This window comes from Oreochromis niloticus, linkage group LG20 (assembly GCF_001858045.2).
Source record: "Oreochromis niloticus isolate F11D_XX linkage group LG20, O_niloticus_UMD_NMBU, whole genome shotgun sequence".
NCBI lineage: Eukaryota > Metazoa > Chordata > Actinopteri > Cichliformes > Cichlidae > Oreochromis > Oreochromis niloticus.
In genome coordinates this window covers 15,498,823-15,641,969 of record NC_031984.2, presented here as the reverse complement: position 1 = coordinate 15,641,969, position 143,147 = coordinate 15,498,823, and the positions used below count along the sequence as shown (strand labels likewise).

General features: G+C 40.4%; 7 protein-coding genes across 11 annotated transcripts; 4 read left to right on the top strand and 3 right to left on the bottom strand.

Moving 5' to 3' along the window:
* Positions 1–37,065: 37,065 nt before the first annotated feature.
* Positions 37,066–38,915, top strand: bhlhe23 (basic helix-loop-helix family, member e23). Its single transcript, XM_005448790.4, has one exon. It carries the CDS (start codon positions 37,515–37,517, stop codon positions 38,196–38,198), a length of 684 nt encoding a protein of 227 aa, XP_005448847.1. The 5' UTR covers positions 37,066–37,514; the 3' UTR covers positions 38,199–38,915.
* Positions 38,916–64,451: 25,536 nt separating this feature from the next.
* Positions 64,452–76,726, bottom strand: slc17a9b (solute carrier family 17 member 9b). Its single transcript, XM_003438873.5, has 13 exons — positions 75,964–76,726; positions 75,210–75,407; positions 74,574–74,713; positions 73,092–73,191; positions 72,681–72,811; positions 72,465–72,561; positions 71,646–71,742; positions 69,910–69,997; positions 69,771–69,805; positions 69,493–69,608; positions 67,563–67,618; positions 67,455–67,484; positions 64,452–67,071 (listed from the first exon to the last, which is right to left on the bottom strand). The coding sequence occupies exons 1-13, from the start codon at positions 76,092–76,094 to the stop codon at positions 66,893–66,895; spliced, it is 1,398 nt and encodes a 465-aa protein (XP_003438921.1). The 5' UTR covers positions 76,095–76,726; the 3' UTR covers positions 64,452–66,892.
* A 1,442-nt stretch (positions 76,727–78,168) lies between these two features.
* LOC100695454 (glucose-induced degradation protein 8 homolog) lies at positions 78,169–81,002 on the bottom strand. The gene is made up of 5 exons (XM_003439021.5): positions 80,864–81,002; positions 80,378–80,507; positions 80,000–80,196; positions 79,703–79,900; positions 78,169–79,226 (listed from the first exon to the last, which is right to left on the bottom strand). Exons 2-5 carry the CDS (start codon positions 80,493–80,495, stop codon positions 79,053–79,055), a joined length of 687 nt encoding a protein of 228 aa, XP_003439069.1. The 5' UTR covers positions 80,496–80,507; positions 80,864–81,002; the 3' UTR covers positions 78,169–79,052.
* A 751-nt stretch (positions 81,003–81,753) lies between these two features.
* Positions 81,754–109,245, top strand: dnah12 (dynein, axonemal, heavy chain 12). The gene is made up of 74 exons (XM_005448788.3): positions 81,754–81,883; positions 82,016–82,245; positions 82,385–82,472; positions 84,237–84,263; positions 84,359–84,548; positions 86,228–86,297; positions 86,403–86,561; positions 86,658–86,853; positions 87,032–87,220; positions 87,328–87,481; positions 87,569–87,660; positions 87,758–87,936; positions 88,040–88,175; positions 88,274–88,399; positions 88,493–88,627; positions 89,346–89,539; positions 89,619–89,862; positions 89,955–90,140; positions 90,234–90,434; positions 90,571–90,765; positions 90,852–90,973; positions 91,062–91,197; positions 91,285–91,431; positions 91,588–91,707; positions 91,852–92,008; positions 92,113–92,285; positions 92,383–92,535; positions 92,621–92,860; positions 93,009–93,254; positions 93,353–93,472; positions 93,571–93,680; positions 93,825–94,008; positions 94,113–94,253; positions 94,510–94,593; positions 94,799–94,987; positions 95,082–95,201; positions 95,351–95,539; positions 95,618–95,769; positions 95,922–96,060; positions 96,547–96,713; positions 96,844–97,099; positions 97,218–97,514; positions 97,655–97,833; positions 98,004–98,196; positions 98,330–98,491; positions 98,577–98,771; positions 99,010–99,143; positions 99,229–99,391; positions 99,481–99,561; positions 99,669–99,845; positions 99,935–100,066; positions 100,241–100,330; positions 100,412–100,552; positions 100,647–100,888; positions 101,639–101,786; positions 101,909–102,054; positions 102,149–102,363; positions 102,454–102,646; positions 102,736–102,928; positions 103,033–103,205; positions 103,342–103,482; positions 103,596–103,754; positions 103,869–104,164; positions 104,279–104,532; positions 104,641–104,781; positions 104,863–105,000; positions 105,081–105,314; positions 105,426–105,614; positions 107,605–107,708; positions 107,802–108,006; positions 108,119–108,256; positions 108,361–108,452; positions 108,804–108,871; positions 109,052–109,245. Exons 2-74 carry the CDS (start codon positions 82,022–82,024, stop codon positions 109,243–109,245), a joined length of 11,937 nt encoding a protein of 3,978 aa, XP_005448845.1. The 5' UTR covers positions 81,754–81,883; positions 82,016–82,021.
* A 984-nt stretch (positions 109,246–110,229) lies between these two features.
* Positions 110,230–114,321, top strand: asb14b (ankyrin repeat and SOCS box containing 14b). Of its 3 annotated transcripts, none has more exons than XM_005448787.3 (10): positions 110,230–110,503; positions 111,053–111,177; positions 111,277–111,329; positions 111,417–111,548; positions 111,636–111,794; positions 111,902–112,147; positions 112,235–112,403; positions 112,496–113,030; positions 113,139–113,292; positions 113,378–114,321. In XM_005448787.3, the coding sequence occupies exons 2-10, from the start codon at positions 111,053–111,055 to the stop codon at positions 113,551–113,553; spliced, it is 1,749 nt and encodes a 582-aa protein (XP_005448844.1). In that variant the 5' UTR covers positions 110,230–110,503; the 3' UTR covers positions 113,554–114,321. The 3 variants fall into 3 exon arrangements, with proteins under 3 accessions (XP_005448844.1, XP_013131211.1, XP_013131204.1); XM_013275757.2 differs by having other exon boundaries at positions 111,014–111,177; XM_013275750.2 differs by having other exon boundaries at positions 110,231–110,503; positions 111,000–111,177.
* Positions 114,322–114,874: 553 nt separating this feature from the next.
* Positions 114,875–128,491, top strand: tasorb (transcription activation suppressor b). 2 transcript variants are annotated; one of them, XM_005448785.4, is made up of 23 exons: positions 114,875–115,316; positions 116,704–116,849; positions 116,971–117,063; positions 117,175–117,247; positions 117,546–117,637; positions 117,732–117,866; positions 118,093–118,217; positions 118,356–118,387; positions 118,752–118,857; positions 119,098–119,201; positions 119,452–119,561; positions 119,972–120,044; positions 120,164–120,238; positions 120,435–121,310; positions 121,683–121,993; positions 122,108–122,210; positions 122,309–123,273; positions 124,615–124,737; positions 125,564–125,723; positions 125,827–125,935; positions 126,050–126,228; positions 126,350–126,484; positions 126,730–128,491. In XM_005448785.4, the coding sequence occupies exons 1-23, from the start codon at positions 115,013–115,015 to the stop codon at positions 127,260–127,262; spliced, it is 4,962 nt and encodes a 1,653-aa protein (XP_005448842.2). In that variant the 5' UTR covers positions 114,875–115,012; the 3' UTR covers positions 127,263–128,491. The 2 variants fall into 2 exon arrangements, with proteins under 2 accessions (XP_005448842.2, XP_005448841.2); XM_005448784.4 differs by having other exon boundaries at positions 126,727–128,491.
* Positions 128,492–135,422: 6,931 nt separating this feature from the next.
* On the bottom strand, positions 135,423–141,684 carry LOC100700532 (amphoterin-induced protein 3). 2 transcript variants are annotated; one of them, XM_005448783.4, is made up of 2 exons: positions 141,281–141,684; positions 135,423–139,555 (listed from the first exon to the last, which is right to left on the bottom strand). In XM_005448783.4, the coding sequence occupies exon 2, from the start codon at positions 139,511–139,513 to the stop codon at positions 138,152–138,154; it is 1,362 nt and encodes a 453-aa protein (XP_005448840.1). In that variant the 5' UTR covers positions 139,514–139,555; positions 141,281–141,684; the 3' UTR covers positions 135,423–138,151. The 2 variants fall into 2 exon arrangements, with proteins under 2 accessions (XP_005448840.1, XP_025757099.1); XM_025901314.1 differs by having other exon boundaries at positions 141,530–141,684.
* Positions 141,685–143,147: the final 1,463 nt, after the last annotated feature.

Below are 143,147 nucleotides of genomic sequence, written 5' to 3'. Positions count from 1 at the left end.
TAAAAAAAAGACCTTGCTACAAGTGATTTGCATAAGATGTTACATGCGTCGTCCATTAAAGAATAGGACGAATGGAAACAAGCCAAGGCTCTTATGGTAATTGAAACAGGTTTCCTGAGAGGCTGCCAGTGGGCCCACCAGGATTTGAAGCAACACTTGGCCCTTCGTGTCAAAAGGGGCCCCAACAGCAATCTGTCTGATTGGAAACCCCAACTTCAAAACATGAACCACCCTTGCACACACAGAGCTGAGATCTGAAGGGTTATACCTTGACCTCCACAGCGGGCTGGTTCCCTTCAGCTCTACCAAATCCTTCCCTGCATGCACTGTTGGGCTCGCTGTGCATTCACAATAGCAAGTTTTAAAGCTCCAGAAGCCCCGAAATCCCCCCCCTTTTTTTCTTTTTCTTTTTTCATCCAGTTTCTTAATATTAGTGATGTTTTGCTGCTCAAGCAAAAGTTTGGACAGTTGTGGTTATTTCACAAATTCTTGTGTTCATTTCTGTACTCTCTCGACTGTTTTTTTTTCTTCTTCTGTGAACTGTTTCAACATTTGGATGAAAAATCTGATGACAGTTGTATGTCACTTTTGGCCTTTGTTAATCCACACTAACGTAGCCCTGATAAAACTTCATTAGTCTTGTTTTTTAGTGTTAAACTCTTACCAGGTTATTATTACCAATGGTACAGATGTTTAATGTTGGCTTCTATGTTTTGCTCTGCAAGATGCAACACAGAGCACAAATGTGCAATAAAAACAAACAAACAGAAAATTTAGGAGACGATTTGCAAAGACATTGGACCTTCGTGCCGAGACAACGTTTACAGCAGACGAACACGAACGCGGAGATTACACAGGGATTAAATCTTGTAATCTCACATGTTGGCCTGTAATGCTGTCCAAAAAAGGAACAAGGGAGGCTTTTTCCCTCACAGTTTTGCACCCAGACACAGACAACACACAGAAGCTCATAAATCATAAACATGTTTGACTGTACACTGCTGACATGACTTTTATTTAAAACACAAAAAATCATTAAAAAAAAAGCCCACAATACCTGCAACAGCGGGGAGAGTGAGAATACTTGGAGCCTGACAGCATTTTGTCTCCTTGTTTTCCTTTGAGACCAAAATATATAAAACTGCAACTTTTTTTTTTTTTTTTTAGATTTCCTATCGATCTCTTCTTTCTTCTATCCTTCTTTATCTACTGCTGACAGATCGTTGACCTTCCTCATCTTTCCTTCATTTTCTTTCTTCTAAGCAGAGATAAAGGAAAAGATGGAACTCTTGGAGGATCTGCAGTGTTTGGAGGGATTGAGGGTGATTATTTTGGGGGATGGGGAAGAGGTTGCTGGATAAAAACAGAGGTCCTGGCTTTGCTTTAAGGCAGCCTTAAGTGATGCTTTGATTGCTGTGACAGTTTATCTTTATTATGAAATTCCATAATGGAAAATCGACCCTGTCCACTAAGCCCGGGACCTTATCTGCAGGAGTTTGAGGTGGATAGAAGTCTGTGTTCACAAGAGTGTGCAGATCTCTGGTTTTATTTAAGAGATTTAAAAAAAGACGTGTTAAAATCAGGCACAACAAATCAAACTGGACAAAAAGTGAAAAGAAAATTGGTTTATTACTATTAGAGAATCACCCATGCCAATGCAATTATATGCACTTCCTTATTCTCTTTGGCCTGCTGGTTATGTATGATCAACAATACTGCCTTTAAAAAAGGTATGGCACTGCAATAAGGCCTGATGATAAGGGGCCCTACATTCACCCAGAAGCCTGAAGGACAATAATAGGCTGGGGCCTCACTGCCGTCTCAGCAGCCTGGTTTTCCTTTGTCTGTGTAGATCTGTGAAGCTCTAGTGACAGATGGTAGGGACATACTGCCGTATCTGTTACCTTTCCGAGTGACGTGCAACATGTACTCTTTCCTACAGACGACCACAGAGAGACGGCAGCTGTCCATCCCTCGCCCTGCACCACCCTGCAAGGACGCAGTCGACGAACAGCCCAATTCAAATGTGGCAAAAAAAAAAAAAAAAAAAAAAACCCATTCAAAATTAATTAAAGTAACAACAGTGAAAAGCTGAAACCGAGTATATTTGTGATAAACTAAAGTATTCTATTTGTAGCCACTGTTATTTTTGGTTTCTGTAGAAATCATTCTTTTGTGTTTGAGAAAAAAGTAATGCGGCACGCTTTCATATTTACATCAAATCAGTCCCGAGGGCTGCTCTGTGCTGAATAATATTAGGACGTTGCGTAACTTGTGTCATCTCGTAAAGTTTCTTCAGTCCTTGTCTGCTCTCCTCTTCTGTAACACAGGTTACAAGTAACATTAGTTCCCTCGAGTCCCTTGACAGTACCAAAGGTATCCATAATAAGCAGGCATGATGACAATGTGTGTGAATCACTAAGGGTAAGCCTGATACATTTCATCCTTTTAGTGTATATGACTCACTTTAAAAACTGCCAATAAAAGTGTCTGCATTGTCTCTCCATGTATCTGTGTGAGTGCTTATTTGTGTGTGTGTGTCTTCCTCCCCGCCACTGATTTATAATGGCATAGTCCTAGCGCGGGCCTTTGGAGGCAGATCTGGGGGAATTGGTCTAATTTGTGTGAACTGCTGTTGATTTATAGCCCAGCCAGAGGTTAATGACAGTGTCGCTCATTGCCGCTTGTTCTTTCCACTGTAATGTCGTTAAAAGGAGGCAATGCCAAGACCCCGCGGCTTTGTATCCATCGTTTCTTTCCTTCCCAGTGACCGTACTGTCCTCCCCTCTTTGCCACTCACCACTTTCACCTCATCTCACCTCACCTCCAGTTCCATCATTCATTCACTGGTGATGTACCGGATAGGTTAATTATCTTTATAAAAAGGCTCTTTTGGATGAATGCCTTGACTGAGAGCTCTGTGTTGATATGGAAGCTACAGGAGCATTATTTATTTATTTTTTTTGGATGAAAAATTCAAACACCACATTTAAAGCAACAAGGTGTACTCCAGTATCAAAGCACGAATGTATAATTTTAATGTAATATTACTAATTTTATTGTGATATTACTGTAGGTATTACAGTCATGTGGGTCTAAGGGCAGAAATAAACCCCTCAGAATCATATTAACGCTGCAGCTACACAGGATATAAAATAATTTTTCTTTCTGTTTTTTTAGAGTTGAATTTAAAATACTCTGATCCTCTGTTGTATTAAAAGCAGCTACACAGAATCATAGAAAACGTCATGGATTAAGAATCCATCCAGTCTCCATAAAATAAAAGTGTGAAAAAAAATAATCTAATTATGCTTCTAACACAGTATGCTTTAAAAAAAATCAACAGGAAAAGACATTTATGTCACAGAGCAAACTCAGTGCTACCACGGTGACACCTTTTTCAAAAGTTTTGGTGCCAGTTTCAGAGCTTAAATCTAATTTTCACTGTTATTATTTTATTTCTTTGTCTTTATGTTTGTAGTTCTGCCATATTACTTACCAAAATAAAAGTTTGTCCATTCAGATAAGTTAACAATTACAGACTATTGACTAGACCAGTGATGATTCAGAGGTGTCCAGGGGTGAATAACAACATAAACTTGTATTCTGCATTTAACCTCTAATAATAATTTAGGTTACTTTCTAGGAATCCATTAACAGGCTGACTTTAAATGGGCTGTCTCTGTTAAACCTGCTTTGATTCTGTGTAGTAATACATGCACACTTACATGGAAGATCTATAGTTTTATGTCCAGTACGAAAATTGCAAGTATGTTGCTCTAGGTCTCTCAAAGTTGCATTAAAGTAAAATTATATACATTTCAAACTGTAAAAATGTCCGGCAGAAAAAGATGCACAAAATGTAACAATATACGATAGTAAATATATTTGTAATATACCATTTTCAAACAATTTTACACAGTGCTTCATAGGATAGCACCAATTAAAGCTGTACTTCCTCTTAAAATAAATAGTGTTTGCATGTGTTTTTCCTGCTTAGTAGTATGCACTAGAATAAGAGGGCAATTATTCAAGTTTTTACAGAATATAAGAAATAATTGTAGTGTACGTCATTTTATACGGTGTGTAAGCAATTCTAAGTAAGTAATTTTAAGTATTATGTAAGCAGTTTTAGGTTGTGTGAAAGTAATTTTAAGTAGTGCATAACTTATATTTCACAGGTAAGGACACACAAATTATGCTGGAAGTAGATCTAAGTAGTGCAACAAATGCTTTTTGAAGTTTTTCATTGTTTTTCCTGTTTAGTAATAAATATACTGGAATGATGGGGTAATTCTGTCCTGTCATCCTGTAAAATACCATGTAAAGTTACACATTACTTAATATTATTGACAGAATAGTTATTTTTTATTTCCTGTATAATCTGTAATTCCTTTATTCTAGTGTAGATAACTATAATTACATTGCAATTTAAAATAAAAAATAAAAACAAAAACATGGAAATTCCATTTAATTTTAGAGAATTTACACCCTAGTTGTAGTCCATGTGATAGTGTTACCCTTTATAGAACTGCTTTGATTAAAGTGTATGAGTTAAAGGACTTGGTTACCTTCCCTAAGTGTCAGTGAGCACACACGTACACACTTCATGACTTTGACGACACTTTGTGGCTGCAGCCGCGACTCCAGACAGGGCTCATCTGTGCGTATCTCTAGAAGCAAGGAATGCTGGTAGCGTCAGCCCAAGAGAGGCTGTGTCTGTCTGGGCATGGATGCTGCCCTGTCACCCACCCCACTGCTCTCGCCCCACGCCTCCCTCAGCCTGCCTGAGCAGCAGCAGCGGCAGCAGCATGGCATGAGAACCCCGAGACAGACTCTGCATACAGACAAGAGAGGGAGGCGGGAAGCTGAACTCATTCACACTAAGCTGTGTGGTGGAAGTTCGAAAATAATAATTTGCCAATCCATTCAGCCTTTATTAATCAATGTAATATTCCTCCCACATAAAACCTTGAAAATGTTTTTCACTTGACCTGCTAGAAAGGGTGTTTTGGAGTATTTGTCACAGCAGCAGCAGTGTGACAAGAGGCAGCAATAGTCTAATGCTGGGGGAGGAAAATATCCAAAGTATTTACAAAACACCCGTGACACGTGTCAAATCAATGCTGCTTTGCTGTTTGTAGTCGGCTCTTGATGCTACCAAAGTGTTGCCAAAAAGAATTCTGTAGCACTGTGGCTCTTCAGCTGGGTATTGCATTTTCTGCCGTTATGAAATGAAATCTGTGTGTGTGTCTTTCCCAAGAAACACTCGCGAAATCCAAACTGCTTTCACAGATTTTCAGAGGCGTGAACGGGTCTTTCTTGCACGCTCTCTCTCATCCCCCTCGTTCCTTTTTTGTCAGTTCAATCACATTTTTAGTGAATCCACAAAGTTTACTGAAATAACTTTGAAGCACAATCTGTTCTAGATTACCAGAGAAATGCCATCCTTAGGGATTTTTTATATCTCACTTAGTTGATTTGTTTCCTTGATCTATCTATCTATCTATCTATCTATCTATCTATCTATCTATCTATCTATCTATCTATCTATCTGTCTGTCTGTCTGTCTGTCTTTTTTCTTCTTCTTTTCATAATCTGTTTGCATTCACTCACTTGATGGCACTACGTGAAAATTTATCTGTAAATGTCAGACCTCTTCTGTTGTCATTTCTACAAGCCTTGTTAGGACAGTTATTAAATATCGCTGAGCAAGTGCAACAAAGGAGAGGACGATATCATTTTCCCTGTCATTAGACATTGAATTTCAGCATCCATGACACTGACAGGTTTGCGTCTTTCAGATATACCCGGCGTGGATGTATTTGGTGTTTTCTGAAGGCACCATTTCAATGAAATTTATAATAGAACCTATTTCTGATATTTTCCAGAAATTAATATGTTTAAACTCACATAACACACGCAGTCTGTGTGGGGTAAACTGTGGATCGCTTTTCATTGCTTTAACATAAAGGTGTTGGGATGTATTTGTAATGATGACCATGATATTCAAAATTGAAATAATGATAACATATTAATAATATACATATGATACTGTCATAGATAATCCAGCTCCAGTAGCCACACATCAGTATAGTAGGTGGCTGTAATGGACTTTATCGCTAGTTGGACATGAAACAGAACAAAAAAAGAAGAAAAAGAAGCTGCAGGAACCGGATGCCCCCTAAATATGAGAACTAACTGGACTTCCACTTTTATAGGGGACACTTGTGAAATAGTGCATAACAAAATGGAGACCCATGGAGCTGTGGCATAAATAGAAGGGGTTGTGACAACATTTTTAAAAAAATATACATATACATATATACACAAGCTTTTACGAAAATTAGGTAAGTAACAGCATGAAGACATTTTACAGGATTTCATCCATGAGAGAAGCCACAGCAGAGATTTTCATCCACCCCAAACTTATACATAGGCACATGTTTTTTGTTTACATTCATCTATTTAGCTACACTATGTGGATAAAAGTTTTGGTCACATTTCCTAATCTTTGAAGTGAAGTGTTTTCAGTCCCATTGCCACAGGTGTATGAAATCAAGAATCTAGCTATGTAGTCTGCCTTGCCAGTTGAGCAAGCACTTGGTGACAGTGGGAAGGAAAAACCTCCAGAAGAACCAGGCTCAGGAGCCATCTGCCATGATCGGTTGGGCGTGATCCCAAATCAGTTTTTTAAATCCAATTTTACTGTTGTGTGTGTGTGTGTGTGCATCATGTTTATATATCTTTGTGGGGACCAACAATTGGAATGTTACTATACTTGTGGGGACCAACAGCCTTTATGGGGACAAAATGCCTGTCCCCAGAAGTTTGAAGGGATTTTTGAGACTCAAAATGTGGTTTTAGTATCAGGGTTACAATTAGGTTATGGTTAGGTTTAGGCATTCATTTTTGATGGTTAGCGTTATGTCAATTAGATGTCCCCACTAACATATGAAAACACCACTGTGTGTGGTGTGTGTATTATCTGTATTTGCAACACATTCCATTTGTTCATAGCCTTGTATAAAATATTCTTTCAGTTGAATTGGTTATTGCTATGGGTAATAAAAATGTCCTTCTGTAGTCTGTCTGGTAGAATATTCCTATCCACACTGAAATATAATTTTTATACAATATAATTGGAATCTTTGTAATGATAATTTTTTTTTACATAGTAACAACAATAAAGTAATCTATGTTTTACAGTGACTCAAATAAGACATTTATTTACAATATCGGTACCTATAACAATTCATTTGTGCTGCTCTACTTTGTACCATTTGCAGTTTCTTAATCTGATCCATTGTACCACCAGACCATACTACTGAGAAATAATCAAGATGAGACAATATCAATGCCTGGATTAATCAATTATTAAGCAGCTTGTCCTTGAGAAAAAATGGCAGGCCTAAAAAAAACACTATCTGCAGCAGATGAACAGTAGCTGAGAATCATGTGCTTAGTAGGAAGAAACCCAGCTAAGATATGACACAGGGCATCCGGACCTTCAGCTGATTTATCTACTCTTCACTGAAGCTTAATCAGTAATGGTCTCAGTGGACGGGAGGCTGTCAAGAAGCCGTTCTCAAGGAGAAAATGCTGAGGTATACCACATTACAGGAGAACTGGACTGGAAATCGGTGGCAACAGGTCTGATGGAGAGATTAATCTAAATTTGAAATTTTTGGGTCAAATCATTGTCAATGTGCACAGAGAACATTAAGAGAGAACTGCAACAGTGAATGTTTACAGCGATCTGCAAAACACGCTGCAGGGTATGTTATAGGTCAGGGTTGCATTTCTGCTAGTGTTGGGGGTTTTGTCAAAAATTGATGGAAATATGAACACAGAAAAGTTCTGTCAGAAGTTAATCCACCATGCAATACCATCCAGAAAGTGTCTGATTGGCAATAGCTTCATTTTTCAGCATGACAATGATCTCAAAAATACTGCCAATGCAGAAAAAGTATACCTGGACAGAAAAACACATAATAAAGCACTGTCAGTCATGGATTGGCCTCCCCAAAGCCCGGAGCTTAACGTTACTGAAAAGGCGTTGGATCATCTTGTCAGAGAGCAGAACAAAAGGCAGCCAACATCCAAAGAAGAGCCTTGGATGTTGGCTGAAGATTAGAGGAAGGATTGCCAAAGAGAGCGCAGACTGAAATATGAATGTGATCATACCGATTATTGACTCTGAAGCTGATTAGAATTGTACAAACTCTGTTTTTGTTTTATATACTTTTTTTCCATTTTTGTTTTTTATTTGAAAAAAACCACTTCACCCACTGCCCAATCAAATCCTCAAGACTTTTGCAGAACACTGTACTGCATCATTTTGAAACGTATGTCATAAAGGGAGCACTCTCCAAACATTAGCATAGTCCTAGCATTTTTGGGGCTAATTGGCTAAGACAAATGAAAGAAGGTAAGGATCGTTTTATTTCAGTTCCTAATTGATACATACTGTAGCAAAGCACTGTAGGCTACTTCCAGCCAAAAAGAGGTAGTTTTAATTTAGGTTTCTGAAACTGCAGGAAGTACTGACAGTAGATATTGCAATAATCTTTTGTAAGTTAATTATTTTATTTTATTTTATTTAACTTTTTTATTTGTTTACCAATGTTTTTCTTGTTGTGAAAATCTGATATGGTGGTAGGTTTATTTTTACAAATTGAAGAAATGCATTGGAAAATACACAATATATGCGAATTAGTTGCATATATGCTCTTTTAAATAAACACTTTTACCAAACTCATGTAAGATTATAATATTCTAACAAATGCAATATAACACTTGCCACATAAATAAGAGTCCAAATGTATGCAAGCTTTGCAAAGTGGGAAGGCATGTAGGAATCCTTAATGTTAGCATGTCACAAGCATTTTACAGCCTATCCTAGGGTAGTGTCTCTTTTTCTTCCACTGCTACCAGACAACCAACTGCTGACACAACAAGTGGCAAAAAAAATATTCCCTCTTATGTATACTGAACCCTGGAATTACTTACCAAAGTGTGTTTTATTTTTATTTTTCATTTATTTGTGTGTGTGTGTGTGTGTGTGTGTGTGTGTGTGTGTGTGTGTTGGGGGGTGTCTAAAATTTAGCTTTACTCTGATTGTATGACAGGTACAAAGAAATGACACTAAAAAAGCATAGATGTAAAAGGAAGAAAAGGTTGAAATGAAAGATTCTGTGTGGTTGGTTGAAAACAGTTGGAATGATGCACCACACCGTGATAAGGTGCTTCTGCCAGACTTTGGAGGAAACACTCACACACACACAAACCATCTGTTACAGACGAACATCTAATTCAGGGGTTAGACATCTACTTTACGTGACTCAGACAAAAAGAGATCAGATACCTTGTGCAGTTACGAAAATAAGCCTAGATTTTATAAATAATTGAACTTTTTTATGTAAAAAACCAAGAAATACACTATTTCCATGTAAGATTTAGAATAAATAAAGGATTAACTTGATATCACAAGTAAACAGTGGATTATTTGTGGGGACTGAATCCTTTGAAACATGTCCATCCGTTTTTAAAAAATAGATTTTTAGATATTTTCTGCTTTTATTGTTTATGTTCTGATCCTTTGGGGGTTTGCATTCCAGTTTTCAAAACTACATCTGATTACATGGTGTTATAAATCCAGTCCTTAGTACAGCACCAGACCTTGAAAAGGCAAATTAGGAAATCGGTGACACCACATGTGTCACTTCAGCCAAAATCTTTAGGAACATGGTACAAAAGATATTTTACTAATTTGTGTAATTTTTTTTAATTTAAAAAGTATTGCATGATATAATGTGGCTTTGTGGCTGTGTTCAGTCCATTATAGATTGACACTCCCACTAACATGGGTACTTAAATTGTATTTTTTTTAAATTTCCTCTGTTATATTTTTTTATGTATGAATAATCTATAATATTCTGTCTGTATTTGCTATATATCTAAGTCCATTTAAGTATTTAGTATTTGGTCCCCTTCCTTTTTATTATTATTGTTCTTTTAACCACAGATTTAGTTTTTTCTCTACATTTGTCACAACTAATTTCTTCTGGTAAAAAATAAATTTCTGATGATGTGATATATACAAACTCAGCACTTTAAAAAAAATCTGCAATGAAAGCACAAAATGAGCAAACTGAATAAGCCATGATGACAAAAATGGCGTCACTTGCATATGTACGTTATTTGATGGGATTGGTTTTCTGACACTTTGATTGACAAGTGTGGCGTAGCTCCATTTTTGTTACCCGAATCTATGCGCGCGTGTCGGCAGAGCTGGTTGTGTTTGGCTACAGATAGAGCTCGGGTCACGAGTGGAGGGCTCAGGGTCAGAGTTTAGCACTAGCTTCAGGCTCTGCTGTGTCATCTGTCTTTGTTGGGTAAATCACTTCCCTTCTGCCAGGGTCAAGGTTTAGTTAAGGTCAAAGGTCACCAACAACAGCGGGTGCCTTATGAGGCAAGGTGCTGCGTCTGTTGGGTCTGGTGCGTCACAGACACAAAGAAACACACGGGCACACTCTTAGACGCACACACAAAGCTTTGCGGGCCTTATCTGGCGGGTGCAAAGCACCATAAGAGCCAGACGTCTCCCCCTGATGTAATGCTCATGTTTAAACTGCTGCTTAATATGTCTGATCTCCATATCTAATTGACACCCCCACAACACACACACTGATCTCCATCCCAACAACATGCATCACATTTTAAGAGTTCGATGCCCTCTTATACTGTAACATCTATTCCCTCTGCATCGCTAAAAAAACACAACCATTCAGAAAAAAATAGCCTCTTACTAAGTTGTCTTTTAAGTATCTTATCCATCCATCCATCCATCCTTCCATCTATCCATCTCTCTGCTAACCCCCACCCCCACCCCTTCCTCAGTTACCAGCTGAGCCTGCTGATGGTGGCGGCTGTGTCAAGGGCTGAGGTCTGTTTGTGGGTGAGGGGGAAGGAGCAGAGGGATTTTGGGGGTTGCTGGGGATGAATGAGGTCGTCTGATTGTGTGACACGTGCCGACTGTTGTTTCTGCTGCTGATTCATAGTATCTCCCCCACTTTTTAAAAACACAAGCTGGCACATGCACACACAGTCAGAACCTCAGAGCCCCCTCCCCCGCCGCTTTTATCTCACTTAATCCATCCATTTGAGTATATACGCCTGACAAACATGGCGGTCTCCATGTAAAGGCACACAAATATGCACAGCATACACACATACATGCCCAGCTCATCCCTAATCCTGATTGGCTGAGCACAGCAGAAGCGGGCATGGGGGGGGGAATTAAGGTCACATGGTGTGTGTGCCGCTGTAATCCTTTACTGCACCCAAGGACAGTTTGGCCTCCATCACCACCAGCAGCAGTCACCCCTGAAAGGAGAAGAAAAGGGGAATGGTGGTTTGTCTGGGTGGCAGTTCACGTCCATGTTTTAATAAGAAGATCACACGTGTTTTGCACACAAAAGTCTGGTGTCGCAGCCCTGCCTGCCCTGAGCTACTGTAAATGAAGCAACATGGAGGATGGTGTATCAGTGTGGGTGAAGATAAATCGATGTGCTCATGTAAACGCGAGCTATAGATGCAGAGAGAGAAAGAGGAGCGAGTACAGTAGTACAGTATGAGGTGTTGCATCTCTGGGGAGGCTGAGGTGACAGACCGGTACGCCTCTCACTCCAGTGATTTCGCCTGCTGCCTGCTGCCTCATATACTCACAGCTCTACAGTCAGTTGCCATGGAAACAAGACGATAGGGTGTATACTTTTTGGGAAAATGTACATTTGCTCGTCGAGGAGGATGGGGCTGCTAGTGGCACGATGAAGTAATGCTTGCTTGACTTACTCATTCATCAGCGTGTACGTATATGCACTTAATATATATCTATATATATATCTATATCTATATATATATATATATATATATATATATATATATATATATATATATGTGAGTATGTGTGAGTGTGTTTTTTTTGTTTGTATGTGTGTTTGTGTGTGTATGTGTGAGAGAGTGGGTTTCATGTTGTCGTGCTTCCACTTTTGTCAAGTACTCCGTTCCTGTCTGTTCACCTGAGGGAGGGAGGATTAGGTGATTAGTGTGAGATTATCGGGAGGTGAATCCCCTGGTTCTGCTAACGACTCAACAGTGGTTCACACTTAGACTCACACACACACACACACACACACACACACACACACACACAATCCTGCTGTAATATCCTATCTCCATCAGCACCCCCTGTTCTATCACACTCTTGAATAAACTGAAAGGCCCAGATGAGCTCCCATGTTGCAACAGTGTGAGAAAAAAAAAATTGCACTGTACTGCAGGCATATTCGTATTTATTTCTAGATGTACTGTACGTGCACACTGTAAGCGAATGGATGTGTTGGCTAAATTCCTGCACATCACTGTTTGTGTTTCATTTCCCATGAATCAGCAGACTCTGGGTAAACAGAAGCAGGACTAGTTTTAATTACAATGTTAATTGATAGGAAACAAAGGGGGCTTAATTAGGTGCAATGAGGCAATGGGCACAGTGGCACTGTGGACTTAATGATTCAGTGCACTCAGTCTGCCGATACAGACACTCATCTGTACCAGCGTGCACGAACATACACACACACACACACTTACACACACAAACATAAACACACAGAGATATTTGAATATGTGGGAAATCCTAAGGAGGGAGAGAACGAGGCAGCGAGGCAGAAATTTTAAGTCGTCGTTGTCATTTATTCACCGTGTCGGTTCTTGTTAACAATTTACTGATATGCTGTTGCTCCACATACTAATGTTGTGGAATCGCCAGAGAGCAGAGGAGGAGCAGAGAGGGAGAAAAGAAAAAAGAAATCAGTAGGGCTGCAGCGGAAAACGTTGCACAATCCAATCAATATTTTCGAGTCACAGCCGGCATCAGTCTCAGAAATAAACCAAGCTTGATAAACCGCATATAAAATCACTGCCAAACTCTGACAGATACTTCTGAAAATTTCTCTCACTGATGGGAAGTTTCTGTGGCACTCAGGTGATGGGATGTCGCTCTATTTGCTTAGCTAAGCATACATGTTTGAAGACTTTGATAATTGAGCTTTTGTTTGGGACCTCCCTCCTTTTCCCTGCCACCTACGCCTCCTCCTTCTCCATTCCTCCTGTCATCCTTTGCTCCGTTATTGCTGTGATATTTTTCTCTTCTCCATCCCAGAAGTAATTTGGCTTGTGAAATTGCACCTTTTTCCTCAGCAACCCCCCCACCCACCTCCTTGGAGTGTTCCTCTTCGATTTCCTGTCTGGGTGGCTGCAATCACTCTTCCCTTGTCCTTGGTCCACGACCTTGGGCCAACATCGACTCCCATCCATCGTCATGGAGATGACCCAACATCTATCACCATGGAAACAACCTCTGAACAGTGGTGGGCCACACCCCACCCTTAGGACTCAGCAGATTCACTGCTGCCTATACACACACACACACACACATTAAAACTCGCATGCGCCCAAATGCAAGGCAGCACACCGGCTTTGCATAAGCATACGTGGAGATATTATTGGTTGTTTTCATTGTTTGGTATTCCTGTGAGCTCCTACTTCACTGTGAGAAGTCTGAAAGTCAAGCGAGAGCAAGATCACGGAATTCAAATAGAACTTTCTCACAAAGTGAACAGCGCGCAAATAGATCTCTTAGATGTATCAGTCACATTGATATGCTGTGATTAAAGAACGGCGAGATAAGGCGAATGAAAGAGATAGAGATGGGAGAAATGCAGGGAGAGATAGGCACATAAAAGAACGGAGCTGTGGCCCTTCGGGCTGCTTGATTAACTTCTCTGAATGCAGCACTCCCCTGTCCTATTTTCAGACATTAATATCAACAAATAAGCCAAAACAGAAATAAGCATAATCATGATTACCCTCCTCATCCTCACCTTCCTCAGCAACCCTGTCCTTTTTTAAGTGTACCTCTGCTCCGATCACCATGACAGTTGCCACCTCTCCCTCTTCACAATGCCACATTGCATTTACTGATTTCTCATCACAATCCAGTGGTTACTGCTAAAATACTTACAAATATCCTCTGTAGGTCCATCCATCAATTGTAGTTATTCAATTTAAATGCAGTTATTTCTGCTTACCCATGCACCCACAGTACTTCTGTGTCTGCATATGTGGCCATTCAGTATCAGGTAGAAGTCATTTGTAACTGGGCTGATTCTTAGATGCCACCATTGTGTTGTATGTGTTTAAGAGCTCTGCCAAATAGACTTCCTCCGTCTCTATTGCTGAAAGCCCAGTCAGTCTCATGGCATGTGTGCATCTTTTATTACTTCCAATTCAGCACTAAACCCCAGAGAAAAGAGGAGTTGGCAGTTGGAGTGAATGGGAGCGAGGGGAGAACAGGATGAAAGGAAGGAGAAGAGCGGGAGACCTAAAAATAACACACCACCCCTCCATTTACAGCCCCCTCCCCACCTCAACCCCACCCCTCTCACAGAAAGAGAGGGAAAAAATCTGTGGACCCCTGTTGGAATTGCCAGTACCACTCAAGCTTACTCTTATGCAAATTTTGCTGTGTCTGTGTCAACGGTTGCCGTGTTAACAGGGGGAGCTGTGGTACGCAGGCCCTCCTCACTGCCACATCATTTGTTTAAGTCATCCAAACAAAAGCCAGGGGAGAGAGCCACATGATTGGTGAAATATGCTTGTGTGGGACCACTGCAGTGGAATAATGATTGCGGCATTACTCTTGCGTGTGCCAGGGGCTGTGTGGCCATTTCATGCCAGCACTGAGTGAATGTAAGAGATGTTTATTCATGAGGGAAAGACAGAAAAAGGGGGGTAATAAAGGATGGTGAGGAGGTGATACCGATATTACTCCTCTGTGAGCTGCCTGTGTCTATATGTGCCGAGACCTTGGACCAGCAGAAGGAGGAAGTATAGGATGGAAACCAGGAAGCCTGTAGGTGCAAAAAGAGACTCTTTGTGCCATTAAAAGTGAAAGCTAAATAAATAAATAACGGAGATCAAGAACATTATGAGTTAATGAAAATAGAAATGGTCTGTGCTGCATATATTCTTTTATTCATGCTCTCAGAGATGGATATGAGGCCTTGGGGTTTAACTATAGGCGCTTAACTTTTTAAAAAAATCTTTGACCTTATTTGGATATTAGTGAATGCACAAAACAGCCTCTTTTAAATGCCTTTCATTGAATTAGATCAACATGTTCCATCTAAAGCAATTCAGTACGCTTGCACGACAGCCACCACAGTCAACACAGCGGTTGTTCTGTAGAGATGCTACGATGAGCGTCACTTGCTTTTATGTTCACCGTGACTTCTGAACAAAAAGGCAAAAATCCACACAGAAATTGGCCGCTCTAGTCACTGACGTCTTCATTCTGGCTGCTTTAATTATCCACGTTTGAGCTTCAAATGGGAAACAGCACCAAAGTGTAAAATGAATGAACTGGAAGAGGATTTAAGAAACGCAGGAGTGGTTTTTGGCCCACTAGACAGCCACCTAGGGTGCCACCAGCTGGATTGGCACCAGAGATGAGGGAAAATATTTTGTTATTGCTCCTGATCTATTCTTAATAGTCTGCCATTGACGTCGAAAGCTCCCCATATTTTGTTACAAACAATATTCACACTGCAGTAAACAGCTGATGCTAAGAGGAAACTTCAGACAGAGTGAATAAGGACACGTTTATAACGCAAGTAATAGCATATGTGTGTAGTTGTGCAAATAAATAGTAGAAATAATAATGCACTGAATTTAAGGCAAGTCTTGTGTTGCAAGGTTGAAAATCCCAAAGTTTTGATACTGATAGCTACTGAGGAGGGCACCAAATCCTAATCTTGCCCAGAAAATATTCACGAGAATATGCAACCAGAGTTTGAGACAATTTGTGTCCCTTTGGAGTAACATTGAAAGCGGTAATAGATGGTCAGCCCTGCAGACTGGTATTGATAGTTTAGGATGATCATTACATTCCCACCATGCACTGATCATTTGTTGGGTTCCCTGCATGATCTATCTCCTCTCTCACATTTAACACCAAGCTAATTACAACATGGAGAGAACAGTCTCACTCAGATGATCAAAGACAGAAGAGTTCTGGGTGTATGTTCAACGCTCCGGTGGGGGGATGTAACACTGCAAATCAACACACGCATACAGTCATACACGCGCACACAGACACACACAGACACACACACACACAAGCTATGAGCACTTGTGATTGGCAGCAGAGCTCAATTAGAGGCCTGCCTTGTATGCACCCATCAAGAGAAGCTTTCACAGAAACTTATCAGTCATCCACATGATGACATGCATATTTTAGGCTTCCCTTCCTGCACTCCGCATCTCGTCACTTCTCCTCCTCCACTCCTCCTCTCCCATGCTTTCCTCCCTCACACTTCCCCCTCATTATCAGCTTGAGAAATGACACGCTAGCTACCTGTTCTGTAAATATTCCTCAATCCCGAACTCATTTGCCAAACAGGTCACTCCCACCTGCGTTAAGGTGTTCCATATAGCACAGCAAATAGGGGCAAAAACCTCCATAACCGCCGGAAGGACGCGGTTATAGATGTGCATGCGCCGAAACATGAAACATTTTCAAAGTCCCCCATTTTGCTCCCTGCTGTTATTGCATCTCACTATACGTAAGGACTATTTGCGCAATCACAGCCAAAAGTGACATAGCATCAAAGAAATATGACAGCAAGATACACAAGCTATTGAGACTGTGTGTGACAGAGAGACAGGAAGATTGCAGATATTAGTCACAACAGGAGGTAGCGTTCTTCTAGCCTGCTTTTACCACATGGCCTCTGCAAAAAGAGGAAAGGTGTTTATTTATAGAACTGCATCTGACTATTGCCTACTTATTTAAAAAAATACTACTGTCTGATAATCTTACACTTTTCATTTCACTTCTTTTTTGCAATACACAACCTAGTCTTTCAGGGTCTTGACGGTGCAAAGGTCAGCCAACATATGCGTGTGTATTTGTGTGCATGTATGTTCACTGCCTCATTTCTGTTCACCCCTCAGCACACATCTTCAGGCCCAGTGGCACATTTAGCCAGCCAGGTGTGAAACACAGAGAAGGCCAGATGAGGAGAAAACTACATTCAGTGGAGCACAAATAATGCTGTGCTGCTTATGTACGAGGTTCTTCTCCACATCAACCCAGCGGCGTCCCTTAGAACCACAGTTAGTATTTTGCAATTTGCTATTTCTGATGTTCCCCGTCTTTGATGTCAGAAAGGCTTTGTGGCTCTTCTCCACATGGAGAACAAAAGCCAGTGCTGACAATGCAAAGCTTGAATGCATATTCAAGTTGCCGCTGCAAAGTAATCCGGTAATCGCTATCTGTTCGACACAAGAGTTTGGAGGATGAGTGTTTGTGTTTGTGTGTGTGTGCTTGTGTGAATAATTGCATATAAGCGTGGGCTTTTGAACATGCCTGCATGTATGTGCTGTTTTTTTTGTTGTCTGCTCGGACCTGAATGCATGCCTATGTTTGTGCGTGTATCGGGGTGAATATGTGTCAGGACCTAAGCGGCATGCTAATTCAGATGAGAGGCCACAGCAGTTATCGGTACTGAACACGCGCCACTGTCGGTGTGTGAGTCTTTGTTTGGGGGCTGTGCTGTTTAGTAATGAGCGGGACTCTGTCGCCTCCGTGTGAGCTGTGGAGGGAGAGGAGAAGGATACAAGAGCAACACACACACACAGAGACACACATACCAGTCCTCTTCTGTTTTCTCCTCATAGGCACTGCTTTCTTGACCAACCTCAACAGTACATAAATTCAGGGACAGTTGCAGAGCACTGCTATTCTCATGAGGCCACATCAGTATATCTCTATTCCTCTACAGTTTTCCTCTCCATGCCTCTTTGTGGCAAAATGATAATTTATTATTTTAACAATGATTTTTTTTTATGTAGAGTAAAATCCTGATTTTTTTTATAGACATTATATTTTCCTAAATTTTCCCTATCGGACAAATTATTTTAGAATACCCCCCACATCACCCCCTCACTCCCACAAGGGTTTATTTATGTCCTGCAGTGGCTATCTTTAGGCTTATTATGTATCAGCTATGTCAAACTTAAAGGACACCATGTCATCATGATGAATATGTTCATGAATATCACAACTCTGACTCTGACTGATACCCTGAGTTGTGTGGGTCCGTGGAAAACAAAGAAAAAAGAAAAAAAAAGGAGAGAGGACAGGACACGAGGAGATGGATGGAAACGGGGGAGGGGCCAGTATAGAGCTAAACTTTGAGCCATGTACACCATCCATTCAGATCCAACCTTGTAATCAACGAGAGCTGAAAAGCAATTAACTAGGACAATTATAGCAGTCAGAAGAGGCTGAATGGTTGGCTAAGTAAAGCAGTGTGTCATTGAATGGAGATTAATTGATGAGGGGAATATTTCAAGGTCTCTATTTGGCCTCTAGAAGTTTAAGTGAAACATGTTTTGTCACTGTCAAAGCCCAGAAGCCCATTCAGGGATTTCCCCATTCTCATTATCTGGTTGAGTTATCAAAAAATTAAGAGGTCACAAAAATAATCATCTTTCTATTAAGGTAATATGCAGTTAAAAAGTCCATATAACATATCATTTTATGTGACTATCTATATTAATACTATTATTGTTGGTAATAATAATGATGGGTATTTAATGTGCCACATCGTGGATCACCTGTATCATATTATATCTTCCAGTTATAAAAGTTTTAGCTATATTTTAATTTTGGAAGCACATACCAGTCGAATAGGAGAAAATTGCTTCTGATTCCTGTTACACTGTGTTATGAGAGGGCGAGTTTTAAAAAAGAAAAAGCTAACATGCCAAAACATTATTCGAAAAAATCTTTTTAACTGCAGCTGCTAGCTAAAAGCCAATCTGATATAATTTAATCAGCGTATCAGCAAGATCATCAAACTTGAGATGTGGGGGAAAAAATGAAGAGATGATTATAAGATTTATACTGGGGCCAACAGGGTCGGGAAGGCGGTGAGTGCTGGCTGGTAGTGGATGAGCATTTAATAGTAGTTCAAATGTGACTGAAAACTGAATCCCTTCTGACTAAGTACCATCTCAGCACTCATCTTCTTCAGTTGTTTTTTTTTTCTTTTTTTCTGCTGGAGCATTGTGTACTTGGACAACAAGATACCAGCTGGCTTGTCTGGCACATACAGGTTCTCTACAGTCACTGTGGAGAAACTCAGTACTCCTCCTCGCTCTGTTACAAGGGTCCACACAGCATGCATCACACATGAATAATCACATTTTATCACTACATTCAAACACACTCGAGCTCTGTACTCTTTCCCCATTTCATTTTCTAGTGCTGTGTGCGCTTCTTCTATCAATAATTCAACAAGCGACAAGATGGAGGAGAATGATTGAGCTTGTTTTCTCTTTATGGTTGGACGACAGTCAGTCCAATTAAAAGTGGAGACAGTGGGCTTTTTTTCCGATTTCCCCTCCATTTTTGGATTAATTAACATGAGTGTGTGCATGTGTTTTGAATAGAAGCACAGAGCACAGGGCTCTGCCTGTGCCTAGTTATCAGTGAGGGCCAGCCATGCTGTCGTCTCACTCGGCCTCACACTCACTCAACGGTGAACTAAATAGCTGGTAGAACCCTGTCACTCACACACGTGCTCACTTTGGCACATATTCACATGTAATAATAAATACGCCTAAATATGAAACCAGGTGCTATGTAACAAAACAGGTAGATAAAGTGCCGCATGATTATGACTTTTAATGAGTTAAACTGCCTTGGTCATTGGGTCGTTGGTGTTTGTTGATGTCGTGACTGCTGGTAGAAGTAGTAGGATGAACTGTGAAGTATACAGAGATGGACTCTCTACTCTGAGCTGCTACACAGTGCAAATGGATAATGACCCAAAGCACACAGCAAAAGCAATCCAATAGTCTCTCAAGGTGAAGATCTCAACCCCATAGAGCATGCTTTTCAGTTACTGATGGCAAAATTGAATGCAGAGAGACCCACGAACAAGCAACAACTAAAGGTAGTTTGAAGTAAAAACTTAGAGAGGTAACACAGCATTTGGTGGTGTCCGTCGGTTCTGGACTTCAGGCAGCCATTGACTGCAAAGGAGTTTCATCTAAGGATTAAAAACAACACTTATTTTTAAGAATTTGCTGGACAAATGTTATTGTGCATACATTTTTGCAGCCTCTGAAAATACAGAGTGCAGTAAGGACCCAAATGCAGGATGTGAAAGTAGAATGAGTTGAACAAAAAGCAAGCCCTTTATCGAGGCTGATGGCAGGAAAATAAAAAATGTTGAGCATTTCTGTATTTTCCACACTATAAGGCGCACTTGAAATCCTTTAATTTTCTCAAAAATCGACTGCGCGCCTTATAATCCGGTGCGCCTTATGTATGAATTCTTGTTGTGCTTACTGACCTCGAACTGATTTTATGTGGTACACGGCGCTCAAAAATCTGTCAAAAAATGTTTTAGTACGACTTTGGTAAGCTACGAAGCCGCACCGCTTGATGGATTGTCGGAGCATTACGGCTACTGTAGTCAGGAGCCTCGCGGAAAAAAATTTAAATGTACAATTCTGCTATCACTTCCAACATAAATGAAGACAGCAAAGTAAACAGCAGTGATGTTTGTAGGGTTACTGAAGTTGGACTAGCTGGTATATAATGATGTGCTACACCGCTACGTTAGCATAACATAAACACAGTGGAACTGGAGGATGAACACTAATATTTTTCCACTCGATGAAAGTTAACACGAGAGTTCTTGATGGTTAGGGACAAATGCAATCGCATGGCAGGATGCTGTAAATGGACCAAACTTCAGTCGGGAGAACAATTGAGATAATCCATCCACAATACGAGGTTAGTCATTAATATACTCAACAACATGGGAATAGAGCAGCTGTGAGAGAATTCAACATTAATGAATCAATGGTGCGGAAGTGGAGGAAGCAAGAAGAATGAGTTGAGTAAAGTTTGACTTACCTGATGTTTTGTTTTGCTTATAATCTGGTCCAAAAAATCTGGTAAGTACAAAAGGAAAATTGAGCTCATTAAACTTGAACTAGAAAACATACTAAAGCTAGGAACACTGGGATTACAAAATACTGATGCTAGAAGGACCAGAACATAAATGGACACTCAGACAAAGGTTTTAAAGAGACAATAAAAATACATACACAGAAGAAGTAATTATGGGAAGTGAAGACTTCTGGAAGGACTGAGACATGGGTGAAGTAAATCACAGAAGATAAGACACAAAACTAAAAGCAAAGCACCGGGACCACAACTCTCAAACTAAAACAGGACGTCCTAACTAAACAAGGAATACAGAGAATAATCTAGATACAAAGGACTTGACACATAAGGAACAGAACACAGAGGTAGGAATAAACTAATGCAATTAGGAAATGAGAACACAACTAAATATACTTAAGAGTAAAATATGCAAGAAAAAATATAACCACTAAGAGAACCAAAAATGTCAGGGAATATTTAAATGAATACTAGAAAGACCCCCCAAAACTTCAAGCACTGGGCTAATTGACCCAAGGACCTTTACACTTGATATGCATCTTTAATAACACTTGTAATTTCCAAAAGGTTGATGTAATGCTTGCATTGAATACCCTGGAATGAAATCTGAAAGTCTGCACATGAAACTTGGTTCTTTGATTTAATCACCACCAGACAACTGGTTTACAAGTTTTTCACAAAAACATGTGAACTGTAGCTACATTGTAACTCGCTTGGCTAAATTGTTGCTGTTTTGCTCAGTTGGTTAATCAATTGATCAGTATCACCACCAGACAACTGCCGTACATAAGAATGAGGCCACTGCATCTGTCTGTTAGGAGCAGCACCTACAACTAGACCACGATAGATGTGAAGTCTGCAGTGATCACAATGGGAACTTTCAAATGACGAGTTCTGCATTATTCCTTTATTTGTTTGTTTTTTTTCCCAGAAATCCTACGAATATTGCAGATGCCAGTTTACCAGCTCAAAACAACAAAGATGAAAGTAGTGAAAATGTTGCCAGTACTACTCATTTCTGTTTATTGTGTATCATTTATTTACGCTAACAGGGCTAGCTGGTATAATACACTCAGTGCACCGCAACTGTTTTAATCTAGAGATATGTGCAGATCTTTGCTTTCCCCTGCAACCAATCAATTGGTTGATTTAGAAATTATTTCAGTCCAACAAGGTTTTTTTTTGGTTCACTACAGGCCTACTGAGTATCAGGTTATTATTGAAAAAAATAATGAAAATAATGGGAGGCTGAAAACCCTAGACTATAATAAACCACAATTATCCTTTGAGCTGTAGACCTGAGACTTGACCTGGACCAGCTTTGCTTTGTTTACTTTTCTAGGACTATTTTTAAGGGTTTGTTGAGTTAACCTTACATCTCTGGCACAGCGAGAAAAACTACATTTCCTTAGTTAATTGTCATTGCACAATATTTGCACAGAATATGACTTAGAAACCCACATATGCCTTGACATTGAGTCATCGCCCCAATGATCTCTATTAGGCTAATTAAGCCAATTAACCTACTGAAATAATTCAGCGAGGCCACAGCACCACCTCGCCAACGCTGAATGAAACCCTGAAGGTACATCACACAGAGGCATGTGTGTGACTGATCCCTTCCCAGATACACCAAAAGGACAAGCACTGTTTCATATCATTAGCATAAACAAATTAGGGCATCGCTCCCTCGTTAGGCCAAATATGTCTCATTAGTGCCACAGCTGAACAAACCTCCTGATTAGGCCTCACTGTCTCCCTTTGAAGCCCACAAAAGGAGAGTCTATTTTTTAATTAAGCTCATTTGCATTTACAAATGAGAAGCTAATTAATGAGACTCATTTTCTGGGGCTTTTCTAGTTTGGCAGGAAGCATGTGGAACAGTTTTTACCTGCACACAGAAAAAACCAGGAGTGAAACGAGGACAAGAACGCGTGGCTCGGAGAACTTAGAGAGCCAGTGTTGTTTCTGATCTTTAAACCAACAAATTGATGTTACATATTTTCAAATCACATCACTGGCAGAGCATCCGTCGTGCAATTCCTCCTACTCGACTTCACAAAGAATCTGTTTTTTGTTTCTTTTTTGATAAGGTGGCAGTTGTGACGGAAAGTCCTCATTCAGTTTTGTGTTTGTGGGAACACGTTAGCTAAGAGGCCTCCTCTTGGTGAGCCCAAGGTGGGCAGGATGGAGTAAGGGGAGGTGTGGGTGGCGTGTCATGCGAGGACAAGAAGGTGACAGGGCAATTACAGTGTGCACGAGTGTTAATGTGTGTGCCCGTGTTTGTGAACGTGCACGTGTGTTAGAGAGTCAGAAAAAGAGGGAGAACAAGAGGGAGAGAAAGAGGGAAAGAGAGGTGTGATATCATCAATTAAATAACCCTCCCACACAGCATCTGGTGCTCTCTCTCAGGCCGTCTGTCTCTTTCCCGACCATCGCACGCCGATTTTCTGCCTTTCCGTTTGTTTTTCCTCTCTCTGTGCTTTAGTGGTGTCAGTGTTTCTTAACTTGAACATGCTAGTTAGCCGAAGTCAGAGGGTGCAGCGACGCTTCCTCTGCCTCACTAAGCATCGGATTTCACATCCAACAAAAATAAATATATATATATATCTATATATTCACAGGTTGGCTTGAACACACTGGCTGATGGAGGGCAAAACCTGAAATAGAAGAGTTAATGTAACCAAGTGGAAGACTGTTGAGGGCAAAATCACTGACCGCATGTTAATAGGGCAGATGTGCACACTTTGCTTATTAATTCTTAACTCGTTGCGTTAACTGTGCTACTTTGGTTTGGGCGCAGTCCGTGATTCAGTAAGACACTTTTCCATGCTAATGAGACCACTGTCCTCTCTGTCTTCCTCTGCCGCACCATCTTTCCTCCTCTGATTTATTATGAAATGAGGCCAGTTCATGTGTATTGTGGTAAGACTAATATGAGATCCAATGATGAGGACAAAGAAAGCTTTCATATTAATAGGAAGAATCCAATTATAAGTTTATGTGAACTGCAGCTAGCAGGGAAAATTAATTTGCATTTTAACATTTTGGGTTTTGATGTTAGATTGCAAGATGAGAAGGAAAGAGGGAAAGCTCTGAAATGAGAAAAGGGGGGAAATTACAGATGTGCAATTTGGTGTGAATGGATCAAATCAGCAGTTCAGATCTTTTAAGGTGAGAAGTGATGAATGGAAAGATGGTGTTGCACATAAAGCAGAGACATAGGGTATGTTTCTTTCTTTTTTTCACGTGTGAGTGTTTTTCTTTGTGCGAGTGCTGACACGGGGCAACATCTCTCTCTTCATGTGCATGATTTTAGAATCTAGGTCAGCCTGGTGAATTAGAAACAATCTGCATCCCTCTGCATGCCTACAGTGAAGCCATCCAATAAGGATCCGTGTGTATGCACACGACACCCACTCACACAAACAGACACATACGCGTGCACATCAATCAAGCCCTAACAAATATAATCCAATTTTAGATATGAACGCTAGTTTCTCAAAATTCTCAAAGATTTAAGAGAGAAAAATATTAAAGGTGTTTCTGTTAGGCCTGCTGACAAAAAAATGATGTGTCTCTTTGACAAATGAGGGCATTTTTTTTCATACCGCAGTTCAGTGCATGAGAATGACACCACTGTGTGGGAATGAGTGGGATTTGATGGAGTCTGCGCTTTGTTGTAGAAAGCTCTTGGTTAATGATATGCCTCTCTCATCCAGCCCGAGTCGCGCCTCCCCTCCCATTCTGCAAGCAAGAGCGATAACGAGGGAGCAGACAGCCCAAAACTTCACACAAAGAAGAGAGGAATCAGCACAACCGCAATCTCAGCCTTCACTCGCAAAACTTTCTCTTCTTCTCTGTCTTCTGTTTGCCGGCAGTCTTCAGATGCTTGTTCAAACTTGTTCAAATACGCCTACTGATCAAGTAGGGGACAGCTGCACTTGTGTAACTTAAATGTTGGAGGGCTCTCTGGAAACAAGTCCAATCTGAATGTAATGTATAAACAAAAAACTGAATCTGAGGGTAGCTCAAGGCAGGAACTGCAGTAAGGTGACGGAGACACTTTGAGTCCGTGACTCATAACTATGAGGACTGTTTGCTTGCGAGCGTGCCTGTCTTCACTCGTGCGTGTGCACTTGCCTTCCACATATGTGCATGCGGGTGTGCACGAGTTTACGCAAGCTTACATGTTGTATTCGTGCGCGCATGTGTGCGACTCACTGGGACAGAGGCTCGTCCCCCTCTAGAGCACCATGCTCTGATGGATGTTAATGTGGACTGACGCAGGGGTGTCCCCCGAGGGAGGGAACATGGCCAACGAGTGAGGAAGGGTGTGTATGTGTGTGTGTGTTTCTGTGTATGTGTGTATGAGATGGGGAGGGGGATTCGTTCGTTCTAATCCTCTCCCTTCTTCACAGAGCCAGAGCGGGGAAGAGGCACTGAACCGCCCAATGAATAAATAAAAGCCTCAGCCCCTGCTTCTTCCTCCTCCTCCTCCTCTCCCCTCCAGCCCAAAGCCCTGCACAGGAGCACTTAAAAGCATTTTAACAAGAGAGTCACTTCATTAAATATGTACTTCCTGTCCACAAAAACCCTAGAAGGAAAACTCTGGGTGACTTTTCACATTGTGAAATATCGGGAAAAATGTGGGGGTGGGGGGTGGGGGCATTCATGGGAGTTTGAGGCATACAGAGAAACTATTGCGCAGAGAGACAAAGGGAGAGAAATATAGCAGTGCTGAAAAAAAGGACAAGCAAGGCGAGATAACAGGAGCAGTGAGGTGGAAATTGGTGAAGACCTGTCAGATCTCTCTAAATTTTCACAAAGCACACATCAGGGCGGTTTTGCGTTCATATCGCATCCTTTTTATGTTCGTGTGTGTGCGCGCATTGTTACCTGTTTTCACAGCTTTGACAGAAAACAAATGTCATCAAATTACATTACAGAGTCGAATAAGACTGAAAAAGAAGAAACAGAGTAAGATAAAGGCAGTGGGGGGATGAGTTCTGCTATGCAATCAGCTCAAAAATTTAAAGACTTGAAGTTTGTAGGAAATTTTGGAGGGAAAAAACTCGATGTTTCTTTTTTGTTTTTGAAGCCACTGCAAGAAATGGTGCAATTTAAACACCAAATTCAGCTCAGTGGTGTATTAATGTTGAAACAGGCTGCTGTTAAAAGGGACTGTATCACCTCTGAGCACTTTTCACCCAGACATATTTAATATGTCATAAAAAGAGGAGTTCAGGTCAAATGTTAAATCTTTTAGCTTGCATCGGTGTCACATCTGCAATCTAGAAAATGGCTCACACTAGAAAACAGACGGTGATGGTGTTTATCAAAAGCACATTCATTCGATCTTTTGCGAGTTTGTAACTTAAACTTCAAAATACATTTTGAAATTTGAGGCACATTCAAGGATCTAATTTAAAAAATCATGTGAAATATGATTACTGACATTCAAGTTTTCATACCAAGCTTTATAGACACATACCTCTACTATAAATAATGCAAAGTGGTGCCTTAAGTAACACTTCAGATTGGGATATCTGTTGGGAAAGGTGATAAAGATCAGGCATATACACCATAAATACAACAATGCATCTGTACAGACCTGCTTAAAATGAACATAATCTGACCTGTAAAGTTTGTCATTGCAGAGATCACTTCACTGGTTAACCCATGTGTGGTGTTTGGGTCCGTTGGGCTTGTTTTAAAAATTTCAACAACAAAAAAAAGCATTTTATTATGATTCAACCTCAGATTTTTCTCATTTTCTGTGACCTATGAAATAACACATTTTCTTTGACTTCCCATTGTGAAGTGTGCAGATGTTGTTCAACCAGAACTAACAGTAATGGGGGCTATTCTTCTGCACAACATCAAATATGAGTTTAAACCTTTCATCCTAGATGCCATCTACTAAATAATCCTTATTGGGAGATTATTTCCTGATCTAAATTCTGTTCTAGATTCAGTAGTAAAAGATGAGCTGCACTGTGTGTGCCCAGGATAGACAGGAAAACACAGTATACGTGCATCAAGTGTAAGAAATACATATGCAACACACAGGAAAGCTCTGCCCCTCATGTGTTGTATAAGCTGGCATGAATAAGATATTCATTCAGGGACTGAAAAATAGACTAACATGAATCTCTTCACTTTCTAATTCAAGTAAATATCAAACATGACGGCAAACGTTGCTTCCTTTATATTTGTTCAAGATAGAGATGTTATGATTTTTCTTATTATATTTTGTTGTATGACTTGAAGATTAATGGTATTTTATTCAAAAATTGGCTCTAACAGAGGTAAATACCAAATATTAACTGTATATGTGGTCTATGTTGCTTTAAAGTGGGATAAAGTAAACATCTGTTAAGTATTTTTTTACATACATTTTTATGGCCGTATTGATTTGAAAACTAAAAAATGCAGTGAATCCATCAGACCTGCAAGCACTAGCTGAATACACCACACAAGGGTTAATATGCCACTCAGTCTGTAATGTTTGGCCTCCAAGATGAATCTAACTCACCAGCATTATTCATGTAGGAAAGGACATTTTAACTCTGAATGAAACTCCTCCTGTGTTGTGGTCTTATTTCAGCAGCTGCAGGTTTGTCTTTTCATATGCTTTTCAAGTAGAAAATAACAGACTATTTGTAAAAAGAGGAATCACGAGGTTAAGGGGAATTAGCCAACTGACATCTAAAGATGTTGTTCCGGTTCAGACGCTCCTAAAAGAAGACGCAGAAAAAAGAAGCAATACAGCACTGATTTAATTCTGGACATAGCAAAAATGAACATCTAAACACTAGCAAGGTTAGGGAGGGTTACTAAAGAAAGACTAATTCATATACACTCCCCAGCCACTTCAATATTTCATAAAGTGCTGATCTACTTGGATTTTTCTGCTAAACAATTTCTAGGGTTTACAGAGAATGGTTGGAAAAAGATAAAATATCCAGTGAGCATCAGTTCTCTTGTTGATCATATGTTGGTGATAATTTGGTATCTTGGTTATATGTTGTTTATGTCAGAGATCAGAGGAAAATGGCCTGATGGCTTCAAGAAGAAAGGACGGCAACAATAACTCAAATAAGGACCAAGGAATGCAGAAGAGCATCTCTGAATGTTACAGCAGCAGAAGACCACACTGGGTGTCACTCAAGTGCCCTATGTTTTGTATTATGTATTTATATATTTTAACTTAATTCATGATCTTTTCCCAAACATAACCAAAAACTAAAAGTAACATTTACATTTTAAAAACCAGCAAGTGCCAAGGTCTCAGCAGTGCATGAACCGCAGTCTTCTAGCTGACAAATCAGAGGCTGTTGTAGGCCTCTATTATGGATCCATATTCTCAGGGTGTCCCATAAACCCATTGCTGGTTTGTCAAGGCCCCAGTGGCAAAGGAGACCTTATGTGTAACACAGAGATTCAGGGCATCTCATAAAACAGCACTGAAGTACAAATAAGAACAAGTTGATTTGGGAAAGATAAGGATGGTCGCATGTCAAGAAGATATAGGAAGCTGGTAAAGTTGCATCCAAGAGTGTCTGAGATGACAGCATACACAACACGAGATAGTAATTAGTATGTTATTGTGTGGTTTGCATTATTTGCATTATTTGTTGCTGAGCTTAATCTCCACGGAAAATACCTTAGTCATGGATTAGCTGGAATATTTCAAACAAACGCCGTATGTTGAAAAGACAAAAGACATTAATGCAGCGGGGCTTAGGGCAGTATTCTAGCAAAGTCCATCCAGTTAACAAACAGATGGGTTGGCTGATCATAGAAAATTATTTTTTACTGCTTACTAATCTTTTTTTTTTTTTTTTTTTTTCACTTAAAAATACAACTGCTGACTGCTTTGACCTCCACATTGATCAGGTTAACATAACAAATTATCAACAAAACAAAAAAAGCACACTTTTAGAAAACATCTTTATGGCCTACGCAGTCAGTAATGATCAGCTGGCAGTGAAAACAGAGACAGGTGTTCACCCTGTTCCAATGCATTTTCTATCAGCACAAATTCTTTGATGATTTGACTCCAAATCTGCGATATACATACATATGTCATGAGGGAATGGCTGGATTTCTGCTGTTCCAGCTGTGTGTGGCAAAAATGTGGTAACATCCAGCTCAGAACGATGAAGTCCACAAACATGCCAAATGGCTACTTGTGGATGGTTATAAAACCCAGTCACTCTCCAAAGACACTGACGCTCAACTTTAAAGTCTAACACAAAAAAAGCTTATGTTTGTTTTTTCTTTTCTTTTTTTTGTAAATAAAAATCACCAATTCAAGCTGTATTAAGGCTTAAAGTTGTAAAGTCACACATGCCATTTCGTCTAGGCTGATAGTATAAATAAAGGTGGTTACGCATTCAACCCATGGACATAAATGATGTCACAGTAGCTACAACCATCTTTTATTTACAGTATATGGTTATATACTTGCTGGTGGCTGTAAATCTCACTTTTGCTTCTATGGAAAACATGAAGGTGCCTTAGTGCTATTTGTCAAATGTCATTATCATTGAGTGAGAGTGGATTTTAAAACAAAACAAAAAATGTAGGTGACACTCCGAATGTTATGCATCACCAACACAACTTATATAATACAGTTTTAGTATCGCCAGAGTCTAATCACTAATAAATATAATCATACGCTTGATGTTAAAGCACCATTCATGGTTGGTTTAATCTAAATCTGTCAGTGATTCAAAATGTTACCTTCAGCATATTACAAAAGCATAATTTAGAACAGTAAATAGCTTTCTTTTATATTATATTTGGGTTTTTTTTCCCTTTTGTTCTTTCTTGAAGCGTATAACCAGGCGGTACATTATATCACGGCTAATTGGTACCTTCAGATCAGGTACAGAAATTACCGCTCACTTTGCTGATTCATACTGAATGAATGATTTAAAGTCACTGATTACATTCTTGGTTCATTTCTTTTATCACATTTCAAATGCACTCGAGAATATACATTAATTAGCAACTGTATTTCTTCTCATACTGCTGCAACAGTCTGAACTGAACCTGACCGCCTCACTCTTCTACTGGTTCAAACTTTTAGTGTCTGAAAGTTTGCGTGTTGTGTTTCCTGAGTAATTGTGTATCTTTTGATATATTGGACATGCATGTACATGCATCACTGTCCTTCTGAAACATTGACATTAACATGTAAGCTGCACAAAGCTTGTCACTATTATGTTGATTCTAACTTCTTTTTTTTTAGGAGTTCAACCAAATCTATCATCTCATATTTATGCATATCCATGTCAGGAGCAAAAGAAAGGCGTGCACTGGAAACGCTAAATGTATCCAAATCAATACAAAAAAAATTAATAACAGTAACAGCTACTGGATGTTTTTAAAACTATGAACCAAACTGCAGCAAAACAATATTTTGCATTGATTCTTTTTAAATTCTGAATGGTATTGTGTTTGCCCTAGTGGGTAGAGCCACGTAGAAATAAAAATATGCATCCACTCTGCATGTTACAATGCAAACATCATTATCAAACCTGAAGCATGACAACCTGAAACGGCATTACAAACTCACAAGATTGCTGTATGACAAAGTTTTGCTGACAAAATCCAATTTTCACAACAGTGTTTACCATAGTTCTGTGCACATGCTGATTAAATCATTCAGCTCTTTAAACCTGTTTACACAATCAGCTGCTACTTGCTCTAACCTTTGTTACTTTCCAACATGCCAATCTACCGGCCAAATGCCACAGATTACTGAACAGGCCACATGGAACCTTCAGCACGTTCATCTATCACACAGTGGATTTAGTTCCTGAAGCTACTACTTCTGAGTGTCTGCAAACTGTAGGGAAACTTGCTGCTTCTTTTTTTAAGACTAGCAGCTGTTAAGGACTCATACTGATAAGAAAGGACATATTATTCTCATTTTCCTCTCTATATTTTCATTCTAATGACTCTGGAGTAGATCTGCATGATTCGCATATGTACTAGCAGTTTATGTACCCCATCAGTTCATTTTAGCTCTTTTCTCTCTTTAAGTCCAGTTTTTTCCTTTTGGCCAAGTTACGGAAGCCTGCAGAGGGGCAGCGACCAGTTCTTGTGAGGTGTCCTGCTTGTACATTCTGGGCATCGAGAGGATTGTGCAAAGATGCCATCCATGATGAGATGGCATGGCCACAGCAGAAAAACATTTAAAAGCCTAGCAGAAGTCTGACGCCTGAGTTTTGTGCACCAGGTATTACTTTTACATAGGTTTACCTCTTTATTTGAAACTGCTGCCACAGTCAGTATGAACATGTGCATCACTGTAGCTGCCTTTGGTCATTGTTTTACAACGTGTTTTACACGTTGTTTCTGCTACTGCTACGATGACAAGTTTTATCCTCCTTGTGGGATCAACACAATTATCACAATTATCACAGTAAGTAAAATGCATTGTACTTTTTTTTTGAAAAATCAGTTTTATGTAATAGTGCGACATGAAACTTTTTTCCAGCTCTATATTAGTATGGTCACTGCGCTTTGAGGATTCAGTGTGAAAGATGCATTCATATGTTAGTGAACACCTTGGTGCATACGGAGAAAAGACTGGAGGGCTACTTTTGTTTTTCAGAAATCATTGCATTCAACTTAAAGGCATCTTCTATTAAAGCTGGTGAGTGAGCACTGCGGAAATACTGTTATTTGGACTCGATCGTGATGCATGTTCTTAAATAGCTGTAGACATGCGTTTGACAGCTGAGACCACACAACTCACTTGTGAATTGGTTCTGTTCCTTTTGCAGCACTCATTTAAACATTTTGTGTTGACTTATTACAGAGTACGGCTGCGGCACCTTTAAGGGGGGCGAAAGGGACTCTAAAGTGGGTCAGAGTAAAAATATCTTCAACAATTATTCATGGGACCCCGCCTATCTCTACCATACCTCCACCCTGTGAAAAATCTGCATTGCACTGCAGTGAGGGGAGACAAAATGGAGGGAAAAAGAGATATGGCGCGAGGGGAACCGTGGAGGATGGAATTTCGGGATAAAGAGAGCAAACACAAAGTCAGGAGCGAGTACTTTGTTTAGTTCTTTTGGCTCGGCTTGTGATGAAACGTGGGTGCAATGGGCGATACGCAACGTACAATGTGCAAGCTGCACTTGACAAAGATTTCCTTTCATGTTCAATGCTAAATTTTGCCAACTTTTGCTCTGTCATCATCAGAAAACATCTTCCCAAACACTAACAGTGTACCCGCCATTTCAGCTGACTCCTAAGACTGGCTGAATTAAACATTTACCACACCGACCACAGCTATCTCGTGCTAACTAACTTCCTGTCAATTCTGAGATGAAAGTAGAGGGGTCTGAATTAGGGAAAGGCTTTGCAAAGTGGAAAGTTTTGCGAAATCTCTCTGATTGGGCAGGTACAAAGTGTGTCCAGTGATTTGTGACAGCATGGGGATTTTTGGAGACTCTGGATTGCGTGCTTAAGGTTGAGTGAGTCTAAGGCTTTCGGGTTTGTTTCATGAGTGCCTGGGCTGAAAGCATCACGACCGGAGCAATGAATAAAATAAAGAGCTCTAATTATTTGTGCAAAAGAAGAAGAAGAAGAAAAAACTAGATTCCAGTGCAGCAGAGGGGTGTCATGGCTGCCAGGTCCCTGCAGGTCTGCACTGTAAATCCACACATTAATCAGAGTCGGCAGGGAGAGATCAAAGGAGCCTGTTCCATCTTTACTCAGAGCAGCACTTTGATGTGTGCATGTGTGTGTGTGTGTGTGTGTGTGTGTGTGAGAGAGAGAGAGAGCGAGAGAGATGGCGAGTGAGTCAGACAGACAGAGAGGGAGCAGGGTTGAAAGACAGCCTGAAAAGAAAACTCTCATCCTGCTGGGGTTTGAGATACAACCAAGACCTGGTCTAACTTTGAATATCAGCACCTGTTAAAACTAAAAAGAGAAGAAGAAAAATGCTCCCGCTCACTGCATGCACGGGAGTCTACAAACAGCAAAATTAACGCACATCATGATGACAGCGTGAAGCCAACACAGCCGTGTGTATAACATGGATGCTCGCGTGCATGCATGCACATATTCATAAACGCATTTGCCTACGTGCTTTGCCGCGTGCATTGTTCCTGTCAAATGTGACCGCCGCCAATTTCGGTGCAATGGAAAGTACTTTCCTGCCCCATGGTGGTCCTCCCCTCTCACTGCAGCGTAAGCCCTTCTCCCTTCCTCGCAGCAGACACAGTCACAGCAGATTGTGGTACGCCACCATCGCTTGGCAGCTGAGCCTGCAGTTGCCATGGCGACACGGAGCTGCAGCAGAGGCTTTAAAAGCATCATGTATTATTAGTTGGTGTGTTGACACTTTTTGTGCTTCTTTCATTCTCTGTGAAGCGGGAGCTTTTAGTGCCCAGTCCTGCTTGGAAAAGGTGAGGATTCTGTGTAGTGCTGTTAGCTGAACACTTGGGGATCTGATCTCAGTGAGCAGGGAAGTGCAGTACTGCCATTGCTGTATCTACTTACAGTACAAGGCTACGTTTCACTAACACTCTAGATCCTTAGTCTTAAAGTTAGTGATGTTAGTAATGGTCTGTGTACACCTTAGAGCTTTGCTTTTGTTTAGATGCGGTTTCCAAAAACCCTTTAAAATAAACTTCAATAGTTAGATTAACATGAACATTTGTGCGGTAGAAATAACAGAATCAAATCACACAAAATAACTCAAGAAATGACCAAACTCTCTTTACAGACAGAAGGTTTCTTTTCTGTTTTAATGTGTTTAAGGTATTTTTTTTTTCAATTAACGGACGTCTCTGCCATCTGCTGGCAGAAACTAATACTGAAAAGGTGAACTGCACATTAAGTTTGAGAATTAGATTTAACAAACTATGACGTGATGTAGCGCCCACCCTTAATCATCAGATTAAACCTGGACTATGAAGTGTTTGAAGTCACACACATGAATAAATTTTAACATACAATGAGGTTTTCACCTACAAAAAATGTGTAAATAGCAACAATAAAAATAAAATCAAACCCACACTGAGAGGTTTGTGATCAACCACCTCGTTATTCTCTGTGTCATATTAAGAATATATAACTAGAAAGCACATTAACATTGCAAAGGAAAGGATATTGTAGAATTTTGTTATCATGAAGCTACATGTTTGCTACCACCTTCAATCTTTTGTATATGGAAAATCTTTATACCCTGTAGTGCTTTATGTTATCTTTTTACCTGAGATATTTTTTATGTGTCGCGCTAAGCACTGATAACAAAATTAATAACAGATTATTCCACAAAGCTGCTGCATTTTCAGGGTCATGGCATTGTGCATGGTGGCTTACTGTCACACTGTCATGACTTACTTTTTGTCATTACAGTTTCCAAAAAGCTGGAAGACTGTAAAAATGTGAATAAAACCACAATGAATTAATTTGGAAATGATTACAACAAAGAGAACATATCAGATGCTGGTAGACAGAAATGTGTTATTATTATTTTGCTGTATGCTTATTTTCAATTTGATTGAAAAAGAAGGATGTCATATTTACCGGTGTTTTGTGCTACCTCTTCTTTAAATGCACTCTGTAAGCAAATGAGAACTGAGGAGACTAGTTGCAGTTTTGAATACAAAATTGTGTCAGAGCTGTGTCAGACATTTCCTGTTCTTTCAGTCTCAACTGTTTGCCATTATGATGTGATGTGATTTCAAATTCCTGAATTCTCTGGAATCGAAAATGCATACCTATGCAATCTTTTATATGTGAACACCTTTTCCATTTTCTTTACTTTTGAGAGATTCAACCCAACTGGTATCTACTTTCAGGTCCAATCATTTGCCTATTTAGTTATCAATATTCATCAGGTGTACACAACAACTTCAGTCGTTTTTGTTGATTTGTGGCCCCTCGACCTTTCTAATACACGCTGCTGGCATCAATGTTTTTCTAAAGGGGGAAAGAAAGTTGGAGCAACACAATAAAATGTGTTAGTCTGCAATTGACTGATGACCTGTCCAGGGGGTACCCTGCATTCTTTTACCCCAACTTTTTTAGAAACTTTTTCGTATTATGTTACATTGTCTTATTCTAGACCGCATCTGCCACTTGTCAAATCACACCAACAATAATTCAGTTAAATGTTTCAAAATTCAGTGAAATCAGTTGCTTCAGGATGTCAGAGCAATAGGTTGCTACACAGCTACCACACAACTAAGTCATTATACATCAACTAGTAGTAATTGTGTCAAATTCGATTTAACAGTAATTCCTAATCCAGAGTGGAAATACAAGAAAAGCACCATGAGGTAGTGTACCAAGAATTACTAAGACAAGTAGTCCCGTGGAGAGACTCAAATGTCCCATCTTTTAAGCCCCTGAATAGCACCGAAGCATTACAGTTTTACTGAGAGACATAGACAACTTCTAATTCTGTGCTTCCAAGGGGCCATTAACCACACGCATAACTCCACTCATGGTGCATCATCTATTTTCCACAACAACAACTGTACATCTGCAGTAACAAAACTAAAAACACCACAGCAGATGCAATAAACACAGTTCTCTTAAACTTAACAAACACAATGTTCACGGGGCTTGAGGGAAGTTTATCTAAGCCATTATAATAATACAATATATCAAACACATGCTAATAATTACATTTGCACATGATCAGAATGTCACACTTTCTCTCCCCATGAAATGAAGGTGCAAACTGCTGTGATTGAGCTTTTCACATACAGTGAATCATTCTGCATCAAGAAGGTCAAACATCTAAGTGAAGTATATACTACTCTTCAATGCAGGCATCTTCAAGCGTACCACATGGAGCCAAATATATATATATATGATTAACCTAGAGCATTTTTAAGGCATCTCCACAAGGTGGCACCATCGCCTAAACAAAAATATACACTAACATAGGGGGAGCTGAATGTACAGTGTACGGCTTTAGTGAGTTACGGGAGGCTTCACCATGGTGTAATGCTCTACAGTGAACTCAGAGTGGCACCGTTATCTCAGCTATCAACTTAGTGACAGTCAGGACACCTGTTCCTCATCCTCAGGAAGTGTCTGACTTGCACTCTAACACCTACAGATATAATGACGTTTTAATTCGGATTATCGTTTGGCATATAATTGTATTACAAATCTTTATTTAGCAGATTTAGCAGATATTTAAAGATTTCAAGTTGACGCTGAGCTACTTTCTTTAAATTCTATCAAAGCACCCTATTGTCTCTTCATGCAAAGAAGAGTATTGCCCTTGAATATTATCGCAAAATGTGTCGATTTTCATGACATTTGGTTACTGATTCTTTCACTAATCACTGACTGGATAGTGTAAGGGGCTTTAACACCTGATGTCTGAGTGTATCTGCCCACGAGCTTTTGTTGGTGCTGATAGCAGAGTGGAGGTGAACGGCGGTCAGGAGGACTGTGGGTTCACTGTTAGGGCTATCAATCAGAGAAGGCTGCACAATTGAAACTGATGCCCAAAACTGTCACTGCACTGTCAGCTTGTCTATCTATCACATTCATTTCAAAAAGCAAAACGCTCGAACCTGGAGGTCACATTCCCAAACCTCACAAAATCATTATCTCCTTCACCTGATCCCTCACTGTGTTTCTGATCTAGACTTCTTCAGATAGGTGATTCCTTTTTCTCCAACGACCTAGTCGTGTGTTAAGGCTTGAGCTCTTCTCCATTTATGCATTTTAAGTGGCCAAAAAACAATAAATATCCTACAAATATCTCCAACTTCAAGTTTATTTAAAGTATCGGAAAGAACAGTTTCGTTAAATGTGTATTTATTCGTGGAGAGTGCCAGCATACACGCGGCTGTGTCAGTTTGTGTTGCATTTATCGCTTTGTGATTGAAATTGGGAGCAGACCTGCGCTCTTCCTGAGTTAATTAAAACGCCCCCCTGATTGGACGGGCAGATAATCCCGACGGGCCTCGTGCTCCTACTAACTTGCAAGCAGGGCAGAGCGCCAGTCACAATCTGCCCAAGGCGAGGGAGGGCAAGAAAGACGCGCGAGAGGAAACCGACCGTACGAAAGGGACACGAGCGCTCCGGTCTCAACGAGCACAGTTAGAGAAGTGTTGTTGAACGTGGGCTATGCGCGCAACAAGGGGGGAGCGCAGTGTACAGAGGAGGTGAATGCATGTAGAAGCTTCAGATTCACAGCCTCCTTCTTGAAGAGTCACTGCACTGACAGAGGAAAGGAGTGAAGAAGGAGAGGAACTCCTTGGAAACAGCAACTCTTGGAGAGAACTACGCGAGAACACGCTACAGTTTCCAAAACAAAAGCTAGGATAAAGGATAAGGATAAAGGAAGCGCGGAAGAGTAGACTTTTCCTGGTCAAAACCTGCTCTGGAAGAGAAAATGAATGTCAGCGAAGAGAATCTGCTCAAGTCCATCAGCAACGACGCGCTCCTCGACCTGACGCAGCGCTACGGGCAGTCAGCCTTCGGGTTTGGCGCTGGCCATGGTGCTGGAAGTCCCGGCCGGTACCCGCTTACACCTGCCACCGATTTCCTCTCCGGGCAGACCGCGAAGTCCAACGAGAGCGGCGGGGAACACACAAGCGACGACGAGGATGGCTTCGACTCGCTGGAGTCCCGGAAAAGGGGCTCGTCATTTGGGGACGACAAGCCCGGAGGGGCCCTCGCCAAGAAGACCAAGGAGCAACGGTCCCTGCGGCTCAGCATCAACGCCCGCGAGAGAAGGAGGATGCACGACCTGAACGACGCGCTGGACGGCCTGCGCGCCGTTATTCCCTACGCCCACAGCCCCTCGGTGAGAAAACTCTCCAAAATAGCCACTCTCCTCCTGGCCAAGAACTACATCCTCATGCAGGCGCAGGCTCTGGAGGAGATGAGGCGGCTGGTGGCGTATCTGAACCAAGGACAGACCATAACTTCACCGATCCCCACCGCCCTGGCGCCCTTTGGACAGGCTGCCGTATACCCCTTCTCGGGTTCTGCACTCGCCACCTGTGCCGAGAAGTGCACTACTTACTCTGGGGCACCGTCGAGTCTCTTCAAACACTGTAACGACAAGCCTTGATTTGCTTTAACTCTCTTTCCTGAACTTTTAGCCTACCTATACTGCACCCGTGTCGGTCTCTCACCCACTCTAGTTATTTTAAAATCATTCTGTGGAAAAAGGAAAAAAAAAAAGAAACGATTTTAGTCTAATGCATAATCTTAAGATATGGTTAAGTGAGCATATTGCAATGTTTCATCCAGATTTAACTGACGCTACATAGAAACTGAACTGCTTAGGCCTTCTTTTAGGATGACGTCCCTGTTACTTTGTCGCTTGTACTTTACAAACACTTACAGGCCATGTCCAAATTTGGGTAAATTTGAGAAAGCTTTTGTTATCAGCTCATTTGTAATCTATGCAACATTCAGTAACAACAACACGAAACCAGGAAACGCGACCTAATGCCACAACATTTAGATTTGAAACCGCAATTAAGGCTTCCCCTGACTGACTATATGATGCTATGTAGGAGGGAAAAAACACAACCTTATGTGATTCTGACTGATATTTTCTGATACCATGTGTTGACAGGTTTGTTCTTATTTTACGTTACTGCACATCTCTCATGATTGTATTGTACAACTTTAAAAAAAAATCACTTGCTTCAAGCCCGGTTATCTTAATGGTTATATGACTACAGCCTATCAACTGAAGAAGCGTTTTGGTTGTGTTGCAACATGGATTTCATATATTGTTTATATGTCTTTATAATTAAAACACATATCTATGCTCGGACTCGGTTTGCTTCATTTCAACAACAACGCCACCGCTTTAAAACAGTTTTGCACGAGACACACCGCTGATATGATATTAAAACGTCAGGCAGTGTAAAAGTACACACTTTACTTAATTTAAAATAAATTATTTCAAATACATTCTGCTTATATTTATGTTCCAGATAACAATGCCGTGTGTTTTAGGAAACCCTGAAAAAGCTAACACACTTTTAACGCATCTATTTTTCAAGACCAACAAATGGGAGAATAACGGTGCATTGTAGCCACAGACAAATTTTATATGTGAAAAAGGAAAAAAAAAAAACCCTCTCAAGCTGCTAAAATGATCTCTACTTCTTACCCTCTGAGTTGAACCCCCCCACTCACCCCCCAAAAATGAGTTGGCATTTTTCTGTTCTTGCATTTCAAGCCTTTGACATGAAGAGATGGGTCTAAACGAGCTCAGTGGGGCTGGTGGGGCCCGTTTGGCACGCAGTGGGGTCGGTGGCGCTGAAGGGAAGTACGCAAGAGCCGCCCGGGGCACCCAGGACCTGTCTCTGGTTATTTGGGTGATTGCATGCTTCCTTGGCGGGCTCTTAAAGCCTGGACGGCTATTAACACGATTTCTGCTCCTGTCTCTTTGGTAGACAATTCACTGAACGTTACAGGGCCAGCTCCCCTTTGCAGGTTGGGCACTAGATGAATTTAGAGCAAAGTATATACATATTTAAAAAGAAAATATGCTTGGTATTTGTACTGGTCAGAGAGAAGTGATATTCACATTCGTGAAAACAAGCATTTGTCTTTGTTTTTGATCATCTCTAACTGTCTGATAGTATCTCTGTTTGGCACACTAATAACAAGCCCATGTTATCGCTAAGTGTACATATCAGCGCTTTATTATTTCTCTTTTTAGTTATATTAGTGTTTATATGTTAATGTAAATAGTCATGTTTCCATTTGTGGTTTTGGGGTGTAAATAAAAACACCTAACATCACAAAATATATTACATATTTAACCTATTGATCTGGAAATTAACACAGAACAAAGATCCACACAGTAGTAGTGGATTAAATAACGCTTCCATTAGACTGATTACAATTCTAAACCATTAGGTAAATGTGCTCTTTTTCAATCACCACCGGCCTGAAAAGTACTTTGATTTGTAAGAAAAGACTTAGAAAAGAATGAAAGAAAAAAATGAGTAACACCAGAATAAATGTTGCCTTTAATCTCACAGGTGCTTTTCCTACACTGACATATTCACACTCATTTGTGTTCTTTCTACTTGCTCTGATGAATACATTAAACCAGACATTTGTTCTTGAGCAGTCTGGTAAATCTAGTCAGAGACTAAGTGATCCACCACAGTGTGTCTCTCTTACAATTTAGATACATGTCACAACAACAGGCCACCCATGGCATCTTAAATGGGACCTCTGATGACACATGCCTTGTCTGAGGCCCCGTGAGACAGTTAGGACAGCGGAGATGAAATGTGACAAATGCTGCCAATGATGTGAGGACTCCGGCCCTGCGCTTCATCAGTCCCTGTGCAGCCTAATAGCCATAAATGAGACTTGCTTTTGTGTACCAAAGGTTGGGTGGTCACTTTTCCTCCCTATAGGCCTCACATGTCGAGCTACTAAAATATATGTTATATTTTGGCACCTTATTATCTTAATGGCCATCAGCGTGCATAGTGGTAGTGTGTTATTTGACACGTTGGCTATACATTAAGACAGATTTGCGGTTTTGCTGGTCTCATGGTGTTGTTCCCTGACGCTTTAGCCAGTCAGCAGTGGATTAAGTGTGTATAAAATAACCATTTTTCTTCATTTTTCTGTATAACGAGGGCAATTTTGTAGGTTATGTATGTGTAAACTACTTTTTATTTGTGTGTTTTACAATTTTTGTAAATGTAAATCAGAATCTGAAGATGCGGGAAGTGGCAAACATTTCTTTTTCTTGTTGTGTAACATGTTGACTGCTCATTTAATTTGCTGATAAAAAGACTCAAATTGAATAATATTTCATAATTAACCATGTAATAAATGTATAATTACATGGATAATTAATGTGACTTAAAGTAAGTGTCTAATGCAATATCAAAAAGTACAATTTGGTGTTTAAAAATATTAAAATTAAGAGAAACTTACATATCTTTTTTCATAACATACAGTAAAATAAAAAGAAAGAATAAAACAAACACATGAAAAGTATTTTTAGCCGTACAACTAGAATTATACAAACCCATTAATTTTGGATGCAACACAGAAAATAGATACATTTATGGATATGCTCCGGGCAAGGTTAAAAACAAAATCTGCCACATGTTTCTGAAGGCTACAATTATAAAAACAAGATTTAAAGTCATCATTTAAAACTATGAATGAAGTACAGTGAAAGACAGTTATGTGTACTTATATTCCTCATCTGGACCTGTCTGATCTGTTCTACCATGACAGATTGTGGAGTCACCTCACACACAGAATTTAAAAATAGTCATATTAACCTGCGTCATCACTGTCCTCTCCTTACAAAAACACATTTTCAAACAGGTAGTGGGAGTACTGCAGTTGAACGTAGATTCATCTGTAAATATGAAATGATAATGATATAATCCATGTATTTCAAAGTGTTGAAAGAAAATATTTTACTATAAATGCATTGTAGTATCATATATCATATATTAAGATTCCAAACTATTATTGCTGCCTTTTCTCACCTATTTTCTCTTGTTGACAGTGTATTTATTCAGAGAAATCCTCAGTGCTTTACCACTCTCACAGCCCAGTGTGGTGCAGGAGTACGGACAGACTGTGTGATGTCTGTAAACATTTGTGTTTGCTCTCGGTGGGATAGAAAGGGAGTGATTTCATTACCATGGCTCAGAGCTTTGAGGTATGTTTGTGTGCTTTTCTCCAACCCGATGGTATAGTACTAAAACCATATGCCCTTAAGTGCGTACCTCTGCCTAATGCATCTGACAGCGCTGTTTTCTCTAATTAAGTTCTCTCCATGTGCAAGCTCATGTGTCTGATGCACATTGTAGCACTCCGTTTGTGTAGCCCAACACACAAACTGTACTTACAACAGGGGCCTTGAAGGAAAATGAACACCCTTCGACTCTGATTAAGCTTACAGCGGGGGGACCAAAGGGTTTATTAAACATTAGAGATTTTTTGTTTTCATTAAAATGCTCTCACAGAAGCATAGTTGAGGCTTTGTATGCGAAGTGGCATTGAAGACTTGTTTTTATGCAGGTTCCTGAGAGGGGGAAGGGGCGAGGATGTGAGATAGAGAATAGACCTAGACAAGTGGATGCGTGCGCGGGGGGTTCATCAGTGTGTGGAGTGAAAAAGAGGGCACAGCACGTGGAGGAAGAGATGAGGTGCTGAGGAGAAGAGAGCGCCAGAGGTTGCACTGTAAGGATGCCCCACATTCACCCACCCAGCCACCCGTGGACCTCCAACTTCTCTGCTTCACTATGACATCACACTTTGTCGTCCCTCCCAGCCCCGCCTTGTCGGAAGCGATAAGCGGGTGAGTCAGTTGGTTCCGAGGAGCCATGTGATTCGGGGCGACGTTCCTACAAGTGCAGCGGGACGGGCCAGGGCCTTTCATTCGTTAATCAGATGTCTAAAGGGGGGTTGGAGAGGGGATGTCTGTTTGTATGTGTCTGTGTTTTTGTGCATCGCGTGAATGTGTGTGTGCGGATGCCCGTGTTTTGTGCTCATATGGCTGAAAACCCTTGAAACATGGCAGCCATGCAAAGCGTTTTGCCTATCGCCACAAGGCACCTGACACGACGCATGGTAGACCCAGACAGTGTGGCAGGGGCCAAATTGGGCCTGGTAGGGGGGAGAGGAGCTGGGATAGGCAGCACTTGATGACAGCAGTCTGAGCCATTGTTGAAAATGATATCCTAGGCCGCAGTTACCCTCGTTTTTTGTAGATCCCAGGACATTTTGATTCTCAAAGGCACAATTTTCTTTCAAGACCTCTTTTGCACTTTGCTAAAGCTTTTCTCGCCCTTACATTCTCCTGCTAACTTGCCTCTGTTTCTCCTCCTCCTGCAGCCCCTCCCCCTTTTTCTATCCCTGTGCTCATCACACTCTTTCTCCTTTAGCTTCTTGTCTTGACAGAGGATATGAGCTGACAAACGGGGGCATCCGTTATTGTAGTACAGCCTAATCTCTGTAATGGCCCCACACATACATAACTGGTGGTGGGCAAACACTAGACATACACAGACACATACACATAGACACGCAAACACACCTCAACTTACTAGACAAATGTACATGAATGCCCTGGAGTCAGCAATCAGCAAACCCTCCATCACACTGTATCTCCTTCTCGTCCTAAAGACTTACCCTAACTTTAAACACTTCTTGCCTAGCACTAACCAGTACTCCAACTTTAAACCACATCTCAGCCATTCAGTTTTAAGAATTATCGACAAGGCACGTAATGCGGAAATAAAGTATACACGCATCTACACACACACTTTCACACACAGGCCCCAGCACCCCTCTCGCTGCTCAGTACCAGCTGAGGAGCACCATGGTTTTGTGGGGAGCAGGGGGAGCTCGTTATCCTCATTAATTAATGACAAAAGCGATGTAATTGGCCATCCATAATCCTCCATGCGGAGACGGTGTGACAGGCAGGGCCGGGACCATCCTCTACAGCGAGTGCTACTCATAAACACACACACCGAGGGTAAATGAAGACACATTTCGTCCTGTTTTTGTGTGTCAGTATTTATGTGTGGCTTCTGATGCACATTAACTGAAAGACAAAGTGATACCAAAGGTTGCAAGAAGAGGGAAGTGTGACCCTGTGTGTTTCCACAGCTTCGGTGTAATTTTACACAAATGAAGAACATTTCAAAGTGTGTCACTTGGTTTTTTAATTCTCATCTTATTGTACTGTTTAAGGCTCCAGTGGGCCCAGGCTGGAGCACCACACTGCAACATGCTGTAACCCCCCCACTCAGGATGAAAAGACAAGATTAATGGCACTTCCTGTCGCTGACGATCTTGCACTAGCCTAATTAAAACCACTGGAACATGCGCGTAGCCAAGGATCAGTGGCTTTTAATGAGGAGCTTGTAGGCTGATTTGGGCCTCATTTTCTGCTTAATAAGGCCGGTTTAAAAAGTAATTTTGGAGGGATGTGACTCCTTTAAACCTGCTCATTATCAATGATAGCGCTTCACTTAAGTACTTCAGGAAACGCTGTGTTTAATTAATATTGTGTCGCGCACGTGGATTAGCTGACAGGCTGGAATGGTGGAGTGCAAGCAAGTGAGCAAGGGAGCTGGAATTGATGAAGAACTTTCAAGGGCACTGATTTCATTAAGCAGCTTCATTACAGCCCAAATAACTCTTCATGTCATTTCAGTGCTCCAGTCACTCTTACTGCACACATACACACACATACACACACACTCACACACACACAATAATCCTTTGCCGAACAAGGAAGGTGCAGCAACAATTTTTACATTTTAAGTGAAAAGAAAGACAATGACAGTTTTGCTTCAGGTGATCTTGATGACACCCGTTCTCAACCTGACAGTGTTTTTCTATTCTTTCTTTGTGCAGTGCTGCCAAACAGAATTAGCAACACTGCATTTTACCATGTTACGTGTTTTGTTTTGTTTTTTTCATTTTCTCCTCTTCCCACAGCTTTTTCTTTGAAAGCTCATAAACATTAAGGTCAAGCAGTTTAAGGGCTTGTGAGTGCTGTCACAACTTTCATTGTGCATTTCTAACCCACCCACAATACAGAGGCTACACAAAAGCTCTTACAGCCTCTTTATCCCATTGTGTTAATCTTCTTAGCCCCCTGACTTCACTGTTCAATATGTATAGAGCAGAAAAGAGCTGGACTTCAGGGGCTTTGAGTGTCATACAGCTCAGGCTCTGGGATTTTCTTCACTCTAGGACCAATAACCACAAACAATCAGTCGGAGGACTGTGCTCTGTTACAGTAGGCTGTTAAACCGAGACAAGTGTACATCAGTCATTCTGGATTCCAGCAGCTGATGGTGTTCATTTTGTTTCATTTGATGTGTAAAATTTGTTTTGGTGTGGGCAATGTGTGAAAATGTGCTTAGACAAAAAGACCCCGAATGACTTAACGCAGTGGTTCTCAGTGATTTTCTGGCATGCCCCCCTCACTTCTCAGTTCACTTCTCACAACCCACAATTTTTGTCAATGATTAACAGTAACAAAATATCCAAGCTAGCTTCTAGTTTCATAAAACTCAATCTGATAGCATTAGCAAACTGCTTACTGTTCTTGTTTAAAAAGGTAATTCATTCATATTTTTCCGCCGATCATCCATGCCCTACATGCAGTGGCTCCATGTCCTGCCAGTGTGGCCATCCCACAGTTTGAGAATCATGTAGTTTGTGATTTCAGGAGGAAAATAAACTTGCCAGCATCAAAGGAGTGACAACACCAACATCAAATGTTCAAAATTTCATAGCAATCACAAGCTGTTGAAATAGACCAAAGTCGTGGCCTAACTGACACAGTTAGAAAATACTTCATTCATGACTGCTGAAAATCACAAATGCGTAAAATCCTCAAAGCTAACTGAAAAAGTGAACCCAAAATTATGTTTCTCTAATTAACCCTTTTATTGGACAGATAGTAAATAACTTCTGTTTCTTTAAGCTGCATGACAAAGAAAAAGAAACTGTGTTTATGACTCATTCTGGGGCAAGGAGAGAGAACTTCAGCGAAAAAAACAAGCTTTACATTCTGGGGAAGAGAAAAATTGGAAGATAGACATGCTCGGTTTAATCTCCAGAATGGGAAACTGCTTACATTATTTTTCGCCATGCCTTGTTGATAGTATTCACACTGTACAACATCCTATCAGGTAATATCACAGTCTTTGAGGGATTAGTGGGAATAAGAGGGCTTTTATTCTGTTTTGTGGAAGGGATAATTCCTCTGAAATTTTCGAACATTTTATTACTAATATGAAAATGGATTGAAGAGTATTTGGGGTTTTTTCATGCTTAGGTTTCTCTGGGACAGTGCAGTGGACAAGCAGGGTGATTTCAGTGATTGACAGCGAGAGGAACAAACAAACAGACAGACGCTTTATTCTCAGAGAGGTTGGGTTTTAGCATCACTGTTATGCAATAAAGCCTCTCTCTTTCTCTCTTAGTAAGAAACAGGGGTTTTCAAGGCTTTTGATTTTTGCCACCTTCTTGATGTAGCATCTTGAGCTACATAACCAAGTTAGCTTCTGGCTGCTAATGCTAATCCCACAGTGGTTAATACAGGAGCTCTAGATAAGCCATGGCTCCACTCTATTGTTATTCCTTTTTCATACAATACAAATAAGAGGATAATAATGCCAGATATGAACCCCGGAGACTGCTATTGTTCTCTATTTGTTTTTGATCCTGAGTCAAACGGCAGAAAAACACCTCTTGTTTGTTTCTCCAGTATCTCTTGTTGTTTTTGTTTTGCTATGGTGAATATCTGGAAAGAGATGAAATCATATGTGAGACCTACTAAGCACAGCACTGAAAACATCATCTTGTTAAAAGACAATATTGTTCTCAGCTAATGAATCAATCAACTTATCTAACTGCCAAGCTCCTGTATATAAATCATTCATTATCAATGCTCTGGTAACCTTCCGGTGTTATCTCGGAGGTCCAATTGTCATCCCTCAGGTCTCCTGTCTCAAGGTTGATCTGCACAGAGGATGGACAAGAGACAGCTGCCCATCAGTCTCCTGCTACAGCAGGTCATTAGAGCACAGCCTGTGTTTGTGTCTATGTGTTTGTCATTTACAGGTTTAATTAGACAGTGCTGTTAATGGAGGAGATGACTTTGGGGCCGTGGATGAATGACACTCCCTCATCTCAGGCTGCAGGGCTACAATATGTTTCGCTAAGAGTAGAGGAGGGGAGCTAAAGATGGAGAAATGTGTTAGAGGAGTGGCGATAAAGCAGAAGGAAGGAGTGACGAGTGGGTCATATTGATATTATTTATGAATGGATGACTCTGTGTGTGTGAGTATGTGTGTGTGTGTGTTTGGTAATGGAGCCCCATACTGTATCACCGTTGGTCCAGGTCACCTGCCGTTCACTCTGTTGTGTTAAGGATTATCCCAGGAAGTGAACTGGAGCAACAATAATGTGAAGTGTGCCTCTTACTGTAAGCTCACCCAGGAGTTGCTGACACACACACACACACACACACACACACACACACACACACACACACACACATTTTCTGGTTAGGACAGCCCTTCCCCTCTCACAAACACACAAAAATTACATACTGTAGTTCATCTGCAACCCATGATGGTGATTTGAATGTTCCATGTTAGGAGACATGATTTAGAGTGTTACCCGCAAATCATGTATACACAGTATTACTGGAGATCAATATTTTTAAATCTAATACATACAAAACTATCTACATATAAAATAAACAAATAAAGACAAGATTAAGCCACTCTATAATACATTATGGACTTCAAAAAGTACAGGATAATAAAGATATCAAGATTTTATTTTCTGCAAAATTACCATGAACTTGAGTTGGATGTTGTAAAGACCTTTCTTTTCACCAAGGAACAGAATTATGCTATCATCCACTATAGTTGGTCTGGTGCTTCATACTTGATTTGGTGTTGTTTACGTAATAGTAAATTCCTTTCATCAATTACTGAACTTCCTGTGTTTTTTATGTTAGTGAAGAAAATGTCCGTCTCTAACATCACCCTGGACTTCATGTTGACAACTGTCCATGAAGTTGCTTACCAATCAACAGTCCAAATACATTTGATCCATGAAATTATTTATACAATACATTTGTTAAAGACCTTGAATTAAAGCTTGAAGTCTGCAATTCAAGTATTTATTGCATCACAAATCCTTTGTGCTGGTGGCAAAAATTTGAAAACTGCATCATTTTCCAAATACTCATGGAACTGAGAATATCCTACAGTATAATTCATTTAATGTATGAATAAATAGAGATAAATAAATAAGCAGATTAATTGAGCCAAATCTTTGTACCCAGTGGTTTATTTCATATTTTGCCATTTCATAAGAGTCATAATCCAAAATCCCGCAGCACATTTGGAATATGTCCATACAGGTGACTCTGTGCTGAATCACATTAAAAACATGTTTTTGCCTCAAACAAACTGCACATGAATAAATTAATTTATTACTACTAAGAATGAAAACAATAAATATCACTAATCCAATGCTATCAGTTATAATGTATCTTCTGTTAATACTGCAGACAGTAAAATCTGTATTTGTGATATAAAAAAAAAAGGAAATAACATGGGATACATTTATGTTATCTTCCTCTTTTACACACACACACACACACACACACACACACACACACACACACACACACACACAAAGAGCGAGACAGAGAGAGAGAGCGAGATAAAAAGTCCTGTTTCCTTCACTTCAGAGGACAGTACATTGATTTAATTCATTCCCTTGAGACTTGTCATCACCATAACCAGCAAATTCCTAGAAGACTTAACCTACACAGGGTAAGTAGGTCCTCACAGTGACTTAATAAACATGTACGTCCTCACAGAGCCAGTAATACGAGTACAAACATACACACACATATACACACACACACATTTCTGATCTTCCTCATAAGGTGAACATGGGATTTCTGGTAATGTCCCAGCTCCATTTTCATTTTAATCACGACAATGGGATCAGACAAGCTAGTGGGACGGGCTTGGCCTGGCTTGGTTGATTGTTCTGATTGAGTTTTCTTTGTTTGGCAGATATGTAATGCAGCCTGCTTAAGAGGATTTGATAAGGGGAAGGAGGTTATTGTGTGATTTAATCATGTTCACTGAGGTGAACCTGCACTTATCTACTTCCTGACAGGCAGAAAGTGGTCTTAATATTTCAGCACAGACAGGGACAAGTTTGTTGGTATTATCAACATTCTGTCGCTATGCTACAGTATGCAGCAGTGCATAGTTTATGATAGGATCTTTCAGCCATTTTTCATATGGTTGTACATAACTTTAGGACAGCGTTCCTGATTGTGTAGGATTAGAGGTAGGTGACAGAAATAAAACAAAAGGGATTGATATTGATATATGTTGTCAAAAGTATTTAAAATTGTAGGTCAGCAATATTCTATCATTTTCAGAGAAGAGACAAAATAAAACATATTTGATGCCCCAACCCTGTCTGACACAACAAGCCTGTTCGTTACACACAAAGATCTAAATAAATAAATAAATACATTTCCTGAAATACCTGGAAACTCTATTTTTAGAAATGTTAATTAAACAGAAGTAAATGGTACCTTTATGTGAAATTATCTTCAGCTGTGTATGTGATGTTTAACTGAACATTTACACACCCAGTGCATATCCTACTGCTGTAAATATAATCTACCATACTCTCTTTCATCATCACCCAGTGTGGTTATGCAGTTCACTCTTAATTGTTTTGATAATAATGCAGGTTTATAACCCTGGCTGTGGTGGCACAAGCAGTACTTGTCAAGTCAGTACTTACTGTGTTGACACTAAGGAATTTTAAAAAATTTCCACTTGAGTTATGCTTTAAAGTTTTGCCAAAAGACAAAAAAAAAGGTGAAAATGTAAGTGTAGGAATTTAGAAGACTGAATGTCTGTTTGGCTTATGTTTTGTGTTTTGGGGGGTAGGGGCATCTTTAACATTTGACACAGCAAAGATGGATTACTTAGCAATCCCTAGACACATAATAGACAGATTATGGTTAAGCAAATGCTATGAGGATAAACTATGTCATGAACAATGTGCAAAAGATTAAAAGAAATGCAAAGAGTTAGTGTGTCACAAAGGATTTATGAGGTAACTGGACTCATACATTCCTACATATTTTCTTATTAAACTGTTTTTTGTGCAAGCTAAATTCTAATCCAGGGTAATTTATATATAAAAGAAACATGTTTTAGTTTCTAGTCCTACCTGTCTGATTCACATAAATTTCAAGTGTACATTAATATCAGTGTGTTCATATAACATCAGTGCTCTTAATATATCCATAGGGGTCCCCTGATATCTAAATGGTGTTCCTGTCTGCCACTGGGAGGATTAAAAAGGCTAAAATGGGGGGTGATCTTCTCCTCCTGATGTTCACTCTCCCTCTTACATTTTCACCCTGTGCTCTTCATTAATATCAGCAAAAATAATCACCTGAGGATTTTTTTTTTTTTACAAAAAGGCAGATTGAACTACACTAACTAATGTCTCTGCAGTATTACAAATTTAAAGACTTAAAATATAAGGCTGTCTGCTACTGTACTGCATGTGTGTGGGAGACAGAGGGGCAGAGAGATAGATAAGCCAAGCATTAGCTTTGCTCAGTTAGTGGGGTTTCCTCCATCAGCAGCAGTATTATTTACATGAGTCCCAGCAGGGTGCCTGCTCCTGATCCAACATTTCACTTGGTTAGTCTGTTGATATTTGACATGGCAGTTTAATCTAGATTGAGAGAAACAAGATACAGCATGCAAATTCATATATTTTTACTTTACTATGAATGGCATAGATGTATCTTTTTTCAAACAAAATTATTGCAGGAGAGATCATCCAGTGCGTTTGGATTTCCTGGATATAAGCATTACAATATTAATATACATTTTTTAACAGTGTGCACTTAATTACTTGATCCTCTTATGGCTTCTCTAATTCTCTGATAAACAAGGTCGTGTGAAAATATAGAGCATGTGTATGAGAAAATGATATGACCTAATGCAAAGAAATTGCCACACCCAAAAACACTGCGACACCATGACCTCAACAAACATTACCATTCAGCCCCTCCCTTCACCTCCTGCCATCCCCCTCACAAACACTCAGACAGGCCCATCTCATTATAATCAGGATTTACAATATGTAGGTGCACACGCACACTATTTATTAAAGCATCTTGAAACTCGGATGTTATCCTAATTTCCTTTATAAAATCTTTATTCTGAGTACATGCTTTAATTGTGTTTTTGTTTTTTCCATCTAATCTGGCTCTTTTTTTGTTATATTCTGCATTTGTGCAAAAATATTTTAAGCTTCCTCTAAAATGTCTCCAGCGTCTCCCATCTCACATCATTTTTAGGCCTATACTTGCACAGAGGCTTTGTGGCTGACTTGCTGGCTGGTTGAGTGTGACTGGCTGGCTTAGCGTCAGCTGTTGGCCCAGCCAGGCTCAACTCAGATTGCTCCAGATTAGGAGATGGGGCACTCTGAGAGCAACTATGATCCATATTAAAGCTGCATAAAATGAAAATTGCAAAGATTTAGAGGCGGATCATAGGCCACAGAGAATTTAATCACAACCTGGCAGTGTCTCTGTGTGTTTGTGTGTGTGTGCGTGTGCAACTCTGCATAATACAGAGTGCGCAGTGACATGAGGATTATTGATGTAGGCTGTATTTACTTATCAACCCAGTGTTTAAAGATGTATCACAAATGTTTTATCTGTGCTGCATTTTTTTTTCTCCTGTTAAGGCTCCCCATGAGCATGGTGATGATGCATGAAAAGTGCAAGGCTTCTATGATTTAAACTTTGGACACAAATATAGCGTGTTCATGGACCAAAGAGAAAAAGCTAAGTCTTGTATTTGTTCTGTGTTGGTGTGTGAGTGGGCGAGAGAGTGTGTGTGTGCTTGAGCACAGCCGGGGATGATTCTGTTCCGGTGTCCTCAACACTTGTAATCTCCCTAAAGCTTTAAATACTGTATTCAAATTGTAGTCTGGTAATAGATAGCTGCACAAAGGTCCTAAATTTAGCCATGATATTTACCTGTATTGTGTAATATTTTCTTTTATCTGCCTACCATTTAAAACTAAAATTAAATATTTCAGTTACTTTATTCGTATGAAGTCATCACATAACACAAAGATATTGTGAACAATACATATTAAATCCACAGTCTGTATCTGGGCTAGTGGAAACATACAAATAACCTTTTTGGTTATCTTTTTGTTGTTTGAGTATTGTTATTATGTGCTGCTTGCATTTCAGAATTAAACATTATACAACAGATGGCTATCCAGATTCAAATAGACAAAACATTAAATCTGTTCAGAAGCCTAAAATGTTAAGCGATAGCTCTGATTCAGACAGCCCATAACCATAGAAAACACTTTCAGATTTGGTTCATCAGCCAGCTGCAATTTCAACATTTTTGGGAAAGATTATATAACAAGTCCAATTCTGCACAAATACTTTATTTACTTTAAAACTAGCAGCCAATTTCACTGCTGCTTACATATAATTTTATGCACTTTTTATGGATCTTGTTGTTACTCCAGCAAATGTTCTGTAAACCTATTTTACACCTGTATATACATGCATGTATAAGTTGTTTTTAACTTGGACAGTGTTAGTAATAAAACAACAAAAAATGTATTTTTTCCTTTACAGTTTTCTATTTTTTGCAAGTGTGCATGTTTGCTTGCAACCACAGGCTAGATGCGCTCAGGAAACCTGACAGAATTTGTAATTTGCGCCCTATTTGTGCTCACCTGTATTTGTGTCTCTGCTGTATCTCAACACATATGATGTTACCTACATGAACATTTTTTCAGACTCTCTCCTTATATCACTTTCATTGTCTCTTTCTTCATGTTAGCACAGGTTTTTGTTGTTCGTATCTCCTCTGCTAGCTGCTTCATCCTCTCTTTCTTCCTCCCTCCTTTTTCCTCCATCCCATATTTCCAAATCCCTCTCCAAGAGCACATTGTGTGTGTGTGTGTGTGTGTGTGTGTGTGTGTGTGTGTCTGCATGATTGTCATACACACAAATGCGCACACACACATGCACAGAACGCAGACTTAGATCGAGCAGATGGTGACCGTATTCATTTTTTCCCCGACTAACATTAACCATTCATTATAGACAGCAGACTAAGCCAATCCCACATCCGCCCCCATGCAACACGTACACACACATCCACACACGCACACACATAATGTCCAATAATTTTGCCATTAGCTCAGTGATGGTCCCAAAATCTTGCATGCCCCTCCGTCAGTGTTGATACTCTCTCCTTCCAGACGGTCCCAGTTCTGCTCTGACTCAATCTGTTGACATTTCTGATTCCGTCTCTGTGACTCAAATTTCTTCTCCTTCACTTCAGCAACCCACAACAGGAATGAGGAGCATCTGACGATTCCCTCTGCCTCCCTTTCCATCCAATCCATCTATTTTTTTTCTTTGTTCTTTCCACTTTCACTGTCTGGCTTCTTCTGGCAAGTTCCCCACAAGTAGGAGACACAATCACACAGTCACTCTGCTTCCTTCCTTTGTTTCTCTTTCTGCCTCATTTACATCCTCTCTTCTTTTCTATCTCTCTGAAATTAAATAGAACGTAACTAAAACCTGTTAGGCAGTAAATCAGGTTTAATCTGTGGCTTGAAGAAAAGATGAACATTAATCCACATCTGTCCATACAAATGTTTACCGCTTATATTTCAGACGTGATTAGGTTCCGCTGTTAATCTGCATGCTCACGGTTATGTACAGTACACGCATGGCTGCAAAAGAAAAAAAAAGGAAGAAATAGGTAGGAGTGCTTTTATTTGCATACACAGTTTAGCTTAAAGACATGCACATTTGCTTCTGTGCATCCCTCCCCCTGTAGAGAAAGCCATCTGAGGAGATTTTGGCCCTTTGTTGCTTTGTGCAGTCTAAAGGCTGCAGAGGCAGAGAACTCTCACTCTCACACACTTAAACTAATGAGAGTTGTAGCTGCACTCAGAGAGCAGAGTGAGTTAGTGTTCCTCAGCCACCCGCTGGACATCAATCGCCCTGAAAGGCCTGAAGGCTTGAAGGCTTTACTCAGTTCCCTTTGCTAAACCGCACCCATCGCTGCCCTTTGGACACAGCCACACAGACCTGCCCACACGGACAGAGTCGAGGTATTTTTCTTGAGTAGTCTAACTCTTTTGTGGTCTATACCAGAAAGGGGTGCATCATCACAGCGAGCTCTTCTGGAAAAGCAGGTATAAAGACAGATGACTCAGCTCTGAGCTCTGATTCCACGCAAGCAGTTGGTACAACAACACAAAGTTTAAAGGTGCCCTGTGGAGATTTTGACTACCAAGATTGCCATGGTGTACTGTTATATGCAGGGGATCCCTGTTGTTGCTTATACAGTGCATACAGGCAAGCATTTGAATGACGCAAACTACTGCTTCTCATTTCAGCTATCCTGCTGATATTTGACAGTGACACAAAGAGTGCACTGCACCTATGAAATGGGAATTAAAAAAAACAAAAACAAAAAAAAGGGGGTTTATTAGGAAGAAAATACACTTAGCATCTTTAAGGCATCTTTTTAGTGCTTGATGATACACACAGTAGAAATCACTTTAGCATTGTTCTAAAACTGTACACATATTTTGTGTACTTTCATTAATCAACAAAATCATATGACTTTAAAGGAGCAAAACAGAGTTCATGGTGACAGTAGTACAGTAGCTGTATTAAATTGTATAAACTGCACTTAAGCTTACTATATTTGTGTAAAAAATATTCCTGTTTGCAACATGAAATGCAGTGAAAAACTTAAATGTTTGTTTTTTTGTTCTGATTGCTTTATCGGACATTAATTTGATGTATGTCACAAAGGCCACGAGTCCTTTATATTGCACGCTTTAACTGTGATTCCTTTTCATTCTTCAGTTGGATTTTTTCTATGTTGGCGGTTAACCTGAGTAAAGCAGTGCAAGTGTCCGCCTGCGTAACGCAGGTGTGTCAAAATACATTTGATTGTCCGGTGGAATTCATTTTGTCTGCTCTGTCCGTATTCCTTGCAAATAGGACCCATCCCCCCAAAAAACACATCGCAAAATACGTTGACAACACCTCTCCCTCCTTTTGTCTCCTCTCCGTCCAACTCCTTTTCTGTCAGTCAGTCGACTGCCCTAAAACTGTCCTAAATGACTTAATCTACAGGGCGACAGTACTCCAGAGAGGCTGGTGAGTGAGGACAGTCTCTGTGTGCTGTAAGGGGATTGCTGTAATTACTGGGATCTGTGCACCGTATTTATCTTTTCAAGGGATGGGTGATCCTGCCATAAAAAGCCCAACATTTGGCAGTTAACTAATGCACACCATTAGATTGATTGTGCTGGATTTGTGTTTGTGTGTGTGTGTGTGTGTGTGTGTGTGTGTGTGTGTGTGTGTGTGTGTGTGTGCCCCATATTTTCCTACTGCTGCCATGGTCTGTGATGTGTGTTAAATAATGCTTGGTTGTTCTCTGTAATCCTGATTAAATGAGGGTTAATGTGTGTCTGTTAAACTTTTTCACAGATCCCCCAACCGTGACCTTCTACAGCTAAATAGTTTGCATAAATGAACTGGCTTATGAGATATAATTAGATAGACGGAGACACAGGCAGACAAGGAAGAGGTACAAGGATCAGGTAATACCACAGGCTATGTCTGTTTTTCTGCCATGATGTCCACTATTCCATTTCAAAAAATAAATAAAAACCATTGTCTGATATGCTCCTTCCTTGAACATAAACCTCAGCAGCTTTCAAAATCTGACATTAGGAGTAAAATAAAAGAGAGAAAATAATGAAAGAAAATGAAATTATCACTCTTCTTGGATGTGGCAGAGAAACAAACAGATTGACCACGCTCCTCTTTCCAAAATCCTCCCCCGTGCAAGCAACATGTTCCTCACGTCCATCTTGGCTGTTTTTTTTTCTTTTTTTTCAGATATTTGGTGTCAGTGTGTGTGTCTATCCGTGTGTGTGTGTGTAAATGTGTAAATGTGTGCATTGGTTTGTGTGTGCTGGTTGTGAAGACGGAGGCTGCACCAGGCTGTCCAGCCTACACACAAACCGTCCCGTCGTTAAATCACCTTACTGTTCCATCCACCATCCACTGCCCTGAGCATGTTTTTCATTTGATGTATGTTTTGGTCGAAATGAAAGACACACGGGGAGAGAAGAGAAAATAAAAATGCAAGGGGATCAAGACAAGATGCATAAACATTGGATGTCAAAGTGACTAAAGACTGTCTTCTCCTTGCATTAATAAAACTAACTTTTGCCATCTTTTAAACCCTCGCGCACACTCGCTCTCTCATTTAATCTCTCTTCTCTATCCCCTTTCTCCCACTTGTTCCTCATTAATTTTTATGTTTCTGACCTCAGAAACGGGCATGAGTACACAGATATATTACAGTAATTATCTAATTTTACAGTGCCATTAAATGTCACAGAAATCCAGAGTTATGACATTAATACAATAAAGAGGTTTTGGGCCAGAGGGATGATAACTTACTACTGCTCCAAAGTGTCTGCTGTGGATTTTTGCCAGTTTCATTCTACCAACATCGGCAGTGTCTTTCATAGTTAAACATACTGCATACATTAGACAATTCGTTTATTAATATCAGGTTAAATGTTAAATTGCATGTGTGGAAATCTGTTTTATCTTTAACTGAATATTCAGAGAACAACCATAGTGTGATATGATTGCCAAAGCATACATTCCACATCTTAATTTCTGTATTCAGAAGAATTTTCCAGTAGACATCAGATTCACAAAATATTATATTTAGATTCTCCTCATTTCCCCGGATTCTGGCCGGCAATAGTGTTATTTACTGTGGCTCTGACTGAGGCACATTTGGGAGCAGTTCAAATTCAAAGCTGTGCCAATCTACTCATTCCTTTTTTTGTCTTTTTTTTCACCCCCTCAGTCTCCCTCTATTTCTCTCACTTACTCTCCACTCATTTCGGTGTACCTCTGTCCCAGTAGATGGAGATGTGAAATATTTAAACACACTTTGTTGTTTGGGGACAATGCACTTCAGCAGATGGGCCATCGCTGCACAGACCCCAATGTATGCAAATCTCCATACAAAGCAGCCCAGGATGTTTTCAATATAACACAAGTGCCTCAGGCCTTGTTTTAATCCCTCTTTACCCGCAGCCAATGCACTGTTTCATCCAGTCAAACGGCTTAAGCGCTGTGTCAACTTGGACATCTGGCCACATAACTGAACCCAACAAAAGTGTGCATGTGTGTTAGCATGTTTATGCTGGTTTATGCTGGTTTAGAAGTGGAGGAAAAGGTGATATAGTGCATGCTATTGAACTAAAACACCCAGAAATAAAATCATCAGTGGTGTTATTAGAGTCAGAGTACATCAAAGGACCAGTCATTGTAGTTTCTGTGGTGGATTCTTCGCCCTCAACACCAGGGGAAACAGGTGCCAGTGTTGCTTTCTTCATTGTCTCTTAACTTGTTTTGCTGTTTTTCTCACTTGTTTTTCTCACCCCCACCCTCTAGGAACAGGCAACCAGAAGTACACACATGCAAATGCGTGCGCAGATGCACCAACACACATGCACGCAGGCTGGTGCTCATGTACACAAATGTGGCAAGGTAACACACGCATGCTGCCTGCAGACTTTCTGGTCAGAACACTGATTTCTGTCGTTGTGACATCTGAAGGGCGCTACAGCACAGCCAGACACCTGGATACACATGGCATCCTTCACTACTGTGTGTCAAAGTCCACGTGTGTGTGCGTGAGGGTTTGTGTGCTAGCTAGGTGTGCATTAGGTGTGGGGGGAAGGTTCCATAGAAGGCAGCATCTCCTGAGGGTAACTCATGAGCTTTTCCTGGATGGACCACAAGTTCAGATGCTTAGAGCAGTGGTGCATGTCCTCACTGACCTACATGATACACATGAACACGTATGTGCTGCATATGTACAGTGTGCATACTGCAAGATTCACGTAGGAGGAGGAAGCCATATTTACTCATATTGTCAATGATTAGGTTAGCACAATTCATTGAGCACAATTTTAATGAAATGTAGCTAAACTTTCACTGAATGACAGTTTAGCGTTTGGCTTAATAATGAAGCACTGTGTGTTTTAAATGTTTTCCGATTTATTTGCATCAGATATAAATTTTCACTTAAGGCGTGCAATTGAAAAATTATGTGTTTTTTTTATTATAAAACGTGGGGGATAAAATGTTCCATTTAATAGAACGAAACTAACATTGCTACTGATGACATAAAATCCCTGCACAATAAAACTACATGGATCAAAGTATAGAGCCATGATTAGAAATACTGATTGAAAATCAGAGTTTAATGGATACATCTCTTGGATTTTAACATCTCTGTTTGCAGATTTTTCTCAAATTGTAAAAATGTGTTCAGTGAGCAGCCACTATAAATTGGAGCTCTGTAAGCATATTCCTTTTGCGCCGTGTTTGTAGCTGGCATGAGAGAGACTGCCTGCAGCTTGTGTGATGGTCTGTGGATATGTGTGGATGTGGGGGGGCTTATGTGTGCATGTGTACTTAAACCTCAGGCCATGAAAGTGTGTGCGTGTCTGTGTGTGTGTGTGCACGCGTCTCATTATGTGTATGCGGTTGCATGTGTATGGATCAGTATGTGCGTGTTCAGGGGGAAGAAAGAGTGTAGGTGAGTGCAGGAGACAAACCTGTCAGTTTCACAGCTGGTTTCTCTGGCTGCAGGGCTCAGGCCGGAGCAGGGTGACACTCAGCATCACAGCACCACAGCACAGGGCCTGGGGTAAACACACCATCATATACTGTAGAGGCAAACACACACACACAGATACACATACCTTGGTTGGCTGCCCTCACCCATAAGACCAAGAGACCAGTGAAACACACCACCTGGGCAAGTCATCATATCTTGTCAAAGATTTTTTTTTTTTCCTTTTTGGCTCGACGAAGGTGTGAACAACATCACAGACCAGATTGCCTGGCAATGGACTGACCATCATGTTGTAAGGAAGGGGCGGGGGAGGTTGAGAGGAACACAGAGTGAGAGAAATAACAAGAGAAAAGTATAACGTAAGATGAGAATGGATGTGTCTTTAGTAGCTTTACCGAAAGACGGAGTCGCTTGTCTCCCCGCATTATGAGCCCCAGTTGCTCGTTTGCAACTATCGCGCTCACTCTTGATGCCTTATTGATGATAGAAGTTGGCGTGGACTATTAGCTGGGTTGTCGCTTCCTACGTCAAAAAGAGATGGCGCTTCCATCCTTTGGTCTCATTTCAGGACTTGTTTTATAAGTGCGTTCCCGAGCGGAGTGGACTCTGCGGATGAAAGAGCCTAAGGCAGTCTCCCCCACACCCTCCCCACATCCTCCACCATCACACATTACCATCTCCGGGTAGATGGAAGTGATGGCAATTTCTTTAGGGTATTAGGAGGATGCTGGCCGTTTTTTTTAATTTTTTTAGTTCTCATACCAAGTACAGTTTAGAAGAAAAATGATCATCAAGGTAAGAAATGTGTTAGATGAGTTAAGGTGATAATTATAATTCTGTGCAAAGCGGATGAGCAACAGAACGCAGGTATGTTCAGGAAAATAAACAGCCCCACTGTGAATTCTGCTGACATTTTGCAGAGAAAGAACCCAAAGTGAGTCAATTATAAAAATAAAGTAAACATGTTGACAGGAGAAACGAAACTGTGTTTTGACTGCTCCTGTCGAGGGAGGTTCCCCTGTCTAAAGTTTACATAGTAAATGATTATGCTTCACTGATTTTGCCCCGGATATGTGTGTGTGCGCGTCTCTCTCTGTTTGAATGTGTGCACTCGGCGATCAACTTCTGCTAAATACTAATTACTGAATACTTAGTACGGATGCCCTTTCTATTGGGTCCCTTTAGTATAAACATTCATTATAGTGCTTTTTCTCCTTTGTAGCTCCATCATCATTATTCCACCACATCCCCTGAGGAGTGAGACAGAGCTGAGGCCGGGGCCGGGGCCGGACCAGGCTGGGAGAGAAAACACTGTAGAACCAGAGCGCCAGGACCTGGGAATGCACACAAGTGATATTTGTGCGAGGAGATCAAAAAGCGTTTACCTTTAGATGTTTCCCTGATATGAATATTCAACATCCTTATTGAAATCTAATTTGGGTCTCCTTGTCTCAGGGGTCTTTTCATCAGTGCCTGTTGCCTGAGGCCACTGCTGATTGACAGCCAAACTTTAGTAAAGAGCAAGCAGGAAAAAAAGGGGAGATCTGGTGGTGTTGGAGATGTGAGCGGTGTGAAGCTGGGGAGAGCTGGAACAGATGAGTGGAGGGGTACTGAGGGGGGTGGGGGTGGGCGAGAGGGCGGCGGGGGTGATTTATTTAACCTCCTGGTGTGCATGCACAAACAGAATGCAGTAAATTATTGGGAATATAACAAGCAAAACAGAACTATTTCACAATATTTTATGATTTCAGGCTTTTTAGTCTCTGACCATGTTGTCCACATAGACATAGCAGTTAGTGAAAAAGGATCACTACACTGGTATTTCTTTTCTGAAAAATAAGCATTTGGATTAACCACTTAATTGATGGTTAATCAGTAACTAGTTTGAAAAGTGACAGTTTTAAACAATTTAATGAAACAGCTTGAAAATATCCCCTGAAGCCAGATTCTCCAGTCTGGGGATTTGCTGCTTTTCTTTCAAATGTATCAATACAAATTAAATATCTTTAGGTTTTGGACTATTGCTCAGACATAACAGCCAATCTGACGATGCTGACCTGGACTCTGGCACTGATGAAATGAAAGTATGTTTATTCAAGCCCCATACTTTACATAACAGACATGGAAATTCTAAGTAACTGTACGTAACATTTCCATTTTGTGCAACTTTAATCTTCACTCCTCGCTCCTCTTGAACCTACTACAGTGATATGAGAGCTTTAGTTTAACCTTATATTTTGGGATTATAATTTTTATACCATTCCTGTCCATCTAAAGCCATGTATCTCTGAATATGATTATCTTAAATTTGTCCTTTTTTCTGATTAGATTAAGTAGAAACTGGGAGTTTGTTAACTGTTAAGAAAAAAGGTAAGCAATGTCACTAATCTGAATACATGGCTGCTTTTGTGGGCTCATGAAAACTTTAATTTTAAGAATACAAAGGCAGTGACAGGAATGGAATAGGCATATGTGACATCGCAGAATATCATACACTACTGTAGATTTAACAGTATTAAAATCAGCTCAGCCTTAAACATTTACAGTAAAAGAAATACAACAGGAATATTAATCCAAAATGCCAAATACTGTATCTGACAGGGACTATTTTATTGTGGAATAATTACCTTGACTTTTCATACTTTAATTACATTTTGCTACAAATTCTAAATACTTTTGAATGCAGGTCTTTAACTTGTACTGGAATAGTCTTAATGTGTGTTGTTATTCTTACTTCAGTAAAGGATCTAAAAGCCTCACTCATCCAATCACATACATCGCCTTGACCAACATTCCCACACACACCATCCAGTCAACCCCACTCTGGCCAAATCTAGGTCCACCTTCCCCTGGACTCCACTTCTGGACTTAATCGGGATAATAAGTTTGAGATTAATTAATAACACAAATAAACCCCAACCCTAGATCTGCATACCTGCTACACATAGCAAAGGGGCTGTGTTTATTTGTAAACCTTCGGACCAGTAATAATAAAAGACTGAATTTACTGCTCCAGTCACCTAATTTATTCACCCCAATATTCAGGTATTCATTTTTTTCAAGATCATATAGGAAGAGATGCACTGAATGTTTTAACTCAAATTTTCTTGTTTCGGGTGAGATGAGACAGTAAGATAAGTCAACTACAACTGTTTGATATTTCTGATTAATTGATGATTTTAGGAGCAATAATAGAAAACATTTTGCGATAAGAGCCTCTCATTTTTGGTTAATGATATGAGTTTTCTTGCATTAGTAAACAGATTTTCTTTGTGATTTGAACTGTTTGAACAAAATGCACAAAACGGATTTTACTGGCAAATGATTTATGAAAAAATAATGAGAACACTGGGAGCTAACAGAAATACTTTTACTCCTCTTAATATTAAAAATATTAGGAGAAGTAAAGTCATTCTCATTAACAGCAATGCACAGAAATTCATGTTTAATAAATATACTTTCATTTGCTATGGGTGAACTGAAAAGGCGTGCTATATTTACCCCATCAGTGTTTTATCTGTTCTGTTCTTGCCTTAAAACCAAGCATCTGACACTCCGTGCCAAAGGCGTAGCACCATATTGTTTTCTAAAATTATATTTCTAAACATTTGTTCAGATATTTGTCTCTGTTTCTGACTAAGGACCTGTGAACTCCATAACCATTCATTTGGCAAAAGAAGAAAAATCTGTACTCTCACTCTGACTGCAGGGGAGAGCTGGTTTGCAGTGATGGAGTGCATTTGTGTCTTTGCTTCTCAGGGTTATATAATAAATATTAGAGGCTGAAAACAGCCTGAGCCTCTTTTCTGCTGTTGTGGCTCTGAAAACAGAAAACATATCGCTGCGAAGGATTCAAACCAAACATACCTGTGGGTTCTAGGAACAGACCAAACAATTGCAGGTGAGGCTGAAACGAGATACAGTAGAGCCATGTGCATGTATCCACACACACACACACAGCACACACAAACCAACACTGTCCTCATCTGGCCAGTGGGCTGAGCATGGTTTAATGTTATTATCGCGCAGGTGTGGGTCTTGTCCCTCAGGGTTCCATTAAAATGATGCCCCTCTCAATGGAGGCTCCATTTGCTCTTTAGATTTAACACGGGCCATATGTCTAGCAGGAGGCAAACAGCTGATGGGGTTTTAATTGACAGAAATCAACATATTTGGTTGTGCGCATGTGTGTGTGAGATGGTGTGCTAATGGTGGATGAGCTTGGGCATCAGGGGATCCCTTTAAAGGGTCAATTATCTATCAGAAGAAAGAAAGAAAGAAAGAAAGAAAGAAAGAAAGAAAGAAAGAAAGAAAGAAAGAAAGAAAGAAAGAAAGAAACGCTGCAGGTCTCGTTAAGCATTGTAGGACATAATCATGCACATCAGTGAGCGATTACATTTCCTTCATTTTGGAGCTGCCATTCATTGTCCATCCCAGGAACACACTGGGTGTACAGAGCACTAACTTCATGTTTCATCCAGCTTCACAGAGATAATGCGCCAGGCTGCAGTCAAATCATGTAAAATTACCTCTGTCACAGAGCTGATTTAGGCTCAGGAGGGGACCCGAAACCAAAGACTGTGTCTGCTGTTGTGTTCAAACTCAATCGCTGCTATAACAAGAGACTGAAATAACAAGACGTAACATACAAAACCATTTTACGCTCACTTAAATGGAAATATTTCTTGGATGATTGTTGAAAAATAGGAGAATGGTTGAAAGTAGTTCGAAGTCCTGAGGGATAACAAAACGTTAGGCTAACAGGCGCAATGCAATTAGCACATAAAGCCTGTCAATGGCCTTCAGTATCACAGCCCTCTAAGGAGTGGGAGACTTGTAAAGCCTCCTGATCTATTACCACAAAGTGATTAATCCTCCCCAACAATGACCAGTCTTAAACTGGGCCTCTATATTATTAGGTAGTCCTATATAGCATTTTAGCTTTTCACTAATTAGCATTCAGATCAGGGACCCGAGAGACAACCCTTCCACCACAGAGGAAGGACATAGGATGAGATGGTGACACAGTGAAATGTCATTAACTTGATGTTAATTACTAATTAATGGGGCTATTTCATTTACATGTATCTCTGGCTCTCTGATGGGTCCTGCATTTACTGGGTTACTCCTACCAGCCAACAAGTAGAGAGGAGGTGGGGAGGGTTTATCTCCCCCTCTCTCCTCTACTCTCCCCTCAGTGTTTCATCTCTGCTAATTAAATAGTGGGCCACTCATCATGATTATGTCTGCTTTTACAACACCATTTTGTGTCAGTGAGAGCACTCCAATAAGTGACTGGCCACCTCTTTAACACCGACGTGTTTTCTTTTTTATATGAACTGTACATCAAAAAGCTAAATTCACTGCCAACCCGCTCCGCTCCTCTGACTTTTATCTGACTTGTTACTTTCACGCACTTGTGACCCCTCCTTTTTTTTTCTTTTCATCGCCACGCGGCAGCCACAAGCCATCCGTCTCCATGGCAACCCGAGCCATTCGGTCCCATGAGGGGGAGTGACTAGCGTCTGGCCATTCGCACGTGGGTAGTGCCAGCTAGCCAACATGGCACACAGCATCCTGCCATATGGTGCCACCACATAAGTACTGCTGGCCTGGACTCGGGATCCGGGGCTGTAGTGTGGCCGGTAGTGTGAACACGACGAACCTGGTGGAACCTGCTTTGGACTGGTCTAAATAATGGACTCCACATAAAAGGTTCCCAGGACAAACCTTTATGGTTCCTGAAAAGCTTGAAAGCTTTGTGTATGAAAAGGCTCGTGCAGAAGCTGGTGATATTTGTTGCAAACCGACATTCATGAAAACTTCATGGCTATGCTGTTAAACAGGAGGACCCCTTTATACATAACAGGAGCTGTGGAGTATCTGGAGATTGGGAGGCACGCCATGTGCGCGCCTCATTATTGATGCTGCACTGCCTCTCTGTGGAGATGCAGAGAAAATACATGCAGTGTTTTCTCTGCGCAACACATTGAAGAAACTCAAAATAGTTGACAAAAATATATTTTTTTTATTCAAACTCAGGAGCTTTTAAATACAGTATATCTGAAACACATTAGAATACTGCATTTTCTTGCATTATTGTATTATTCTATCTAACGTGTACATTACAGGTTATCAAAAACTATTTGTCAGAAGGCTTTCAGCAACCTGTAGTAAGATATGTTGGCGAAAACTATTTATAATGTAAAAGGTTTACATTTTCAAGATGTGAACATAACAAAAAAAGGCATGCGGGCATTTGTAAATAGTGCAGTGCAAGCATCTGTGAGATCCAGCATAAGAAAAAAAAACTATTGAAGAGTGATTGTTTTGTACAGTAGTCTTATGTAAGACACAAACACAAGCATGATCTGATGTCCCCGCATTTGTGTTGTTGTTGTGATGTCATCACAAGCTCATAACCATAACTATAGCCCCGTAACACTAACCCCAGCCCAAAATCACACCCTAACCTTCTTTAGTGGACATGGGCAGGGTTTTTTTCCATGTTGCAAAATCGTGACATCATAAAAATGTGACCAGTCACTTACAATGTTGAACATGGACCAACATTAATTATGATGATCAAGCAAAACACACTCTGTGTACGGCCACACTAAAAACATAGTGTTGGAACAGAATTTTAAGAGATTTGGGGAAAGATACTCGATTTTAGATAAGAATTTTTTTAAACGGTAATCATAATTTATGGCTACTTAGGATTATATTTTTTTCTATCAAACACAAAAAATAAATAGGTAAAGAAAAGTTCATTTTTTACTCTGAAAGACAGAGAGCTAAACTTTAAATAAATCCAATGACTTCATACTTTTTTGTAACAAGTGACAATGCCAACATCAGAAATGCACTTCATATTCTACCTAAGTATACATGGAATAAAATCCTAGAAAACATAAGCCAATGTGGATTTGTATGCAAATAACAGTAACAAAAGACAAAGAGGCAACAAAAATCCAACAAATAAGGCAACTATCAGCAATGTACAGCAATCAGCAATTGACACTTTGTTACCACAAAGGTGCATGTCTTGCAGTTTTCTTGTTGCTCAACTGAGGCACGAAATAATAAATGCATAGATTTAAGGTATCAAATAAGCATCTGGGCCTAACATGAAAACAGAACTTGTAAAACTGTGAACGCCAAAGATAAACATTACATTTACCTAAACCTTCAGACAGAGTTATGCAGCTAGTTTTATGTTGCTACATAGGTTTCCAGTTCGATTGTACTGAATCTGATAATTTATCGTTATCTCGCCTGTCCCCTAACATTCATCACGTCACTGTGTAACTTGGAGACTATTTCAAACTGCCTTAGTGACAGCTAGCACTGCCCATCATGTAAAGTTAATGGATGCCCTCCCAAATACTGATATCACTTGCTGTCTAGTGCCTAAGTAACAAAGGTATTAAGTGCGATAATAATGCAACCTAAAAAAGTTTCTTCTTGAAGAATCGTGTTGTCTGCATGTGTTGTTTTTACATCATTATGATATCACACTGGTGATTATTTAGATATATTTGTTGTTTGTCATCTAACCTATCTATTTAGAACAATTAAAAAAAGTTTTTGAAACTCTATCCATATAAATATAAAATTACTCAAAGCAATTAGGTGAGGTATTTCTATTACATGCAATTACAAATAATGAAAATACAATTAATTAAATTAATTATTAACCTTTGGTCTTTCAACTTAAAACAAACCCTTTGAGACAACGATCAGCGAGAGCGCACTTAGGCAAATCCTTGCTGCCATAAAGCTCTCGGTGACTCGAACCACAGAAGGTAAATTGTGTAGGACATTAAACCGCCTTTAAAGTAATTAGTGGCTGGGTAATGAGGTGTCACTCAGATCTCTCAGTGACGGCTGAGTGAGGCGTACTAATAAAAGACTTCAGGTATGAGAGGCTGGACTGTCCCTGTGTCATCCACGCCGCCTAACCCATCCCTGCAGGCCAAAAACAAACCACCTCGGTCTGTCACAACTCTCACTCCGGAGAGTGACACATCCATCACTCTCATAGTTCCTTCGGCACAAACACAGCAGAGCAGGGGGCTATGGCTTTCAGTTAACAATCTGTTTGATTTTCTTATTCCTAAGTAACACAGTCTGTACACATGTTAAGTGTAAACTATTTTCCATGGAGCCTGGAGGTAGTGTAGTCTTTCCTACTTCCACGTTCTTCCTTAACTAGCACAGCACCCTTTAACACAGTTGTCTTCTTTCCAGGATCCAAGGTTAAAGTCCGACAAGACTTTTCAGTAACATTGTGCAGGCTCTGCTGTGTGCTGCTGTTGCAGTCAAACAACCACAGAGCCAGTCAAACTTTTCATAATTGTTGTGTGCAGTTTCATCTATAAACTGGATAATAGTGATGCTGCTGTTTGCCCGAGGTCACATTCAGGTCCCTCCAATAACTGACGATTTAGATGTGTATGTTGTGGTGGCGGACCTTAGTAGAGTCAATGTCAACCCGGCGTGCCTCAGCGAATGCCAGGAAGGTACAGAGGCCAAGCAGGTTGACCGTGGTGATGAGGGCAAACACAGAAGCCCATGAGCCTGTCGCCTCAATGAGATACCCCGAGAAGTACACCATTAAGACCCCTGCACAGGAACACAGAGTAGCTATAAATAGCAAAGCAGCACAAAGAGGGTAACAACATGTGCAGTGTCTTTAAAGTGGCAAAACTATTCAATTTGTCCCAGATCTAAATTTCTACAGAGAAAATGTCAGTCTTTTCTGTGTCCCTCACAGGACCACTAACTGTCATCCCCTCATCCCTGTATTATTCATCTGACACAAAATTCATCATGGTCCCTTGATGAAATATGCATGGGACAAAGAGACAAGCGGGACTGACATTCAGCACATCACCTCAAAGTTTGAATTTAGAGAAGTGAATCAATGATTTCACTTAAAAGCATGAAAGCAACTGCTGGTAAATGATTAATGACAAGTAGATATTTTTTAATTAATACAAACTCACCTGAGAAAGCACCGCATGTATTCATAACACCTGGAAAAGAAATGTACAGTAAGTACTCGTAAGGTGTGACATTTTGCCATTGTTCTAAAACACATTTTTAGAACTTACCAAATAAAGCGCCAGCACAGGACGGAGCAAGATCTTGAACATTTACAGAAACACCACTGCAAAAGAAAAACATGTCATTGTCAATTTGAACTTCAGAAATGACTCTAAATACATTCCAAACCGCAACAGAGTATAAGTCTAACTCTGAATGGCATTCTTTCCCATAAAAAAACAGATGGAGAGAAAATCTGTCTGTACTGTGCTACTGCTGAATGCATATTTACTGGTTTATTGCACACATATCTATATCAATTCTACTCTCTTTTAGTCGTCATGGCTGGAACCAGAGTGAAGAATAGATTTTCTTTAGTGAGTTCGAAATATCATTAATGGAGCCACAAAAAAACAAAATGAAATACATTTTTTGTCCAAATTATAATCATTATATTTACTGATTATTACTACGAGGTAATACAGGTATATAACTTATACTTTTTATTTACACCATTTATAATATGTATAAAATGTAGTATTAGGGGCACATTAAGAAAAAAATCTATATTATTGATTGTTTTGAGAATAAAGTTAGAATTTCAAGAAAAAAGTCAAAATGTGGAGATTACAGTTGATTCGAGACCAGCTGCCACGGTTGCTATCTGAGTTAGTGAAATCATACTTCAGAATCAGCTTTAGTAACAAGGAAGGAAATGATTTTTTTCTTTTAGCACATAAACACTATCTGTCAGACAGAAAAAAAAACACATGGCTGGTAAAAGGTTGCTAATGAACAGATGCAAAGTCATTGAAGGTTACCCCCCAATGCAAAAACGATGTATGCTGTATCGCAAGGCAGCTGATCAATTTGTTTCACTAAATCATACAAACAGGGCATTTTGTAGAGGGCATAGTAGCCGTGGCAGTTTATCTTGAAACAACTGGAATCTGCACATGTGAAATATTTTCTCAAAATCCAATTTTGAGAAAATATTTGAGATATATATATTTGAGAATTGTGGTCATACTGCCTCATTGTTCCTCAAGCTTCCCCTTTCAATATGCAACTGAATACACTAAAAGAAGTGCACTCACAATTTAATTTAAAGGATATCTGATTATTTTTATATATAGTTTTTATATCTTATTGCTTTGAACAAATCCCTTAAAAGCCCCAAACCACCAAAGAACTCATCATTTTTTTCTTATTCTTTTTTATCCTTTTCTTTAGTCACTCTTTTTTAAAATGGATCCAGTTCCTCTGTGCCAAAGAGCTCCAGTGTTGTTCACAAGTTATTAAATACACATCAATGAATCATACCATTGTAGCGGCTGTGCCTTCATTACCATAAACCCAGGTTGGCTTGCATACTTATTAGCACACCAAACATGCATTAATGCATGCTTTAAAAATTTACTTTGGAAATTATTTTAACTTATTAAAATTAAAGTCAATGTTTATGCCCTGTTTGCAGCTGGGATGACCTATTCCAAGACAAACCAAATGTAATAAGGCACTACTAGGTAAAGTGGTTAAAACATAAATGCTTACAGACACTGATCCGATACAATGACAACTAGACAAACTGCATGCCTAATAAAAGCTGAGACCTGCCATGTCTTCCTTGGTTACGCCTGAAGCGGTGAAATATTTAACAATTTAATTTCTAAGAAGCTATGCAAATAAGGGTAATATTCTGAAATTGTAGCATCAAGTTTGAGTGAACAAAACACAAAACAATCTCTCAGGAAACACCACATTCACATGTAAAGCCTCACTAACCTCACATCTGCACAAATACCCACAATGGGGCATCACAAAAACATTTCTTACTAAGGAACAAGCAGGTTAAAGACTATTTAATATTTGATCCAGGTGCGTGGGATCAATGTGTTCTCATAAGCACCTCTGTCGGGTAATGTTTAGAAAAGTTCAGGGCTGCAGCATAAGTGTGAATACAGCTACAGAGTGTGAGGAAACAGTGGGTGCCAGTACCTGTGACTGAAGGTGGTGAGGCCCATGGTGGCAGACACAAATGCTACAGCCCAGGGGAAGGTAGTTGTGCCACACAGAAGAAGGGTAAACACACTGGACACACCCATGGAGAAAAACTAACACAGAGGGATGGACACATGGAAAAAAACCAAATCAAACACAATTGTACATAATCCATTGCATACGCAGAGTAAACAGGACAGTCATGCACTTTGTACTGGGAAGAAGAATCGCACTAAACATACAGCATACAACACAGCAACTGAGAAATATTGTACCTGCATCAACTTCCTCACTGATGCCGTATCGAAGCCTGAGGGATTCAGAAGAGAGATTAGGGAAATCCAACGTAACAATATCAGTGCACTAAACATTTAAAATAATACTGATGTACAGTTTATTTCTCTTATTGTCTACCTTGACTGATGAGGTGGTCAGAGAGACAGCCACTAAAGAGGGATGACGGTATGGCCACTAACCAAGGAATGACATTGAACACCCAGCCCTGAAAAGATTACATTTGTTTGGTTTATTTGACCACATACTTGTACATACTTCTTGTAGTGTATCAAGGACATGTGTTGTTTTAGTGACCTATCTCGGTGATGATGACCCTAACAATTAATGACAATTAACTGTCACTTAATGATGCCTTAAAAAGTCAACCAGTCTAATAAATTATTTTTAGAAGATGGATGTAGACATCCAGTGGTTTCTTGACTGCATTTTAAAGCCTAAGCAATAGCATTTTAGCCACTTGCATGCTTTTAAGGAACCAGAGGAACCCATGTTTAGGAAATAGGGCAGGGTGCTAAATATACTTGTTCGTCAAGTATGCTAAATATAAATATACCTGACAAACCAGCTGCACTTGTAACATTTCTCATACGTTGCACAGACACGCGTCACTGCTGGTGTCAATCAAAACTAAAATGAAACTTCTTGTTGGTCCATACGTACACAAGTCACATTATTTGTCATGTGATGCAAAAGTCACCAACATCAGAACACAAATCCAACTCAGTGACTCAAAAGAGCACAGGTAAGGACCAGCAGACATCTACAGCTGCCTACATCACCAAATCTGGCAATCAAAGCCGCCACGGCTAAAAATTAAAATCTTAGAAAAACCAAAACACGTGAGTTAAAACAACAAGAAAACCCACCAATCATAGAGCTGTTATGAATTTGGGACATTTTTGTGCTAAGTTGTAAACATGCTTTTTAGTGGTGTTTGTTGATTTGGACATTTTAACATGCAAATCTATGGAGATTGCCTCTGTTTTGAAGCCAGGCTCAAGTGGCCCCTTCAGGAACTGTAGTTCTTGTAGCTTTTCCAGCTGCTTGGTCAGACAGATTTTCAAATTACAATGCTCAACATTATACCATAAGTAAACATGTTTGCAGCCTAGTACAAAAAAAGGAGGTTTTGGTCAAAAAAACACCTAATATCCACTTCCATAACAATTCCGGGAGGTTGATTTAATTTTTAGTTTTATCCTTTCTCATAATCTCCTTCTTAAATTTAATTAAGTCTTAAAAGATGCAGAATAAGATGCCCGAAGCTAGTTCACCTCAGCTAATTTGAGTCACTGAACCAGATGACTCAATTGCACTCGTGTTGTTTGTGCCTTTTGGAGCACATATATTGCTGGCACCATTGTTGCTGGTTATTTTTTCCTACAGCCTATATGTGAATTCTAAAGAGTCAAACTGTAGTATTTTATTAGTATGTTACTCGGCAGATATCTGTGTCTGTGCAATGCAGCAATGCAGTCTATGATTCCTCCACCGTGTCATTTAAGTGGTCACTTCTGGTTCCAAGAAACCAGGATGGTGATGGCCAAAATTCTAAAATCAAAGCTTCAAAACAGGAGTTTACAAAAGAGTGCATTTTTCCTTGACTTTTCCTCAAGCGCCACCATTTGGTTGAAATTTTAACCTATTCAGAGTTTTGATTTTTATAACTGCAAAACTTAGAACGTAGCTCAAAGCGCCTTTATTTCTAATTCTAGTTTCACAAAGAGACTCACATGGCTGTAGACTCTAAGTCTAGTAAATAAAGGTGCGGTCTTTAATATTTTTATCCCTTATGCCCTTTTGTTATTGATTGGTTTGTTTAATGATCATAGGAGTCATGAGAAAATAGTTACCTTGGCATCGGGGAATGTGTCTTTAAAGAATGTTGGCAGCCATGACAAAAGAGTGAAGAAGGTGCTCGCTGTGCAGAGGTGCGTCACTATTACGGCACTGGTTATTGAATGAAGAAAAACAAGTCTCAGTGAGCCCATTATAATTACACACGTACTCATTCTGTGTTTTTTTAAGACACAATGACACATTGACTTAGATACTGTTTTTCCTATTAGACAAAGGTTTGTATTTGTGCTATTTGTTATGAACCGATACCTCTATGAAGGTATGATGCATTATGTTAAAGTGAGCCAACAGCATGGTAATATTTATAAGCCCACGTCCATGAAACTATCATGTAATATGTGGAAGTGTCAGTGGGGATCAGATCAATTAAGACCACACATGTACTCTGTCACTGTAAATGGAGCACATCAGGTGTATTACAGTGTATAAATATCTGGGCCATAGGGAGGGACTGGAAGGAAAAGACCTCAGAGACATGATTCAGACAGCTGAGGAAACCAGACATAAATCTGATAATAAGATGTTTCACGCATTTCCACATTCCTCCTCCTATTTTTTTTTCTCCTAGCTCAACACACACGCAATGGTTCCAATTGGTATTCTGAAATTTTGAGGTTGCAGTAAATCAGCCGAAGCATTACATCAGAACCTGAAGGCACACAGGCAAGATTATTGCTGCTTATCCATCTGAATATGAAAACAAGCATGCAGTACTGCACATGTGCACAGAGCATAAAATATGTGTACAAAAATTATAGGTGTAATTGCTCATAAAGTCACACCCTCACAAATCAACACTAGCTTTATCTCACCAGACAGCAGGTTGTTTTAAGAGCCGTAACCAATGTCTTTTGGTCAGTTTGGACTGGGCTCCACTGCTGCCCAGGGACTCTAGGGTGATTATAGGCCCTACAAAACACAGATAAAATACAGGAACATGAGCACAGAAGAAGACGCTGACTCCAGTTGAGCAGGTACAAGATAAGAGACAGCACAGAAACCACTGACACAGCTGAAGCATCACTTGCCTTCTCCTTTGAGTAGATATTTCCACATGCAGTAGGCCCACAAGACTGAAAGAAGTCCAGAAACATAGAAAACACTCTGCCAGCCGTAAAGGTCCAACATGAGGGAGCCTGCTCCCCCAATTACCAGAGTGCTGGGAAATAAAACCATAACAAGACATGACAAGTTAAAGCACAACCCTGTAAAAAGACATTTCAGCATGTGATTAGTATGACAGAATTTTATTGTGAAATTTGTTTATACATTTTTACAGAAACAATGAAATCACCGTATTTGATAGTAACTGCTATTAAAATCAATAAAAGCACAAAAAAACCTTCTCGATTTGCAATAAAAACACCCAATAATGAACTAAGAAGGAATACTCAGCCTTTTCTCCCTACTACCCAGTTATTGCATAACACTTGACTCACCCCAGATAGGAGCCACTACCCACGGTGCTCATGAGGAAGCCTCTTTCGCTTTCCACCACCTTTTGTGAGCACAGACTTGCAAGAGAGGGGTAATGAACTCCTGATATGAAAACACAAAGCGTAGCCAAATTTTAGAAGGACTTAAGGTTCAGCGGAAGAACGTTTCACATTATTGACTAATAAGACAAACATAAAAATGTGACATAAAATAGAAACAGAGTAGCACATCTGATACTGTGCCGGGTTATTTGAAATAAAACAATGCAGTCAAATCAATTTAAGGACACTTTTAAAGGACTAAACCTAATCGCTGTTCTAAAGCCAAAGAAAGCAAAGTACAGTTGTCTGTGTGACAAATCGAACATCCCAGCAGCAGAGGTAAATATGTCTTGATTGCTCAACAAATATGAGAATTATTATTTGTTTTCTATATACAAAGTAGCCATGATGATTGTAGGGTACTCAAAGATCTTGGATTCCTGGGATCCCACATTTTTAACATTAACAGACTAGCTAGTGCAAGAGTGTTTTTAGCATTTCTTTGTTGTCTCTGCAGTGGACACGTTCAAGTCACATTCCTTGTAAGTGTTACTGACAAATTTAATCATTAAACACAAGACAAACGTCCGCAAACATGAACCAACAAGGACTCTAACATGTGTCTGCACGAGTTCATGTGGGTCAGATAGATTATTTCGACTTCCCTGATGCAGACAGTAAGCGGATGCATTGCAAACAGAATTTTGTAAGAAATGCCACAGAAAATAAATGAAAGACCATTCACTGGCAAATGCTCTTGAGGCATTAAAGCCAGCAGCAGCTGTGGTCAGATGAATGATGTCTGATTGCCCATCCCTACTGTTCTCATGCGCAATATCTTTAGAGCACACTTAGAAAATCTCACCAAATCTGGGGCAAACATTCTCTTGGACTCAAAGAAAGTCACTCTGACCTCACATCGCTTTGTTGTCTCTTCAGTTGTTGTGAACATGATATCTCAAGAAACCCTAAAGGAAATTTTGTGCCTTCAGGTTTGGCACAAATGTCTTCTTGGGCTCAAAAAATGTTTCAAGGTCACATAAGGCCATAAATAGAATAATACGCTAGTTATGAGAAGAAAACTACAAAAACATTAAAAGGGGGGAAAAAGAGTGGTGACATTTTATATTCAAAAGGTCAAAGATTTGCATCATTGTGATATCTTAAAGGTCTGAAAAATAATCAAAAACCTTCTGGCACTCACTCAACACTGTATTTTAGAAGTCTTCACAATGTGAGTCCATTTAAACGGAAGCATGACTTTTTGGCAGGGACATACGACTAAAAAACAGCAATTCCAGTTGCAAATAAGTCTGGCAGTTATCGGGAACCAGAAACTGCGACCCATGGGAGTACTATCCTAGACCTTTTTCATTACCTGGATCTTACACCTCACTAATGTAATCTCAAGTGATGATTTATCTTGCACACCGCTAATTTCACCTTGCAGTAGGCCCATGAGGAAGCGAGCTAGTGTCATAGAGAGGATCGGCTGGGAGCAGAAGTGGGCCAGGATTGGGGTGAAAGCTGTCATTGAACCCCAGGCTGCTGCAGACAGCAGGAGGACCTTCTCACCTCCCACCCTGTGAACAGAGCACAGATGGGTTGCATTAGCTTTAACTTTTGACTTCTAATATATCAGCTTAGAAGAATACACTGAGAGGTTTTAATCTTTTGGATAACTTTGGCTGAAAATCTAATCTTAGAGAATATTTGATATAAATAAGGTGAGCATGTAGATCAAGTATTTTGGACTGTTAACAGTTTCTAGAGTGGGCAAAAAACACACTGTGCAGACACCCATGCAGCTTATCTGTTAATGACACTGTGACTTAACATGATATTACAGGGAAAACATCTCGCTCAGTACATCACATTATCTCTGCAGACTGAGCAAACACAACTGGGCTGGTTGCGTCAGTGCCAGCACGGTTCAACATGAAGCGGCTTGATTTTGATTACAACTCTAAAACTAGAAAAGATGCCGACTGCAAACCCACTTCAGAGTCCTGTAGACACAAGATATTTCTGAATCATAAACCCAGAGCCTATCAACTTATAGAGCTTACGCTTTCTTACCGGTCACTCACGTAGCCTCCGAACACCTGAGTGAAGCAGTAGCCCCAGAAGAAGCTGCCCAGTACCATGCCGGACTCCCTCTTGCTCCAGCCGAACTGCTCTGCCATGCTGACGGCACAGATGGGCATCGCCACACGGGCACAGTACAGGAGGCACGTCCCCAACAGCAGCACCACTGTCCATATCCTTGCCACAGGCCTGCACCGGAGGAAAGCAGAACGATTTGAATTTGGCTGCACATCCCCCAACAGCTGGGGACAAACTTTGGACTTGTCAGACCAGTTCGTAGGGGCTCTCTTATCTACAGTATGTGGCGGAAGCAAATCCAACCTGAAGAGCAACAGGGGTTAGTGGTGATGGGTTCTAACATGGTTTGGTTAGATCTTTACATAATCTTTACTACTATTCAAAATGTATATCATAACTTTATAATAGTTTATGACAGTGTTTTCATAAAGGGGGCACTGTTATTTCCTTCTTGTTAGGGAAAACGGCACTGCATAAAAGCACTGAGCCATGAAAGACCAGAAAAGATACGTGTCACCAGCAGATACAGCACTTCAGAAACCGCGGATGCATGACCTTAAGGGTGAGAGGACCGGCAGGCATTAAGTGTCATTAACGATTTAAAAGTTAAAAACTCTCCCCCCTCCATATGGCCTCTGTGAGCCTTTTTGGGGGTGGGTTTAAGATAGCAGAGTTGTTAAAACATGGTTAAAACGAGCCCCGATGAGTTGGTGTTACCAACGGTTACCTTGACCAGCTGGTGTTGTGTTCAGGCCACTTCTTATGACACCCAGGGACGATCTTGGCGGGCAGATGGTTGTCCTTGTGACAGACCAAATCTGGATTATAGGTCTTGCCATATTTTTGAATAACTGCCATTCAACGCGAGGTGACGGACGGCAGCCTCTTCTCAATACTCCGGGTATACTGCACTTTCTTCTCTTTCCGGTCGATCAGCGAGAAAAGTAAGCGTTCGGGTGAAAAGGGGAAATCTTCTCGTAAAAGTATGCGCGAAATCACATCATAGGATCTCAACAGTGAATTCCATAACCCGTAAAAACTGGACTAACAGAGAGAGAGGAGGTGATCGCCGTATTCGAAACAGAGCTAGAAGAGGGGGCAGTCTGTTTTTCCTGATGCCCTAGGAGGAGTAATCCACGTGTCAGTTTTTCTCCCCTGCCTCCTCCTCCAGCCAGCAGCCACGCAGCAGTTCTTCTTCTCGTCGGTAGGGTTAATCAGGAAGTGGTTTAGCCCGGCTGTTTCAACCGTTACCATATCATCTGAAACGTCAGAGAGATGCCTGTGACTCCGGGCCCTCGGCGATGATGACGATGCAGTACTGCAAGTAGAAACAGAGCCTCCGGGGAGAACCAGGATGGGCTCTGTCGGTGAGCTGTCCTTGCCGGATGAAGATGTGATTCTCCCCGTGCTGAGACGCAGCTGTCGGGATGGGGCACAAAAATGCGCAGCACCTAGAAGGTTGATGAAATGCTCCCCCGGCTATCCTATCTGAGTTAGCAGGAAATTGTTACATAACACGTCAGCATGTATGCTGGTGGGAATTAATGTACGACAACAGTGTAAAGTAACAAACTTTTTGATAGTAAAATATGAGGACAAATTAACAGCAGACTTCACCTACATATATATATATATATATATATATACACACACACACACACACACATATATATATAAAAAAATAAATAAATTATATATACATATATATATATAGATGTAGCTATGAGTGATAGTTACATCAGGAAGAAGGAATGTGAGACGCTTGAGAAATACCAAGGGAGATGTGAAGGGTGAGGGCTCTTGCAGATCCTAGAAACAAAATGAGAGATCTCTGTTCAGAAGAGCACAGTTCCAGGAACAGCAAAGATACTGCGCTGGACCTTCAAGCTCCCAGGCCTATGATAAAGGACCCAAGCTTGAAGGATAAAGACTGCCCGCAGGGGCAAGTTGGGAATTTAAAATTTTTCAGTTACATATTTAGTCATCAGTAAAACAGTTACACATTCATAATGCTCATTCCTTTTCTTTTTGGCTGCACGGTTTCTTCCTCTTTTGTTCCTGTCTGGCATCTCCATATTCAACATCTTTGTCTGGCATATCCATTTTCCCTCCTCTGCACATGTCCAAACCATTTCAACCTTGCCTCTTTATCTTTGTTTCCAAAGCACTTAACCTAAGCTGTCCCTCTGATATACTCATTTCTAATCCTGTCCATTCTTGTCACTCCCAATACAAATCTTAATAGCTTCAGCTCTGCCTCCTGTCTTTTTGTCAGTGCCACTGTCCCCAAACCATAGATCCAGACAAATACAGAGGCCTCACTGGCATCTTATAAGCCTTCCCTTTCACTCTTTCTGCTGTCCTTCTGTCACAAATTCCCCCTGACAATCATTTTCACCCAGTCTACCCTGCCCTGCAGTCTTCATCTTTCTTGTGCACTGTTAGTTGCTATGGATGACAGACCCCAGGTATTCAAACTCATGTCATCTCACTAGATCTCCTTCTTGCATGTTTACCTTTGCACTTATTTTTTTTCCTATTCATTCACATGTACTCCATCTTGCTTCTTATACTCCAGAACATACCTCCACCACTCCAGGCTATCCATCGCTCCCTACTCTCATCACAGATCACCTATACATGAATGCATCAGTAATAAGTATGATTCACAGGCAGGACACTTTCTAGAGTTAATAAAGTGAACACTTGTTTCACAGCATGTCATTCATCATTGTGTCTCTTTCAGAGAATTCCTATAAGTGAAAGTATGATATTGTTTGTTTGGTAACAGTCAGTATAACATGCTAATGTTCAATGTAATTGGTAAGCTGTCATATACCATATTTAATGGAATTAAATATACTTGAATGCTTTTTACCTCTACAGTTTGAAATCTCTAGAATTGAAACACACCAAGTCTTTCAACACTTGCCCAGTTTAAAAATCCCACTTTTATTGCAAAATAATATCCCAGCAAAAAAAGAAAAGCACATTAAATTTTGCAAAACAGCGACTGGTTTCATAAATGTAAATAAATCCATCTGTAAAAGTGCCTCCATGTCTGCGGACACATTATCCATTCACATCTTTAAACATTATCGACATTATTTAAAACACTGAAACTGAGGCTGCCTTTACACTTGATGGCATTCCGGTAATCCTAGATTTCCCCTCTACTGCTAATATTACATTTAGTTTGAAAGTCTTTGTGGGCATCTTTTTGATAATGCCTCAAGCAACAATACAGCATAAAATCTGAAGCAGATTTTAACTTTAAAAGGTCACAGTAGCTTCAAACACCCCAAGTATCAAGTTGTGGCTACTGTCATCACACAAAAGTAGTAGCTGAAAGACCAACAGCTTAGCTGAGCAGACTTTTTTTCTAGGGATGGAATATATGTTTATTTGAAGCAGTGCACACTAAGCCAACCATTTATCCTGATCAAACTTTTCCTCCTCTAAGTGGTCACACACAGAAACTGATAGCCTAATTTAGGCTTTATTCACACATTCCAATGCCAACAACTTTCCCTGCCAAAAGACAGAAAAACTAGTGTAACTTAAGTATACTAATTTTATATAAACAAATATGTAAATTAGAATACCAAGTGAAATACTTGCACGTCACTTTAGTGTGAGAGGTCATTTTAAAATGCCATCCAGTTTCCTGCACATTCTGAGTTAATAAAGTATCAAAAAGCAACCCTTACAAAAAGAAAAGGTTGTACTCTATATGAGTCAGTTTGTTGCGGGGTATGAATAGATAAAGGAAATGTGTCCATCTTGTGATGCTGTGGTACTTTTTCACTTTGATCCTTATTTTGGGTCTTCAATGGTTCCCTTGCTGAGGTCAGTCATTTTGGGATACTTCACTTTCTTTTGGTCAAGTTCATTTTGAGCCCACAGCAGCAGCTTCAGGAGCTTGGCCAGCTTCGGGGTTGACTCTCTGTTTTCATAATCTAGTACACACTGATTTACTTCACTCCACACCTAAAAAAAAAGGAAAGCAACATATAGATTAATGTCTTGTGTATGAAAATGAGATCACTTCATTTGTTTTTCTCAGACTATAAAAATCTGTCTTCAGAACTACAGCAGACATCACAGGACAAAGGTCACTTCCTGTTGAATGGTAGTTTTTTTCTCACACCATCACCAGCTGTTGTTCATAGGGGACTGTCTGATTGTTAGAGTTGTCTTTGCAATACTGTGGGGTTTTAAACCTAATATATAAAATTCCCTGAGTTGACTGCTGTGGATTCGTACAACATAAAAAACTGAATTGAACTGAACTTTACAAACGCTCACTGGGTGAGAGTAGTACTGACGATTTAAATCAGCTTCTTATGTAAAACTGCTAGAATGGTCCCTTCAAACAGTTAAAGGACACTTTGCCTATACAAAACAAATAATGGAATACTTCTTTTTAAAAATCAGTTTAAAATTATAACGTGTGCTGATTCTACCTTTTGCCTCTGCATCATGTTAAGGAGGTCTCCAAAAGGTGACTCTTCTGGGTTGTCAAATGCCAACAAGGCCAGTGTCCTCTCCATCTCTGTCAGACATTCTCGGCTTTCTTCCCCCTGCTCTGCTAGCTGAGACTGAGCAAATTCAAGGGCAGCTTCAGTCTCCCTCAAACGAATCAGCTCAATAAGATGCTGCTGCTGCAATAACCAGAAAGCCATGGATGCAATCAGGTGTTAAAATAGCAAGGGATGCATAACAAGAAGCAGTTATTAAAGGACAAACCTGAGATGTCTCACCTGGAGATGAAAGTAGAGGTAACGATTTGTATCCAGCAGTTCTGGGTGCAGACTGTTGATTAAGGCGATGGCATCCTGGATCTGTCCTTTCAAGATCATTTCTCTGATCTTAATTCTTTCATCTAAGGAGTCCAAGTCCACACTAGGCTCTATCCCAGACTCCATCCTGAATTTCTCTGCTGCCTCCTTAAAACCCTCTGTTGGACAGGAAAAACAAAAAAACAAAACAAAACAAATATATATATATATATATGTACACATAAGAAAAAATCAGCACCCAAAATCCACAAATACATCTGTACTTGGCTTTAGGTGTCTGTAAGAATAGACATCTGAAACCCAACTTTCTGTAACAAAAACCACAAAAAGATACCTCACCTGTCACCAGGTAGTTCATAATCAGTCTGTTCATATCAGCCCTCTGGATGTGGACATTGTTGAGTTTTTCCATCCATTCTTCCCTTGTTATATCCTCCGGCTTCTCTGCATAACTCATTATGATAAGATTCTGCAGGAGTGCAGCGGGGTTATGCTTACAATTTATAAAGATATAATTTTAGACACCGTCAATATTTGCTTATGTAGTATTAACGGTTTATTTAACTAACTGTAAGTCCTTCAGCGTGACTGCAACATAACATGACACATGAAATTCTACGTAACAATAGTTTGGGCCTTCTCTGAAAAACACAACACTGAAGCCTGACTTTCGTCAACACGAATCAAAACAAAGATAACCTGCACCTTTAAAAGCATAAACTTCGGATAAACGCATCAAGGACGAGCCTTAATATATTTAATTATATTCTATTAGTATTTATATACGACATAATATCCACATAATGGGTACTTATATCACAATACCTGAATATTTTGTCGCTACTTTCAAGCAGTAGCTAGGTAGCTAACGGAGGGTAAGCCTCTTCTTCTTCCTTCGTCTTCCTTATTTCCGGTAGCAGAATGTGCCTCAGAGAAAATGCTGCCCCCTACAATAAATCCAAAGCACAGCAAATACACAGTCTGTGACAAAGTCCATTGCGCATAAAATATGCAGTTTTCAGTGCGGTTTGAAGAGGACCACAGGTGTAGAATAGGAGTTAGAACAATCTAAAATGTCTGTATTCATGTCTCTTCTTCGAAAAAGAGCTTTCCTCAGTAATTACCGAGAAATTAAGTTACTGTGAATATCCTGATGAATCCTGAACTTGATACTTTACTCTGAAATCAGTTCAAATTATCAACTGACCAGACTTCCCTTTGTATTGTATTACAGCTATTTAAACGATCATTTCACTGGTGAAGAAAATACATTATAATTGCATAATTCAATGGTTTTAGCAGTCTGTGGGGTAAATATTATATAGACAGTACTGTACAAAAGTCATGAGCCACCCGTATTTCTTTCAATGTTGCTTCCAGGGAACCAGATTTCCTTGTAATTTTGTTAAACTGTTCTTGACACCTTTTTAAAAATCATTTTAGTCAGGTTCATAGCCATTTTCAGAGAAATATATTTTTTGTCTCTTAAGCCACTTAACAGTTACCGGTGAATTGTTCAAGCATAAAAAAGCACTTAGTTCGAGGGATGAACCAATGCTGTGTTTACACATACCAGATAATTTGGCAAAAGAAAAAAACAAACAAATTTTAAGATGTAAGTATCTTTATGCACTTTGTTACTAGCGATCTGCCATTTGTTTCAAGGATGGGAACAATAAACCCCGCCTCTGTAGCTGTAGCTTGTTAGCTGTTTCTATGGTAACGACGCCATCAAAGCTTCACAAGTCGGATAAGAAACTAAATTGTCATTATTTATGAGTAAACTAAGCAAAGCGTAAATGTATAGGAGGAACGAACAGGTGACTCGACAGATTTTCACTGCAGGTAAACACTGTAATAAATAGTGCAACGTAACGTTTGTGTGTTCACGGTGAAATGTTACCAGAACACTTAAGTTAGTTATTTCGCCAAATAGCTTGGAATCTTTCAGCTGGTTTTTCTTCTGGTTCTTTTCAGTTTTTTATGCTATCAGAGATGGCCACCTCTCCGGGTGTATTCAAAAACACACCGAAGAAAAAGATGTCCAACTTTCAAGTCCTGCCCCCTATTGAAGGGGCACAACAGCTCGGTGAAATTGAGCAAATCATAGGCAAGAAGGAGGAAATAGCGGATAAGATCGCGGTCTCCAAGAAGCTGCTGAGACACAAAAGGAGCAAAATGGAAGTCAAGCAACGCCAAAAGATACTGTATGTCCTTTCTTCAGCTATGATTTATTTTAATTTTTTCTGTGTTAAAATAGTCCATATGTCTTACATATGCAGGCATTTATCATATTTGTATTTTGGTTTCCTGAAATGTGGCAGTTTGTTGCTTGCATTTTTACAGGGTCTCTAAAGCAGCAGAGGATTTCAGACAGAGCAGAGAGAGGGGAGGTGTCCGCAGCTTGTCCCCAGAGCCACAGCTTCCACCTTCTGTATGGCATCTACTTATTTATGCACACATACAGTGGGATGCAAAAGTTTGGGCAACCTTGTTAATAGTCATTATTTTCCTGTATAAATCGTTGATTGTTACAATAAAAAAAAAAAAAAAAAAAAAGTCAGTTAAATATATCATATAGGAGACACAGTGATATTTGAGAAGTGAAATGAAGTTTATTGTATTTACAGAAAGTGTGCAATAACTGTTTAAACAAAATCAGGCAGGTGCATAAATTTGGGCACCACAAAAAAAGAAATTTAATCAATATTTAGTAGAGAAATTACAGCCTCTAAACACTTCCTGTAGGTTCCAATGAGAGTCTGGATTGTGGTTGAAGTATTTTGGACCATTCCACTTTACAAAACATCTGTAGTTCATTCATGTTTGATGGCTTCCGAGCATGGACAGCTCTCTTTAACTTACACCACAGATTTTCAATAATAGTCAGGTCTGGGGACTGAGATGGCCATTCCAGAACGTTGCTCTTGTTCCTCTGCATGAATGCCTTAGTGGATTTTGAGCAGTGTTTCGGGTCGTTGTCTTGTTGAAAGATCCAGCCCCGGCGCAGCGTCAGCTTTGTCACTGATTCCTGGACATTGGTCTCCAGAATCTGCTGATACTGAGTGGAATCCATGTGTCCCTCAACTTTGACAAGATTCCCAGTCCCTGCACTGGCCACACAGCCCCACAGCATGATGGAACCACCACCATATTTTACTGCAGGTAGCAGGTGTTTTTCTTGGAATGCTGTGTTCTTTTTCCTCCATGCATAACGCCCCTTGTTATGCCCAAATAACTCAATTTTAATTTCATCAGTCCACAGCACCTTATTCCAGAATGAAGCTGGCTTGTCCAAATGTGCTTTAGCATACCTCAAGCGGCTCTGTTTGTGCTGTGGGCGGAGAAAAGGCTTCCTCTGCATCACTCTCGCATACAGCATCTCCTTGTATAAAGTGCACCGAATGGTTGAACGATGCACAGTGACTCCATCTGCTGCAAGATGATGTTGTAGGTCTTGTAGGTTGTAGGTTGTAGGTCTGTTGTAGGTGCTGGTCTGTGGGTTGACTCTGACCGTTCTCACCATTCGTCGCTTCTGTCTATCCGAGATTTTTCTTGGTCTGCCACTTCAAACCTTAACTTGAACTGCTCCTGTGGTCTTCCATTTTCTCAATATGTTCCTAACTGTGGAAACAGACAGCTTAAATCTCTGAGACAGCTTTCAGTATCCTTCCCCTAAACCATGATGGTGAACAATCTTTGTCTTCAGGTCATTTGAGAGTTGTTTTGAGACCCCCATGTTGCTACTCTTCAGAGGAAATTAAAAGAGGAGGGAAACTTACAATTGACCCCCTTAAATACTCTTTGTCATTATTGGATTCACCTGTGTATGTAGGTCAGGGGTCACTGAGCTTACCAAACCAATTTGAGTTCCAATAATTAGTTCTAAAGGTTTTGGAATCAATAAAATGACAACAGTGCCCAGATTTATGCACCTGCCTGATTTTGTTTAAAAAATTATTGCACACTTTCTGTAAATACAATAAACTTAGTTTCACCCCTCAAATATCACTGTGTGTGTCTCCTATATGATATATTTAACTGACATTTTTTATTGTAACAACCAACGATTTATACAGGAAAATAATGACTATTAACAAGGTTGCCCAAACTTTTGCATCCCACTGTACATACAAGTACTAGCTAAATATGAAAATATTTCCCAGAATGATGGTATATTTCAATGCTTATTTTACAGATGCTTAGTGAACAACGGAAACAAATGGTAAGTATATTAGTATTAAATTTGATATGTGAACAGACAATCCTATTAACATGTATATTAACCCTGTACTATTTATTGTATTTCCTCTTTTACAGATGAATTACAACTTCCTTAAACAGTGTGTGGAGAGACGCGAATTTCCAGTTATACAGCAGCAGTGGTTAGACTCAATTGTAGATCGAGTCCCAGCAAGACTAAGAGGGAGCCCCGAGTCAAAAAAACTGCTGCAGGAGCTCTGCAAGGAAGTCAGCGACAATTTCAATAGTGTGATTGTAAAGTACACAGGTATTTCCAGTTATTTATGTTGTATGAATGTACAGTTCCGTGTAAAAGTGTAGGTACTGAAATTAAAAACAGAACGCTTTCAAAAATATGTTTTACTTACCAATTTGTAAATGTAGTAAAAAAACAAACCATATCTCTGTTTGGTGGGATTCTTCTTCAAAACATCACCAGTTTTCCTACAGTAAAGAAGAATGTTTTATTCCTTTGGCAGCAGTAACTTGAAGTAATAGTTTTCTAAATGATTTTATCAGTCTCCCACATTGCTGTGTAGGAATTTTTGCCCACTCTTTTTTACAACGTTGATTCAGTTGATAGTGGTTTGTGTGCATTTGTTTATGCAGCGCTCTCATAAGGTCCCACCACAGCATTTCATTCCAGTTGAGTTCTGGACATTGACTGGGTCTCTGCAAAATTTTAATTGTTTTATTTTTGACCAAGCGTTAGCTGTTGGACAGATGGCCTCACATTTGTGTCTTGAATACTTTGGTCTACAATGGCTGACTCAGTGGCTCCAAAAGAGTGTCAGATTATTCAGTGCTGTACTTCACAGCTGATATGAGGTGTTTCTGACATGCTGTGTTTGGGTTTCACCGAACATGACACTGTGGACCACGGTCAAACATCTCCACTTTGGTCTTGTTTGTCCAAATGACATTACTCCAGAAATCTTGGGGTTTGATCAGATGCAACTTTGCAAACCTAAGCTGTGCTGCCATGTTCTTTTTAAAAAGAAGATGTTTTTCTCCTGAAAATCTTTCATAACAAGCCACACTTGTTTAGTTTTCATGGTTCCATCTTTAAATGGTTTACATGTTATAGTCTGAGCTGTACCTCTTACTTTTTTTGGAGTGTCTCTGAGCATTGCACAGTCAGACCTTGGCGTGGATTTGCTGGGATGTCTACTCCTGGGAACAGTGTGGCATTGCATTAAAACACACCTGAATCATCCAGACTAGCAAGCTGACAAGATGTTTTCCTTTGATAGAGGAGGTCAGACCTTCAGTTGATTTGACTGCAAATCAGATGAATGACTTATTAATTACTATGGAAGCAGTAGGGGTGTGCATTTCAGTGAAAGTTTCCTTTTTCAAATCCAAGTAAGATAAGATAAGATAAGATAAGATAAGATAAGATAAGATAACCTTTATTAGTCCCACATGTGGGAAATTTGTTTTGTCACAGCAGGAAGTGGACAGTGCAAAAGTTATGAAGGAAAAATTAGAATAAGATAAAATAAGAATAAATACAGTACACAACTGTACAGAATAGAATAAAATAAAATACTATATACAGTAGAATAAAATAGAATAAAATATACAATAAGATAAAAATAGAATACAAATGCTATATACAACTGAGTAAAAATACAACGATGCCAGAAAGATGTAAATGTAAACGTTTGCATGTGCATGGTCTTCCAAGCAGCTTAGACACCATACCATAGTTTTTCTATGGCTTTATACTTCCCTAAAGTGATTTCATTTTAAAACTGGGGCTCTGGGGTTGCAGGATTTTGCAGGACTTTTTGTTGCAGGTTTTTTCAACTCACTTTAATTGTTTTATGGTTATTGTTATGTTGCACAATGACAATATCTGCTAATCATATAGATAAGAATCTAAACATCTAGATTGTCTTAAACTTACCAGATATGTATCACTGGTATGTTGATCTCCTATAGTGGGCACAGTGTTAAAGAATCCACAGGCAGATGGATTGAACTCAGAAAAACAGAGCGCTACACAACCAAAGTGAGTCCTTAGTGTGCATTTAGATCTTTGATTTAGACATAATGACTAGAATTCATTATTCTTTTTATGTTCCCATTTTTAAACTGTATTTTTGATCATTTGCAGAATTCTCAGTTTCTCCCATCCATGGCATGATAGTTTTATCAGAAGCCGCAGGATGATAAAGGCAAACTTGCACATTCTTCATCCTGTAATGCAGACTCTGTTGGATCTTGGAAACACAACATTCTCTTCACTGGTCCTAGTTGAGCTTTCATCATACAGGTGAGGGATGTGGACATAAAGACAAGCAGGCAGATTTGACCGGTCTCAGCAAATATAGACTTCTATTTGATTTTACTTTGGCTTCTGTTGATATAGAGCTTCAGGACCCGTGGATTCTAAGAGCCTACAGAACAAAATGGCTGTGGAGTGTAAGAGGACAGAAGATCGCATCATGAACACCTGGTTTCCCAAAGTCATCCACCTTTTAACAAATCAAGAAACTCTCAAGGGAGTTAAAGAGGAGAAACTTGATTCCTTTTACAATTGTGCCTCCACCCTAATTTCCAATCAGGTAAGATGATGCTCACTATATTTTAACCTGAAAAATGTCATAAAGACCATTTTATAATTGGCGGTTGACAGCTAGTAAAATCAGTATTTCACAGTGTTTCATTTAATGAAAAGCTTAAATATATGTAAAATGTGTTTCTTAATTGCACTCATGCATATGTTTTTCTGTAAATTCTTAGCTGAAATCTCTTCTTCATGGAAGTGTGGAGGAGTTTGTCGGTGTATTTGATCCAAGCAATCGCCACTGCTTGCCCATGTTTCGGATGGCTTTAACCTTTGACGATGAAAAGATGGAAATTTATCCCACCTTACAAGATCTGGAAGATGCTGTTCTTGAGATTCTAAGTGCCATAACAAACACTTTTCAGGTGAAATTGTCTCTTTATGCCAAATTTGTCAAATTTGCCTAATTTATGCCAAATTTGCCAAAAATGCATTCTGAGCTGGTAATGATATCTATGACATTGCTCTACAGAAAGTACAAACTGTCCAGTCGTGGCTGGCACAGAGCACATCTTTATTTGTGGATGCCAAGGTGACTGATCAGATCCATGCTCAGGCTCAGGCCACCGTGAAGAGTGCTGTGCGCAGAAATCTAGAGGAGCCTGAGAAATATTTCCATAACTATGGTAATGTGCCATAATATGGTAATTTCTAGTCAACACTCCAGTAATATTACTTCAGTTTATTGGTGAATTTTGTGGTTTATTTTGTAGTTGACAGATACGACTGGCTGGTTAATGGAACTGCACAGGCTAAAGTAGAGACGTTTATGGAAGAGGAACACTCGTTTGATGAGTACACTAAGGTAGCAAATCATAAAGTTGAATTCAGATTCTTGCCTTATCTTGTTTTTATCTTGTTTTCTGGTGACTGTCATTGTGTAATCTCACTGCTTATTAAAGCAAGTGGAGGAGTTTCGTGCTCTGTCAAAGGAGATTATGAGCCTCCCATCAAAAGCCCACTTCACAATGGTCCATCTGGACTGTGAGGAGCTGAAACAAGGGCTTGCCAACAAAGCCAAAGCCTATGCCGAAGTACTTCTGAAGAAATTAGTCTCCAGGCACCATGAACAAAATCTAGAGTAAGTCAGTTCTTATAATACTACCAAACAAATCTGTCCTTCTCTGCTTAAATTAGTCACATTTTAATTCTTGATTGTTTGTGTGTGTGTCTGTCTGTAAAAGGATTTGCTCTGAGTTTGAAAACATCAGAATGAGAGCTTTGAAAGTTCCAGAGAATACAGAGGAAATGGCTCAGATGCTTGACTTTATACATGAAGCTAAGAGTAAAGGTCTTGCAGAGCTTAATGAAAAAATGAAGGTAAATAAACCAGTAATTGCTTCCACCTGTTATAAAAGCATACTAACTTTTGATGTCTTGCATCAATTCTAACCTGGTTTGCTGTCTTGCTTTGACAGGGAGCATGCTGCAGACTTCTCTACCTCTTGGAAGTCCACGTCATTGAAGCAGAGGATATGGAGCTTAATTCGACTGTTTTTCTCTGGCCACAAAACATCCGTCATACTTTTGAACTCAGTGATGAGGTAATGCGGTAGCGTGTACTTAGTTCAATATAACATGAGTGTTTTGTTTTGTTATGAATAATCTTGATTCTGGACGGCTCTATTGTTTTCCAGATAATGGAGAAGGCCAAGAAGAAAGGAGAGGATGAGTTGGTTGCTAAAAGAGAAAAATTAATGGTGCAGCTTGAAAAGTTGGGACGCAGGACTGAGGAGTTTTCATTTCTCTCTGAGCTGGAAATGATGCAGCAGGTAAAGTATGGTTTATGTTTCAGAATACCTTTAATGAAAGAGTTTTTTCTTCCTTTCTTTTTTAGGAAATTCTGTATTTGTATTCTTGCCTGTTCCATCTGTACAGTAAATATGTTTGTTACATTCTTTGAAAGTCCAGTGGACATGGGGAAGCAACAAAGAAGGGTCTTGAAAAAGGAGGCAAGAAAGCAAACTTGGCTATTAAATAAAGTATTTTAATTGATTAAACTGAAGAAGACGGTCAAAACACTCACCATTACTATCACCTTAAGTACTCTGGCCTATTGCTGAGTAGAGTCAGCTGCACAGAAGGGTAGCACCTAAAGCTTGACAGAGAGCAAGACACACCCACAAGATCAAAAATCACAGTAGGCCCTACTAGCCCTGTAGCTTAGCTTAAGAGAAAGTCTGTCCAATATATGCCTACTGCCATCGCCAAGCTTCAGGACCTATGCCTGGCTGGGTTCGGTTTTTGCGTAATAGTGATTTACTTCTGAACAGAGTAGATTATCTGTTGCTCCATCCTAATGCTAAAAACTTCAATTCTGAAAGAACTGTAAAATTTAGTAAAAAGTGATACAACTGTTATTTCGACATATTTATTACACAGCAATAATAAGACCGTATTATTTGTTTTGTTATTTCCAGCTTAGACACTAATCAATAGCAAAACATGTCAGCAGCATTGCTATAACTGGTATCTCTTTTTTTAAACCAGTATGTTGCAGATGTTCGAATAGTTCAGAAACTTCTCCACGAGGCTGAGGAGGCTATTGCACTCATTAACAAGGAAGAGGCCTTCTACAAGTGGGACCTGACATGTTTCCCAGAAGTTGAGATCATCAAAGAGAATATTGAACCATATCAGAAGCTGTTTGGATTTGTCCTGAACTGGCAGCGCACGGAGAGCAGGTCAGATTCCTATTTGATGCATGCTAATCCTTTTTTTTGTTTTTAAATCCTGCTAACCTTTTGTCTCTTTTGTACCTAGGTGGATGGATGGCTCCTTCCAGGACCTTAATGGTGAGACGATGGAGGTAAAAGTGGATGAATTCTATAGGGAAATCTTCAAGATTCTCAAGTTTTTCCAACAGAAAAAGATTAAGGCTGTGCAAGAGATGGAGGGGATGTCTGAGAAGAGGAGGCGACACCCTGCTGATGATGATGTGACAAAGGAAGAAAGCCCAACAATCAGTTTGTGTTCGGCTGTAATGGAGCAGATTAAAAACTTTAAGGTATTCTACACAACTAAAGTTTAAAAAGAGTTCATAAACAAAGTGTTGCTTTTTATGCAATGCCATTATAAGGAATGTGTTTGCGTCAATAGAAACATATCCCCCTGGTGTCCATCTTGTGCAACCCCGGCCTCAGATCTCGCCACTGGACCCAGATGTCACAGATAGTTAGATATGAAATCACCCCCAATGGTGGTACAACGCTACGGAAAGTTCTCAAGCAAAATCTGGCTCCATACCTGGAAGACTTTGAGTCCATCAGTGCTGCTGCCAGCAAGGTGAGAACATTTTGAAAGACTGTGTGTGTTTATACAGGTTGCACTTTATTCTTTGTGTCAAATGATATATGTCCACACTTTCACTCACTACAGGAGTTTTCCCTGGAGAAGGCTATGAAAACCATGGTGGGCATTTGGGATAGTGTCTCCTTTCACCATCAACCTTACAGGGAGACTGGCGTTTCCATCTTGACCGCCTTAGATGACATTCAGACAATGTTAGATGACCAGATTGTGAAGACTCAGACTATGAGGGGCTCACCTTTCATAAAGCCCTTTGAAAATGAAATCAAGGTTAATATAAGTTTTACATTTGCATAACAAATAAATGTTGAATTTGCCTATTAAATTTGTATAATTTGGCACCTGGGAGTATTTTTTAACCTCCTATATATAAAGAAAGCTTTAACCATTTGTTCCGTGATGTTAGGAATGGGAGGAGCGTCTGCTTCGTATCCAGGAAACCATAGATGAGTGGCTGAAAGTACAAGCCCAGTGGCTTTACCTGGAGCCCATCTTTTCATCCCGGGACATTATGCAGCAGATTCCAGAAGAGGGGCGACTTTTTCAAACTGTTGACAGGAACTATAAAGAGGTCATGAGGCATTGTGTTAAGAACCCTAAGGTAAGAAAAAATGCATTTACATTTACAGAAAGTAAATCTAAAACTAACATTTTTTGGTTGATTAACTGGATAATTTGTTAACGTAGATACTCCCAGCAACCTCACTACCTGGTTTGCTAGAGAAACTGCAAGATTCCAACACCCTCCTTGATAGCATTATGAAGGGCTTGAATGCATATCTGGAGAAGAAACGTCTGTTTTTTCCTCGGTAAAAAGATTTTTTGGCAGATATTATTTCTGTCCAGATCTTTCGTATTATCACAGATTTTAATATTTAATGCTAACCCTGGTGCTAGGTTCTTCTTCTTGTCCAACGATGAAATGCTGGAGATTCTGTCTGAGACCAAGGATCCACAGCGAGTGCAGCCACATCTGAAGAAGTGCTTTGAGGGTATTTCCAAACTAGACTTTCTGCCCAATTTGGATATCCAGGCAAGGCAGTCACATATATGTTGTTTTCATTACATAATGGTGTGGATGATTAAGCCTTTGATTAAACTGCACAATGTTCTTGTTCAGGCCATGTATAGCAGTGAAGGGGAGCACGTTCAGCTCATCCAGCACATCTCCACGTCCGAAGCCAAAGGAGCTGTGGAGAAGTGGCTGATTCAGGTGGAGGACGTGATGCTTCGGAGTGTCAGAGATGTAATAGCCCGGTCCAGAGTGGTGAGATCACTGTTCTTCATACCTAATTTAAATTAGTATTATGGTTTATTACTTACAGTGCTTTCATACTGTGTATGATCCTGTGCATCAATATATATATATATATGCATGTGAGTCAGTGACAAATGAATGGATGTATATGGGTGTCTTTGGCAGGCATACGCTGAGACTCCACGGAGCCAGTGGGTCACGGAGTGGCCTGGGCAGGTGGTACTTTGCACCTCACAGATTTTCTGGACATTGGAGGTTCATGAGGCTATCAGAGCACACCCTAACGTGGGTCATTTTACATGTTTCTAACAAAGAAGTGATGTTTCTCACTCTTGATCAAGTGACCTGAGTATCTTTTACAATGAACTAGACACCTTAAAAATATCACCTTGGGAAGAAACTAAAATAGTAGCCGGCTGTTCTCTGCAGGGTTTAAAGAACTACTATCAGAAACTTCAGAGTCAGCTGAATGACATCGTAGAGCTGGTGAGAGGAAAACTGGCCAAGCAAACACGGATTACTTTGGGAGCTCTGGTCACAATTGATGTCCATGCCAGGGACGTAGTCATGGAGCTTATTGAGAAAGGTACCGCAAGAACAAAACAGGTTTATTAGTATTATGCATTATTATATAAAATACTTTTGAACAATAAAGAGAAAATGCACAGCGATTAAAATGATTTTTAATAGGTGTATCACAAGAAACTGACTTTCAGTGGCTGGCCCAGCTTCGTTATTACTGGAGTAGTGATAATGTTCGCGTTCGCATAATCAACTGTGATGTAAAGTATGCCTATGAGTATCTGGGGAACTCGCCACGCCTGGTCATCACTCCTCTGACTGACAGATGCTACCGAACCCTGGTAAGAAAAAAATTCTTAAAAATAGTTAATTAAATATGTTTTAGAACTCGCATATTTTTGCTTTTGCTGACATCATATTTTAACTATTCTTTTTGAGATTGGAGCTTTCTACATGAATTTGGGTGGTGCACCAGAGGGTCCAGCTGGAACAGGAAAGACAGAGACGACTAAGGATCTGGCTAAAGCACTTGCTGTGCAGTGTGTCGTCTTTAACTGTTCAGATGGACTGGATTATCTGGCTATGGGAAAAGTAACATCCACAAGTTGAAAAATTTCCTTTCTAATGCTTTTTCAGACATTCAAAACATGGTTTACTAACTTGTAATTTCCTATAGTTTTTTAAAGGTCTTGCTTCATCTGGTGCGTGGGCCTGCTTCGACGAGTTCAACCGTATTGAGCTGGAAGTGCTGTCTGTAGTGGCCCAGCAGGTTCTCTGTATCCAAAGGGCCATCGAGCAGAAGCTGGAGTACTTTGACTTTGAAGGGACCATGCTCAAACTCAATCCCAACTGCTTTGTGTCCATAACAATGAACCCTGGCTACGCAGGACGATCAGAACTCCCAGACAACCTCAAGGTCTTTTACCAGTAAAATATTTTATCACACATAGCATACACATTGCTGTTCTGTTTCAAATCGCACATGCTGGTGCTCTACACATCCTTAAGTATAATCTGAAAAATGTATGTTGCTGTTCAACATTTTTTATATTTTCTCTGTGCAGGTGTTGTTCCGAACAGTTGCCATGATGGTGCCCAACTATGCACTTATAGCAGAGATATCTCTATATTCATATGGCTTCTTAAATGCCAAACCTCTCTCGGTGAAGATTGTGATGACCTACAGGCTTTGCTCAGAGCAGCTCTCCTCGCAGTTCCATTATGATTATGGCATGAGGGCTGTCAAAGCTGTCCTTGTGGCTGCAGGAAACCTCAAGCTCAAGTATCCCAAGGAGAATGAGGACATTCTGGTATTTACTAAACATCAATCTATACTTTGTGTCCTGATTGTGAACTTTAGTGCCAGTTTTTGATCCTTTCAATTTCTTATTCATGTTGTAACATTCAGCTCCTGAGATCCATAAAGGATGTTAATGAGCCCAAGTTTCTCTCCCATGATATTCCGCTGTTCAATGGAATCACCAGTGATTTGTTCCCAGGCATTTGCCTTCCCGAGGCTGATTACCAGGTCAGTGTTGATTTGATTCCATATTGTTGTGCCCAAAATCTAACAAAACCCTTTATTTGTGTGGTTATTTGTGTTAGAATCTGTTTTTTGTTTGTCAGCTGTTTCTAGAGGCTGCTAAAGAATGCTGCAAAAATCACAATGTACAGCCAACAGAAGTTTTCATACAGAAGGTGATCCAGACCTATGAGATGATGATCGTTAGGCACGGGTATGTTATGTGTTTCAGTTTCCATGCTAGTGTACTGTGTTGTGACATCCTGCTTGATATTCACATGATTGGAAAATGGCTTGGTGGAAATGATCTAAAATTCAATATGGCTTCATAAATATTGTTATAAATTCTGTTTTTAAGATTCATGCTGGTGGGAGAGCCTTTTGCTGGAAAGACCAAAGTGCTACATGTTTTAGCTGACACTCTGACTCTCATGAATGAGAGAGGATATGGCCAGGAGGAGAAAGTCATCTTCAGGACGTTAAACCCAAAGTCAATTACTATGGGACAGCTGTTTGGACAGTTTGACCTAGTTTCTCATGAGGTACACCCGTGCCATCGATCTTTTGTTTTACAGATACATAAAAGCTAAGTGTGTTTACAGTATTAACATAGAGGTGGATTAAATTTTTTTATCCTCATTCTTAGTGGACAGATGGGATTGTGGCTAACACATTTCGTGAGTTTGCATCAGCTGACACTCCTGACCGTAAATGGGTGGTGTTTGATGGTCCAATAGATACACTATGGATTGAGAGCATGAACACGGTGCTGGATGACAACAAAAAGGTACATGTTGCACAGTAAAATAATGTTTCTTGTATAATATTTTAACCCTCTCAGGCTCAAATTAGGTTTTAGTTACAGGAAAAATCTGATATTTGGGGAAAATTATCACAAAAAAAAAACAACTCATAAAATATGTATTTGGGGTAATCAGGTTGTTAGTTTTTAACTGTTGCAAATCGGCAACGCCTGCCTCGAGAGGGTTAATCATATATATTTTTCTGGTTTTCATACCTTTTTATTTTTGCTTCCTTGACAGTTGTGCCTGATGAGCGGTGAGATCATCCAGATGTCAAATCAGATGAGTTTGATTTTTGAAGCTATGGATCTATCACAGGCCTCTGTGAGTTGGATGTTTGCAGTTAATGAAGTTATTCGCTAATCCTATTTTAAAACGTAAAAGAATTTCTAGTTAATTTGCTAAATGATAACCTTTCTTTTATGAAGAAAACTGTCTTTCTAAACAGTGCTTGATAAGACTGTTACTGAAGCATTACTGTAGCTTTTTGACAGGATGCTTTTTTTTTTGGTATTTTCTCCAAATGAAGCCAGCCACAGTAAGTCGATGTGGTATGATCTACATGGAACCATCTCAGCTGGGCTGGAAGCCTTTGGTGCTCTCCTGGATGAACACTCTTCCTGATGATCTTCAGACTCCAGACAACCGTTCCTTGTTACTGGAGCTTTTCCACTGGCTCCTGCCACCTGCTCTCACAATGCTTCGAAAACATTGCAGAGTAAGTGGCCTCAGAATCCAGGGAGTGTATGTGTTATTCACGTTATATCAGTACAATAATTCTTTGACATGCTAAATTTTGGTTTGGTTTACAGGAAGTTGTTTCCACAAGCAACAGCAACATTGCGGTGTCTTTGTGTCGACTGTTTGAGATGCTTCTCACTAAACCTGTGAAGACGGGTCAAAGTGATAAAAATATCCGCTGCTGGATAATGGTAAAAGGGCTTATATCTTTTAGAATTTCATATAATACTTGAACTTATTTATTCAAAATACTTGTTAGGATCTGCACCATGCAAATGTTTTGCAAATATGTTTTTTTGCATATGCACTTTGCACTGATACTTTTTCTTTTTGCCCACAGGCAGCGTTTGCGTTCTCCCTCGTGTGGTCTGTGGGTGGGAGCTGTGATGCAGACAGTAGAGAGAAGTTTAGTAGCTTTTTCAGGTTGATTGTTGCAGGACACAAACAAGAACATCCTATCCCTGAAACAGTGGGAAAATGGGAGTGTCCATTCGAGGAGAAAGGGCTAGTGTATGACTATTTCTATGAGGTATTGTGTAACTATGTCACTCAGAAGACTTTTGCTTGTGTTATACCAGAAAATCATAATATATTCTTTCATTTTTAGTTTAAAGGGAAAGGCAAATGGTTTCACTGGAATGAGGCCATTAAAAACATCAACCTGGGCGCCAAAAACACCAAAGTGCAAGAGATCATTGTACCCACCATAGACACAGTTCGCTACAACTACTTGATGGATCTTTGCATCAGCTATGGAGTGTCAGTATTTCTGAGGGATTGGTCAAAGCTGTTTTTGTTGTTGTTTGGAGCTTTAGTACTATGATAATTGTGCATAGCCTGAATTTATATACATTTAATCAAACATAATACATTTAAAAATATATTTTGTTTTATTTTATTTTGCCTTTAAGTCCTTCCCTGTTTGTGGGTCCAACTGGAACTGGAAAATCTGTGTATGTGAAGGAAAAACTCATGAATAATCTGGACAAAGACCAGTACTTACCCTTCTTCATCAACTTTTCAGCCCGCACAAGTGCAAACCAAACTCAGGTCAGTGTGAGAGACATACAGTTCTTAACAAATGTGTTAGACCACCTGTCATATAAACACGAACAAATATTATCATATATCTTTTAAAAAATCTGCCTAAAACTTACATAAAAGGAACAAGAAAGATTTTATACCCAAATTTGAGCTGATGCACTGGTCAAGAGCATAACTTTCAACCAATATTTTTTTTTTCTGTTCAGGAATGCAAGTAAATAACCATAATTTGGCATCTTAATTCCAAAATAATAATGTGCTTCAGTAATTGTTATTGTTAGCCTTAAAAATCTGATTTTGATCAAAGAATTTGCACATACTGCTAAATTAACAATTGGTGGTCTAATAAATTTGTTAAGCACTGTATGTGAAATAATGTCCCTGTAGAGAAACAGCTTTAGTGATCATATATTATGTGAGGTGCTTGTTTCTAAACAAATAAGAGGTTATAATGATTTAAATTGTATTTATTCTGTTTATTTCATCATGTAGAATATCATCATGTCCAGGTTAGATAAGAGAAGGAAGGGTGTGTTTGGACCCCCTATGGGAAAAAAGTGTATCATCTTTGTAGATGACATGAACATGCCTGCACTGGAACAGTTTGGAGCGCAGCCTCCTGTAGAGCTTCTTCGACAGTACATAGACCACGGAAACTGGTATGAACCACTTACTATTACATGACAAATTCATATTCAAACGAGAGAGATATAAATATATGAACAGGACTGAATTTACTGGATTAGAGCACTGTTCTTCAAACAGGCCTCATCTGTTATACTCTGGCAGGTACGACCTAAAGGATACCTCCAAGATCACTCTTGTTGACCTCCAGCTCATCTCAGCTATGGGCCCACCTGGCGGTGGAAGGAATGCTGTGACTTCACGCTTCTTGCGGCATTTCAACATTTTTAGCATTAATCCCTTCAGCGATGACACCATGGTTCACATTTTCTCCAACATTGTGTCCTTCTATCTTAAAAACAATCAGTTCCCACCTGAATATTTCACTGTTGGCAACCAAATAGTGACAGCTACAATGGAAGTGAGTGCTGTAAAAATAGACAGTGGGAACACAAGAACTAGAAAGCTGGATAAATTCATTTTGCAGTTGTATAAAACTCCTAAATCATCTTTACGTTTACGCTTTTTATTTTCCATAGGTCTACAAGAAAGCCATGGAGAACCTGCTTCCAACTCCAGCCAAGTCTCACTATACCTTCAACCTGCGGGACTTTTCACGTGTTATCCAAGGTTGCCTGCTGATTAAGAAGGGATCTCTGGAGAGCAAACGCACTATGATACGGCTTTTTGTCCATGAGGTCTTCCGCGTCTATTATGACCGTTTGGTAGACGATGACGATCGAGCGTGGCTCTACACGCTGATGAACAGCATTGTGAAAGATCACTTTAAGGAGTCCTTTCAACAGGTCTTTGATCACCTGAAACAAAGCAGCAAAGTGAGCTGAGAATCCCTTATCCTTACTGTTTCATGTGCTTTACTACTTTTTAAATTAAACAATACAGCAAAGAAGATGTGCTTGCAGAATTAGATCTTGATGTGCCTGAATCTGTGGCATTTAAATTTGTGAATTTCTAGCTGGTTGAAGAAGACATGCGAAATCTTCTGTTTGGTGACTACATGAACCCTGACCTGGAGGATGATGAGCGTTTCTATGCTGAGGTGCCCTCAGCTGAAAACTTTGCCGTGGTGGTAAAGTCCTGTCTTGAAGAATACAACCAGATGCATAAGAATCGGATGAACCTTGTCATCTTCCGGTAAACAGCTTTCAAAGAGGATATCATTTTTATAGATTTTATTTCTTTTTTTAGGAATAAATTTACAAGTTGACTTGACCTTTGTGCAGTAAATGAATGAGATATGTTTTTTATCTGTAACTTGTAGTTTGTGTTTAAACTTAATTAACTGAAAATAAAATCTTATCTAGCTATGTCCTGGAGCACTTGTCCCGCATCAGTCGTGTGTTAAAGCAGCCAGGAGGAAATGCCCTCCTTGTGGGAGTGGGAGGAAGTGGACGCCAATCCATCACCCGTCTGGCCACATTCATGGCGCATATGACCATGTTTCAGCCAGAGATCTCCAAGAGCTACGGTATGACTGAGTGGAGAGATGACCTCAAGGTAATCTGTAAAGGCTTCTGTTACTTCTGTTTAATACAAGTGTGTTTTAGTCATATTATTCTCATTAGATTCTGTGGCTTTTTAACAGTCCTAGCTGCTGTACTCTGTCTCACTGCTTTCCTTTCAAATAAAGATGTTGCTAAAAAATGCTGGGGTGAAAGGACAGAAGACAGTGTTCTTGATAACTGATGCTCAGATCAAAGATGAAGCTTTTCTAGAAGACGTGGACAGTGTCTTGAATACAGGAGAGGTTCCCAATCTTTTTGCCATAGATGAGAAACAAGAAATCATAGAGGTAGGATATTATAAGCCTATAATCTTATATACATACCTTATGAAATTGTATGCAATAAAATTCTCATTTCATCTGTTTTCCCCAGGCAGTACGTCCCATTGCCCAAGCTGGTAATAAAAACTTGGAGCTGAGCCCTTTGACTCTGTTTGCCTTCTTTGTGGCACGGTGTAAAGAGAACCTGCACATTGTTGTGGCATTCAGTCCTATTGGAGATGCCTTTCGAAATCGCCTGCGCCAGTTTCCATCTCTTATTAACTGCTGTACCATTGACTGGTATCAGGTAGGGCGCTATATCATACCTGCATTGAAATATACTACATATAAAAATGTCTGAATCACTGAAAACTATATAGGTATCTGTATGTTAAGAGTTAGCTGTGCTCTTGGATCCGGAGATAAAACCAAAGAAAGAAAATAGGACATGTAATTTCATTAGCAGACCCTGTTCTGTGTCTGCACTTTTGTCTTTGTATGCCGTCTTTGATCCTGCCCTCTCTGCCGTCTCTGTACTTTGACAGCCATGGCCGGAGGAAGCTCTTGAGCGAGTAGCCAACTCATTCCTGGAGTCACTAGAAATGAATGAAAATGAGAGGCAGGAGGTCATACCCATCTGCAAGACATTCCACACCTCTGCCAAAGAGCTTTCACAGAGGTATGAGAGCTTTATTTATTATTTTCACAATGAAAGATAAAGTACATTTCTAATCCTTTAATTATGCTTTTTTTTTCAATTGCAGATTCCTTTCTGAGCTTGGTCGCCATAATTATGTGACACCCACATCCTACCTGGAACTAATTGCAGCTTTTCGTCAACTGCTTACTCAGAAAAGAGACACTGTCATGAAGGCAAAACAGCGGTACACCAATGGTCTGGATAAGCTAGCCTTCGCTGAATCTCAGGTATATGAAATACTATTTTTACTGGAGCTGTTTTATCTATTCTCTATTATTCCTATGCAGTAGTTTATTTGAGCAATATATTTCCATAGGTGGGTGAGATGAAGAAGGAACTTGTAGACCTACAGCCTAAACTGGAACAGGCAAAGATAGAGAACACCAAAATGATGAAGGTGAATACATTTCATGCAATCGATCAACATCAGCATCCTCCCCAGAGTACATATGTATCAGAACATGCATACATCTGTACTAAATGTAAACATGTATTGATTTTCAGGTTATTGAGGTGGAGTCTGTGGAGGTGGAAGCCAAGAGCAAAGTTGTGCGGGTTGATGAAGAGGCAGCAACCATAAAAGCCAGTGAGGCTCAGGCTTTGAAGGATGAATGTGAGAGTGACTTAGCTGAAGCTATCCCTGCCCTGGAGGCTGCTCTATCTGCCTTGGACACTTTGAAGGTGAGCGCCCTTCAGCAAAATATCTTTTTTTCATTACATATCATTGCAGTTAGATAACTGAGCAAGTCAAGCTGTCCATTTCTTTTCAGCCCTCTGATGTCACAATTGTGAAGTCTATGAAAAATCCACCTTCAGGGGTGAAGCTGGTGATGGCAGCTGTGTGTGTGATGAAGGAGATAAAGCCAGATAAGATAGCTGATCCAGCTGGGACTGGAAAAAAGGTTAGACTGAGTACAAAAAAACCCAAAACATAAATCATATGAAATGATAAAAGTCTGGTACTTATTTTTAGCCTTTTAAAACACAGCTAAACCTCATTTGAATGATATAGTTTCTCTTTCTGTTAGAAAATGGGGCATACACACAGTGAGCGACATGTTTCCTTTATTATCTAGGTTTTTGACTACTGGGGTCCAAGCAAGAAGTTACTGGGTGATATGAATTTTTTACGAGATCTTAAAGAATACGACAAGGACAACATTCCTGTGAGTGTCAAAATTATGTCATAGTTAAAAAAATTCAGCTTACACTTTCCCCTAACTTACTCATCTGTCTTTGGGTTGCAGGTCCATGTGATGCAAAAAATCCGAAGTGAGTACATGACTAATCCCGACTTTAACCCCAGCATAGTGGCAAAGGCGTCCTCTGCAGCGGAAGGCCTGTGCAAATGGATCCAAGCAATGGAAGTGTATGACAGGGTGGCAAAGGTGAATGTCTTTTGATTTTCAAACTACTTGTCCAGGTAATCGTACCTGCACACTTACTTTTTCACACATTTCTTGATTTCGTCTTTGGTTTCAGGTTGTGGCTCCTAAGAAGGCCAATCTTGCAGTGGCACAGGAGTCCCTGGCTGCTACCATGGTCCTTCTGGACCAGAAGAGGGCTGAGTTGAAAGAAGTTGAAGATCGCTTAGCAGCTCTTCAGAAAACCTTTCAAGAGAAGACAGAGGAGAAAGCCCAGCTGGAGTTCCAGGTGGATTTGTGCGCCAGGAAGCTGGAGAGGGCAGAAAAACTCATTGGTGGTCTGGGTGGAGAGAAGACCAGGTCATGAAGACACTTATAAATATTTCAGGGCCAAGCAGTGAAGCTGAGGAGACTTCTGTTTATATGTTTACTTATAGGTCTTCTTCTTCCTCTTCTTTTTATTATTATTCATTGGACTGTAGAGTAAAACATTTGAAAGTTTTGTTCACTGACTGGGAGCAGTTTGCCAATTTCTCTTATTAAGACTCACGTCTGAAGTACTATAGCACCACCAATGGGTGGAAGTTGGAGGTATGTCCATGCATGCAGAATTTTAACTGTTAGCCTGATTCTTTTAAGGATGTAGCACTGGATTCCTTGAATCATTCAGAGTTCAAGCTATATTTCAAGAATTTAAGCTATACTTAAATTTCTGAAGCTTTTTCCAGCCTTCACCAAAATTGGCACAGATGAAAGTTAAATACCAAGCTTGAAAGACCAAGCATCACAAAAGCAAGCAGTTGGCATTTACATTTTCAAAACTGTTAGAACCAATAAAAAATTAGCAGTTCAACCACCAGATAGCAAGTAATTTCCTGTAATTATAACCACTTAAAAGGTTTATCTGCGTCACTCGGGTAGCTTCAAAATGAAAATGTGTTTTTTCATCTTATAGCTATGCTTTTATCATAATTACTTGAAGTTGCTATGACAACTGTGCCCAGCTGAACTGCTTGGCCTCCTTATTGCCTTGTGCCTTGTTCTGTTGCTTGTTTCCTGCAATTTGAAGAATAACTGCATACCAGTGACTGAATGTGACTATTTACTCAGATGGTCTAAAGCAGCAGACGACCTGCAGAACACGTATGACAACTTGACCGGAGATGTTCTTATCTCTGCCGGTGTCATCGCTTATCTGGGGGCTTTCACAGCTGGCTTCAGACAAGAATGCACCAAGTTGTGGACCAAACTCTGCAAAGTACAAGTTCTTCCTTCTCTCCTCTCATTTTTATGAATCTTTGTCATACATATGTATTTCTATGTCTATATTACTTACCTTAGTGGATAAATATCTGTCTTTGCACCTCCCTCTATCTCTAGTCTAAGAACATTCCATCATCAGATGACTTCTCACTCAGTAAAACTCTGGGGGATCCCATTAAGATCAGGGTGTGGAACATTGCAGGGCTTCCCAGTGACACTTTCTCTATTGACAACGGCGTCATTGTCAGTAATTCACGCAGATGGTGAGTTTGTATTTCTGAAATTTGTGAAACTTATGTTGAAATATTTGTGAAAAAAATGCTTTTCATTTATTACCTGATGTTAATGTTCTTGTAGGCCCTTAATGATTGACCCTCAGGGTCAAGCCAACAAGTGGGTCAAGAATTCAGAGAAAGATAACAGCCTGAGTGTAATAAAGCTAACAGATGGGGACTATATGAGAACTTTAGAAAACTGTATTCAGTTTGGGACGCCACTGCTGCTGGAAAATGTAGGAGAAGAACTGGACCCTTCTCTGGAACCATTACTCCTCAAACAAACCTTCAAACAAGGTGCTAGAAGTATAAAATGGATGCCAAAGAATAATGTTGAATTTAGAAAGAGTGATAATTCTCAGCTCCTAATTTTTTTGTTTCTCCTAGGTGGAGTTGATTGCATCAGGCTCGGGGAGAGTGTGATTGAGTACTCCAATGATTTCCGTTTCTACATCACAACAAAGCTCAGAAACCCCCATTACCTACCAGAGCTGGCCACCAAAGTGTCCCTGCTCAATTTCATGATAACCCCTGAGGGCTTGGAGGACCAGCTGCTCGGGATTGTTGTTGCCAAGGAGAGGTAATACCTGTAAAATGGTTACTTATTTTATTGACTGAAACGTTTTTTTATAGCTCTTTTACTCATGTCATCTACTTGTATTTCCACAGGCCGGAACTGGAGGAGGAGAGAAATGCATTAATCCTGCAGTCAGCTGAAAATAAGAGGCAGCTAAAGGAAACTGAAGACAAGATCCTAGAGACACTGCAGTCCTCTGAGGGAAATATCCTGGAGGATGAGAGTGCCATTCAGATTCTAGACTCAGCAAAGATCATGTCCAACACAATTACCAAGAAACAGCAGGTGTGAATTACACATAAAATCAAAGCCGAATTGTGAATTTGATGTCTTTTAAGTTAATCTGATCGTCTCGTAGTCTAACCTCCTAATGTTTACGTCTTTCCAAGATTGCAGAGAAGACAGAGATCAAGATAGCAGAGTCCAGAGAGGGTTACAGAGCTATTGCAAAACACTCGTCCATCCTGTTCTTCAGTATTACTGATTTGACCAACATTGACCCGATGTACCAGTACTCTCTCAGCTGGTTTGTCAATCTCTACATTAACTCCATACAAGACAGGTAAGCGATCCAGGAGGAGTAAACCTGGTTAGTGGTATGGTGAAGTAATGAACTATGACACATCTGCCAGAACTAATAGCTTTTAGTTTGTCTGTGTTATTTGGAAACTTTGTGTATTTTGCCTTTTGTTCATCAGTAACAAGTCCAAGATTCTGGAAAGGAGGCTTCAGTTTCTTATTGATCACTTCACCTATAACTTGTACTGCAACGTATGTCGTTCTCTGTTTGAGAAAGACAAACTCCTCTTCTCCTTCCTTCTCTGCTGCAAATTACTACTGTAAGTTAAAGTTACAAGCAATTTTGACTCTCGCTCTCATGCTTAGTGCAAATCTATGTGGATGTTTACTTTTATATTTGATGCTTTTTTTTTTATCAATGTTTTCTTCTAAGAGCAAAAGGGGAGATTAAACACTCTGACTTTATGTTCCTGCTGACTGGGGGAGTGGGCCTCCAGAACACCACTGCTAATCCCGACCCCACCTGGCTACAGGATAAGAGCTGGGATGAAATCTGCAGAGCAAGTGAACTCCCTGGTTTACAAGGATTGAAGTAAAAAGCTTTAATCACTAAAATAAAAATGGCCTCATCATCATCAACAGTTGCCCCCATTTGACATTACAATTTACTTTTGATAAATGAAGTGGTTTGTTATTTATTTTGCAGAGAAGCTTTCATTAAAAATCCAGATGACTTCAAGCCCATTTATGACAGCAAAGATCCATGCACTATTGGTTTGCCTGCTCCGTGGTGTGAACAGCTCAATGATCTGCAAAAGATGATCATCGTTCGCTGTCTCAGGCCTGATAAGATACTGCCAGCTGTGACTAAATATGTGACTCGCAACCTAGGGAAGAAATTTGTCCAACCGCCTCCCTTTGACCTGAGTAAGAGCTACCTGGACTCCAACTCTACCATCCCACTCGTGTTTGTGCTGTCTACAGGTGCTGATCCCATGGCTAGTAAGTTCTACAGAACTGTTTTACTGATTTTCAAAGGGCCACATAAAGTTAGTGCCAAATCCTGAAACTGGGAAAGCTAACTCTTTCAGAAAAACTAAAACTATCCTTCCACAGGCTTGCTGAAGTTTGCCAGTGACAAGAACATGGGTGGTGCCAAGTTCCAATCTATCTCTCTGGGTCAGGGACAGGGGCCCATTGCTTCTAAAATGATATCCACAGCCATGCAGGATGGGACATGGGTGTGTTTACAAAATTGCCACTTGGCCGTTTCCTGGATGCCCACGCTAGAGAAAATCTGTGAGGACTTTAGTCTGGCAACATGCCACCAAGACTTCCGCCTCTGGCTCACAAGCTACCCTTCAGCCAAGGTAAAACCCAACTAGTCCAACTTTAAGGACTAAATAGATATAACTGTCATCCGAAAGAGCCTTCAGTATAGTATAGTAAAGAAAACAAAACAATTTTTTTAAAATCAGTTTCCAGTGATCATCCTGCAGAATGGAGTGAAAATGACAAATGAGCCCCCAACAGGACTCCGTCTCAACCTGCTCCAGTCTTATTTGTCAGATCCTATTTCTGATCCAAACTTCTTCAACAACTGTCCCAATAAAGAGCTGGTGAGTCAGGAGGAAAACTATTTAGATTTTGATGTATTAATTCTAAAGGTGTGTAACACAATAAATGGATTTCCTCACTAGATCTGGGAGAAGCTCTTGTACGGACTGTGCTTCTTCCATGCTCTCGTTCAGGAGAGGAAAAAGTTTGGTCCTTTGGGCTGGAATATTCCGTATGGCTTCAATGAGTCTGACCTGCGTATAAGCATCAGACAGCTACAGGTATTTACTCAAAAATCTCATTTGTTGTTTTTTGTACCCTGGAAAAATCAAAAACTCATTTAATTTCTTTTCCTCTTTAGCTGTTTGTAAATGAATATGACAAGGTGCCCTTGGAGGCCATAACATATCTGACTGGAGAGTGCAATTATGGTGGCCGTGTGACAGATGATTGGGACAGGCGGCTCCTGATGACTGTCTTGGCTGACTTCTACAACAAGGACATCATTGAAACTTTTCGCTATCCTTTCTCACCTAGTGGCGATTACTGTGCCCCACCTAAATCTAGCTATCAGGATTACATTCTGTTTATCAAGGTGCAGACACTCCAGAAGCAGTAGTATATATAATTTTGTATAAAATAACTGCATATAATCTTAAGTTTTTTCAATTATACAATATATTACTGTGTCTTTGTTGTGCTCTAGGAACTTCCATTCAGCCAGCACCCAGAAGTGTTTGGGATGCACGAAAATGTAGACATTTCCAAAGATTTGCAGCAGACAAAATTACTGTTTGATTCACTGATACTCACCCAGGGTGGAGGCTCCAAGGGCGGAACCCACTCTGAGAGCGACAACATGCTGTACGACATAGCGAATGACATCCTCACTAAGGTACAACTTAATCAAACTTCCTCTTCATTTAGAAGTTTTTAGCCATGCCAATGGCATGGTTGGTCCAAACAAAAACATTTCAAATACTAATATTTGGATTTCCATAAGTTTTTATGCAGAAGAATCCGATTAACCTTTTAATTACTTAATGTTCCCTTAAGCACCATCACACATTGAGATTTCACTTATCCTGTGAAATACAGCATCTCAGCATCAGCTAAGTTAATTGACATATTTGGGGGTTTTTTGAATAAAATTCTTCAGTTCCCAGACACTACTTTCAATTTTACCGACTTTGGTCTGACTTTGTCTCCTCTGTTTTGACTGAAGCTAAATTTCTCAACATCTGTTCAGTGGATTTCAGTAACTGCAGTGCAGGTGGACATATTCCTGCTTCTCCTGGATGAATTAATTTAGGTTGATAACCTCCCTTTTGATAGAGAATAATTTTTATTTTCTGTAATTAGTCCAATAGTTTGGTTAATAACTAGTTTATATACTGTGTAAAAGTCTTGAAGCACCCCTAGTTTCTTTATAATTGCTCCCAAGGAGCCACAATGTTTTGAAAATTGGTCTTCAGGAATAGTTTTTCAGGTTTTTGGAAAGTAAGTCAGTTTTTCTTTGAATATTGACTGCTTTTTCAGTTATCTTTCGTTCAGTTCTTAAGCCTGATCATTTTCAGAAGAAAGGTTTTTTTTGTTTTTTTTTAAAGCCACTTAACACTGACCTATGACTCATTCAAGCATAAAAAGACACCTAACTCAAGGAATGGACCAGTGTTGTGTCTACACAAAGCAGACAACTTAGCAAAGAGTCTTTTGGCCCTTTCACAAAAACACAGATTTATTTCCCATTACTTTAGTGAAATCAATAAAAAATGCCAAAGTCAACAGAGTTTGAGTGCCATAAAATTTTATTTTTGCTCCAACAAGGTGATTCCCAGTGAGCTATTAGCCAAATAGTTTCACAACTTGGCATAGTGTGCAGTGTGTCCTTAAAACATGTGAGGAAACTGGACAAGTGGAAGTCAAAAAAGAAGTGTCAGACCTAAAGAAAAGCCCTACCACACACCTGAGAGATACATCTGGCTCCATACATATTGGTTCAAACCAATATGTATGGAGGAAATGAGTAGACAGGAGTAAGCATCTGCAACCATCTGAGAAACACAGTGGAGGCTCTGTCATGAGTTGGGGTTGCATTTCAGTCAGTAGTTTTGGGGATCTTGTCAAATTTCATGGCATTATGAATGCAGAAAAGTACTGTCAGATTTTGATCAACCATGCAGTACCAATGGAAAATATCTGATTGGCAACAGTCTCATTTTTCAGCATGACAATGATCCCAAACACACCCGCCAGTGCATTAAAAGCATACTTGGACAGAAAAACATACAGTAAAACACAATCAGTCATGGATTGCCCCCGCCTGAACTCAGAGGTCAACATTGGTAACAGAACACAAAGCAGCCAACATCCAAAATGGAGCTCTGAAATGTTCTTTAAGAAGCCTGGAGAACCATTCCTAAAGACTACGTGCTTATGTCATTTATTTCTATGTATGTTCTCATACTTCAGTAAATTTCTGAACCTATATCACATTGTCCAAGCAAAAAATAAAGAAATGAGTGGTGGCTCAAAACATTTGCACAGCACTGTAAAAAAGAAATAGCATCCCTATTAAACATACGTTTGCTTTGTGTTTATTTCTTTGAGTTTCCTCTGGGTATTTCCTCTCAGAGACAGTGTAAGGAAGTCCTACTCTCCAGCCTTATGGTTATGGGGGCCAAGTGGTAAAGAAAGTTGATAGATGGATGTATTGTGAGCATGTTAACATATTGTTACTAGCGTATTACGTACATTTACTTTTTATTGTCCAGATAGCACCAGTATAACTCTCAACGTTTGTACAAATTTTCCTGTTTCCTGTCTGTGCTCTGTGGCCACTTCACTGTGTGTTTATAACTGCCACATTTGCTTATTTTCCCAAGCTCCCAGCTAACTTTGACACAGAAGCAGCTCTCTTGAAGTTTCCTGTGCTCTATGAAGAAAGCATGAACACAGTCCTCGTCCAAGAGATGGAGCGCTACAACACGTATGAATAGACAGCTCTCCACCCTGTTTTAAGCTATACAGCCATTGCAACCATTTTTCTTTCATGACTTAACTGCTGTCTTTGATCTCTCAGGTTGTGTAGTTTGATTCGTATCAGCCTGCAGAATTTGCTGAAGGCTATTAAGGGATTGGTGGTGATGGATGCAGAGCTGGAGGCAGTTGCAGGCAGTTTGGTAGTTGGAAAAGTGCCCGAGAAATGGGCCAAGCGCTCTTACCCCAGCCTCAAACCCTTGGGCAGTTACATTAATGACTTTCTGTCAAGGCTCAAGTTTTTGCAGGTAAGACTAGTGAGCAAAAGTGATTTGAATGAGCAGTTTCAACTCGGCATATCAAAGCTTTGTGCACCTTTTCAGTCTCATTATATTTTCACTTTATTTTGTGTGCCTGTAGGTTTGGTATAACACCAGCAAGCCCAATGTGTTCTGGCTGTCTGGCTTCTTCTTCACCCAGGCCTTTCTAACTGGGGCCATGCAGAACTATGCCAGGAAATACCACATCCCCATTGACCTGCTGAGCTTCGAATTTGAGGTCTGGAGACTCACACTTTGGGATCGCTCTCTCTTTACATGTAAAGATCTTCTCATAGCCCTTAGACTGTACTGATCAGTGGTTATTATGATTTTATCTTACAGGTCCTTCCTTTTGACGAAATACAAACAGCGCCTGCAGATGGTGTTTACATTAATGGACTGTTTCTTGATGGAGCTCGCTGGGATAAAGAAAGGTACATGCAAACAGCAGCGTTAGTTTTACAATATTGACTATATGCTTACAGCAGTATAGCTCAAAATCCATTACTGTGCAGGAAAAAAGTCATTCACTGTACTTAAGCACACATTTGAGCATTTTACAAAAGTATTCTACTTTATATTACTTTATATTACATTTCAAAATTAAATATTTATAATACTTTTTATTGGGCTAAATTTATATTTTTTAATATTGCCCCTTTACTTGTAATGGTGATTTTTTTTAATATATAGGATTTATATAGGATTTTTTTACTTTGTTCATCACTAGTGAAATATAGGGAGACCTGATAAGGATGGGTTTGTTTGTCTCTCTCTATTATCAGTGGAGTTCTGGCTGAGCAGTACCCCAAAGTCCTGTTTGACTCAATGCCAATCATCTGGGTAAAACCCAGTAAGTATTGCCTGACTTTGTACACTTCTAGAGCTGGTGTTTCAGATCTGCAACAAATAAAATGGATGCAATTCATGTTTTCAGATATCTCTTTCAAGTACATGATTGTTTCCTTGTATTATTTCCTGACCCTCTGCCTCCCATTTTCTGTGTTCCTTTGCTTTCATTTCTGCCAAACAGCTCAAAAGAACAGCGTCAGTCAGCCTCAGAAAATGTACATTTGTCCTCTATACAAGACCAGCGAAAGGAAAGGCACGCTGTCCACCACAGGCCACTCCACCAATTTTGTCATTTCCATGACGCTGCCCACCAACAAGCGCCCACAGCACTGGATCAAGCGTGGTGTTGCCATGCTCTGCCAGCTTGATGACTGAGCTCAGTTAACACAGTGCTTTAAGACTCAAATGCTTTACCGCAGCTATTCTCAATGCTGCTTGGATTAGTTTAAACTCTGTGTTCCTTAATACTATAATAAACACAATGTCTATGGCTGATGTGGAGATTATAATGTAATATAATGTTGGTATTTTCAATTCACAACTTTGTCCAGCAACTACTTACAAAATAAAAAAGCTGCTGTCCTTTCACCAGAAATGTTACAGTGAAAGATTAAACACATCAGATGTGCTGCTTTGTTTTGTTTTGTTTTGATGACAACAGGCACACCTCAGTGCTCAGCTGGGGCTGTGAGAGTCCCAATAAAAAAAACCTGTCAAAAATTAATTGCAACACACTGGTTTCCAAAAATTTAGCTCACATTTTAAAAATATATTTTATGTAGCTTCTTATTTTACCTAATACAGCATTTGACTGCAGTACGCAAGAATAAGCCAAGAACACCGCAAACATTCTTCAAATGCTTAAAGGATAGTTACACCTATATGGTATATCATTGCAGTTATACCTTTACAGTTTTTACAGTGGGCATTTAGCCATGTGTCTCCTTGGAGTGACTTTTTTCATGTGCTGTAATACTAAGGTGGCCACAAGCCCAATGAAATGATCACTCTAAAGATAAAAACATGGATTATACTTATATACCTAATGATGAAGAGCCTCAGCTTCCAAACTAGTTTTGCTGTCTAGACTGATACCTCATTATAAACCTTTTGTCCTTTTTCTCACTGCTCATTTTCCTCCTTACTAACCTGTTTGCCTCATTTTCCCTCAGTGTGAGCTGATACCGTCTATAGACTATAAGCTATTAATGTGCAGCAGCAATAACGAGTAGAAAATAAAAGTCTTTTAGGGTGAATCATAAGAGATTAAATATAATTGAATTTAACAGTGTGTTATGCACAAAGAAAACAAGCTTGTTAAATCTGAAAAATTGTATTTTACATATTTTATGGAGGGGGTTAACTTCCAAAGTGAACCAACTGTTGGTTTGTGTTTGAATATTAGATTTTGCATTATGAATACGATTGCTTATGAGTTGAATGATGGCAGTTGTTGCAGTTGCTTAGTGGGTCAAAACTAGAAACTGGCTGTGAAGACCTTGTGATCTGATATTTATAGTATGTGTGTGTCTGTGAGGGCGGGATATAAATAGCCCCAGTATGTGTGGCTGCTAAGGAGCCCCTTGGCTATATTGGTGTTAAAACTACACAGAGAGCAGCTTTTTGACTGAAGGTAAACACCACACGATGAAAAACATTTTATTTGGTTAAAAACTTGATTAGTGTGGAGCTTGAATGCCATGCTGTCGTATTATACAAACTGTTGTAATACATGTGGCATTTGAATTTCCATGCTATAACTTTGTGTCGTGTTGCAGTCTCTGCTCTCGTAACAGCATTACCTCTGCTGCTTTATATATTCTTTTTAAGAAATGCCCACTGGAGTCGTTTGTGACTCTCCATTTGTTTGTTTTGGCCATGCTGAAAGAAAGAAAAACTCCAGCTTCTCAACCAGAGACTCGCTTTTGATATTGAGAGTTATTAGACTGAAAATTGGGACAATAAGTCCAATTAAAGTCATTAGATCTAATATCCTGCATGCATTATGGTGTCAGTAAAGTCAAAACAATGAGGCTGACTGCCACATTTCCTGCTTAGCTGCACTGTGTTGCAGTTGTTATTCAGGACTGCGAGTGGTGTGTGATTTAATGCTCTTGTTTACCTTATAGCTGTCTGTCCTCAGAGTAACCCCTTCGGCACTGGCTCTTTTTACACTTGTCAGATGAGCATGGAAACAGAAGATGACTTTTATCAGTCAGAGGAAGACTTGGATGAAGATGAGGCAACGCAATATATTATTGAACAAAGTATAATTCAGTATAGAAAGCTAAAAGGATTAAATCCAAGGTTCCTATCTACTCACCTAGCATTCAAATATAAGTATCTATATTATGAATGTTTTTTTTGTTTAAGTGAATCCTTATCCTGTGCAATAACTTTCAATAGTGATCTGAAACCCTGTGAAGACCCTGATGAGATTTTTAAAGCAATTAAGGAGGGTAAGCCGATGACTTTTACCCTCAGCGCTGATTCTGACAATTATGAATCTTGCTCAAAGCTCTGATACGTCCCGTCTTCATATTCAGGTGATGAGGATGCCCTGAACAGACTTGCAGCCCAACCAGAGACTCTGTCCAGAGTTGATACACGGGGATGGATCCCGCTGCATGAGGCTGCAGCACAGCAGAATAAGAAGGTGCTAGAGATGATCTTTTCAGGTAAATGTAGCTGTAACTTTTGACTGGCACAGGCTTTTTAATTTTAACCCTGAGGTGTTGATCGGTTCCTGGGTGTTTGGGTTCCAGCATCACCCCCGGGCGCAGCCCAGTGTCGCACTCTGAAGGGTGAGACGCCACTGTTTTTAGCTGTGGTCCACGGGCTCAGAGAGAATGCTACATTCCTGTTACAGAATGGCAGCAACCCAGATCTCCAGAATGACGAGCAGGATTCTCCATTAGTGGCAGGTATCTCGCACTATGTTCATCTAACTTCAAACACATGTTATTTTAGAGATACCTCAGCATGTGTGTCACTTTCTCATCCTTTTCTCTCCTGTTCCTTTTGCTCACAGCTATTCTAAATGATCAGTATGATTTGGCCACACTGTTGCTTCGTTACAATGCCAAAATAGACCAAACCGGACCACTGAACAGGACAGCTCTACATGAGTCCGCGTTTTTAGGCTTGGAGAATTTTGTGTATCTGCTCTTAGAGTCTGGTGCTAATCCAAATGCATGTGATGTTAAAAAGAAAACTCCACTGGCTCTGGCTGCACAGAATGGACATCTAAATGTGGTGGAGGTTCTGTTACAGAAAGGTAAATGTAGTGATTTAACCTCCTTTTGCTTTTACTTATGTATATCAGTAAATGCGTGTTCTCATAGTGCTTTAATTCATTTTGTAGGTGCACAGGTGTGGTGTGAATCGGAGTCAGGTACGATTTTGTTTGATGCAGCGGCATCAGGAAATCCTGACATAATCTCCTCGCTGCTGGAACACGGTGCAGATCCAAACGTACCCCTTTATAGTGGGCACCTGCCAATTCACCGAGTGGCATACCATGGACACAGACTGTGAGGATTATCTATACTCATTTTCCTGGATCTTCAAATACAGTTTCAACCAAAATCATGTTCTTACATAAAGTTTTTTTTTTTTTTTACAGGGCACTGGAACACCTCATCCCAGTGACTAAGCTGCATGCTGTAAAGGAAAGTGGGATGAGTCCTCTCCATTCTGCAGCTGCTGGGGGACACGCCCAGTGTGTGGAGATACTGCTCAAAACTGGCTACGATCCAAACTTCATGCTGCACCCAAGGATCCGCCGCAACTATGATGATGACCGCAAGTCTGCCCTCTTTTTTGCTGTGTCCAACAATGACCTCCAGTGCACCCGCTTACTGTTAGAGGCCGGGGCTCTCGTGAACCAGGATCCCATCAACTGTCTACAGGTGGCTCTGAGACAGGGCAATTATGAACTGATCAACATCTTGCTGAAGTATGGGGCAAATGTCAACTACTACTCCCGTGTCAACACCACTCATTTCCCCTCAGCGCTGCAGTATGCCTTAAAAGATGAGGTTATGCTGAGAATGATCCTGAACCATGGTTATGACGTGAAGCGCTGCTTTGACTGTCCATATGGTGACAGTTCCCATGATTACACTGCTTGGACGACGTCAGTCATTAAAGACATGGTGGTGAGGCCATGTTTATGCTAAAAAAGAGTGGAACGTGTGAAGTGCAATGGAGTAATGCTTTTCTACAAAGTTTCAGATTGACTGTCGCATCTCTCTATTCCTTTCTAGTTCTGCGAGGTGATAACAGTATCCTGGCTGAAGCACTTATCTGCCCAGGTGGTGCGCATCATGCTTGACTACACTGACCACGTCTCCTTCTGCACCAAACTAAAAGACACACTGCAGGAGCAGAAACAGTGGCCAGAAATCTGCCACATTCAAAGTATGAACTGCTCACTACCTGTTGTCAGCAAAAATGTGCGCTTCATCTGTAGTTGCTGACTTTACTGACTTTTTTTGTCTGACAGGAAATGTGCGGAGCCTGAAGCACCTGTGTCGCCTGCGGATAAGGGAGCACCTCAGATGCCTGCGTTTGAGAGCACCAGCTTTTATCAACTTCCTTCCTCTTCCTCCCAGGCTGAAAGATTATCTGCGCTACAAGGAGTTTGACATTTACAGCAGGGGCAGTATGATTATCCCCTGATGAAAACATATTTATAGATATCAAAGATGTAACTGTTTTATAGAAAGCTTCCTACCTTATTATTATTATGTGTGATTAAAATTACCCTAAAATTACTATGAGAGCAGTGGGACATTGGTGGGTAACAGTTTGTTTGCAGATGACATGGTGATCTGTAGTGAGAGGAGGGAGCTGGTGGAAGAGAACCTGCAGAGGTGGAATATGCGCTGGACAGAGGATGAATGAAAGTCAGTAGAAGCAAGACGGAGTACATGCGTCTAAATGAGAGGGAGCCAGGTGAAAAGGTGAAGATGTCAGAAGTAGAGGTAGTGAAGGTTAGATGAGTTTAAACACCTGAGGTCAACCATCCAAAGCAACGGACAGAGTACAAAAGAGGTGAAGAAGAGAGTGTAGTAGGGTGAAGATGAGTGTCAAGGCTGATTTGTGACAGAAGGATAGCAGCAAGAGTGCAAGATAAATGGTGGAGACATTGACAAAAAACACAGGAGGCCGAATGGAGGTGGCAGAGTCTAAAATTTTTGATGGGAATGACCAGGATTAGTACAAGATTAGGAATTAGTATATTAGAGGGACAGCTCAGGTCGAGTGGTTTGGAGACAAATTTTCAAAGGCTGACATTGTTTGTACATGTGCAGAAGAAGGATAGTGGATACACTGGACAAAGGAATCTGAATATGTTAGCATCCAGCCAGAAGTCAAAGAGGAAGACTGCAGAGAAGGGTCATGGATGTAGTGAAGGAGGACAAGCAGAGGGTTGGTGTGATCCACTATGGCGACTCCAAAAAGGAGCAGCAAAATAATAATAATAAGAATAAGAATACCCTTTAAATATCGATTTTACTTACTGTAGAGGTTTACGTTTATCGAGTCATGTTTGCCTTCATACATATATGAAAATCACAGCCTCTCTGCTACCATCTAGTGGTAGAATGGGGTATTACAAGCGTGATTGCTCTGTATTTACTTCTACACAAGATTTTAATACATAGCAGAGCCAGTACTTATATATTACCAGATACTTCAGTTTGTGTGGCAAAAATGCAAAAACAAATAGGCTTAAAAAAAGAAAAGAAAAGAAATGGGCAAGAGAATCGGTTTGCATAAGTCGCACTGTCAGGGCTTTCACAGATCCAAAGCGGTGTTTCATATCCTCTTTCTTTTTCTCACCGAATGTTATTTAATGTGAGAAATAGTTTCACTTTTGCCACCCTGTTCCCTCCACACACAGCCAATCAGACGGACGGTCACCGCGTCATGTGTTGCAGTATGCCTATCGGTCACTGGGTGGCGCGGATTCCCTCGTATGTAAACAGTGACGGCAGCGTTTTGCAGTGGTGGAGAAGAACGTGTACGTCATTTTCACAATGGCGGAGGCTGGGTGAGGAGGAGAGTGTGTGTGTACAGCGGCGCCGTAATCGTTAGAGCTACATTGTCTTTAATACGTGCACGGTGCCCGAAAATGGCCCTGAACCCCAGCGCGGTGGGAAAAAGGGACTCAGAGTGTACCGAGACGACCGATCTCCACCCGGACGGTGGCGAGCCCCAGAAGAATTCAGCCGCCACCTCGGCCACAGCCAACCAAAATGGCGATCAGCCTGGATGTGGAGACAGTGTAATGCCCGAACAAGAAGCCCCTGAGCGGCGGAGGAGCATGCAGGCGGACGCTCGGAGCTTCAGCAGTTCTCCTCTGCCTGCCCAGAGATCGACCGATGAGCTGCCACGGAGAAATTTCCAAATCCCGAGGAAGATACGCGAACGGAAAGGTGGTGCCATATCGCAGCTATTTTGAACAGAGCCTGTCCTGTCTTTCATAATTCTGCTGCTGCATGTTGCTAGCCCGCTAGCTAGCTACCTGCTTTCGCCAGTTTTATTGGTTTAGCAAAAGGTTTGCGAACATTTCGGCTTCTGGTTAGATCACCATCCTGCAGTTTGAGCAGGCGAATAGTGTCGGTTGGCGTAGGGTTTGTTTGCAGGCATGCCGCTAGCTGTGGTAGTCCAAGTTAACCAGCGGGCAGCAGCGGTGCAGCGAAGGCGCCACTTTGAAAGACTGGCAATCTGAAAGCACACCTTGTTCCGTTTCCTCATCCCTACCCGGCACCGTAGTGCTGTTGAATAATACAGCAGGAGTCATGAGTGGTTTGCAGTCATCACCTGACAACATGTGGGTGTCTCTTTGACCTCAGTGAAGGGCACGGATTTATGCACCCCACACGGCCATCCCTGAGTGTTTTCATAGCACCATGGTTCATTTGGTGGGGCTGCCCACCCCTTATCCCAGCTTGATGTCGCTGGCATTTCAGAGCATCAGTTTTGCACTTCACCTGAGTATTACTGTGTGCATCCACCTACCTGCGGTTACACCCGCCCTTCCCCTTCCTTCTTCCTTCAGAAAGGTGGATGGGCACTGTTGGTTACATTTTCCACAACTATGCTGTGGAGCATCTGTTATTTGGATATATGCAAAGTCCTGATGAAGTGGAATTATAAATCAGCCTGTTACAAGCTGCCATGCCTGCACTATAAGTTGCATAAGTAATTTATAAAGTGTGTTAGTTTTCAAACCGCACTGAGGTACACTGGGCTGCCCCAGTGGCATGTCTCCAGCCTTTTTATCATTTTGGCTTACAGTGGAGAGGTTTACTATCTGTTATCACAGAGGCTTGAGGCTGTTGACATTTCATTCAGGTTGTCTGTTGTCTGCTAGTCATGGTTTCACTTCTTTGCATGATTTTGGATTCACTTGATAAGCCTTATGTAAATAAACGCAGGTACCAGACTTCATCCACTGTGTCAGTGTAGCTTCCAGGATTGTAAAAAAAAAGAAGAAGAAAAAAGCGTGTTACGTGTAGCATTGAATGCCCATGGTTATTTTGTATGTTTAATATTTCAAATGATAACATGTGACATACATATTCAGCTCAAGCTTGAAGCCTAAGAAGGAACCATATGCTTTAGACTTAAAATCTTAATGCGAGGTTATCTTTTAAATGAGGGAAATGGTTGGTTATCAGTTTGATGTGGCTGCCTCCTGCAGGTTAAATTTCAGTTTAAAATGCGACTTTCCAAGGGGATTGTCCTCTGCTCATTCGCTCAGTCCTGCAAAGTGCAGATGGGAAACGCTAATCCGCTGATTTACTTCTCCGTGTGCAGGCTTGTACCAGTTTCTGCCCCCCGAGAGCCGGGAGTTTGAGGACCTCGTGAAGATCATCTCCTCGTTTTACCTGGACGCATCATCGCGAGGAACCTTCACCTACTGCAAGGCCAGGCTAATTCACAATGAGCTGCTGGAGAAAGAGGTCAGTCGTCATGTTTCTGGATTAAATGGCAGGCAATTTAAATAACTGCACCAAATAAATGTTAAATATTGCGAGGTTGCTCCCATGTCTCATTTACTGTGTGCTGCCTTTTCTTCGTCAGTTCATAGAAAAGCGGAGAGAGATGAAGCAAGAGGGCCGGACCGAACAAGAACTCGCTGAGTCGTACTGCTTCCTTTTCCCAGACAAATCCAAGGTTGGCCTGCTGGCAAAACCTCACTCATATATGCAGAAGGATATTGACAAATTGGGAAGGCGCGGAGGCTTTTGACTTGCTACTGAGTTTTGCCTGTTCTGTGTTTTCCAGCTCCAGTGGATCTGTGAGAAAGGTTTATCAGTTGGACACTGTAAGATTAATACACTAGGAAATCCATCAGTGGGTAAGCTGGGTGCTCCCATGTTGTTGTTATATGAAAACGGGCTTTGCAGAATAATTAGTTGAATTCCTTTTTATTTCACTTATCTGCATGTTTCATAAGCATTTTAAAATTGCCTCTGAAGTCTAAGGTAATGGCTCTTACATGTGCAACAATATATTAGTCCAAAGTTTATTGCATACTTTGTTTTCGGATACATTGTTTCTCAGTAATATTAACAAGCATCAGCAAGTAATTGACATAAGCGTAGCCTATTAGAAATGTTTTCCCTTAATTTGTTGTTTTTTTTTAATCCTTGTAGGTGTTTACCTCTCCAAATATTCCGATTTGTTACAAATCAATCCTTTTGAAGTGGGCGCGTTTGGAGACATGATCATTTTTAAAGTTATGAGGGTATGAATACCTTATCTATTTTTTCGCATTAGAGCTTTGACAGTCCTCTGTTTCCATTTGGACTTTGAGTCAGTAGTTGCGTTTTGTCTCTCAGGGACGAATAAAGCACATCCACGAGAACACGCCGAAGAATGCAATCGAGTCTTCACCCAAGTTTGACTGTCACTTGTCCAAAAGTGCCAACAGGGTTACATCTTTGCTGTCTTACAGAGCTTTTGAGCTCACGCAGGTAAGTGCTGGTTTCTCTTTATTACCCTGTTTATTTAATCTGGTGTTCCATCGTGCATTAGCCAGGTTCTCTAAAAGGTCCCTTCCTGTTAAAAGAAAGTTCTTCCTCTCCACTCTCAGCAAATGCTTGCTCGTAGGAGGTAGCTGGGTTCTTCCTGTGTAATCTTGCACAATTGTTGTTGGGGTCTAGTGCTGTGTTTTAATCCATCTTCGTTTGTGTGTTGCAGCAATATTTTTTTGAGTTTGCATTTGATGAGATCAAAGCGCGGCCCAGGCACGTGTGCCCCTACGCTGTGGTTTCCTTTCAGTACAAAGGCAAGGAAGCTGCAGCAACTCCTATGACTGCACACAGGTACGCAATCCTGCAGGAAATGGTAAAACCCAATAAGCATTTCTAGGCCATTGAGGAGGGTTTAAAAAAAAAAAAAAAAAAAAAGTATTACATCTCTGCTGAGTTTGTAAACAGGTTTTATGTTTTGCTCTTTAACAGGTTTAACACTATTTCCTCTGAAGGAAGTAAAGGTAATGATATTTAAGCTTTTCTTAAATATAATCAAAGAAATTGGCTTCTTTTGTGTTGTGTTAAAATAGTGCCACGTATGTGTAAACTTGATAATATATGAAGTGGGTCTGTGCAATAAGAGAAAAATCTATTATGTGCTATGACATGACTTAGGATAAATAAACAAATACTGAAGTGTGGCTATAAGATATATGGTTCGTGTGTCTTGCTGCCAGCTTTTAAGACACCAAATGTGTCTTAAAATGAAGCAGCAGTTACAAAAAGTTATGAAGTATCGTGTCTGATGTCTGTGTAGGTTCTCAGTCATCCAGCTCACGCTAGTCTCAGGAACAATGTCTGATGTTTGACCTCTGCTTGTTGCAGGGAAGAGCTGCTACACTGTGTGGAGTGGTCCACTAGTAAACAAGGGCCAGGAGTTGTTCCCTATCTGTTTACGATCCTCCCTGCGTCCTTACCTTCCTTTTAAACTGTGAGTAAACTTTTTCCCCTCTCATGCAAGTCTTAACAAAAGGTCCACAGTGCTGCTGGACTTTTCTTTGTTAATCATTAAGGACACTCTTTGCTACACAAGGTTTTTTATGTGCTGAACTTTAACTCTTGGCATATTTTGTAGGAGAGGAGAAAAAGCTACAATCTCCTCTTTTGTTGTTGTTGTTGTTGTTGTTGTTGTTTTATGTTTTTTAATAATGTAACATGTGCCCCGGTGCAGGCCTGAGAAGTTAGAGGTGAATCGGGGCATGCAGCTAGAGCAGGTGAAGCGAAAGATTCCCTCAGTGCTCTTTTCCTGGGACACCTACAGCGTCTCACGGGAAGGTTAGTCCAGAACACACATTTGTTTCTCCCTTTTTTTCTCTCCTAATGATCATAATGGCCCCTGGCATGTGGGCGGTTGTGCATTACTTGAAATTCTGTAAAGCTTTTCTAAAAGCATTCATGCATCATGAAGCCCGGCTGTCTCAGTAAAGTAGCTTTTGTATGTGTGTGTGTGTGTGTGTGTCTATCATAAATGATTACATGTTGAGTTCCGAGTTACGCATTCCCACCTGCTTATTTCTGTCTGCAGTTATGAAGTGTGGGATGTCCTGCAGCCTGTTTGAGGTGGTGGACGGAAAAGGCAAACCAACCAGCGGCAGCTTGGCCGCTCTGGTCAACAAACTGGAGAGAGACCGGATGGTGAGTCACATACCTGCAGTTTAGCCAGGTTCACTCAGCAAAATAAACACAACATTCTCAGGTTGTACAATATTCAGGTAAATAAAATGCTCCTTTCTGTTTTGACAACTTTGCACTTCTGTGCATTTGTTTGATATAGTTAAGGAGGATCTTGTTTCATAAACAGTTCCATTTTCTCATTGCTTAGAAAATGGTGTAGGGACGTCATCTGTCAAGCTGTCGTGCTAATCCTGTTCTATTTTGTTCAGTAATTCTAAACAAATAGCATAAACCTGTCAGTTTAGCACTCATTTACACACTGAGCAAATGAAATCCTGTCCAGAAACAGACTGGTAATATGATTGCTCCCATTATGCGATAATGATCTATTCCCTGGTGTTTTGACTGCAGCTTTTGCTTTTCTTAATCAGGTGCTGGTGAAGTCCTTATTTGACAGAGGCTTTCTCTTCCTGTTGTCCTCGGCTCAGATGGTTGAGTCCAAAGGTGCCAGAAAGCTTTATCTGCCACTCTCCTCTTGTAATTCTCTGTTGTGTGAGTTGAACACCTACTTGTTGCCTCCGGTGAGAGTTTGGTTTTAAAAAGGTTCTCTGTTTGTTTTCTAGAGCGGCGGGGGCGGGTAGAGAAGAACCTGCAAGCATTATTCATCTTTCAGGAGCCAAGGATGATCGTCAAGTACTGTAAGTCGTATTCGTTGTCTCTACATGCATTTTCTGACTGATCCCGAGTGCCAGCATCTCCGTGCAACGCTAAAGAATATTTCATTTTTGTTTATCGCTGTTATCTTTGTCATGCTGGTTTTACTGGAAGCTCCTCTGGCATGTCTCCATATGGACAACTTTTACACGATTCTGATGCGTTTTTTTTCATTCTCAGCATCGAGGCTGTTCGAGCCAGACCCGCTGACGGTGGAGCCTCAGCCGGCTTTCTTGTCATCCATGGAGTCTTTCATCCCCGCAGTGCACTACGGCCTGTTCAAGTTGCGCCCAAACCCAGGCAAGGACCTGAGCTCCGGGGTGGAGCGTCAGGCCACCGATTACCTAACTCGTATGGATTCGGGCACAGTGCGTCCATTCATTCTACCTGACTACAAATATAATGTAAATGAAAGGACGAACCCCGTCACAGCACCCAGACCCAAATGTAACATGGATGCTGTGCTGCGATCGTACATTCACAACCCCGCAAACTATATTTTACCTCTGAACAAGGCAAAGGACATCATTGAACGAATACGGAACCCTGCACCCGTACCCGCACCCGCTCCAGCCCCAGTGGAATACAGCCCTGTTTCTGACTGGGGCGGCTCGGACAGGGGCTCGGACAGAGCAGAGAGACCCTCAGAAAGGCTGTCCCAGGAGAGGACGCCTTCAGAGAGGCAAGCCCAGGAAAAACCGCCGGCTGACAGCAGCGGCAGTAGTATTAGTAGTAGCAGTAGCAGTAGTAGACGGAGGCCTGGGGTGGCCCATTCAAACGGAGCCCAGATGCAACACAAGCCCCACGATGAGTCCCAGCCTCAGCCACAGAGGTTGAGGCTGTCCCAGAACGAGTACGATAAAGACAAAATGAAACAGCTGCTTAAGCTGATTCAGCTTCATAAGAAGGCACTCGTGAAGGATCCCGGGAAGGACCGGGGGGAGGACGGCGCCTGGGATGCCAACAGTCTGAAAAGGAAATTTGAAGGGGACGAGAGAGGAGGCGCGAACAAACATCAACGCACAGATCAGCTGAGCAACGGGGAACCCAGCAGAGGTGAGGCGCGCTGCAGTCACCTGTGGAGCTTGATTTCAGTCGTATAATTTAAGTCACAGCCAATTGAATGAATGAATGAATGAATATTTTATTCGTTTCACAACACAGTCTGATTAGTTCTCAGTAATTGAATAACTTAAATACATTTTTAAACAGGTTCATTTCAAGATGCATGTCTTTTTGTCGCTAACCCAGGGGGCTGTTTGAATTTCTGTGCATACTGAGAAGAACACCTCAAAGCTGAAAAATAACCTATGTGATGAAATGATGAGAGGGTTTCCGAATAACCTCAAGTTTATTTTGGCACATCTGTATTGCAGTTTCAAAACGTGCACTACTGCTAACTTATCTGCCTTACCTGTGTCCCACTAGGTGCACAAGGGGACGACCTTGTGGATGAGGGTGGGCAGAACGAAAATCTGACAGCAGTGATGGAGAGCATGGGCATCTATGACACCGACCTAAGGGCCCGTGGCAACACCAATACCTCAGCCGTCAGCGAGACCCAACGCCTTCTCAAGATCCTCCTGGCCACACTCAATAAAGCTGTGGCTCAGGGTTCAGTGTCTGCAGACTCGAACCACGGTGAACCATCAACAGGTTCAGGAAGGGGGGAACCCGCTTACCACGACCCGGACCATAGGAAACAAAACGAGCCTCCGTCACAAACGAACTACGCCGAGGTGAGATATAAACGGCTGATAGGGTTGTTATTTTGGATTTTTTTTTCCTATCCAAAGATGAATAAGTATTTTATTGTACTTAAAAATATCTACTGGTGTGTTCTCTCTGTGCAGGAGGACATGGACTGTAGCCCAGGTAGTCCATTCAGCCCGGGCTCCCCACCAGAGCAAAGACGCACATCAGAAAATGCAACCTGGGATATCCCCTCCAACGAAGGTACCTGAAAGCAATGAGTTCACACAGTCATCAATCTTTGAGGCATATTTGTGCTAACAAGGCATCACCGTGACTAATTTCATATCTGGCTTCCTCAGACAAAGCGCAGCCATTTAATGAGCAGAAGCCCGATCCGAAGCCCGAGGCAAAACCCGAGCTGAAGTCCGAGCCGAAGCCTGAGCTGAAGCCTGAGCCAAAGCCTGAATTGAAACCCGAACTGAAGTCCGAGCTGAAGCCTGAGCCAAAGCCTGTGCCAGTTGCAGCTCCAGCGGCAGACATGGACCTAGAGCCGAAAACGCCTGCCGTTGTGGAAGTAAAAAAGATGCCTGTACCCACGCTACCTGCTGTAGAGGAAGTTCCATTCAGGCCCTCCATCAGCTTGGACACAATACTAAATCAGGAAATTCACAGCCTGTCTTCTGACATTAAAAATATCATGCACACTCACCACATCAGCTATACCTCGCAGCTGCCCCCGCGGTTGCCTCCACGCCACTGCTGGGTGCCCAGCAGCTGTTTCTCACACTTTGTTGCGCCCTACGTCTCCCCTGTCCCCATTCAGGGGCACGTCAAAGCGCTGTGTGAGAAGATGGACAAGTTGATCCCAGCCCCACCTGCTCCCTCCAAGGTCACTTCTCCACCTCCCCTAGTGACAACATCTAATCTTACTACCCCACCCCCTGCCCCCATCCCGACCACCAAAACGAAAGCAGAGCCCTCCCTGTCAAAGAGCACCGCCTCCTCACAGAGCAGTAAAACAAGCGCCATCAAAGAGATGACATCCACTAAGATTAAATCGGAAGCCCCGTCAACAGAGATGGGGGGAGAGATCTACTCTCCTTCTCAAGTCACAGCGGAGTCTCCGGAGCAGAACTCGCAAAACCCAGGCGCCGCTTCTGGCAGTGGGCCTGGCCTGCTAGCCGGCAGCCTGATTGGTCAATTGAAACCCGAAGTTTTCAGCAGCCTGGTGGAGATTTTTAAGGACGTTACCAAGAATACAGTTAAATTTTACATTTATTCTGGAGACGAGGGGGAGGAGAGCGCTGTCTGCAAGGAGATCAAGGTACAATGCATTATGTCATTATGTTTGTAAAGATTATTGATTAACCACAGGATTCTATAAATAATTCATTGCAGCTGAATCTATTGCAGCTACAATACAGTCAGTCAGCAAAAGCCAGACAGTAATAAAAATGACGCTGAGGAAATCGAGTTAAAAGCAGAAATAATCTTATTTAACTTCTGGTTTGTTTGTTTGTTTGTTTTTTTGCATCTGTTTTGGGGGAATCTCAAAATATAAATAAGAGGTGGAAAGGCATAGGTATTTTCTATTTCTATACAAGTCTAGGATTTCCTATATTTCATTGCTTAAATGTCACAGTCATCATCATCAGTCATAGTATAAAAAGATGGATGTCATTTCCAGGTCAGCAAACATCAGAGTGCTTTAAACATGCATTTTCTCTAATGACCAGCAGAGGGCAATTCCACTGACTGCAAAAAGATTACATACTGTATAGAAGTCAATGGGAAAATAGCCCTCAGCTACATTGCTCTGTGACCTCAGATGGGTTTATCTGTTCAAGCATGATTTTCAGGTCACGTCTAATAACCTGTGAAGTTCATTTTATAAATTATGGTCATTATTAAGGTCAGGAAGGAGGACATCCAGGGTTTGCTCACTGGCTAACGACTTGTGAGTAGTTATTAACTAATGAGTGCACACTGTTCTCAATCCTTAACACCCCTAGTTGACATCTAAAGTGTTACCATTTAGGATGAACTACTTAACAATGTTACACAGAGCTCCAGTGGTTAGTTGATGATTTGATAATGAACAAAAAGTTTAGCATGTTTGAGTAAAAAAACTAAATGTTTTCAGAAAAAGGCATTTGCTGTTTTCATTGTCGTGTGTAATAGTCTTCAGATATCATTAGCTGCTGGAGTGTGAATCAGACATATAACAAGCAAACTGCACACAGTGTGGGCTCATTAAAAAAGATGAAAAAGCGCTTTTTCAGATTTTTACGGCTAAAACTAATATTTTGGAGAAAATTGTCGGGATTCTGCAATGAAAATCGTAATTGGTTGCATCAGTAATGGTGTTGTTACTGCCCATTTTACATGTTTTCTTTCACTTTCTTCATTACTAATTTTTTTTCTTTTACTGGAACCAGAGAGCTCATGTTTATTCTTCAGAGGGGATGCATAGCATGAGTGCAAATACAGGTCATTGTGGGAATGGGCAAGGCTGCACTAGCTCCTCTTTGTCACTGTGGGTTCATGTCTTAGTGCTCAGCTCTTTCTGTATCTGTCAGTCAGTCAGTACTCGTATGTGTAAAAGAAGAAGACACATTCATCTGTCTGTCTCTAACAATCTCATCCTCTCCTGTCTGTCACAAAGGAGTACTTGAAAAGTCTTGGCAACAGCGAGTGCAGCCCGCAGACATTTTTGGAAAACAGCAGCAGTTTGGATAAGCTCCTCATCATCATTCAGAACGAGGACATCGCAGCACATGTGCATAAGGTACAATTGCTGCCCCTTATCCTCCCTCCAGTCGCTCACATCCAGATTGTAGTTCGGATGAATCAGCACCCGCTGAGGCAGGTAGCGATAAAACATAAATAATGGGAAGTTTTACATCTCCCGCAGAGTGCTGTTTTTCCTCTTGTTGCCTGTTATTTACACGTTCCATTTAGTTATAGTGGTGCGGAAAGGTTTTAGCGCCAATAGCAAAGCGAGGATGCTTTCAAAATATTATCATGAATTATTTCTATTTAATTTACTTCACACAGTGCAGTAAACAAAACTACCAAATAACTGAGGATCAGTATTTGCAGTGAGCACCCTTTTCCTTTAAAACGGCACCAGCTCTCCTACATATACTTATCTATAAAAGTACTTTGCCGGGTTTTTTTTAAGCATTTCAGATATATATATATTTTTTCTTTAGGCTCTCAGCTTAACTGTTGCTTAACTCACTCACTCAGCTTTTAAGTTTTGGGTGTTTTTTTTTTTTGTTTTAGCTTGTTTATTTAGTATTGTCCCTCCTTGAGAAAATCTCAGGCCAGTTGCTAACAGATCAAAAAATATTGGCGCAAACTGTTCTGTTGAGTTTGAGATGGCTGGTTGGAAAATAGTTCTTAATAACACTGGCTGTCTGTTGTTTTGGATCTCAGTGATTCTGAAGAATTAGTTTGGGATCAGTCAGACACTTGCCTGATGCTAAACGATTTTAATTTTAATTTTAATTTATATTTCAAATTAAAAGATGTTTAATCTGAAAACTATAAAAACAACTTAATGTTTGGGGAATTAAAAAGAAAATATCACTCTTTCCTTTATTATGCAGATCCCGGCTCTGGTGTCTTTGAAAAAGTTGCCTTCGGTGAGCTTTGCTGGAGTGGACAGTCTGGACGATGTCAAGAACCACACTTACAATGAGCTCTTTGTGTCCGGTGGCTTCATGGTGTCTGATGAGTTTGTCCTCAACCCTGATCTTATCACGCAGGGTAAGTCGTGTTTTTCTTTGTGTGGACTGTACAAGGTCCAAAAGAATATTACTCGACTCATGCTTGTGTTGCATTTTGAGCTTGTATTGTGTGTTTTGTCCAGATCGTTTGCAGGGGCTGCTGAAGTTCCTGGAGGAACAGAGCACCCCTGAACACCCCTGGCAGTGGAAGGTTCACTGTAAGTCCCAGAAGAAACTTAAAGAGCTTGGGAGGTCAGTATCTCAGTAAGAGATTAGCCATAATGGGTGTATCCACATCAAAACTTTTGTCCATACTGGTTTTAACTGACCTCTGTATGTATCTGCTTTTGCTGTTGTTTCTTAAAGGTTAAACACTAATGCAATGGGGCTGCTGAACCTTCTGACAGCCTATCAGAAAAAGCATTTAGTGGAGTTCCTCCCGTATCACGAGTGTGACACGCAGTCACGGCAGGCTCCAGATCTGGACTGCCTCATCAAACTCCAAGCTCAGCACACACAACAGCGACACCTCATCTTCCTCACAGGTAATCTCACTTTACCCCCCTTTCCCCCCCAAAAAATCACATTTCCACATGCCTCGTTAACATTATATTACTGTTGTGTTAGCAAATGTCTTTTACTCACTGAAAACGCTCATTTTTACAGAGAGACCGTTTGAGATGTTCCTGCAGTACTCCAGAAATGGAATCGTGATAGCGAGCATCGACGATATTATGAGCGGTTTCCACAGTCTCATTGGATCCATTAATCAGAATGAGCTTCCTACGCCTCCTTCTACTGGTGGGTAGCGTCAAAAGGGGCGCAGAACACGGAAACATCAGAGTTCATGTTTTCTGTATAATCTCATTGTTTTGCTAAATTGCCTTTTTCTCCAGCCATCTCACCAGTTAAAGATTTGTGTTCTGCCAGACAGTTTTTTAAAGCACTGTTGTTAATGCAGCCATAACACATTTGTTGATTATATCTTCCTTTCCACTTTTCCATTACTCTCTCTCTCTCTCTGCCCTCTCCTGGTCTCCCAGTAGTGAATGATGAGTGTGTGGAAGAGGAGGACATGTCATTAGACTCTGATGATGGCGAACCACCAACCATATTAGATCCTCCAGAGCAAAAGCAGCAAGTTGCAAAGAAGCCTCCGCAGCCACCCCCGCCAGAGAACGAGTTTCGTCCTCCGCTCCCAGACCAGCAGACCACCCCTGAGACGACGCCTACACTGTCTAACTACAGTGCTTTCAAAACAGCCATCTCTCAGTTCAAAGCCACGAACCAGATAGGCATGGGCTCTTCAGACATTGGCAGCTTGTCACCGGGAGGTTTCCCTGTGAATCCCCACCAGAGCTTCCTGTGCCCTTCGGCCTCGTGGTCATCATATACGGGTTCCTCTAGCTACACGGCCTCCCCAGCCTATCCCGCCTCCCCCTGCAGCGGCACACAGGAACCTCCAACCACAGTTTCTTCCGGAGCCCCAACCCCGCCTGTCATGCCCCCAGCAGGACCTCTAGCCAACCTGGCCTCCCTCCCCTTGGAGGTCAAGCCTCCCCCTCCCCTCACCTCATGATGCTGGGTCATGGATATAGCTCGGACGCTGGAGGAGCGGGAGCTGCTGGGACCTCTCCCCTCACCACCACAGTCCCCCCCTTCACAGACCATAATGACGCAACTCAGCCAGGTTTCATGGCTGGGACTCCTAAGAATGCTAGTGGGACCCCCACTCAACCGGACAGGACACTCAGTGGACCTGGGGACGGGGTATGGGGGACTGCAGGGACCACAGCTTGTGACAATGCAAGCAACCCGGGCGTGGTCCCACCTGCCCTGGTGGATCCCAGTGGGCTCACTAAGACTGGAGAAGCCGTTATAGGCAGCACCCCTTGTAGTCAGGGGGTCAGGACTCAGGTGAATTGCGCTGATGGCCTTGGTGCATCTGTGGGTATTCCCATAGTACCCACAAGGGGGGGCTCTGTACTCAGACCTAAGCTGCCTCCACATCCAATGTCTGGTGTGGGCTATGGCAGTATAGGTTGCATGCCTCCACATATGGATCACAGGCCAATGATGGGTGCTATGGGCCCGGGTTCTTTAGGGAGTTATCGAGGGAGAGGAGTCCCACCTGTAGGACTATGGCCTCGGCCCGGGCGAGGGCACGAACGAGGCGGTGGGACTGGAGGTGGACCCTGCTCTTGGGGTTACCCAGCAGGCAGGGGTGGGCCACCAAATTATTACACAGACTATTCATATTCTCACAATTATGCCCCTGAATAGACAATCAACATGATCCAAGGGGCAACACAAACACCATACACCAGAGACTATAAGTGCTGGCTGAATGTATATATTTCCTTGTCATAAATGCATTGATTTAAAGCAGAAAATAAGGATCCTGGTTTTCTACATTAATAAAAATTGATACAGGCAGGGTTGAGTGTCCTACTGTCGTGTAAACTGTCTGTACACTCTTTCCATGTGAGCTATTTGAGACCCTGTTCAAACCACTATATTTATATTTGCCAACAAATGTTAATGGCCTTCCAGCTTCTCAGAATTAATCATGTTCTGTTTGTCCCAGTTTGGAAACGGTTTGTGAACAAGGGGAAAGGCTGATATTTTTTTAAAGAAAAAAAAAAGAGTGAATGAAATTTCACTTTTGCTGTTGGTTTTCTTTTATTTTTTATTTTTATTTACACACTCGGTTGTCCAGAATTCTATGAAAAATAAAACATTTCAAATCTTGTGTGTGTGATGGGTTTGATGACGGTGTCAAACAAACCATTAAAAAGATAAATCCCAGTTGTCTTACTATTTTTTTTTTTCTCGCCTTGGAACCTCTCACCAACCACATAGTCCAATTTTCAGCATGGAGGTGGATGATGGAGTTAAAGTGTAATAATGACAACATTAGTGTAGAGTACAGTAATGAAGTTAAAATACTGACATCAAATGTTATTGCTTGTGCTAGTGGATTTAGAGGGTTTTTTTTTTTTTTAAACGCAGTAAGGAAACATTTTTCTGACATTGACGGCATAAAATCAAATAAATCTATATTCTCCAGCAGTGTGGAGCAGCACTTAAATCCTTTGAGGCTCCATACCGAGTGCAACTAGCTCTTCAACTCAACTGAAAGACTCATTAAGAGGGTCGATGAGTGAGTTGTCTCATCAGCTATCTGATAGAGGGAAACGCCAGGGGGCGCTGTTTCCTTTTAATGTAAGAAATGGGTTAGCAGCACCTTTTTCTCCAGAACCTCATTCCAGTTGTGCCATGGAAGCTTAGGGAAATGTGAAAATAAGTTCTTCCTGCTAAATCAATTATGGCTAAGACCCGTCACACAAATGCTGAGCAAGATGTGTTTTTATTTTATTTTATTTTTTTTAGCAACCTTCTCCACACGGTTATTTATACTTAAAATAACCACTATAAATGCAATATTGAGCGGAGTTCTGAGGCTTGTATGCTTCATAGAGGTATGCTTGGTTATGGAGCATGAAGCACAGACGACAGACTGACTTCTACTGATTTTTAAAGGGACATACACATTACACTAAATAAAAAATGCAAGTTATGGAAAAAAATGCAATTGAATATGCTGCTGCCGCCAGCCATTGTTAGTTGCTGCTAAGAGCTGTAACAAAAAAATCTAAGAAGATAGCTGAGGTTTGTAAAAAAATGATCATTTCAAGCAACTCATAGAGGTTACAAAAGGTTTGAAGTGAGGTTTTTATTTTGAAAATAAGACACTTTAAAGCATAGCCTAAAAAGTAGCTTGAGACTTTTATTTTGAAATCCCCACAGCGTTTTAAAGCATTAAATTAGGATATTTTATTTTGAAACATTTTTTAATTATTTTAAGCTACTTTTCTTAGAATTGGAAACTGTATTAAAAAAATTTAAACTGTACTAAAGCTAACGTGTTGCTAATAGTAGCTGCTCGTTCCTGGATAACCGATTCATGTAAGTCTTTACTCACGTTCCCCTTAGCTTGTTTGTTTGAGGAAATAATATCTGACTCTTAAGTTATCTGCACAGATAGCAAGGAAACATTGAAACAATGTTGAGTCAATATCAGGCGACGTCATTGAAGCAACGTTGAAGTGTGACGTTGACCCAACATCACTCTTGCACCCATTTTTAACGTTGAAACAACGTCAGGTTTTGATGTTGAATCAATGTTGAAACCTGACATTGATTCTACGTTATATTTTCTAACACTGTTGACATTGACACAATGTCAGATTCTGATATTGAAACACTGTTGAGCTATGGTATTGATTTTCCACCTCTTTCGCACAGTTGCTTTTTATTGAAAAAAAAGCAAAAAAACAAAAAAGGTCACTAGACATGTATCATTTGCATTTTCTTTCAAAGAAGGTGGGCAAAACAATGAACAATGTAAACCTGAACAGAAAAAAAAAGGTTTTCGCAAAAACAAAAATAACAGGTTAGTTTTAGCTGAAACGTGTTAAAATGCTCTCATCCACTCTGTTTGTCGTATTTCTCATGAGTTTGTCACCAAGAGCCATTTTGGAGCGCAACTGTGCATTTAGTCCCTAAAGTAGAGCCTGTATGAGGTACTTGACTGAAGCACTTCCGTTTTATTCTTCTTTAGACTTCCACTCCCTCCACTACATTTGACAACTCTCATTGCTTTTCAGACGAAAACAAAGCCTGGTTTCTACACCCTGTCACATTCAGAAAATCTAGGAGTGAAGTCTCCCCCACCCAGAAAAAAGATATTTCCACTCTCAAGCTGTCAGTTGGTTTCCATTTAGATAACTGTTTGAGAGGCAAAGATGAAAGAGGAGTCAAAAAAAATGAACATAAACTTGGATAGCAGAACTTTGCTACCCCATTAATCATCTCTCAGCACTTCAGCTTTATCAGATAAAACTACCCAGCTGTGTATAATAAAGTAGCACACTGCACCAGGTTCAAGAGTAAAATGTTTGGTAAAGCAGTGATGCATCAATATTAAAAGTCATAAATAATGATATTTCTGTCAGAGGAACCATTTTTTCTGCAGAATCAGGACTTCTGTTTTTTCTACCTTTTGGTGCCTTTTGCTGATAACGCCTCAGTAAGTCGATTTAGGTACGATTTTGAATGGAAGAACTTTTACTTAGTATTTCTTAAACTGATATTTTGTCACCCAGCGCAGGAAGAACATTTCAGATCTTTCAGATTATTTAAGCTAAAGTGCCTGTACTGTACTACACTTAATATTATTAATAAAATACTTTACAACTAGAAGTCCTGCATTGTTGTAGTTACAGAAATAAGAAAGTAAAAATAAAAATGGATGTTAAAGTGAGTTAATGATGCATTTTATAATATTGCTTAATATTTTAATTTGAATGTGAAGCTGTTCTGGTGCGTTTGATCATAAGAGAAACTTAACACCTGCGTCTGGATAAGCAATAGATGGACCTAAGAATAAAGGAACTGCACCAAATCTATGCTAAAATATAATATTTCTCCCTGAAATGTAGTTAATATGTAAAATAAGTCATCTTAAATTTGTACATTCTTGAGGAAATGTGCACCCCCCCCTCTGTTGGTATTTCAGTAGAAAATTCTGATCTGAATAGATCTTTCACCACTAAAATGTGATCATTTTGAACATAATACACTTGATTCTTTAAAAGAATTTTCATTGGATTATGGGACACTGTGGAAGAAAGAACCAGGTCAAAAGAAGTATGTATTTCCATTGCTTTAAAATTGGTCCTGTGGGTTCAGTGAGCAGCAGAGATCTCTGGGTTTAGCTGTTACCTTGTAGATGTGCCTTTGCAGGATGTAGGGATTTGGGCCAGAGTGAAACTTGCCTATGTTCATGAGCAAGTGTAACACCAGTACCCCTTCTCTCATTACCTCACAATATGGAAGCCCCATTCCTCCTTCCACTGCAATTTTTCTTATCTTTAGTTTGCAGCCTAAAGGCAACATTGCAAATATTACATCAGAATGCAGCTTGACCAGAGAGAAGTAATGTTGCTTAAAGACGGCTTTTTTTTTTACGAAGCCCTTTGAGGCGATGCACAAAACAATGTAAACAACACAGCAAAGGAAAAAAATGTAATCCGGTGCTCTTTTATGGGGCTCTGTCAATCACATATAGCTACATTAAGATTATAAATGTAGCCAACATGACAATACCATAACGACAGCCTTGCAGGCAACACTACGAGACTGCACTTGGACACAGCAGAAGTTTTAGCTACATTCATGTGAAAAAAAAAAAAGTTTTCACACTATTTTGCGCAGTCCTCTGAAAACCTAAACACACTCTCACTGCATCCTTAGGATCTAAATAGCAGAGAGGGGCTGCCAATCAAATGCACTTGATTAAATGATAATCAACAAGTGTGGCCACCTGTGTAAAATCAGAGGTTTTGGTAGGAAAATATTTTGCGCTGCTTTCAAATCGGTCCTGTGAAGAAGCCACTACATTCAGTAGATGGAGATGTAGTGGCTCTGCAGGATGTGCAAAATAGCTAAAAAAGAAAAGAGTGTTGCAATAGCCCAGTCAAAGTTTAGACCTTAACCTGATTGAAATGCTGTGGTGGGACCTTAAGAGAGCTGTGCATTAACCAATACCTGCAAATCGCAATGAACTGAAGCAATATTGTAAAGAATAGTGGGACAAAATACCTCCATAAAATGATGTGGATTTAGGATAAAGCCATATAGAAAACAATTACTTCCACCTGTAGATCTGCACAGATAGAGCCCTTTTTCTCACATTACTGTGCATGCTTACAGAGATAATGCTAGCTCGCCAACGTTAAACACTTCAAGTTCAAACATCACTCTATCATTTGCTAATTAACAAAATTGAGTGTGACTGTCATTGGTTCTTTAGAAAAGAGTCATTCCTAAACAGACTTGGATGTGTGCAACATTTTTTTTATGGCCATCCATTCAGTACTTGTTTCTTTCACTCAAAAATCTAATATCTTCAGATTTACCTCTTGGAGGTCTGTACAAAAAGTAATGGGAATCCATTAAATAATAGCTGAGATGTTTCAAAGTTTTAGACTGACCAACACTGCAATCCTCAGAGCCATTGTGTAAGTATGGTAGCAAATAGTATCATAAAGCACAGTTGTGAGTGTCTGCCACCAGTGACACTGTAATGTATTGCAGATTGGGTACCGCTAGTGTCTCTGACAGTTAAGGTCTTTTTTTAATAGAAATAATAAAGCCAGATTTCATCAAAGTTTATTGTTGTCTTTTAGTGGACAAGTGTGACACATTATAACAAAAGAACCAGTACAACATGATACAGGTACAATAAAGCCAGTGGGAAAAAAATTACAACTGAATGCCGAGGAAGAATAAATAGACAAGACAGTGTTGTAAAAACGTAGTCATGGGCTGTAGTATAAAACTTGAAATACACTGGGTCATTTTGATTGTCAGATCCTATAATGTCCATCTAAATTCTACTTGGTGAGACACAGTGAGCCAGGAGACTGCTCCAAAATATGCTGCTTAAGAGCATATAGTCATTTGTTTGCAATGAAATGTGACGGGCCTATAGGTCTGATTAAGGAAGTATTCATGTGCTATGTACTCCACTGTGCTCTGATTGAGACCAGATCCCTGCTGGAAATCCCGCTGCTTTTCACTGCTTTGAAAACACAGAACGTGGCTTGCATTCGCATTCAGCTCTGAGGTATGATGAACAGCCTGTTGTTTGGTGTAGCAGTGTGCATTTATTTTAGGCTTTTTTTGGAAGCAACTGACCTACCTCCTGAAAAAAAAGATAATGTAGCCTAGTCAGTAGCTTTTCACAAGCGCATATTCCAAGTTAGGTGCCCAGTTAGAATAAAATAAGGATTGTAGGTGACACAGGGCCTCCAGGGAGTGTGTGTTTGTGGGTGTCACAGCATCTGAAAAATGAGTATGTATCTGACACAGCTGGATGCCTCCACTCTTGCCTGATGACTGTTTTGACAGTTCAGTAATAGCCTGTGTTGACAGTCAAGGCTGCCTTCCACGAATGAAAGCAATTCAACCCGTGCTATTCAGACTAAAACTCCTCTTTCACAGTAATTAGATTCTTGACTAAGATGATTTCGAATCCCTGGGAGCCCAGTCGAACTTGGGAAAACAATTAATCTGGAAAGAGGAAGTACATGCTTTAATTTGGGCCTGATGGAGTGTTTCGCTTTGGAGAAGGACATCTTTTCGAGCATTAAGGAGTTGCTTCCTTTACATCTGGGTAATTTGTTAGAATGCCTCGGGATGATTTGCAGGGAGCAAAAAGACTGAGCCGTACAGAGTTGCACTTTTTTTGTATGCTGGAAATTAGCTATTTATTTTACAGTGTTATTATCAGGACTTTCCATCAGCGGGTAAATGTTAGTATAAACAAAACAGGAAATGCTGGAAGGGTCCTGATTTCGGCAAACCAAATCTGCCTCTTGACTACCTCCTCATGTCTGAAATGAACTGGAAAAAGCACAACAATTCGATGGAACAAAAACAATCATTCATTCCATTTTTGCAATACAGTGTTGAGGCCTCCCATTATCAGTTAAGTACTTGCTGTCACAAGGTTAAAATAAAATGCTGGATTCCAAATAGCTTTAGGATACCAGCTTTGCTCATCCTGACTCTGACATCCTGCCTACACTGAGGTTGATTTCCTAAAGCTGGAGTGAGCTTACATAACCAGGATCACCTGTGGACCCTCGGTGAAATGGAAAGCCCTCCATGAAAAGCTCACAACATGTCCTCTTTGTTTTAACCTGTTAATCTAATCTAATCGTATCAGAAAAACAATAAATCCCAACCCAGCTGTGTTTGCTGCGTCAGAGAGCAGATTAGAAGGATTTAAAAACAGTGCAATTCACCAAGAACCTGGTTTTTATCCTTGTGGTAATCTCCTAAAATCTCACTCCAACTCATCGCACCATTTAATGTTTCTAGTACACTGTGTCTGAAAAACAACCGGTCATGACAGACTCTGATACAAGACGTTACATCATACGGGCGCACAGCAGCGTCTTATGTAATCTTTGTTGAGAAATGATGCTTACCCCACTGAAAACGTTTGATACTCGATCAGTGATGGTGTCATGAATAGAGTAGTGCATTATAGCACGGTGATCTATCACGGCTCATCGTTTCTGACTAGCGTCCACACAGCATCATCAATAAAGGACCCTTAAAATTAAAACTTCAGGAAATGCTACTGACTTCATTTTATAATTAGAAAAAAAAGTCATAATTTTATAAAGTTCAGGTACTAGTTTGAGAATAAAGTGGTAATGTCAAGAATAAAGACAGCTCTCATAGATCTAGTAGTTATTACCACACTTTATGTGCTAAAAGTGAAATAATATCCTCGTTACTAAGTCTAAAGTATGATTTATCTTAATTTATGCAAGGCATTTGGCAGGGGCAGTCATGACAAAGTTAGAGAGGCAAGGCTGAGATGGTTTGGACAAGCACAGAGGAAAGTTCATGGATATTTTGGGTAAAGGATGGTTATTATGGAGCTGCCAGGCAGGATGAAAAGTGAAAGACCACAGATGAGGTCCATGGATGCAGTGAAGAAGGGTATGCAGAGGGTTGGTTGCTAAGGATAAGGTGAATTGGGGTCAGATGATCCACCATTGTGACCCCTAAGAGGAGCAGCTGAAAGAAGAAGACTATTTTGTAGATGTTGCCAAGTACTAGCAGGTGTAGTTTGAATCGAAACAACTTTTTTCTAACTTGTTATACTTTATTGTTGAAATGTTACAAAATTCTGACTTCATCCTTATAATAAAAAAACACAAGATAAAAAAGTCCTTTAAATTTAATACTTGTATTATTTTGGCCCTAATTTTCCTAATCCCTCCTAATCCTTCATAGGTATCTGGGCAGGCAGAAACTTTGTGATTACTCTTATTGTAACCTTTTACTACTGTGTCCATGAACTCCTTATGCTTGTTTATTACTTCTACCTCATCATCTGTCAGTTAAAAAAACTTTCCCTAACTTTTCCCCGCTGCTGTGCATTCTTTTCAGTATTTTCTTCTCCCAACACCCAGTCCTGTCCTTCCTGTTTACGCTGATACACACATGCCCATGTTGTGAATGCACAATATTATGTCCATTTACAGCTGTGTTAGTATATTCAGAGATTATTTTGTAAGCTGTTCTAAAACCAAAGTTGTTTTCATTGTTCTAAAACAAAACAAAAAAAAGTGTTATTATGGATGCAGCTTTAGTCTCACAAATTTTTTTGGGTTAATCCCTGTGAGTTTAATACTGATGAAACTCATCGCTGTCAAAGAGCCAGTCTGTTCCACTTTCATGCACCGTTGGCCATTTGATATCAGATTTCCCACCTCCTTTTGAACTTGAATTTACATATAAGCTGCACAACAATATTAGTCGCCTCTAGCTTAAAAGGAGTCATGTTTTAATTAAGGATTTAGAAATAATCAAAGGCCCTAACTCCAATGACAAGCTCTGCTTTGTAAAACACGCAGTTACTGATGACTTGTCCCTGACATTATATGAAGGATTACATCTGATCCTTTTCAATCTTGATGCAATCCCTAGTCCCACCCAGTGTTTTTATTAAGATTAAGCTACAATCTCAAAACATTATGGATGCTTAGACTTGAAGAAAATTGATTTGTTTCTTTTGAGGCTGCTGTTTGTCTCGGCAGGGTTCCCTTCATCATCGACCAGCTATATGCTGTCTTAGCTCTTTTATGCAATCAACCTCAGGGTTTTTTCTAGGCTCCGAAACGGCCTTTGTGGGGTGACTATACGCAGCAATAAAGCCTGATTGATCTACATACAGCAGAGGCCATAAGTCATAAGAAAAATGTGCATTTTCAGGCTTTCTTCAGACCATTTGATAAAATGCAACCAATATGCTGATGCAGGGTTGAGTAAATGAAATCCAAATGAACAAAATTGGTTTGAATGAATTCTAAAAGATTGTAAAGCTGTGGACTAGAGGGGAGCTGACCCCTGGAATTCAAAAGACACGTCTGCTTGTTGAGTAGTTGTTTGATAAAGTGTTATTAAGCTCTTTTAGAGAGGATTTAAATTGCTACTTTTATTCTCAGTCCCTTAATCATTTGGTGCTGGTTGATTTTCCTTTGGGGGCTGGCTAAAAACCTCTGCGGGGGGTGTGCCAAAAATGTCTTTATGCAGGAAAAACCCTCTCACCCACGTACTTTATGTTCCTTTAGTGCGGCGCATGGGAGTCTTTTCTTTAGCATCTTTCATCTCTGTTGTTGGAGTGTGTAATTCTGTCATTTGAAGCATGTTTTGCTGAATTAAAAAAAAGAACAAACAAACAATATTTCAGTCACTTCAGTCAAAAAAAAACACGCACAAAAAAACAAAACACCAAACAGTAAGAACAAAGCTATACAAAGTAATGCCACCTTCAGGGTTTGAGTCACAGCTGCTTGAAGAATTTGTCACTTCAGTCAAAATTTAGTGGTTGTGTTTATTCTGCAGTGTTCAAAGCTCTGCTGTGTTTGATCAAAAAAAGATGCTGTCTTTGAAGAGCAGGCCAGTTGCTGCTTTTTGTCTGGGTTGTTGACACTCCTGATTTCTACACTTTGCTCTTTGCCAGATAAGCAGCGTGCAGATCTTTTTTTTCCCTGCCAGATTAATGCAACAGGTTTATATGAAACATGTATATTTATGATGGCTCACTGCAGGATGCACCCCTGTTTTGAGCTAGATAAGATTTTTAAATGTTTGCTGTAAGCTATGGCTTCTGAAAAAAAAAAAGAATACTAAAATAATACAAAATCAGACATAAGCAGTTTAGGAAAATGAGGATATGAAGTTTTCAGGAGCTGGTGCTACATGTTCAAGCTACACATTAGGGGATATAGGGTGTATATTGCATTTAATTTTTAAAGTTATCTTTAGTTTATGCAGTGCTAGCACTTATCTACTCTACACTATCTATAAAACCTCAATCCAGGTAAGGTGTGCAAACTGAACTTAGTTCCAGCAGTCAGTACAGTCATTCACTTGCAGTTTTTTTTTGGGGGGCGGGGGACGGACTAATCCATCTTCAAAACTTTGAAAGATTCGTTCTCAGATCCCATGAGAAATATTCCCTCTAGTGCTGTACCTGAGCACAGAGAAATTATTAGCTGATTCTAAGGACTGATAATGGCTCCGCTGTGATTTGGTGGTGTCAGTACATTGCGGGTATAAAGCAAAGTTGAAACTTTCATTCCGACTACCTGGCCACATGGCAGAAAGAGGAGAATTGAAACACGAGATATTGCTTTTCTCTTTCTTTTTTTTTGTTCAGGATGCCTCTTAACAGCATCTGACAGTTGGAAAGGAGACATGAAGTTCTTTTTTTCCCTTTATAGTATTATTACTCAAATAGCACATCCTAGCTAGATACAGAGGAGCTTTCAGTTAAGACTTTCAGTTTCTGCCTGGGGTGATGGAAAAAAAACTTCAGCTTTCCAGAGACCAATCTGTTCCTTCTTCATTCATCACCGGGTCAATGAACGCTACGTGTTTATTAGTTTGGTTTTTGCTCTGGTCTCTTGTAGAGTGGAAGAGGGTAGAAGATAGACTGCTTGACTCATACTGCTTTGACCGTTTGCAGTAGATGCAGCGACATGGAGTCAGATAAAGGTAGCTGAGGATAATCATTGTAGTCACTATACAGCCGAGCAGCGTTGTGTAGCCAGTGTTGAATAACTCTGCCGTGGGCAGCAGCACCGTCACGTTCACTTCCCGAGTTGCATTCAGTGCCTGTTTAATATCCACAGCTGTGCACACATACAGTCCCGAGTCATTGACCTTGGTTGCTCGGATCTCCAAAGTACCATTAGGAAGCAGGTTAATTAGATTGTCATCTATGCTGGCTTCAGTGATGTGCCCCTTGCTTGGGGAGAGCCACGTAAATGAGAGATCTGTGCTCGTCAGGGATGTTTGGCAGTCTAGACGCACCCTTTCTCCCTCTGAAACCAACACGTTGGAAAGGAGAACTGTTACAGGCTGCAAAACAGGTTTTTCCACAGTGCAGTTGAGGAAGAAGCGGTTCTGTTGTAGAAATTGGATGGACGATCGTAGGTCTCCGTTAATGAAGCAGATATGCTCCTCCTTAAAGTCCCTCACTGAGTCATAGCCCCTCAGGTCCCAGTGCCAAAACACGCTGTACATGGAGCAGTCACAGATCAGAGAGTTGTTGTAGAGATACAGGCCCCGCTGCACCAACCTGGGCAAAGCTTTCACATCCTCCCATTGCAGATGGGTCAGGCGGTTGGATGAGAGATCTAACATGCTCAGGAATGGATGAGTGTGATCTTGGATTGAGAAGAAAGGGAAGTCTGTGATTTGGTTGAGGCTGAAATAGACCTTTTTTAAGCTGCTCAGGCCACTCAGCGTGCCGGCCTCCACCCGTGCGATCTTATTATTGAAGAGAAGGAGCTCCTCCAGCCTCCAAAGCCCCTGAAAGTAGTGCTGCTCTACCACACGCAACCTATTGGAGGACAGGTCAAGGTGCCTGAGACCAGAGACGTTTTGAAAAGTTCCAGGATTCAGGGCTTTGAGCTGATTGTGCGCCATCAACAGGTTTTCCAGCCTGGACATCCCGTTGAAGCAGCCTGGACTCAGCCAGGAGACATAATTGTGGCTGAGGTCGAGACTTATAGAGAAAGAGGGCAGGGAGTGAGGTAGCTTGGTAAGTCCGCTGGAGCTACAGCTTACTGCATCGGATATACAGAGGCACATGGAGGGGCAGGTCTCCTCAGTGCTGTGGAGAAAACAGAGCAGCGCCAAGAGAAGGCTTGGATTTAGTCTGCAGGTCATGGTTTTTGAATCCTTCAAGGTTTCTAATCCCTCTGGTTCTCCCTGAAAAGATAAGAATCAAATGAGAAACAGGGTGATATATGAGAAGGGTATTCTATTTTCAAGCGCTTCAGGCTTTGAGCTGTTCAGCTGACGTCTAAGATGACTAAAAGGTTAATGCCATACTGGAGCTCTCAGTATCTGTGGTACTGTAGAAGATGAAATGGTTCACTTTAGTGACCATGAATCCTTTTAACTCTATATAAAATATTTGGAATGCTTTGGAATAAGAAATCCTCATGCTGGGATATTTTCAACTGTTTCAACAGTCAGATTCATGCAGGCTACTTATTCTTCTATTTAGTGATTATGCCTCTGTAGATCAGCAAAAGGGGATTTTAAATGACAAGACCTTCATCTTTAATTCAAAGGCTCTAGCAAAGATATTGCAAATATGAAATAAAAATCTTTTCCATAGTCATTCTATTTGCACAGACCCAAAAGTCTTTGAATAATTAGACATTTTTAAATATAAAGACTGTTTTTGACTGCCTGAACTCGCAGACATCACCATGCATGTTTATTCTGTCTTTATTAGTTTAATTTTGCCTTTTGGAAAGAAATCATGCTTAGGTGAGTTGAGATCGGGGCTTCTTTCTCAGTATATTTTATTATCCAGCTGTGAAGTTCCATTCTGCAGCATTTCACTGATCTTGTGCAGAAAGTCCAACCAAGGTCGTTTTAGAAGCAAGTCTCGCCAGCCGTTATCTTAAAACCCCTCTGGGTACTTATTTTGGAATATTTTTAAAATTTATTTAACTTTCAAAATAGAATCACCAGTCAGATCAGATAAAAAAAACCCATTTAAAATCAATGCTGAGTTTTCCCTAAAAGTATTTTTTCTTTTAAAAAAGTTTTACTTGTACCACAGTCTGTATTACTACAGAAATTGACTATAGTTTTCAGTTATTTTATAAATAAATAATAATCTATACAGTTACAGTTATATACTCTTATGTCTTGATAATTTGTTTTGTTTCTGTTTTTCGAGTCTAATGATGACCTCTTATTTTCCATGTTCACCTCTTTTCAATAAACGGGTACACAATAAAAATACTTAACCCAAACCAAGCACTTAAAATCAGTTTCTTAATTTGTCATGAATAACGTGTAAACTGACCAACCATGAACTGCTCAGTTGGCTCGCTTAAACCTAATTCTTTGAAAATGGAGGACTGTGTATAAAATTGGCTGTAATTTCTAAATGCTTAAGGCATTATTTTTGTTTACACCCTTGAATTAAAGCTGAAAGTGCAGTGTAATCACATCTTGATTGCTTCATTTAAAATCCATTGAGTGTGCACAGTCTAAATTGTGAAAACTGTGTTCTTGTCCAGCTACATGCGGACCTGTATACACAGTAATCACTGGCTCTAAATTACAATTATTTTTATTGTTTCTTGGCACGTCGATTGTTGTGTGTTATTAACTGAGCATTCAACAGCTAACAAAGAGGCCAAAGCCAAAACTTTAAAAAAGGCAGACGTAAACTGAGATTATCTGCAATCACAGCAAAAAAGTGTCTTTCAGCCTGCGACATAAAGCTTTTTGCAGTTCAATACCTCTGAACTCTAACAAAAGGAAAAAACTCATCTATACCAAACCAGAAAATAAATGGCAACTAATTTCCCTTTAATCACCAAATTCATAAACTGACTAATCACCACAGCTCTATATAATTAAAAACTTTTCAGCACATTGTGAAAGCAGAGTGTGGACATACTTTACCTTCAAAAATGTCTTTAAGTCTTTATGAAATTGAAAGCTCAAAAGGGAAAAAGTTCACACTACTCCCAGACAAGTGAGCAATTTTGTTCACTTAGTTAATCTCATTCTCCCTTCTAAAAAAATAAAATGAAGAAAGGAACACACGGCCAAACCACAAATCCAAAATAAACTGCTTAGCGACAACACGAGACTCCAACTTTCTTTCGTTTTCCCACTTTCAGAGTTGTATCCCCATCAATGAATACCCACAACATAGCTGTCTAATCCTTATCTCCTTTTGGATCCTCCTCCCGAGGCGCTCGAGGAATAATTCACGGCTCCCGCCGTTCTCCTCAGCTAACTTTAAGGTCCTCCTAGCAGGCTTTTTCTCCTCTTCCCAAATGAGAGTGCCTCTCGACAAACATCCTGCGGTGCTTTGCAGTGTATAACAAACAGCACAGAGCTCAGTTAATCTCCCACAATCCCCCCTCCTTCTCTGTGTCATTTAGAGACCAGTCTTGTGTCTCCCTCTCTCATCATTAAGTAATCATGCTGGTGGCTGCCCTCCTCGTTCTCTCTGTCTCTCTTTCTCCATTTTCAACCAATATCAGTTTTCCCACACTGATTTGTTAGTGTGCTAGTAGATTTGTATGATTTTGCTTACTAACATATTAGCAGAGCCCAGGAGCTTTACACATGAATATTACATGTGTTATCCGGTAACCTTTCACCAGTAATCCCAGGGGCATGAAACTTGGCTGTGCTTGATGTGTTTTTCTTTTTTTGTTTTTCTTTGAGTATGTGTGATTAGTGCTGGTTTTCTTAATGCTGTAAATACACCTGTTTTTTTCTGTGAGCTTGGAAACTCCTGCCCATCCCTCTTCATCTTTTGGTGTATTTTGAAGGCTTTCAGCCTCTTCGGGTCTTTTCCTCACCTGTGTGCTCTGTGTCTTTGTTGTTTCTATTTTAGTGGTTTTAAGTTGATCGACGTTAGCTTCCTCCTGCCCCCGAATATGCACACATTCACTCTTCCTCTAAGTGCCTTATGCACTACATCCTCTGCTTTCTTTCTGAGCTCCAACATCCCTCCGTTCCCATCTCTTGGCTGTGGGTTTGACTGGATATATGCTGTCCATGGTGCTTGGTCATGGTGGTCCTGACAGCTCTGGTTTCTGTCACAGTGAATTAGCTTTGCCTCCCAGCAGCCACCTCTTCTCTGCTAGCCCCAACCCACCACCTCCCTCTGTGTAAGTGCTCGGGGCTTTGACTGACTCCCACTCGCTCACTCACTCACTTTGCAGAGGCACATAACCTGATTCCCCACGGATTCAAACTCGCTGGATGGGCTTCACTTCTCAGACGGTGGGGTAATGGAGAAAGATGTCGGTGTCCACAGAAATGTGGATGAGAACGACTAAGGAGGAATGTTAAGTTCAATAAGAGATCAATTTAAAAACCTGCTCCTTAGTTTGTTTGGGGTTTTTTTTGTTTTTAAAAATGGGTTGAGCATAAAGAAAACACATTTGGCTGTGTTTGTGCTGAAATGAAAAAGCAATGACACAATCTTGTCCCAGGGCTAGTCATCAGCTTGGCTGCAACATGTAAGAAATACATACACCCACACGTGTACATTTGAGATATGTTAGGAATGGATTCTAAACAGGCCCTTCTTGTAGGTGTTATGTTTATGTGGGCTTGTAATGTGGCTCAAATGGCTCTCTTAGTAATTTGTCTATTTGCCTGCAAATTGAACCTTGTCCTTCTATAAAGAAAGCCTTAATCTCGATAGCTTTTTAAATATTCACGTTTCATTGATTGTTTTAAGGTGTTATGTAACACTCCTAGCACCGTTTGTTGAATGGGCTGCTGAATGTATTGCTGTAGTGTT

What these genes read in the sequence shown, in the direction of transcription:
- bhlhe23 (XM_005448790.4), top strand. Translation starts at nt 37,515, where the DNA reads ATGAATGTCAGCGAAGAGAATCTGCTCAAGTCCATCAGCAACGACGCG.
- slc17a9b (XM_003438873.5), bottom strand. Translation starts at nt 76,094, where the DNA reads ATGGCAGTTATTCAAAAATATGGCAAGACCTATAATCCAGATTTGGTC. An exon ending in TGACCACCTCATCAGTCAAG is followed by an intron (nt 69,806 to 69,909) that starts GTAGACAATAAG and finishes TGAATCCCTCAG; the next exon opens with GCTTCGATACGGCATCAGTG. An exon ending in CAGTGAGGAAGTTGATGCAG is followed by an intron (nt 69,609 to 69,770) that starts GTACAATATTTC and finishes CCTCTGTGTTAG; the next exon opens with TTTTTCTCCATGGGTGTGTC.
- LOC100695454 (XM_003439021.5), bottom strand. Translation starts at nt 80,495, where the DNA reads ATGAGTTATGCAGAGAAGCCGGAGGATATAACAAGGGAAGAATGGATG. An exon ending in TATGAACTACCTGGTGACAG is followed by an intron (nt 80,197 to 80,377) that starts GTGAGGTATCTT and finishes CCTGTCCAACAG; the next exon opens with AGGGTTTTAAGGAGGCAGCA. An exon ending in ACATGATGCAGAGGCAAAAG is followed by an intron (nt 79,227 to 79,702) that starts GTAGAATCAGCA and finishes CTTTTTTTTTAG; the next exon opens with GTGTGGAGTGAAGTAAATCA.
- dnah12 (XM_005448788.3), top strand. Translation starts at nt 82,022, where the DNA reads ATGCTATCAGAGATGGCCACCTCTCCGGGTGTATTCAAAAACACACCG. An exon ending in CCATAACAAACACTTTTCAG is followed by an intron (nt 87,221 to 87,327) that starts GTGAAATTGTCT and finishes ATTGCTCTACAG; the next exon opens with AAAGTACAAACTGTCCAGTC. An exon ending in CTTTGCATCAGCTATGGAGT is followed by an intron (nt 95,770 to 95,921) that starts GTCAGTATTTCT and finishes TTTGCCTTTAAG; the next exon opens with TCCTTCCCTGTTTGTGGGTC.
- asb14b (XM_005448787.3), top strand. Translation starts at nt 111,053, where the DNA reads ATGAGCATGGAAACAGAAGATGACTTTTATCAGTCAGAGGAAGACTTG. An exon ending in CTAAAAGGATTAAATCCAAG is followed by an intron (nt 111,178 to 111,276) that starts GTTCCTATCTAC and finishes AACTTTCAATAG; the next exon opens with TGATCTGAAACCCTGTGAAG. An exon ending in GGAGGTTCTGTTACAGAAAG is followed by an intron (nt 112,148 to 112,234) that starts GTAAATGTAGTG and finishes TTCATTTTGTAG; the next exon opens with GTGCACAGGTGTGGTGTGAA.
- tasorb (XM_005448784.4), top strand. Translation starts at nt 115,013, where the DNA reads ATGGCCCTGAACCCCAGCGCGGTGGGAAAAAGGGACTCAGAGTGTACC. An exon ending in AAACTTAAAGAGCTTGGGAG is followed by an intron (nt 125,936 to 126,049) that starts GTCAGTATCTCA and finishes TGTTTCTTAAAG; the next exon opens with GTTAAACACTAATGCAATGG. An exon ending in ACACCTCATCTTCCTCACAG is followed by an intron (nt 126,229 to 126,349) that starts GTAATCTCACTT and finishes TCATTTTTACAG; the next exon opens with AGAGACCGTTTGAGATGTTC.
- LOC100700532 (XM_005448783.4), bottom strand. Translation starts at nt 139,513, where the DNA reads ATGACCTGCAGACTAAATCCAAGCCTTCTCTTGGCGCTGCTCTGTTTT.